Source organism: Pungitius pungitius, chromosome 12 (assembly GCF_949316345.1).
Source record: "Pungitius pungitius chromosome 12, fPunPun2.1, whole genome shotgun sequence".
NCBI classification, from domain to species: Eukaryota; Metazoa; Chordata; class Actinopteri; order Perciformes; family Gasterosteidae; genus Pungitius; species Pungitius pungitius.
Window position 1 is genome coordinate 18,267,615 of NC_084911.1, and position 116,511 is coordinate 18,384,125.

General features: G+C 45.0%; 12 protein-coding genes across 22 annotated transcripts; 6 read left to right on the forward strand and 6 right to left on the reverse strand.

Moving 5' to 3' along the window:
* Positions 1-2,291: 2,291 nt before the first annotated feature.
* On the reverse strand, positions 2,292-19,446 carry LOC119220042 (neurabin-2-like). 3 transcript variants are annotated; one of them, XM_037475644.2, is made up of 15 exons: positions 19,307-19,446; positions 14,122-14,499; positions 12,769-12,965; positions 12,310-12,690; positions 11,539-12,219; positions 6,095-6,227; positions 5,645-5,765; positions 4,806-4,910; positions 4,565-4,700; positions 3,935-4,078; positions 3,787-3,840; positions 3,510-3,641; positions 2,773-2,870; positions 2,589-2,685; positions 2,292-2,455 (listed from the first exon to the last, which is right to left on the reverse strand). In XM_037475644.2, exons 2-15 carry the CDS (start codon positions 14,417-14,419, stop codon positions 2,402-2,404), a joined length of 2,631 nt encoding a protein of 876 aa, XP_037331541.2. In that variant the 5' UTR covers positions 14,420-14,499; positions 19,307-19,446; the 3' UTR covers positions 2,292-2,401. The 3 variants fall into 3 exon arrangements, with proteins under 3 accessions (XP_037331541.2, XP_037331542.2, XP_037331544.2); XM_037475645.2 differs by lacking the exon at positions 19,307-19,446 and adding an exon at positions 18,824-19,190; XM_037475647.2 differs by lacking the exon at positions 19,307-19,446 and adding an exon at positions 18,575-18,817.
* Positions 19,447-22,770: 3,324 nt separating this feature from the next.
* carhsp1 (calcium regulated heat stable protein 1) lies at positions 22,771-31,729 on the reverse strand. 2 transcript variants are annotated; one of them, XM_062566279.1, is made up of 5 exons: positions 25,404-25,700; positions 24,680-24,830; positions 24,039-24,147; positions 23,824-23,946; positions 22,771-23,311 (listed from the first exon to the last, which is right to left on the reverse strand). In XM_062566279.1, the coding sequence occupies exons 2-5, from the start codon at positions 24,759-24,761 to the stop codon at positions 23,149-23,151; spliced, it is 477 nt and encodes a 158-aa protein (XP_062422263.1). In that variant the 5' UTR covers positions 24,762-24,830; positions 25,404-25,700; the 3' UTR covers positions 22,771-23,148. The 2 variants fall into 2 exon arrangements, with proteins under 2 accessions (XP_062422263.1, XP_037331917.1); XM_037476020.2 differs by lacking the exon at positions 25,404-25,700 and adding an exon at positions 31,531-31,729 and having other exon boundaries at positions 22,774-23,311.
* Positions 31,730-33,009: 1,280 nt separating this feature from the next.
* Positions 33,010-40,573, reverse strand: nat15 (N-acetyltransferase 15 (GCN5-related, putative)). 2 transcript variants are annotated; one of them, XM_037476018.2, is made up of 7 exons: positions 40,351-40,573; positions 38,859-38,974; positions 38,038-38,167; positions 36,228-36,324; positions 35,261-35,495; positions 34,639-34,834; positions 33,010-34,551 (listed from the first exon to the last, which is right to left on the reverse strand). In XM_037476018.2, the coding sequence occupies exons 2-6, from the start codon at positions 38,966-38,968 to the stop codon at positions 34,678-34,680; spliced, it is 729 nt and encodes a 242-aa protein (XP_037331915.1). In that variant the 5' UTR covers positions 38,969-38,974; positions 40,351-40,573; the 3' UTR covers positions 33,010-34,551; positions 34,639-34,677. The 2 variants fall into 2 exon arrangements, with proteins under 2 accessions (XP_037331915.1, XP_037331914.1); XM_037476017.2 differs by having other exon boundaries at positions 33,012-34,551; positions 34,668-34,834.
* LOC119220214 (deoxyribonuclease-1-like) lies at positions 38,926-46,297 on the forward strand. 2 transcript variants are annotated; one of them, XM_037476016.2, is made up of 9 exons: positions 38,926-39,002; positions 42,541-42,679; positions 43,400-43,488; positions 43,588-43,668; positions 44,625-44,722; positions 45,020-45,132; positions 45,264-45,415; positions 45,485-45,554; positions 46,149-46,297. In XM_037476016.2, the coding sequence occupies exons 2-9, from the start codon at positions 42,542-42,544 to the stop codon at positions 46,194-46,196; spliced, it is 789 nt and encodes a 262-aa protein (XP_037331913.2). In that variant the 5' UTR covers positions 38,926-39,002; position 42,541; the 3' UTR covers positions 46,197-46,297. The 2 variants fall into 2 exon arrangements, with proteins under 2 accessions (XP_037331913.2, XP_037331912.2); XM_037476015.2 differs by lacking the exon at positions 46,149-46,297 and having other exon boundaries at positions 45,485-46,141.
* A 628-nt stretch (positions 46,298-46,925) lies between these two features.
* On the forward strand, positions 46,926-50,824 carry LOC119220213 (deoxyribonuclease-1-like). The gene is made up of 9 exons (XM_037476013.2): positions 46,926-47,034; positions 47,533-47,671; positions 48,210-48,298; positions 48,381-48,467; positions 48,959-49,074; positions 49,665-49,777; positions 49,885-50,039; positions 50,122-50,215; positions 50,651-50,824. The coding sequence occupies exons 2-9, from the start codon at positions 47,534-47,536 to the stop codon at positions 50,702-50,704; spliced, it is 846 nt and encodes a 281-aa protein (XP_037331910.2). The 5' UTR covers positions 46,926-47,034; position 47,533; the 3' UTR covers positions 50,705-50,824.
* Positions 50,825-52,358: 1,534 nt separating this feature from the next.
* LOC119220685 (immunoglobulin lambda-1 light chain-like) lies at positions 52,359-57,934 on the reverse strand. Of its 2 annotated transcripts, XM_062565882.1 has the most exons (5): positions 57,800-57,934; positions 57,496-57,709; positions 54,555-54,663; positions 53,810-53,843; positions 52,359-53,190 (listed from the first exon to the last, which is right to left on the reverse strand). In XM_062565882.1, exons 1-5 carry the CDS (start codon positions 57,837-57,839, stop codon positions 52,862-52,864), a joined length of 726 nt encoding a protein of 241 aa, XP_062421866.1. In that variant the 5' UTR covers positions 57,840-57,934; the 3' UTR covers positions 52,359-52,861. The 2 variants fall into 2 exon arrangements, 1 of the variants encoding a protein (XP_062421866.1); XR_009957114.1 differs by lacking the exons at positions 57,496-57,709; positions 57,800-57,934 and having other exon boundaries at positions 53,050-53,190; positions 53,810-53,921; positions 54,559-54,666.
* Positions 57,935-61,543: 3,609 nt separating this feature from the next.
* LOC119220686 (immunoglobulin lambda-1 light chain-like) lies at positions 61,544-64,295 on the forward strand. The gene is made up of 4 exons (XM_062565881.1): positions 61,544-61,679; positions 61,770-62,103; positions 62,803-62,837; positions 63,459-64,295. Exons 1-4 carry the CDS (start codon positions 61,640-61,642, stop codon positions 63,785-63,787), a joined length of 738 nt encoding a protein of 245 aa, XP_062421865.1. The 5' UTR covers positions 61,544-61,639; the 3' UTR covers positions 63,788-64,295.
* A 2,409-nt stretch (positions 64,296-66,704) lies between these two features.
* Positions 66,705-69,751, reverse strand: eci1 (enoyl-CoA delta isomerase 1). The gene is made up of 7 exons (XM_037476856.2): positions 69,616-69,751; positions 68,899-69,024; positions 68,591-68,718; positions 68,076-68,222; positions 67,842-67,963; positions 67,291-67,469; positions 66,705-67,083 (listed from the first exon to the last, which is right to left on the reverse strand). The coding sequence occupies exons 1-7, from the start codon at positions 69,656-69,658 to the stop codon at positions 66,917-66,919; spliced, it is 912 nt and encodes a 303-aa protein (XP_037332753.2). The 5' UTR covers positions 69,659-69,751; the 3' UTR covers positions 66,705-66,916.
* A 1,594-nt stretch (positions 69,752-71,345) lies between these two features.
* Positions 71,346-74,435, forward strand: LOC119220585 (growth hormone secretagogue receptor type 1-like). Its single transcript, XM_062566226.1, has 5 exons — positions 71,346-71,460; positions 71,909-72,108; positions 72,784-73,636; positions 73,816-73,893; positions 74,233-74,435. Exons 1-5 carry the CDS (start codon positions 71,346-71,348, stop codon positions 74,433-74,435), a joined length of 1,449 nt encoding a protein of 482 aa, XP_062422210.1.
* A 14,967-nt stretch (positions 74,436-89,402) lies between these two features.
* Positions 89,403-101,223, reverse strand: LOC119220990 (histone acetyltransferase KAT7-like). 5 transcript variants are annotated; one of them, XM_037477375.2, is made up of 16 exons: positions 101,009-101,223; positions 99,174-99,318; positions 97,882-98,097; positions 96,873-97,157; positions 96,677-96,759; positions 96,205-96,291; positions 95,443-95,541; positions 95,234-95,344; positions 95,067-95,114; positions 94,324-94,515; positions 93,382-93,471; positions 92,480-92,620; positions 91,698-91,791; positions 91,318-91,464; positions 90,568-90,674; positions 89,403-90,420 (listed from the first exon to the last, which is right to left on the reverse strand). In XM_037477375.2, exons 1-16 carry the CDS (start codon positions 101,021-101,023, stop codon positions 90,322-90,324), a joined length of 1,959 nt encoding a protein of 652 aa, XP_037333272.2. In that variant the 5' UTR covers positions 101,024-101,223; the 3' UTR covers positions 89,403-90,321. The 5 variants fall into 5 exon arrangements, with proteins under 5 accessions (XP_037333272.2, XP_037333273.2, XP_037333275.2 ...); XM_037477376.2 differs by having other exon boundaries at positions 96,873-97,154; positions 101,009-101,222; XM_037477378.2 differs by lacking the exon at positions 95,067-95,114 and having other exon boundaries at positions 96,873-97,154; positions 101,009-101,222.
* A 460-nt stretch (positions 101,224-101,683) lies between these two features.
* Positions 101,684-109,185, forward strand: aldh16a1 (aldehyde dehydrogenase 16 family, member A1). Its single transcript, XM_037477373.2, has 17 exons — positions 101,684-101,942; positions 103,112-103,211; positions 103,302-103,428; positions 103,511-103,668; positions 103,759-103,836; positions 104,301-104,488; positions 104,565-104,723; positions 105,052-105,210; positions 105,394-105,550; positions 105,631-105,706; positions 105,810-105,915; positions 105,996-106,132; positions 106,507-106,677; positions 106,840-107,044; positions 107,144-107,329; positions 107,928-108,053; positions 108,171-109,185. Exons 1-17 carry the CDS (start codon positions 101,853-101,855, stop codon positions 108,330-108,332), a joined length of 2,385 nt encoding a protein of 794 aa, XP_037333270.2. The 5' UTR covers positions 101,684-101,852; the 3' UTR covers positions 108,333-109,185.
* Positions 109,186-110,940: 1,755 nt separating this feature from the next.
* fthl27 (ferritin, heavy polypeptide-like 27) lies at positions 110,941-112,495 on the forward strand. Its single transcript, XM_037477389.2, has 4 exons — positions 110,941-111,263; positions 111,629-111,775; positions 111,898-112,023; positions 112,126-112,495. The coding sequence occupies exons 1-4, from the start codon at positions 111,162-111,164 to the stop codon at positions 112,279-112,281; spliced, it is 531 nt and encodes a 176-aa protein (XP_037333286.2). The 5' UTR covers positions 110,941-111,161; the 3' UTR covers positions 112,282-112,495.
* Positions 112,496-116,511: the final 4,016 nt, after the last annotated feature.

Genomic DNA, 116,511 nt, shown 5'->3' on the forward strand with positions numbered 1-116,511 from the left:
TCTCTTGGACTTTTGTTCAGGAGAGAATGACCTTTAATTGACCTTTAACGACCACAGCAACACTTCAACCCTGATTTGGAATATTTCAGGCATATATTACTAATTGAAGTTCATAATACTGGCATTGGGACCCTCTGAGTGTGTTTACATGCACACACACAGTTTTCTGAAAAACACTGAAAATATAGTTTGGCAAAAAATTCCATAGAGGCAAAATCATCCAGTTGATTATCAAAGACCAATAGTGATTGATACATCAATAACAAATAGAGTTGGCTACGGATTAGTGGGCTACAACAGCACACATGGATCGTTACAAGACTTAAAAAGCTAAGTAGCCAACTTCAAATTGAGTTAACAAAACTCACCTCTTCATAACTGCTTTTTGACTAATGTCTGAGTGCTTTATTTTAAGTTTACAGTCTGTAGCTCTCAATAATGATTTTAAATGTCAGTAAAGCGTCGAAAAGCACCCAATAAATAGCATTTATGATTATTAAATCACCAGTGAAACTGGCTGATATGGAAGCAAAAAAAACATCATAAATACAATGGGTTTCATTAAAAGTTAAAAAGATCATTTTGAAATGCGACCACTGCTGAATACGTGTTGAAATCTGAACCATGCACCCTGGGCTTTTGGGGGGGAAATTTAACATTTAGCAATAGTTATCTATTTCATATGCTTATTTGTATTTTAATGACATGAAGAGGAGAAATAAGGCCAAATAGATTCAGACATAGATTTCACAGTAGAACATAAAACCCTATGAAATTAATTGTAAATAAATATACAGTAAATAGTATATTTAAAAAATAAAAGGAAACCACAGTGACTTTTCTTTGCTTCCATAGCAGTCAATAATATTGGTCATTTTTAACTAAGGACGAGGATGGATCAAAGATGCCAAAAAAATGTTAATTTTGAAAACTGAAATGTAAAATTGAAATCAGTGTTAGTATTTAACAAGTTTTTAAACCAGAGAGCACAAACTACTTAACTTCAATGTCCCAGCACATGTCTTGGTCAAATGTAGGCCTCGTTAATAGAAATACTCTTATCCAATTATGTACATTAGACAAGCGTACTGTCTGATACTCGGTGAACTCTATGAATCCTGTGGTGGTATATGTTTTGGCACGCGTTTACCTCTACTAAAGAGATTTCACTGTAGAGCGGTTTCGCCTCCAGGAAACGATGGAAGAACTGATAAAGTGACCTCTGGAGATGCTGTCCTTCCTTTCCGCTGATAAGTGAATATTCAGTTGGTGAGGGGAGTGCGGCTGGAAGCTGTACGCTAAAAACAGACTCCGGATGCAAACAAATTCTAAACACCGTTTAAAAAAAAAAAAAAAAAAAACCTGCATAAGATTTCTTAAAACCCTGCAACGACTCATGTGTCCAGTACGCGAGCGCAGTGACAGAACGCTGGTGTGCATGTAAAGCCACAGGAGCACCAACCGCTAGACGCCCCCCCCCCCAAGCTCGCGTTGGACTATTCACACCCTGTTGGCCCTCCACGTCGATAGAAAAGAGAGAATTGCTTTAACCCATTTCAACACTTTTAAATACACGTGTCGAAGATATACAAACGCTTTGCCACCACAGTTCAGACCTGAAGAGCCTGGTTCCTTCCCGCCAGGGGGGGGGGGGGGGGGGGGAGAAAAGGGAACGCCAGGCCGGCGCGTTCCGTGTCGCTAATCAAAAATGTGTCGGCCATCTTCTTTTGTAGTTTTTATTACTTAACTATCAGCAGGTGGCGGTTATTTCCTTTCAAAGTTGCGGTTGTTGTCACTGGCGAGGCGCCACGTCAGAGACGGCGGCGGACGTTTCTCCGTGTTTGGATTCGTGTGATCAATCCCTGGCCACAAACCCCCTCCCCCCCCCAACACATTTGTCCTCCTCGGCGATCTGCCTAGTTTAAAAGTAGCGTGACAACGATGGAATAACCTCCGCGGGCTGCTGATCCGCTGTGGTCCTCTATAAAAGCACTTTGTGACGAGCCTGTTCAATGAAAGCGCCGTCGTGAAATGGGTTTGAATCCGGCGGTCTTATTTGAAGAGAGGACAACATCACCGATATGTGAAAGCACGGATTGTTGAATGTGTGTTTTTTTTCCTCGCATTGATTGCCCGAGCCGGGTTTGCTGGGAAGACACACGAGGAGGATTCTGGGAGCGTTCGAGGGACGGCTGATGGAGCACCGAGCCGCCCGGGCAGGTGTCAGGTGAACTCGCCCCCATCCTCTGTTTTACAATTGTCTTCCCCGCTGGTCCCGCCCCCCCCCCCCCCCCCCCCCTCACGCCCCAAATGGATTGGAATAGAAATGTCGGCCCGGGTCAGAATGAAGGTAGAGCTCCTCTCTCCTAGTCACAGACAGGAGGTGGGACGTGGCTGCGGTCTAGGAGGGGTTGGGGGTCTTCAGGGCATCCACTTTGGTCTCCAAGTCGGTAATCTGTGAAAAAGCAACAGAAGCCGGTGAAAAACTAAAGGGGTTGGACGATGTGTTTCTTTATTAGCCACAAACAGGAGTTCAATGTCAAAGTTAACAGTGTGGTTTTCTGGTGGAGGAAACAAACCGTACAAACCTTTTCCTGCAAGTTCTCCGCCTCCTCTTTGTGTGTCACCTCGCTCTCTTCTTGTGCCCGACGCTGAGCCGTCTCCTTCTTCAGGAACTCAATCTCCCTACGACACACACACACACACACACATTAAAGCACTGGGGTCTTTCACTCGTTCCCTGTGTCCTTGGGTGCGTCTCTGCTTCCTTACTTCTGCTGGAACTCTTTAATCAGCCTCTTGGCTTTGCTGTATTTCCTCTCCAGGGTTTGGTACTGACCCTGGGTTTCCTTCAGGTGTTCGTCCACCGCCTGCAGACACAAAACCACACACGTCAGATCAAAACCTTTTGGCTGTCAAACTCCTTTTAAAAAGAAGTTCCCTGAGTGTCTTGCAGGCAACAATTAGTCTAAAAATGTCCATATGAATACATAATTTTCCACTCTAACTAAATATTTTAACTGACTTCAGTCGACCATAGCTAACATGTCTGAAGTGCAACCCTTTACGTGCCAGTCTGTTTAGATACTGCCACTCTTATTTTTACTGTATAGCAAATACTAGAGGGAACATTTTATTCTTATTTTCGGTATGAAATTATTTAATGAAAAGCAGCTACATTGATTCTGAGGTGTTGCATAAAACACGGCAGTGATCCATAATACCTCCAATATAAAACCAGGCAAATATGTATCTGTGGTATATAGTGCAAAATATCATTAAAGTGGCTTGGATTTAGATTGAAAGCCTGATATAATAGAAAGCAGGGTTTTATTATGGACCTTTTTGTTTGTAAAGGACTGAGTATATAGACATATGTATAATATATGATATTTATATATGTACTGTAGGTGTTTTAATTCAACTTCCAAACAGATACATATCCCAAGTGACGTCACCATGGCGACTGAAAGCATCCTGGTTGCTTCTCGTGCTCTCCGTTGAATTACCTTACACAGCGACTGCGCCTCCATCCAGTAGCCCTCCAGCTTTTCCATCCTCTCTTTACTGTCCCGGATGTTTTGCTCCAACTGAGCGCGCTCCATCCGCCAGCGCAGCTTATCCTGCTCCGCGTGAGCCAGCTGGATGCAGGGGGGGGGGGGGATGTGACAGTGGGAGGAGGAGGCGGTGCGTTAAACAAGGCGAGGTACCGGTGTTGTGCTAGATTCGCTGGATGTGTCACTGTATTTCGTTTGGGCCTACTGAGCGGAGGCTGAACATTCTCACCTTCCTCTTCAGCAGCTGGATCTCCGCCTGTGTGACTGCATGTTTAATCTGGAGCTACAGGATGAAAAGGAAACGCATAATCCAGTAAAACCCAGAGTCAGTGAAAGAATGAAACGCAGCATCCCAGACATCAGCATCCCCAGCGCACCTCTTTGAATTTGTGGGCCAGCTTCTCGGGGTCCAGCTCCACGGGAGACAGCGTGTCCGGGTTCTCGGCCAGGTCGAAGACCTCAATGGAGTTGGGAAACACGGGACTCATCTCCTCCTCCTCGTCGGTCGCATACTCCCCCGTCTGCGGCTCGTCAGGAAAGATGGAGCGCATTACAACCGGTGTTTTGTGTGCATGTGTACAATGGTAGACTCTCAGAACCCCTTTATATGTCATGCTGCCCCCTCCCCCCCCCCCGCAGTGATGAGCAATGGCGGCAATTCTTCAGTCATGAGTTTAATCCCACTGGACAACATACCAAAGCATAACACCCCCCCCCCCCCCCCCCCCCCCCCCGTCCGGTCATTATGAGGACAGTTTACCGCCCACACTCGCCCCCATGTTCTCCTCCTACTAAAGTGTCCCAACCTCTCTGACCACAAGGTGGAGAAGCTGGACTGAGTTTGAAAAGTGCACCGGCCACGTGGTGCCACACAGACGGACATTTTGTAACACACACACACACACACACACACACTTCTGCCCCTCTTGATTTCCTGCAGCCAACGAAGGCCCCTGAGCTGCCCCAGAGGTTCAGAGTGAACCCGGTCGTCGGTCTGAGAGCATCACCTCCTCGTCGTCGTCCATGTACTGCTTGTATCTCTGCTCCATCATCTCCCGCTGCCACTTCTCCTGCTCCAGGGTCTGCTGGATCAACTGAGCCACCTCGCTCTGCTCCCCGGGCTTCTCCCGACCAATCACGAAGCTGGGACAATTAGGAACATTCATGTCACAAATGCACAAAAACAGAACTATCAGCACTCGCTAGAAACAGTGAGTGTGTGACGCAGAGCGTGTGTGTGCGTCGCACCTGACGGTGCCGCTGGTGTTGCGGAGGACGGAGGCAGCGAGGCTCTGGGTGACGCCCACCAGGCTGGTCCCGTCAACCTCCACGATGAGGTCGTTCACCAGGATCCTGCACACAGACACAGGGGAGCACATGTGGGTGTGTGTGAGGGGAGGGGGGGGGGGGCAAAAGGACACTACCGTATGAACGGCAGAAAGTCTCACTTTTCAACTTTAAACTTAGGGACACATTCGAGGGGAAATACTTCTTAAGCAAGTCATGAAATCGGAAATTTACAATAAAAAAAAGTACAATGAAATGGAAACCTACTGATGATGCACCATTACTTTAATAATTACTGGTTTTCACTTTCCATTTTAATGCATTCAATATATTATATTTTACATCTTGATTTATTTTATTTTAAGAGACACACATTGCGCCCTTACTGTGTGCTGCATTTCTTGTACAAAAGTACAATACATTATTATTATTATTATTATTAATCCAGTGGGGATTTGTGACTTCTGCTTCTGGCTTTAGTGTAATGTACGTTCTGAGCCTTGTTCGATGTCGGGGCAGCTGATGTTAGGAGACGATATGGCAGGGTCTGCTATGAGGGGCCTGTTTACTGCTTACTGTTACTGTGAGGTGCCACGGCAGAAATGGTCGGTCTTTTTCTTTGGCCTTCAGCCGGCTTTGTTCCGCCAAAATGCCCTCAAATATACAGCTTGTGTCAATGCACGGATAAAAAAAACAGTGACAGACAGAGGTGCTATTTGAAGTTTTGGGGTGTGTTTTCTTCGTGAGACATGTGGACGAGGACGGGTGGAGGACGGGTGGAGGACGGGTGGAGACGGTACCTGCCGTCTCTCTGTGCAGCTCCTCCGTCGGTGACCGTCTTCACAAAGATCCCCAGTTTCTCCAAACCCATATCAGCTCCTGCACCCATTCCTATGATACTGATCCCCAGCCCCTCGCTGTCTGGAGACGCACACACACACACACACACACACACACACACACGAAAAACAACAGGTCACTTTAACATATTCATCTCACTCCGCTTCCTCACTCAATGCTCTAAAACTCACACATGGCTCCGTAGCCTTCACGGAGGGTTGCTGGTTCCAATCCATTAGCTACAGAATGACTAGCTGCTAATCAGGCTAATCGGCGCTAAGTGTAATCCCATAAGAGGATGAGGAGATGTTAGCAGACAGCCAGCGTCCACCAGCGCCCGGTTGGTTACATAGGAGGCTTGACTGGGTGACTCCCAATGGTTGTAACGGTGTGTGTGTGTGTTTGTGTACCTTTCTCCAGCTCCACAGGAAACAGGTCCAACTTCTCCACCCGTTTCTCCAGCTCGTACTCGGCCGAGGCCGCCATGGGGTCCACGTCATCGTTACGCCGGTCGTAGTCTTCGTTGGAGTAGGTGGTGAACACCTGCGCCCCCAAAGGTGAAAAGGTGAAAGGTCAGAGGGGCTCTGTACTGCAGCGAAATTCTGCTGCACAACAAGCGTATAAAAACATTACAACATGATCAGCTATAATCATTTGAGCCCAGAATATAATTATATTCTCGTAGGCAATGTTGTACTTTATTTTCTACATTGAGAATGAATATCTAGGTGCCTGATCAATGCGGTGTGCGTGCTGAGGATGAACATCTCCTTAATTCACCCAGCTGAGCAGAGACCGACACTGTCTACGTTGTCCTGGTTGGACCACAGGAAGTCTCCATCTGATCCGAGGCCCTGGCACCGGGCAACCCGATCCTTCCCCCCCGGCCCGTCGGCAAAGCCACGCTGACTCATGTGGCACCGTCCTCAGGGAGAGGCCCACGTGGGGCAGCACGCAGCGTCTCCCTCTCAGAGCGCACCAAGCACAGACCGTGTGAGACGCCTCCCACTTTGTCCCACCGCCATTCCCATCCTTTCTGAAATCTCTATCACGCCCCTCCCCCTCCCTCCCTCCCTCTCTGGAAGGTCAGCCGGGTGGCCATCTCTGCGGTCACGTGGCTTTGGTTTCCTTGGCAACCGCAGGCTTACCCAGTGTGAGTTTGGCACTGATCTGTCTCTGTCTCTGTCTGTCTGTCCCTGTCTGGCAGATATGCTAATGTGTATTAGACAGAAGGAGACCAAGTCAAAGGACTTTCTGTGTGGGACGTGCTTGTTACAGTATTATGTAGAAGAGTCCCTTGAATGTTGAGGACTGAGGCGCACACACACACACACACACACTCTGACACGAACAGGGTCAGAGGGTGTGATTGTTCAACTGCTTCCTGTAGTCACGTTCCCTTCCTGTTGAGTAACTTTAAAGCTGTGTTGGTGTGTTTGTGTGAAGCTCGACAGACTTCACTGTACGCACAATCCCTGCTCCGCCACAGAAACACTAACACAAGAGCACACAACGAGATCACAGGCGACAAGAGGAACAACAACAACAACAACAACAACAACAAACACCCATCGCTCCCCACTGAAACGACTAGTGCAGTAAAACCGTAAAATCAACGTACTGTCCCTTTAAGATCTGATCATGTGACCAAGGAGATCTGTATGTTGACTTGATCCACCATTGGTCCCAGATCAGCATTTACACATTTGATTATAATTCAAAGGGTTTAGAATTAAGCATAAACAAGGTGATAAGCATGGATCCATCCTGCCTTCACAGCACATTTCCCGGTGTTAGGAAAGAGTGTTGAAGTGCAGAAATGAAATCACACTTGAAAAAAGATTCAACTCAGTCGGTTGTACAAAAGAGCTGGAGTCATCATCCGGTGTCAAGATCAGATTCATGTGCAACACTTAGTAGTTAAATGAACTCTTTGATAGGATTGAAATGTAACTGTACAGTGTCACACTTCTTGGTATCAGGCTTAACTCCATGTAATGTGGCGCATGGATTAGTGACGGTGGTCCAGGAACCACAGGGTTGTTGGTTTGAACCCTGGTTTACCCATGTTCCATGTCATAGTGTCCCTGAGCAATACTCCCAACCCTGAACTGCTCCCTGGGCTAAATGTAATTTTCTTGGTTTCTTTAACATGACAACGAGTTCACTGAAGTCCAGTGGCCCCCACTCACCACATCCCAACCCCATCGAGCTCCTTTGGGATGTGGTGGGACGGGAGAAATGCATCATAGATGTTCAACGACGTCCATGACGACTGCGTGACGCCATGGGGTCATCGGGTCGTTGGGTGTCATGTGACAGCAGTCTCTACGGCCTCTGAGAGACTGCGGGCGTATCCATTATTACCTTTCAGTCCCTGGAGGAATCCATGAATCAATGCTGCACCGCAGCGATCACAGCGTGTGCTAAGTCCCTTCGCAGCATAACCAGTGCTTTGTTGATCGCAGTATCGCAAAGGAGGGGCTTAAAGGACGACCGGCTCTACGCCCTCACAGGGTTCGCTCAACGTCAGGACGTCCTTGTGGTCTGTGTGGTGTGTCTTGACCAAAAAGCAACTTCTCTTCAGTAGCTGAACGGCAGAATGTCATCAGGACGCCTGTCAATCAGTGGTTATGGTAACATATGATTATATATTGGGTGTCTCTGTGTAGATGGGACTACAAAAAGTAGCGGCGGGTATTATTACACCCGACTCTACATGCAAGAGCACATGCGGCTGGTGGTCAGTAACAACCCTCCCTGCCAGAAGGTTCCGATTTAGAAATACGACTTCATCTGAAGAGCGAATGAAACCGCAGACTGTTTCGTTAAATTGCTCGAGGGTCTATTAGGTCTCATTCTCAAAATGCACTTGCTTTACTTCATCATACAATGATAAAAACAGCTTTCTCCTGTCGACTGATGGAAACTGTTCTGGGCCACGACGCAGGTGAAATAAACACAGTCCTTCTCTTCTCATCCTAAACTCCGTCAGAGGATGAATCTAATGGCTCATTGGTTCAGAACGCACACACACACACACACAAATATACAAGGGCAGGGGAAGCTGATTGATAAGAACTACAAAGTGCAGCTTTGTGTGGAAGACACGACACCAGGTGTGTGTGTGTGTGTGTGAGAGAGAGAGAACACGTGCGTTTTCAAGGAAAACAAACACACCCGGGAACATTCCAACAGCTTTTCCCAGACGCACAGAGGTGGCCTTGTGCAGCACTCGGCCCGGTCCAGTGTGCGTGTGCATGAGTGAGGAGCAGGAACCACCCGGCTGTCATCCATCCTTTATCGCTCTTTACCAATATGGTTGAGCTTCTTAAAAGTGTCAACATCACGCGGCGTTTCTGTTGGGAGATCAAATGTGTGTGTCCTCATGATGTCAACGACAATTATCAACCAGTTTAGAAATTGTGTAACATCAGCCAACATGTCCAGGCAGGGAGTCACATCCTCCTTTCACATCATATTCTCCCATTCTGACTCCATTCTGGATGCTGTTACCATTTTATAATAATCTGCTTGTATTCCCCTTTTAAATACAATATTCTGAGGAAATAGCATGCTAATGTCCTCAACCCCAAAATGTACCACTGAATGTCCCTCACACAGGAGAAGGACGCTTCAGTTTGCAGTAGAATATTAAGAGAAAATGGCATTTTAAAGCTACACGCATTACGCAATCATTTATTTATCCATGTTTTGTTAGTGTATAAAGTGTTTTCAAGCAGCATCAGAGACAGCGATTATAAACCACATGACTGGCACAGTGGGGATGCTTTGCGTTTCTGAACCAGAGAGCAGGTTGATCACTAGGCACATAACTAGAGCTGCAACTAACGATTATTCTAATAATCGATTCATCTGTCGATTATTTGTTCGATTAATAAAAAAATAAAAAATGTAAAAACATTAATTTCCAACCCTTTATTGAAAAATAGAACTGACTGTGCACTTTCTAAATATGTTTTGCACTAACAGATTGCTCCTTGAACATCCCTAAGTGAGCAAATAAAATGGACTAACTAAATAAACTAAATAAAAACTAAATAAAATGACAACATACACACATCGCATGATGTATACTTTACAGCCGCCAAATTAAATATATTAGGCACAAAATCATGAATCATCTCCGTGGTGCTCCCGTGCCAGGCCATGTCGCTTTTGCATATCTTACAATCAGACATGTCAACCCTCCCGAATTTCAAAGCCCCTCCCGAAAATCTCCCGGACGACCTTTCTCCTGATTTCCACCCGGACATCAATTTTGCTGCACCACCCGTCACTGGGCGCGCTGTTTCAGACCGAACAATAATAAAGGTTACACCTTGAAGTCGAGCGCGGCGATTAGAACGTAAAACTACTGGCGCTGCAAAGAAAACCGCAGCACCCACCCCCCCCCCCCCCCCCCGTTGCCCGCTAGGACCCGCACCCCCCATTTCAGTGTGAAATATTTAGGTCGCATTGGCTTCTCTTCCTCCGCATGTTTCAGAACAGTAGTACGGGTCTCTCCGATGTTCTGCTGCGCGAGCGCTCAACTTTTTTTTTCTCAGCTCTGCGCGGCGCGCGCAACTTTCTTTTAATACTCAAAGATAATAGTCGCGCGACACAACGAATCGATAATGAAATTCGTTGCCAACGCTTTTAATAATCGATTTTAATCGATTTCATCGATTCGTTGTTGCAGCCCTACACATAACACTAACACCATGGTAGTAAGAAACACTGCCTCAGGGTACAGGTTGACTTTTATCCGCATTGTGGCCAAAGAGGTCAGTGGTTTAAATGTCCGAGGAAATGTTAAGAATTCCTGGCCTCTGACCTAGAATGGAACTTGTAGTCTTCCGCCTCCTGCATACGTAGACATTGATGAATATTACCAACGCAGGACATTTGGTATCTTATCATTGGACAATAAAATGAGAGAGAAGGGCAGCTAAAGATCTTTTTTGAGGATGTGTGCAGCTATCTACCATACTGTCGAAGCTACTCAGAAGAGATTAGGAGAGAAAGGAAATGATTGAAGGTGGCACTGACTTCCTCCTCCGTTAACATCTCACACACACACACACACACACACACACACACACACACACACACACACACACACACACGGTATTTCACCACAGTATTTCCTGCTGATTCTTGCTTAAGCTTTGTGCATGTGCGCTTGTGTGTTTTTGTTTGAACGTAGGTCTTGATTTAACACAATGCACCTTCTGTACATGAGTGCTCGTCACCCCCCCCCTCCCCCCTCCCCCGACTTCCCTCGTCTCCCCCCCATCTTTACTGCAGCAGTCAGCTGGTCTTTGCGTTGTGAAACAAGTCGTCTCGGTGACACCTCACTTCCTCAGGGAGAGAGACAACTGACTCGCAGCGTGTAGCAGGGGGGGAACAACAGGGTGAAGAATCAGAGGCCTTGATATCGAACGCAAGGCGTTCAGGAAGAGTTGGGTTAGAGGAAAGGTTCCAAAGAATGGATCTAAATGTTCTTTACGCTAGTGGTCAGCTAGTCAATAAATAGCCAAATACAAATATATAAATATATATATATATATGTGTGTTTTATAGATATGAAATGTACCCAGTGATATTTGTAAAACATTTATAAAATAGATGCTTTTTCTGCACGTTCTCTGCGCCTCTCGGCTTGTCTCAGCAGCGCTGGGGCCACGCAGAAATGGCCCACAGGAGGCGGGTCTATAAAGCAGTTTGGCCAATTGCTGATTAAAGATATAAATGTGTTGCATACAATTTACCGAATCAGCAATCGAACAACTCCTCAGACCACCCTTTGAGACCATTTACATGACCAAGTGTCCGGCAAAACCTCACTCACCGTAATTGGCCCAGTGCTGAACTGAATCTTCCTATTTGGTGGAGGGGGCTCCTCTTCCTCAGGGAGACCCGGGATCTCGGAGCAGCTGGTCTCCGGCTGATACGGCTCCTCCTCTTCCTCATCGTCCTCGTCGTCTAGCTGGCTGCCCCCAGAGTCCTCCTCCCCAAGTCCGCTGTACGCGCTGATATCCACCAGGTCGCCCTCCGAGTAATCCTCTTTCCTTGAGCCATCCTCATCGTTATCCTCCTCCTCGCCCCTCCTCTCAGACTCCACTCCTTTCTCCTCTTCCTCTGAGGAGGGAGAAGACCCCGGAGGTTCTTTTTCCCCGTTTTCCAGCGAGGCGTGGACCTCCGCCTGCACCAGCCTGGCACCAGCTTCAGAACCCCCGGTGGAGCCGTCTCGCTCCGGGGCGGCCACCGTACTTGAGCCCCTGGCTTCAGTCGCCGTCGGCCGGCCCTCCAACTCTGGCTTGACTCCCGAAGAAGAGGAGGACAACGAGGAGTAGGAGGAATTGGGGGGATTGTCTCCTGACTGTGTGAACCCTTCCTTCTCCTCGCTGGCCATGGCTTCCCCTGAGATCCTCTGCAGAGTCTCTTCTGGTTGATCTTCTGCCCACCGGGTGCTCACGCCGCCCGCCACCATCTCCTCGTCGTCCTCGTTACCCAGAGGGAGCGTTGTCCCCTAAGAGAGAGAGACACAAGGAGAAAAAATCCAGTTTTTCCCTACCAAAGATATTGATTCTTTTTTCCAAATCAGGCAAAGTCTTCTCACCTTCCTTCCGGTAGCCTCCGTTCTGGCTGGAGGTTTGGGCTTGGGTGGTAGGGCGGGGCCTGACCGACGCTGGGGGAGGGCGACATTGGCGACATTGTTTTGCGGGTCGGTCTTCTCAAACACCGCACTGAGCTGGCTCACGGTGGGGCTGACGGCGTCCCCGAGCCCAACTGAAGCTGCGGCAGCGGTAAGAGCCGGAGCCGGTAGAGGAGCCTCAGCCGGAGCCGGGAGAGGAGCCGGGGCCGGGGCCGGGGGGTCGTCCAGTCGGTCCAAAGCCTCAGTGGAACCGTTGAAGCGAGCCACAACATCGAGACGGCTGTCCTGGAAGCCCGATGCACGCTCCTTCTTCAGCAAGATCCGGTTGGTGGCGGCCTGCTTCTCCTGGAGGAGGCACCAGTCAGTCAGGGCCTTGAATCGGAATGAGAACAGACAAGAAGGTACCGCGGACATCCTTCCTACCTGTAGAGTCCGCTGTTCGAAGATCCTCCTGGTCTCCTGGAGTTTGGAGAAGCCCCCACCGTCTCCGCCCGGTTTCGAGTCAAAGCGGTTGACCCTCTCTGAGACCGTGGCCCCGAGCTTGAGCAGAGCGCTGTGGTCGACGTTCTCGTTGAGGCTGGACGCCCTCGGCAGGGACAGTTTCACCGACTGCTCGACCCCTGCCGGTCAGATCAAAAGATTGTGAAGAGCAAAAAGGGAAAGGAAGTAGGGTTTGTTCTAGAAAAAAATCCAGTTTCACACCACACAGGTGGCCTTGGGTTTGGGGATAGTGATGTAATGTATTAATCTTCCACATGGCAGCAGTTACTATGGTTGTCCGAGTAGAATCAAAACCGAAAGAGAACCCTGTTGTCTATTTTCATTTTAATTTTGTTTAAATGGCACAGAGTACCACGTACACATAAAATTGGGTTTGACTTTTCTAGGAAAATTTGGTTTTCGTTCCTCTTTATACTGACAAGGAAACGATTACTGAATAAAAGAATATTGGTTAATTCAAGAGGCTTTAAATAAAAACGTATACCATGCTATTCAGTTTCTTTTTTGTTTCACCCAACAGCACAACAGTTCATTATTACCAAAAAAAAATATTTTTCTTGTCTGCTACTCTCGTTGAAATTAGACAAATCGGTGCAGATAGCTAACTTTAGCTACTTACGGTAGCGTTAGCTTGATAGTCCTGACAATGCGCTCCATGGCTGCAAACTGTGCCAAAACACTGAGCTAAAGCTAACGGGTTCTCACCGGGGATCAATGTAGAAGACGCAGCATTGTTTTTGTACTGCTGGCTAGTTCTTGTAACAAAAATGTCCCTGGAAACGCTGCTTTTAACTCCCCAAACAGGAACACAGCAAATAATGCAAACTTTTAGCCTCAGAATTGGTTACAAAGCAGTTAGTAAGCTAGTGAGCGGTGCATGCTAACATGTTAATTCATTCTAAATACATCCATACATACAAGGTATCTAAACTAACTCTTTATACACAAAATATGGTTCTTATTACGGCCACTTATACCGTGTTTCATTACAGTGCTTTTATACAGTGCCAAACATGACAACATGCCGTGGTAACAATTGCTTATATTTTCAGACAACTGGATAGTGTGTTCGTTGCTGGGATCAGTGAACTTTCAATTCCAAACATCGTTCCACCCAACTCCCCCCTGACCACCTGCTATCAGCCACAGCGTTTGAATACATGTCCCTGGATTGGGTTCAAATGGGAGATTAGGAGTTACAATGTAAATTGTGGGTGACGATATTTAAACATAATAATGAAAATAACTGCATGACATTGAGTCCGGGTGAGTTACCAATCATTTTGTCTCCGTCCTCCTCGTCGCCAGGCGACTGCATCTGCATGAACATGTTCTTGATGCGGTGGACATTGGAACCGTATTTCCGGCCCCTCCCGGTGGGGCGAGGCAGAGGAGCGGGTTTGGGGGCGGGGCCGGCGCCTCCGTTTGCGGCATTGTTGAAGTGGTCGGTGGCCTTCTTGAGCGCCGCCAGGCCCGCCTCGTAGGCGTTGCGGTGGGGCGAGGGACTCCGCAGGTTTGAGCTCCCGCTGCCGCCGTTGCCCCCCGGGGCCGCCGGGGGTTCGGTCTTCATCATGTTTGGACGATCAGATGCCAGCCAGGGAACAGCAGGTCAGCAGGGACGAGGACGGCGGCATCCTGGAGCTGTTTGACCTCCTGAGTCACACGGGTCACATTCAGGGGGAATCCTTGTAATCAATGAACATCAACCGACGCTATCTGCTGCACTCACATGTTGTTTTACTCTAAAGACATTCAAACTGAAAACTAGTGAATGAAGCATTTGTTGCTGGATGAAAACATTTTTCTAGCAATCAATTAAATGAATTATTCACATTACACTCAAGAAGAACACGATCCGCATTCAAAAATACATTTTTCATCGATATGCAGTTTGTTTCTGAGCTGTTTTTGAACCATCACATTAAAAGTGCAGTTCACGGAGTGCGCCTCAAACCGGTCAGTTTACCTGTCATGAGGGTTACTGCTTCATAACCCTTCTTCAGAACACCTTTGTCGACATACAATTGAATTTGGTCAATAGATCGATGAGTTGATTTTATTGACCGAGCCGTAAAATGAAGCGTTATCTATAAGAGATGTGCTCATAACTTTATTGTAAATACAGCAAATCCTGAAATACAAAAGACGCATTGACTAAGACATTAGTAATAAACTAAGACCAAAACAACCGACTAGTTGACTGAGTCCAAGTTTCACTTATTTGTGGCTCAGGAGTAACTTTATCAACACTATCATCACAGTGATGGATCGGATCTAATTTTACAGAGGAGACTTCCATTGGAACCCTACCAAAAGATAACGATCACATTGTGTTGCACCACAGGAAGAGTCTCTCTATCTAGCTACTAGTATCTCTAGTAGCTGTATCTCTGCCTCAAGTTTGATCCTCTTCATTCTGCAAGTGCCCCGACCTGGAGCCAATCCGCTTAAGTGCCCTGTTCACAATTTTCATCCATAATCGAGCATCGCCCGAAAATGACCCATCCGACAGAGTTGCCGATGATGCTGTTTATTTCATAACACCCACATGGCACTCCGGGAGCTGTCAAAATAATCCAATTAAAACGCTGACGCACTGTGACCTGGCCTCACGTGTCATGTGTGTGTGTGTGTGTCTTCTTCACTGCTGCGAATGCCAAACTTACTTTGTGACAAAGTCAGCGCGGGGAGATAGAAGCTCCGACCCCCCCATGCTCCCCCCCCCAGGTATCAAGCTGTTTTCTCATGATCACAATCCCATTAGGCGGCTGACTGCTTTTGCCTTCTGCCCCACAGCGAAGTGTGATGTTGTCATCAGGCTTTGTTTCTAGTCTTGCGTCTCTCAATGGACCAAGTACGAACAGATGAGATGTCTGTAGAGGGCTTCAGAAAACTGCTTATTTCCTCAAGATAATGTTAAAGGAACAGCTGTACACCCTGCGTGAGCAGAGTACATCTCCCTGGTGTAAGGCTTGTAACGCTAATAACGTTACCGCCAGCAAAATACCTCGACTAATGAAATCCACGGTCACCTGCGCGTCCACGCAGGTCGATTGACGCGGCCGTCTGGATATCACATCCGCCGATTGTGTTTCATGGATGTCTTTGACGTAGTAACAGAACACCACGCTGGCTTTTCAGGGGTTTCACAGTCCACTGAAGTACTTGAATTGAACTTAGTGTATAAAGCTGGATTATTTGATGATTAATAATGCATTTTTTTTTTGTCAAATCTTGATCGTCAATCCAACCAATATTTATCTGTCTGTTTTTTTTTTTTACCAGTACTAAAGGTTCCTGTGAAGTTAATGTAGTACTCATTTCAGGTTCTGGCCATTTACTCCCCACTTTGACCAAACGCGGGCCAGACCATTAAAATCATAGGGAGGGGTGGCGCTGACCATCCGAACCGACGCTGCGCTAAAGTCATCCACACTCCGGCGGGGGTGTGAGGTTTTATGATACCATCTTGTAGACCAAAGCTGATCTTACCGCGCTGCCCGCCTTGAGGAGCCCTTTCTGGGGGCGGACTACCTGTCAGGTGTACTCCTCGTGACCCCAAGGGCTGCTGTGAGCAGGCCAAGAAACGGCTACAACATTACCAAACATAAATGGGTTTTGCAGCTCAGGTAATGACTTTATCCGATGTGGACTGAGCGTCCTTGTCCTTATTCTTGTGGGCTTTGTGTGAAAATTCACCGCCAGAGTGTGAGGTTTCTGATACCCACATCGTCGCCATAATACAGCCCGTACTTCTTTTGATTCGACACTCTGCAATGAAGGTCCAATAAACAGGACTCCGCTCGTGTCCAGTCTTGCCTTGTACTTTCCTTCTATGAGTCTGAACAAGCAAAAACTAGAGTCTAATTTTCTAACCACGTTAGACCAAAGAGACCCAAATGAGGGCGCCCCTGCATCACAGCTTTGTATGACGTCAGCACTAATTGGTATGCCGAGTTGTTCCTCATCATCAAGGCATGGCAAAGACGCAACCACCGGCAGATCGGTGGTTGCGTCGGGTGTAAGAGCCAGTGCAGACATCACAAGCTTTAAAACAACCTTCAGTACAGCATGGAGCTAATTTACCACCATTTTACACCATTGGTCACCACGGCAACCGCAGTGCAGGGCAGCGGCTGCTAGCGAGCTAGCACAACAGAGAGCTTAGCTCACGTGCACTACGTAAGCAGAGCAGAGAGAAGCTGTGATGGAAGCACGGAGCGAGGGGTTCTGTGCTCACGTGGACATTGCTCCACTACGTCTTTCCACACAAAGTGGCGCTTTGATGCTGCATTGTCGCTCATGCTCCGAATCCCTTCCACATCCTCCGAATAAATCCACACACGTCGAACATTCAGTGAACTTAAACCAAAGATTCCCGTTATCTGAGACAGAGCTTAGTGGCGTCTTTGCAGGAAATGTGATGCCACACGCATCCGAACTGAAAGGGGATTAAAAACCTGCCGGTGCGTGTTGCTGTTTGTGCGGTACCCTGCATCCTTTTCCATGGCAACGCTCTTATGGAATGGATGTAAACACACGCTGCGTTGTTACGGAACTGAAGCGTCTGTAGGTCAAACTAAATAAACTAAACGAAAGTAAAGCCGTGTTGATAACCGAGGGGCTGGGTATGTCCCTGCCTGGGCCCACTGACTCCTGATGATGACAAAACACACACACACACACACACACGCACCCCGCGACACACACAGTAGGTCCTGTGACACTGTCTTGCTGAAAGGCCAATGTGTGTGAAGCAAAGAACCTTTTCACACACACACACAAACACACACTGAGCTGCTCTGGGCCTTATTTTGGTCCTGCGTCTCATCTGAGGCGAATAAACCCGACATGCACCACAGAAACGAGCAGAATCCGTCTCCATCCGACCACATGGATGGGAGCGCCAACCTAGCGCTGGAATTACAGCGCAAAAAAAACAGACATCCAATAACGCTGTGCACCTCTGTTCTATTTTGTAACCAGATTAGAACGCGGTGCATTTAGGGAGAGCTGCCTTCCTCCTCCTCCTCCTCCTCCTCCTCCTCCTCCCACGAATGGCACACACACGCACAGTCTGTCAGGTCAACACAATCTAAAATAACACCATCACTGCCTGCACCAATAATCATATGGAGGTGAACGACTATTGGCTTGTAATCTATTGATGGGCGAACAGCCCCTCCCTTCACTGAGTGCAGGCTGCACATACACGCACGCACGCACGCACGCACGCACACACACACACACACACCGCCTCTCCGTGTGTTAGATGCTGTGAGAGGTGTTCGGGTGGTTCGTCCGGCATCAATGACCTTCATCCCATCCTGTAGGACTGGACCTGCGCGTGCACGCCTGCGGGTGTAACGATGGTCATAATGGTCCCAATTGAGACGGGCACTCGCACGCGCTGCTGTGGACTGCTCCCCGCGGACACATAATGTGCTCGCGCGTTCAGACGAGAGTCCCCGAGTCTCCGTACACCATCTCCCCGGCGGTGTGCGTGCGTGCGCGCGCGCGCAGCGTCACACAGAGGCCACATTGAGGCTCCTACAATGAATCCCGTCTACTTGGACAACAATCCGTGCATCTGTCGAGGAGAGTCCCGGGCCTGGCCTGCTGCAACAACGGGTTCTGGCAGACACACGCACGCGCGCGCACGCACACACACACACACACATGGTGCGTGCGGCTGCTGGCTGAAGAGAGGCTTTGTCGGCGTACTCACGACATATGCTGCTACCGCCGAACTCCGATCAAAAAACGCGACGTCTTCGGTGTGGCGTGGGTTTTGGAGCGCGACACGTTCCGTGGGCGCGCGGACGACGCGTCCCCCCCCCGCGAGAGCACGCAGCCGCCGTTAATTCGGCGCGCAGGTCACACGAACAGCGACGTTTCCTTGCCGCTTTACGGTGTGAACGTGAACTATTGTTCGCGTGTGGCCCCGCTCTTCCCCTTCCGTTGAAATGCACCTTACCAGCAGGCGACCTGCGGCTTGGTCCCAGTCGAACTTGGAATTAAACCGCTTCGGGTGAGTCACCCGCACACCCGAAATGTCCGCAGCACCCCCGGGTGTTCAAAGCGTTCTTATTTCGCGTCGTTTAGCGGGGTTCGCCTCGACCGACTCAAAACAGCGGGGTTCGGTGAGGGAGTTCGGCGCGACGTTCTTTCTGCTAAAGAGCCGAAGGAGGCGGGCGCATTCCGGATGGGTTTCCTTTATTCTCCGTTCCCCGCTGCGGGGGTCGGTCCACACCGACTGTGACACGGAGCACTGGGGCTCGTGTCTGTGCGGTAACGTGTCACCGGCCTGCTCGCTGTCTCCTCTGTCTGCTGCTCTGCGTCGCTTCCTCCCGGCAGCCTCTCGTCTTTCACGTATTTATTTATGAGTTTTTTTTTATTATTACTTTTTTTTTATTTTTTTATCGCGAGCATCCGAGGTTCCGCGCGCCGTCAGCCATACCTCGTATCCCGGTGTGTCGGAAGCAGCAGCCCGTTAGGATCCGTGGGGGAGACAGTCCATTGTCCTGCTGCTCATTCCTCCTGCGAGACAACAGCCTGAGTGCCAGGCTCTCTGCTGCTCCTCCCTCTCTCCCTCCCCCCTCCCCTCCTTCTCCTCCATCCCTCTCTCGCTCCTCCGCTTCCTCCCCTAACTGCCACTTTACACCCTCTCTCACCTTTACCTCTCCCCCATCCTATTTTTATTTATTTTTCTTCCTTCTATATTGCGCCCCCCCCCCATCTACCGTCACACTCGTTCACCCCCATCGGGTGTATTACATCACATTACATGTTATTTAGCTGACGCTTTTATCCAAAGCGACTTACATTGTATTATAAACCATAAACCTTTTTGTCTGGGGAGCAATTAGGGGTCAGGTGACTTGCTCAGGGACAATTCAACATGGCGCATGGGCCAATCGGGGTTCGAACCGCCAACCTCGCGGTATTATAAGTAGTTCCCCCCCCTCAACAGATGCAGATAAACATGTAACACCTTTTCCACTTATTCGCGCGTTCAGCTGTCTGAGGTAGTCGCCTGTTTGTGTGCGTGTGTGTGTATGCTTGTGTGTGTGTGTGTGTGTGTAGCTGCCTGACTTCTTTTATAAAGACCCTTCTCCAGGAGTTACAGGTCAGTGAACGCAGCATTTCAGTCACCACGTGGCGACTCAGCGCCCTCTGTTGGCCAACACTACACCCCCATCACGAGTACTGTTAGTAGTACTAGTATTACTCTGATTGACTAGTGTTGAGAGTACTTTGTGACATTACAATGTATTTCAAGTAAAAGTTGCAACAATTTATACAAGTAAAAAATCATATTGTCAAATTGTCCCTTTTGAACAGCATCCTGTAATATTGTATAAAATGTGGCTTTATTGAATAGTTGTTACAGACGCACTAATGTGTAAACAACAGGTCACTGTTGCTGTATAGTTGTAACTACGTTGTGTAGTTTAGTCCAGGCGTACATGAGGGCCACGGATGAGGATTACTGCGCAAACATTGTCTTGTATAAAAAAATTATAAAAGAAAAATGAAATAATAATAATATAATTACATGAACTGTTCCTAATCGCACACCTTCTCTTTGTACTTTTAATACAATGCATCTGCCCTTTAACCCTGCACACTGCCTGAGTATGCATTGCATGCACATGCTACTTTCTCATCACATGGCACCTTGTACTTTCACCCTCTTGCTCGTACAGCAGCCATGCAAAGGATTGTGGGTCAGAATGGAGCATGCTGGTTTGATTACTGTAAAAGGCAGGAGTACCTCCTGGTATTTTGTGGCACACTGCATTTGACATGTTATGTACTGGGACATACTAAATCCTTTTCTGGCCTACAGTAGTAAGAGTATTTTAAGGTACAGCTAGTGTTGTGAACGCAAATGAATCATCTGATAAATAAATGAGTAAATATCGTTACGTTATATATTGTTACGTTTTCGTGACTATCCCATTTTTAACATTGCAATGACTTGCTAAGTGAGCATTGAATGCTGTAATATCTTTCTCTCTAAAATGCAATAAAATTGCAGTATAAAGTTGTATAAAGTGCTTAAGCAAAGTGAGTAAATGTACTATTTTACACCAAGTGCTTCAGATTTTAATATTTGATATTTCTTACGTGTATGAAATGATACCAACATGACAATATTCAACTTTACTTCCAGTCAGGGTCCATATTAAAAGCAACAAAGACAAATACAACAAAACTAAATACATTTGTTCCAATGATTAAAAAAAAGAAGAAGAATATTACGAGTCACAACTTGCTCTCAGGCATCTTGGGAGATCGAGTAAGATTCTAAAAGCATCAACAAAAGCAAACCACCGAGGTAAAGAGTTTTGCGTTACCTCACCACATGGCCTGCTGCAGAAGCGCACATTTTTAAACAATAAGGAGGATATAAGTCTTGGTTTTAATTTGAAACCTTCTGTCACCTAATGTGCTGGTATCGTGTGTTCTTGTCCTGACGATGATGGTCGTGATGGAATTGGTCTTTGCTGCCCCCCTGTGGTCCCTCCAGGGAACTGCAACACAGATGTAAATTCATGCCAATACACGGTGTTAGTGTCGGTGAATTTATTAATAATAATAATAATAGTAACGACAGTCACGTGACTACTGCCGAATACGGCGTAACGTGTAACACGCTGCCGTTTAATGACGTCTTTTAACGGCTCTGAAAAGAACATCGAGCCGAACACGAAAACAAATTAACTTCCGGTGTCATTTCAAAGTAAGGTAACTACAACAATGAGGTATCAATGCTGATAAGGATTACAAACAAAAAAAATCTGGTTTGTTCATATATCTATTTTTATTTGTAGTTTCATTGCATACTTTGTGCTGTTAAAACATGTTTGACAAATTATTTTGTATCGTCCTTAGTGAAAATGATGGAGATGTGAGCAAAAGAGGCAGCATGACCTCTGAACTGTGCGTTGAGCTGGAGTAACCAAACGTGGACGTAGCAGACGTTTTATGTGGTCATGAAACGCCTGAAACAGCTAGTAAATATAAAAAGAGAAGCTGTAGAGGTCAGCTGTTGGCTGATTTCTGGATGCTTGCAGTGCTCATTGTAAAACAGAAGAATCCCACTGAATAAGCTTCAAGCTTCTTTATGCAAAACATTTCTAATTTAGGATTTTTTAATTACAACCTGACAGACTTTGAAAGATGTGGCTTCCTGCCGTAAGAACAGATGATGAGAAGACATTAGAAAGCTCGTCGATTCGGCTCTCAAATCTTAGAAAGTTGGTCTGCGAGAAAAACGTCTCAAAAGAAACGGCCATAAAATGAAATGTCCTGATCTTAATTACAAAAAAGTAATTCATTTAAATCCCTTAAAATGTAGAGATGCTCAGAGGAACAGAACATTCTATGAATAAACAAAGACGATGACTTGTGTAAATCAGGAAAACAGCACGTTTTTTTATCCTAAATGCCCAACAAGAAAAAAATGGTGTGTTGAATAAATGTTAAAAAAAGAAGTTACATTTTAACTGATTGTTACCCAATGTATCGCATAGTGTTTCCCCTTTATCGCCACAAACAGGCATTGTACAAATAAACCAAGGAGTTATTAAACTTTCTATCATGGGTGTGCCATTTTCAGAGCAGAGGCCAAAAAAGAGCCTTGTGTCCAATTATGAAATAGTGTTTCTCTTTATTTTGGTTCCAGAGTGTATTATAGCAGCTGAGGTTGAATTAAAAAATAAAATAAAAATGAAATATATGCATTACATTAACAAAATGATAAAAAGACAAAATCCAACAGCTAAAAAAATGTCCCTGTTGAATTTTCTTTTGTCCAAGTCAACTCCAATCGAGCCAAAAATAAATAAATGTGAAATCCACCAAGATGTTCTGGTTGAATAAGCTTTATTTCACTCATACAGCCCCCCCCCCCCCCACAGGATGAAATACAGACGAGGCCTGCGAGTCCTCTGGGTAGAAGCAACCAGTAAAACAGGAACAACAACCAACACGCCCCCCGCCCCCCCCACAGCTCTCTCCCGTCGCCACTCGTAACGCTGGCTGTGGATTGAACTCTTCCAAATGAATCCCAAAGAAGTAGAAGTATTCGTCTAAATGAGTTTTCCTGATCAAATGAAGCACAAGGGTCTGCAGAGGAGCTCACGTTAGCATGAGATAAACATCTATCCATTCAGTGACTCACCCCCCCCCAGGTAGAGCCAACCATGAGAGAACTACGAGATGATCAATGCATCCCTAAGACTACCCTAACGCCCCCCCCCCCCCCCCTCCCCCTCTGATGAGGGACGGCGCTCAGTCGCTGACGACCTGTCCACTCCAGGTCTCGTGCTTGCTCCCCGGCTTCAGGTGGGTGATGGTCACCTCCACCGCCTGGACCTTCTGCTGCTTGGGAGGGATGGAGCAGATCTTGTAGCTCACCTCGTCGCCCTCCAACGGCACGTACTCGCCCTCGATGCTGGGGGAGGAAAGACAAGGGGAGGGGGGTGTTGTGTAAGGTTAAGGGTCAAACGTTCCATTGTGTGGTTCTGCTGTACAAGTGTTACCGGAGGGCCCCACTAGGGGGCGGCCCAGAGAGATCAGGCCTACAGAACTTACAGTGAGGCCAACGTTACAATGTCACATTCTACTTATTGAAAGTAGATATGAACTGAACTTGTTTATTGCCTTGGTCAAAGTGTTGCTAAGTGTATGTGTGTGTGTGCACTGCTGTCTATGGGCTTTAAAGCCTCTAAAACACTGCAGTGAAGGTCATTCTGCTGTCCTCCACACACTGCTGCTCCTGTGTGTCTGTGTGTGTTTCCCTCTACTCCCAGTGAACTATACAAATTGTTTTACCTTTGTGTATCTTGTTGGTTGTTGTTTGCAACCACTACAATAAAAACCTCTTCAGCTCCACATTCAGGACAACATTTTCTGGTGAGTTCTATTGTACAAACAGAGTCTCTGTCGCTGCACACGAACACTTACTCAGAGATGTGGACGAAGATATCAGCGCCCCCGTCTGATGGCGTGATGAAGCCGTGGCCCTTTGAGCGCGAGAAGCATTTACACACGCCGGTAAACGCCGGACCTTCTGCCGCGCGAGTCGCCCTGTGGGCAGAGAGAGAGAGGACACAAAGTGAGCGTTCTATCAACAGTGTGTGTGTGTGTGTGTGCGTGTGCGTGTGTGTGTGTGCACTCACGCCGAGTAGGTCCTGGTCCTGCGTGTGGGCAGGGGGCTGGGGACGAGGTAGCCTCTCATGGGGGAAGGCGAGCGGTCTCTGTGTCTGCCGGCCGGCGGGTGCAGGGACTCTAACGGGACAAATAACACACACACACACACACACACATTAGAGTGATTGAGCATCAATGGGGGAAGTTACATTATATTAGTAAAATAAGGTAATACAGTTGAATTATGGCTAAATAATTCAAATCCTGTCAAGGGGCAGAAGCATCAGATGGCTAAATGGACTGGAAGTAGAAAACGTGCTGCATCAGTTTGCACATAAGTAGTGTGGTTTCTGTTATAGTTATTATACAAATTTGGGGGAGATTATATATAATATATCAGACTTCATAAAAACACTAGAGCTGGATTCTGTCGCATAATGCAAGTTGATAACTTCAAACGGTTTAATTACATTTGATACAAAAACACACAGTGGAACGTAGGCTTTCTATTAAACTGCTCAAACTCCAGCTCAGACTTCCCATCCACACAGAATATTGCATTGTCTCAGACTCAGTAGGAAACTGATCTTAAAATCAGTGCACTGCCCCTTTAAGACCGGTTATGGTTCAGTGCATTTAGTCAACAGGCCGTAGAAGAATGCATCTTCACCTGGTGACACTGGGGATTCTGTGGAGATCAGCGGTGGGGTCATGGGTCGTGATCCCTGGATGGGCGTGGCCTGAGATGACATCGTGAAGGAGGTTGAGTCGAAGGGCCAAGAGGAAGGGAGGGGTCGCTCACTGAAGAAGACGTTAAACACCTGGGGAGAGGACAAGGCTTTGAAGGGGTTTTGGTGACGAGCAAATGTTATTCACCAACATTATTGCAACACACACACACACACACACACCAACACTGATCTGGTGACCCACTGGAGCCGTTCGCAGAACCCTTGTTACCGTGGCAACACTAATTTGAAGGCCAAAGCCTGACGCTGCCCCTGTGGGGAACAGTCCCCTCTTTCACATCGGAGCAGAACTTACGCCACTCGCCATGACAACACAAACTATGCCAACCAATTAGGGGAAAGCAGGAGAGGAAAAACGTCCATTGATGGACTTTTGGTAACAGCTTGCTTTGTCCAAACAGGACGAAAAAAAAAAAAAAAAAACCTCGAGGAGGGGGGGTTGTTGGGAAAATACGACAGGAAACAATTGCACAGGAACAGGTTAGTCAGTGCTTTTCATGTCCTAAAATTCAAACTATTTATCTATTTATTTATAAAAGGTAACAGTTCCGTTAAAATCAAGAATAAATAATAATTGGCTTGACTTGCATTCAGGCGTAAAAATAAAATGAATGAAAGAAAGAAAAATGTTTTACGAGGATCAACCTTCTACGGTGAACCTTCTTCACTTCCCGTCTCGCTCAGGGGAATCCGCTTTCTTTACTTGGCTGGACGATGATGAACAACAGCGACACACAGGCGTTCACCAGACTTCTTAGAGATCCCTTTCATTCGAGTGAAAGGAAGGCTTCACAGAGTCTGCTGCATGTCTGCAAGGAGACAGCGTCTGATCCATCTCAACCGGAAACACCAGAGGGGAAATCTAATCACCGCCTCTCTGGGCAGGATGCTTCTTGACCGGGGGGAGAGCAGCAGGGCTCGAGCGCTCCCACACAATTTGTCCTGCCCCTCCCCCCCCCCCAGCCATTTTATGGATGTGAATCCCCAACTTCCATCGGGAATCGACTCAGACACTCACGAGTATTCATTTTAAACGACTGAAGGGATCTGTAAGGAAAGGACAAACTTAGCCGGCGAGTCTTAACGTTTTTAAAAAAAAAAGGATCCAGAGTGACGGCCTATTTAACACTTTGTAACTGGTAAGGTTAGGAGGGATCTTTCCAAAGACAAAACGTGAATTCAAGTTAACTGGAAGAGGCAATTCTTTGTTCTTTATGCTTACGTTGCAGACGTGTTTAAACATGTCCCAAACGCCACAGGGCAGACAAACAAACTGTAGAGAAGCCCAACCAAGAGATGCCCATCGACTGTAGAGGTGTCAGCCAAGGCTATGACGAGGAGGGATTGTGATCATCTGACCGCCTGCCTGTTATTCACACACACACACACACACACACTAGCTCTCAGGCCAACAACACAATGTGATTATTGTGTATGAGCACACAGGCCTCACAATACATTTGCAGGCTGGTTTAGTTTCCGTTGGGATCCATTCATGCGGGAGCAGAAAGGACTCCGCTCTGTAAAGGGCTGGTCCCCGATGTTTCCATGCCACGGACTGCATGCACAGCTACTTCTGTGTTGTGACAGAGATGCAATGCTGCTGAGGTCTCTCATCTTCACCTCACATGTTAAATAGTCTAAATGAGTCATGCAAAATAACGACCCATATGAACCGTTTGTGGGAAACCAGATCTTCTGAAAAACATTAAATTCATCTTTCACAGCGCAACCCGGGAAATCCCCATGGAAACTTTGATTCAACTGCACTGCTGAGCACAGCAGAGAGGAGAGGAGGGTACTCATTGTATTCTTTAATGTTGATATACTGACATTGATTATTAGAAAATAAGACGTTTGCATGATTTATGGCCTTGTGACTTTGTTGTGCGCTCAGAAGAGATTCTCTCTTCCTCTGAGCAGCTTTTGTTCCAGAGGGCTAAAATGCTTTGCTATATAAAAACAAAACAATATGCAGTAATCTCATGCTCCCTTTATGCTCGGGGTGACCCGTGTCAGTCTCTGCAGCGTTCATTTAACATCTCTACCTCCCCCCCCCAGCCTTTTACATTCTCTCTCCCCCGCTGCCTCGCTCCCACGTTCACGCGGTTCCCTCCGGCCTCCAGAGTACAGAGGGAAGGTCCACCGGGTCCAGATGACGAGAGCTCAACACGCACGACTCCAGTAATGATACGTTTATGTTACAACCTTCTCCGGGTAATAGGAAGTTTATAAACACACTACATTATTTTAACTGTTTAACTAGTCTCATTAGACTATTTAGCCCTGACACCAAATAAATACTTTATATAATACAATACAAATACATTATATGCAGCCCGCTGACGGCAGAAGGCATTAAAGTGAGACGCTAACAGCCCATTACACGGAGCCAGTGTGTGTGTGTGTGTGTGTGTGTGTACGCACAAAGGCTGGATGTGATAAATACACATGAGATGGAGACATCGTTATCCTAAAATTTGATGAGTCACCCTCTGAAGTGCGTCAGTGCAGAATCTGTCCCATACACACACACACACACACACACACACCATGTGAGAGTGGATTTCTCTAATCATTCTATTAGAACCAAAGAGGTGGTTGATCTGCGCAGTGATTCATTCATACAGGCCCTGAGTGAAGAGCATGGTGTGGAGTCAAACTGTTTTCTTCTTTTAGGTAATAACCTCTGAGGACATGAAACACCATTGAACCGACTTGAGACAAAAGCCATGAGAGGAAAGCTCTTCAGCGCATGTTGTGGATCAGTTCGGCCTTCAAACCAGCTCAAGTTCAGAAAAAGCGCCAAGTCGCACATCCTCCTTCCATCCAGCTTGCTTTCATAGCGCTGCATATTAGATTATTACGCCCTGGCTGCGGTTGATGCACCGGGCACGGCGCTCTGCTGCAGGTCGAGGAAGACGCCGTAGAACACAGCGAGTCTCCTGCCCTCTCCCCGTTTTCCTCATTCCAAGCCTCTCCTCAGGCGCCGTGGGGCAGCCTGACCATCCCCACTTCCTGGATAGGGCAGGAAAAAGGAAGCAGCCTCATCCTGTCTCACCCTCAGAGCAGGAAATGATTGAGTCGCCGAGCTGCTTTTCTGTATTGCTATATTCTACCAGATATTATTTTGAATGATTCTACAAGATTGAAGTCGTTATTTTTATTGACTGAAGTTGTTGGTTCTCAAATAACTTTCCTTGTAAACCCATGAATCAACTTAATGGAAGGATGTTGTGTTTGGACCGGTGCAGACATTGGATGGACGGAGAATAGCAATTTCCTGGTCAAAGGGGCCACGCTGAGATGAGTGAACGCTAGAAATGAGAGTGATCACCAAAGGAAAGAAGGGACGTGAGAGGAGAGAAGGAGACGTGGGCCCATCAGTCGTGTGCCTGTTACAGGCTGCATTGACAGCAGAGCTTCCCATCAGGCACTGCAGCAGAATGACAAAGGCTGCTTTCTTCTCCTCCGCGTCGTGTCGGCCAAGAACGACCGAAGACACCGATGATCCGAACTGAAGAACAACCAAGCAGATGAGCCCTTGTAACGGGAGTAGAGGATACACTGGAGACTTGCTTCACTAAATTTCAACACCTCCAAAAAACCCTCTCAGTTGTCGAGGAGATGTGGAAACGATGCCCTTTCTTCTATATGGACTCGTGTCAAGTGAGGGCGACCTCTCACACAGTGAAGGAACGAGACGAGAGCAGCAGCAGTTTGAGCAACAACTGTTCCTCGAATAGTACGAGAGCGCTAAAAACCATATGATAAAGATGGAACACACCGACTCCGCAATGTCAGGTACCAAGCAACATCCTGCACGGCTTTTTGTTGTTAATATTAGACCTCAATATGTATTGGTGTGTGTTTTAAAGATTGTACATGTTAAAGTTGTGTAATACGTTTTTTTCAATAGCACATGGTCTTGCTGTAAGAATTAAAGTCAGGAATATTTAAGCCATTTAGTTACGTTTGTCATTATGAATGAGACTTTAACAAGTGAAGCTTGTTATTTGCGTGAACATAAATCACTGCATGATCAGCAGACATTTGAATATCACACCCTTTGTGTGTCCATTTGGACTTGATTATTGCACGTCCTGCCCAGTCTTGTGCGGCTCAGTTGAACTTTACCACATGTGGGTATGTTTACGCTTTCTTGCAGAGTAATAAGACACCTCTAGAGGCAATTAACCTCAGAGCTGCAACTTGACTCCGACAAAGAAAAACCTTAAACAGAGATTCACACGAATCACAATTTGAAAAGCAATTCTGTAAAATACCATTTCTTAAGGCGAGCGTTTAGAAAGTCCCTGTAGTCTGCCCACAGGTTCATATGATTGGATGATTTTGTTAATGCCTCCGAGGGGAAAAAGAAGGCATAAAACATTTAACAGAATTGAGTAGAAAGGAATCTGATCTAATGTGATATTATTTAATTTTTTGGCATCTAAGAAGAGATGAATAATAAATCCATCAAAACTGGGGAAACTTTCTCATTTCCCTGTGAAAATGAAAGCGTGTTTTCACTGTTTGGTAAAAAGCTGCTTGCTCTCCTCAGAGAGACCGTTCTCTCGCTGCATAATCAGACAGCCAACCAGTTGACTGCAGCACACAGCCTCAAATGCCCTGCTGGGGTTTATATTAGCTGGTTTCTCGCGTGGACGCAAACGCTAAAAACAGGAAGGGTCAAGTCAGCCACGGCGCTCAACATCGTCGCTGTGGGCCGTTTCCATGGCGGCGACTCCTCTCCACGCAGCTGGAGGAGGGGGGCCACTTTGACGGAGTACGACCTTGTTTCGGCGGTGATGAACAACGGTTTGACAAAGCAGACGAGTCGCTACAGCGTGACTCACTCGCATCTTCCTGCGTCATTGACAATGTCTCTCCAAGCAGCCCCGTTCTCACGAACAATCCAATATGACTGTTTTTGACCAAATACCTAGATATTGATATTCTGAGATTTGCATTACTAATTGGTAATGTGAATAGAGAGAGAGAGTGAGCAAAGGCAAATATTTGAGCAGCTGGAACAGATTGGAAGGTTCAGAAAATGATATTTACTGTAATGTAGCCCGAGCACAAGGAAAAGTAAACGTTTCAGACAGTATAATGCAGCCCAAATCAAAGATGATAGCCAGTGTTAAATCACCATATTGATATGTTGTCAGCTTTGTAAAATATCAAATGTTATAACGACCAAGGCCTGAGCAAAAAAAAAGGGGGGGGGGCGTGATTACAGCAGATCTTATTGCACAACCACATATTTAAGGCCTTCACACCTTCCCGGGCTGTAAAAAGGCACGGCCATAAAACACATGATACGTTAGGACGTTGCGTTGGCAGATTGTGTGCCTTTGGCCATGTGACCACGCCAAGAAGATCTCATCTGTTTGTTTTTGTTCTTTGCCAAGTGGGCTAGATGTAAAAAAAGAGAAAAACACGCTCAATTGTTTACTATCTGAATCCTCAGTTTGCCCTCGTTTGGCGGAATTGGACTTTGGTCCCACATCAATACTGCGGAGTCAATGTCAGAGGGTTCAAGTGACGTCTGTTGTGTGCTCCAGAGACAAGTTAAGAGACCAAGAACACTCAGAACGTGGACTAAATTGCTCGATTTGTTTTTTGGAGCGATTCACTGAATGCAGGGCTCAAAGGAAACAGGGGAGCTGCTTATGTTTACAACCTAACACCAACATATTAGATTTGTATATTGCATACACAACGCACACAGAATCGGATCCCAATGGTCCTCATTATACCCATCATGCATTGCGGTAGATGCAGAATAAGGACTGTCAAACGGGCGATCGCAACCAAATACAATGATTGTGGATGATATTTTAAATAGTCAACAAAACCCTCATGAGAGAGAGAGGAACAGAAAATGAAAAAATGCCACCTCAGCTTGTTCTTTTTCAATGAGTTACTTGGTCCAGCCTCGTGTGGGACGTGTCCCCACGAGTCTGATGGCATTCAGATTCTGTCTGCTGATCACAACGAGCCACAGGGGCACCTAAAACTTTCAGAGCCACATCCTGCCTGCAACTGTGTCAGGACCCATCCCCCCACTACTCCAGAGAAGTCTGGAGCCACACACACACACACACAAATAAATAAAACCACCCACTCACCCATCCACAGCCCCTTTATCACCGCATCGGCTGATGCGTTTGTTTAATGTTTCAACCAACAACAGGTGTGTACCAGGACTCAAAAACAAGATCTTTTCTCCTCCACTCAGCTCCTGTTTGGTTAACGCACACGAGCACACGCACTGAAACGCTTCTCACGCATAACGAGCCGCCGAGAGACACTGGCAGCATCCCACGCCTCTGCATTAAGTGGAAGGAGGGTTGAGATGAAAGAAGAACCGCGTTAAGTGTTTGAAGGAAAATGACACCCCCACACACACACACACACACACACTTTGTGTTTCTGTTGTTGCCCCCCCCCCCACTCTTCCAAAGGAAAGCGCCCAAAACCAGACCGTGATGGAAAAGGGGGCGCGTGGAACTCACTGACTTCAACGCCAATATGAAGTGAAGTTGGGAGGAGAAACGCAAGTGAACCTGGACCGCAGCCCTAATGTTCACCTTTATCAACAGACATCATGTAAAGTAAATGGTTTTAGTTAAAGAGACGTTATCCTTAAACCCCAGCAGCTCACTTAACGTTGACTTGTGATTTAACACTTTATGAGCCTAAAACATAACTGCCGAGGGAGTAAAAGCTGTCGTTTATTACGGGGACGAAGTGCATCACTCACCCGCTTCCCTTCAACAACTCGCCGGTGAAACGCGTCCCACAAAACAAAAAGAAAACTGTGTGGGTTTTGATGTTTCGTTTGTTCCGCCGCCGACTGAGAATCGTCCGGAGTGAAGTGCCGCGTGCCAGAGTCAAAGCGGCGCGTTATCTTTCAGGGGGCGTGGCTTCTTCTTCTTCTTCTTCGTTGCTTTTAATGGCAGTCGGCAAACATCTTTCAGGAGCATTACCGCCACCAACTGATCTCTAGTGTTGCCCGAGGAAACCCTCCCTAGTAGGTCAAAACAAGGGGAATAACAACAATTAAAAAGACAAAAATAATGAATTAAAAGAAATGACAAGAACTATAGTTATTAGTCCACCATATACTCTAGAACATATGTATCAAACCCATGGCCCGGCAGGCTGACTTTTACAGAAAGGTTTAAATAATTTCGATTCTTTTTGCGCTCCCGCAAACTCGTAATTATTATAATCTGCTCACCCCTGTCGAATGAGGTGTGAGGGGTCTCCAGCAGCACAGTTCACTCAGTTCCTTCAGCTCCAGACCATACTGCTGCCATGCTGAGGAAAGGGTGATAAGATGGATCATCTGTACGGAGAAGTATGATATCTTAACAGAATTATCTTTTGCGTAACCCTTCCTCTTCTTGAACGGACATCCCATGAGCATTGAAACATCTCACTGCTATTTGACTCTTCTCACATCTCCACTTTGAAGGTGCAGTTAACTACTTCATTCACAAAGTGTTCCATTTTGGATCCCCCTCTGTGCCGCATCTGCATGATTCATCCACGTTAACGCACCTCACGGCCACTTCGCTACTATGCACACCCACGTGTGGGTGGGAGGTGGCCTGGTGTGATTGCAGGAAGGAGACCGCTGGGGGCACTGGCATCCCACAAATGCAGGAAGCAGGACAATACATGGGACAAACAGGTTGATGCAGTCCTGTCCTGTTCCTGTAACACCGAGTTGGTCGTACGAAATTTACCCACATGGGTCTAATGTGTGTTTAACTATGTGTATACAGAATACAGGTCAAATATGAAGAGAGGTGTGTGCTCTGCATCAGTTATATGGGTGCAAAGTGTGTACATCGTATTTCCTTTCTTAAAGATCAGTTTAAATTAGTTTCTTTGGGCTACTAAATATGGCGCGTTTTGTTTTTCCCTGAGGCATCTTAACAAGGGAAGTTGAGGTGGCACAAAGGTCTATGAAAAGAAAAGAGTTCTTCTCAAGAGTTCTTCTGCTCTTCTGCTTTTTAACTAAATGTACAATTTAGAGAAGAAACAAACACGTAGTGTGTGGGAACCAAAACCCACAGTGGAACCGGTGACACTCACATGCTCCTGTGTTTAAATCATGATGGGAGTCCCACCAAATGTGTCGGTATCAAATCACCGGAGTGCCCGTTCAGACCTACAGTGGGCATGATCGTAAACAAGGCTCGGGGGGGGGGCAGGGGTAATAAAACACAGCAGGAAAAGTCACACCGAAATGAAATCAAATGAAATAAATTTATTGCATACACAATGTCTGAAATGTACTTTTGAGTTTCCTCCCAAAGGCTGGTTGACTCCTTCAACCATTTCTTTACACGGACACCTTTACCCTTTTCAGTGCTGTGTCCCGTATCAAATGGATTTGCTCGCTGACCTGTACGTCGGATCCGGTGCGACGCGTTGCGATGGTATTGAGGAACCACCCAGCGACTCACTGACATACAGTCAACATGTCGGGTTCTAGAGTCAGACCCCGGATGCATCCCGTATTCACACACCTGCATGTGTGCGAGGTGTGCGATGTGTGTGTTGGGGAAACATTACTTAACTGCTCTCATCTCCACTACAGGCCCACAAAAAAAATCTGATTATGGCCGTATTTTAAAAATCGGGCCAAACAAATGTGACCATTTCTTTACATTAGCAGCAATCTTACAGCCCTGGGGCAGACGGATAAGGGCTGCAGCCATTTAAAACCTCTGAAATAAGGACTCAGCAACCAGCCCACACTGCTGCATCAACTATGCACAGGCAACACCTGGAAACAATGAAAAGGCGCTGGCGTCTTAATGCAGACTTTCACACAGGACTGCGTGGTGTGTGAGGTGTATGTGTACACTTGGCCCTGCAGTTAATAATAGACAGATGCTACATGTTCATTTGTTTCTCTGGCGATGTCTCGGGTACAGACGGGAAATGCTTTTTGAAGTCGTGAGCAAATATAGATCACCTTATCTACAGTGTCCCCAACTTTCCTGTGTATAGTTAGCTTTATTCGATCCCTCTAGTGTAGCTAGATTCAAGTAACAATTCAATTCAACGTGTTCTCGAGTCTCTACTCAAAAAAGGGGTGAGGGGGGGTTATCTTTGAACTAGGCCTACCGACAGCATAGAACAGACATACATAGAGATACATTTATATATATATTAGCTCAGTATATATAATATACAAACAGTGTACATCGTCTCTGTGACAGTGATGGACAGGAGGGGAGGAGGCAGAATGATAGGCAGGGTCGATCCTTTAGTCTCTGTCGGGTTCCCTGTGTGTGTGTGTGTGTGTGTGTGTGTGTGTGTGTGTGTGTGTGTGTGTGTGTCGGTTACACCCTTTTCACACCAAACCACGACCCGTGTTTGCCGCATGTGGTTTATTCCACCGTCCGGGGAGAGCGAGTCCGACACGCTCTGCTTTGGCGTACACACGTGTGCAGGTCACTTTAGTAACAAAGGGGTAGTGTCGTAGTATATACGGGGTAGTATTGAATCACTCAAAGAGATCCCATAGTTTGACTAAATCGGTCAGTGTAAAATAATCCTATTTAGCGGAGCCTCTGAAAACTCGTGGGAACGTAGCCGAACGCTCACTGGAAACTGGGAATAACAATGTATTATGTGGGCGGTCCAACGCAGGCTGAACCCCAGTCCTGTGACAGACACAGGGTGTGGAACGCCGTGAAGAGGGTGTGAGAGTACATCTGGGTGTGCACAGGGGAAGACTGATGGTGAAACTGTTGCACTTCTGCAAAAAGAAAAAAGAAAGACATAAAAAGAGACATAGACGGAAATCAAACATCCAATAGCTTGTGAGCTTGTGAGAAAGTCCCGCCTTTACGAAAGTCTGCTCCTGCCACCCACCATGTGGCCGTCACATTGTTCTGCTGTACTGGATGCCGGTCTTGGAGGCGATGTTGGACCAGGGCAGCAGAGAGCGCAGCAGGGACTGGGCCTGCCGGTACAGCCTCTGAGGGATGGAGCAGGGGCTCAGGCTGGCCAGGGCGGAGCCGATGTGCTGGATGTAGTCAGTGGGACAGGACGTTAAAGAAAACGGGAACGTTTGTCATTTCATTTGATGAATCCGATTTTGGATTTCTTAAAAAGTGGGATCCGGCAGCTTAGGGTAACTGACATGTAGTTCCTGTACCTTTGCAGTGCCATGACAGTAGCTGAATCATCCACGGCAGGGTCGGAAACACATGAGGGCAAAATTGCCTTCAAGAAATATCATTTTGCCCCCAGATTTTATGAGAGGCAACAAATGTCCCCATAATCTCCTCTAACAATAACCCAGTCCATTTGCCAAAGAATGTTACAGAGAACTTCTTCTCAGACCTGTGAGTGAAGGAGAGCAAATCCAGCCTGCGTCACCCTGCATGTATATATAGATATATTCTATACACATGTAATAATGAGCAAGTGTATCCTCATTCCCGCTTTCACTAAAAGGATATAATATGGTCCAGGGCGGATGTCCCCCGTTGATGTAGAGCACGTATGTGAAGCCATCTTTGAGGACGCCTCGTATGGAGTAGTAGTACGGCAGGTAGTGGTGCTGCCTGAAGTCCCTGTTCTCGTAGAAGTAGATGGCAGTGTTGTTGGTGGTGAGGACGTGCAGGTAGATCGCCTTGCAGTGGTCCTGGGCCGTGGTTGAGATGTGCTCCTTCAGACTGTCCAGCAGCAGGGAGCCTGGATTGGTAGAAAGGAGAGCGGCTCTTTTGAAGAAGTCCAAAATGTTGAATTAATGTAAATTAGTTATTATTTAAAAAAAATATATAAATACACATCTGACTAAATTTACCACAGCAAAAGAACGCATCAGTCAACCTTCAAACTGGTTGGAGAGATGAGTCCAGGTTGGGTCTAGTCTGCAGGTCCTTCCAAGATCAAGAGCCAAAATAAAGCACACTCTGTTTTTTGCATAGGTGGCACCTTTGGGCCTCACCAATTACTGGAGCAAAGGCTAGAGGCGTTTTGAACAAATACCAAGTCAGACCTACATGGCCAACCCCCCTAAAGCAGCCTCGTACATCCAAACATACGAATGCTGCATCCCCCCCGACCGATGTAGTTTAAAATCCATCAATCAGCAGATTGAGAGCGGCAGAACACGGGGGAGATGCAAATCTCTAAAATGCGCCATTAAAAGTGTGCTGAATGAGCCGTTAGCAGATCCTGTTCAACTGCACCGCTGGAAGGAAATTAAACTGTCAATGAAGCGCTTTGATAACCAGGAAAATATAAAAAGGGATCATCAGAGAGAGAGAGAGTCTATTTTTCTATGATTTCTAAGCGGCTTCATGGTTAACTCTCAGTAAATGAGTCAGATTGTCGTACAGGTTTGAGCAAGTGTCAAAAGATATCTTCCCCAAAGTGTGTGTGTGTGTGTGTGTGTGTGTGTGTGCCGGCGGGGAAAGGTACCGATGCCGTGTTTCCTGAACTCCTTGACCACTCCGAGGCTCAGGATGTAGGCTACTTGGGTGTCCACAGGGAAGCTGGAGGCCAGGATGTCTCCATCCTAACACACACACGAGTGAAAGAAATATGCAGATTAAGAGAAACATCTTATCTGATGAAACTATATTCAATATTGACTTTGGTCATTAACTGTGCCTCTGAATACGCTCTGCATGCTCCATCATCAGCACACAATCTTTAATAATGTTCCAGGCAAATCAGCCACTCAGAGCAAATAAAACACAAATACTCTTACAAAGAAAAAAGTTAAACACCACTTAGGTTTATGATAAACTCTCTTGATCTCCCTTTAGGTTAAGTCATTTTCTCATCTGACTTCTTATTGCATTTGCTGATGAGCAGTGGGGATTTTTGGCTACACTGCAGAACCTCAGGTTGCCTGGTCCAACAAGAGGGACGTTTTGTGAAGACAGAAAACTGTATTACTCTTTTGAACTTGGACAAAAGCAGTGCAGACCAGATCCACTCCTTTGGCTCTTACCTTTCACAATAAAGGCCATAAATATTTAGATGTAGAATGCTTAACTGTTTACGAGAGAGAACTCGGTCATTTACATCAGTTTGCCTCAAAAGAAACTCAATAAATAATTGGACATTGGACGTTGTGGGGCATTAGGATCCCACTGGTCGATCTGCATTCATCTTTCTTTTCTTTTATTAAGAAAGAGCTGCAACCGCCACAAACTGGCATCCCTGCCATTATAAATAGATAATGGTAAAGGCCTTAAGTTCATTACTACCACCACATAATTCAGCCATTTTGCATAGTATGATAGTCAAACGCTTTATACTGCCGACACGACGGTGTCACACACCAACTGCCCTTATGACAGGTGGAACACACACACTCTGTCTCACACAAACACACACACACATGAAGGCTCCTCCATTCCAGCCACCTTCCTGTACTTGCAGGATCGTGGTCACCAACGAAATGATGGAGGGAGTGGTGCCCGGCAGCGCCGAGGTCTACGACTTCATGGCCGACTTGAATCTCAGCCAGAGTCTGGTAAAGTCCACTTTAATTCACCTCTTTAGAACTCCCATCAGTTGCAGAGGAGTAAAAACAGGGTTGGCTCCTTGCTTCCAGTGCAAGTGAAGCCAATGTAGGTGACCCCCCCCCCATCACCTACTGGGTGGAGTTGCATGTACTCCATGTGTCTCTCCGGGTACTCGATATCCTGCCACAGTCCTAAGCTTAGCACTAAGACTGGGAACCATAGATTAATATTTAGATTAGATTTTTGGTTTTAGAGAACATTGCATGTTGCACTTGGAAAATGTCTGTTTCCTGTTCAACGAAGGCACTTTTCTGTATGAGCTCCAACCGCCACAAACTGGCATCCCTGCCATCATAAATAGATAATGGTAAAGGCCTTAAGTTTGTTACTACCACCACATAATTCAGCCATTTTGCATAGTATAATAGTCAAACGCTTTATACTGTGGTATATTTACCTATATGGAAATTCAGATCAGGACACCGGTGGTCAAACGTTCATTCCTTAATCTTCCTCATTGTGTATCATAACCCAATGATCCCTTATTGTATTAACCTTGTGTAATGACACAGTCCAACTCAGTCAGGGGGCATCAGGTTAATCTCGTTTGCAGTCTTTAAGACAGATTCAGACACTACCAAAGGAGATCAACCGAAGTGACAACGCGCTCAGACGTTCCCTTCCTACGGAGCACTTCTTCAAAGCGGTGTGTGTTTTGTGTGAGCGGCCTTGTTACGCGGCGACCATCGTACCTCTTTGTGTACTTTGGTCCGGCCTTTGATCTCGGCTACAATCATTCCCACGATGCCTCCGCTGAAGGTGGCAGCGAGGGAGAAGAACTTCTTGTTGGAGGTGATGTCCTGATACCATGAGTCTGGGTACCTGCAGGCAAAGGTCAGAAGATTTAGCCGTGAAGAAAAACTGCTTTACTTACTCTTAGCATTGCATAAAGGGATACAGTTAACCGTCAGTCATCTTTTATACATGATACAGAAGCTAAAGGGCTTGATTGTAATCTTCAGAGCCTAAAGATGGTTTAAGTGAACTCTGTGTGTGGAAAGGGGAACAGAGGGTGGCCTTAATGAATGCTCCACCGTCAGCACACAATCTTTAATATCAGCCACTCTGAGATCAACAAAATACAAATACTCTTGGAAAGAAAAATCTAAATAAACACCTCTTAGTGATTTCTTTCCCTCATTATTGGTAGGGGAAAAGCATGTGAAAAAGATCCTGTTATTCAATAAATAAACAGACCATTTGGAATATTATAATAGCCGTTTCTGGCACACGAGAACTATCAAAGTGTTTTCCACATTTCCAATGGCCAGCATTCTGAATGACCCAAAGTGCAATCAATAGTCATGCCATATTTATAATGTGTGGGCACCGGTGCAGTGAATACGTGGAAGTCAAACCTGAAAGAATGTTGGACTAATGCTGTTTTCTTCAGATTTTTCACCCCAATAAAGTTCGTACAAATGTCCAACAACAAATTGAACACAATGCGTCAAACTCCAACAACTCGTGTTGTAACAAGTGTTGTGATTGGCACACTGAGCGTGACTCTTACTCGATTGGGAACCAATCACCACAGAGCAGCTTGACATTGTCTATGTCATCGTGGCAGAGGAAGCGGAGCTGGACTTCACTGAGAGCTGTGGGAGACACCCTGTCACTCATTCACACCTTCAGCAAAGACACAGAGCAAAGAAAGGTACGTTAGTTCTTTTGATATAGTTTTGCTGTTGCAATTTACTTCAGTTCATTAATACTGAGGAAGGTAATAAAAATCTAAAAACAGATTGACAGAAATCAAAAGTTGACTGATGAGGTGCTTGATGTGCAGAATAGACTCAAATCAGGAATAACTGCACACGAAACTTAAAATCCTACAAAGAGCATTTTGAAAATGAAAAGCAAATATGCAGAAGGAAAAACAGAAGTAATACTAAACCGGCCTGCGTTTGTGTCTTACGAAATGACTACACATTGGCAAGCGTCAAGTTATTATTTCTGACTTCATAATCTACAACAGGAGTGATCATTATACCGGTTATCTATCTAACATACTTAGTCAAGTCATAATGCAGATATCTGCTTTAATGAGTGACTCAGAGAGAGAAAAGTGGTCAGTGGCAGGTTCCTGTTTCAGAATGGCACAAGAGGATCTCAGTTGACCTCAGTGACCTGGACACCTCCTCCTCATGCAGATTCCATGCAACGTTAAATGACGTATCTTCATGGCCATGGGTTTTCCGTACATGTTGTTTTCTAACTTTGTTGAGAATCTGGCACAAAACTGCGATTTGAAAGCAGGGCAGCATCTTAAATAAAGTGATGTATGTTTTAATGCAAGGCTTTAGAAATAAACACAAATAATTTGCTCATTAAGTCTGAAACAGGTCATTCGGCCAATAGGAACAACTTGGGAGTACGCCTTCCGACCCATTACATTTAGCAATGGAAATGGAAAATGGGTTCTGGTTTTTAAGTTCTATAGCATGCGGGTGGATACATATGTCCCTCTGTTTTAGCGTTGCCTCTCTGAATATCGCCATGTTTCCATCATCTGAACGGAAGGTCGCTATAAACCTTCCGTTCATATTATCGGAAGGTGCCTACAGATCATGTGACCTGCGGTTCATGTTATCGGAAAGTGCCTACAGATCATGTGACCTGCCGTTCATATTATCGGAAGGTGCCTACAGATCATGTGACCTGCCGTTCATATTATCGGAAGGTGCCTACAGATCATGTGACCTGCCGTTCGGATGATGGAAACATGACTAGTAGTCGGTTGTCAGAACATCATCAGAACCTACCACCGACCACTTTTCGCACTCGGGACTACGGGCTTTAGTTAGCTATTGAGCCAACCATTGCTTACATCAGCGACACCTAAAACGATAAAGGAATGCTGTCAAAGTCACCGTGTATTCGTTTGCAGTGTAAAACAGCTGGTAAAGCCGTGTATTTCCAAGCATACAACATCTGCTTGCTAACTAGCAACACGGCTAACATCAGTTACCGCTAGCTCGCGTTCGGCCGCTAAGCTAACATACCTCGTTTCAACAGCCGGACCGGAGGAAAGTCGAGGAGGATGGTATTCTTGGTATCTATTGATACGGCCGCTACTCCGGACACAGCATGACCAAACACCAGTTTGTTCCCGACTCTCAATGCCGTTTCATCACTGTGACAATGCTACGCAGACTGCTAAGCTAGCCAAAGCCCTCCCTGCTTAGATAACAGCTGTATGTTTTCTTCCTGTTTGTGGTTGCTGAACGTATGACGTCACGCTTCCGTTGTCGGCAGTAAGCGCTTTATCGCCCCCTACTGGGCTGATAGTCAATCCTTTGTCTTGAGTAATAGAACAATATTACAGTGTAGTAGCTACTCTGTTACAAGTAAATTCATGCATTACAAAAAGGTAGGCCAAACATTATAACAAAAGTAACTATTCATTGGGGATAATGTCCCATTTCAGAAATAATTTTCCTTTGTAATTACATGATTTGTTTGAGACCAATCAATCATTAAAACTAATTGACTAAACTGAAGGAAATGTTTCTACTCACCTCTGCCCATCTTTTGAAATATGGATGAATTTGTCAGCAGTGTGAAACATAACTAATTAATCAAAGTTATAATTGTATTATATTTCAGCAGTGTCCTGTTGTGTGAATGGAAAATAAAAAAACATGTATAATCATGATTGCTACATGACATTGATGTTCATTTATGACGTAATATTCATAATATTCAAAAATGTATCTACCACTGAACAAATAGTAATTTACTTCATCTCATTTCACTCGGAGATTTTACTTTACAAATAACGTGTGAACACCATGTAAACTTGGCCCAATGGACGAAAGAGATCATCACACATGACCTTGAATGAACTCCCTTTATCACCTATCCACCATCTGCTGCTTTCTCACCTGCTTCTCACTGCTACTGTGAAAGCTGTAGGTAAAAATATCCTCTGTTGATCAAACCCTAGCTCAAGAGTCAAGTGTGCTTTGACCAGTGGAACTAACAGAGTAATCCGTAATAACCTTTCTAAAGTTAATATTGGTTGTAAGTGAATTTCATTTATTTTTGAAAATTCATTTTTTCTGTGTAAATACAAAAACAAAAAAGAAACACAAGCTATTAAGTGGTCCATCTAGGTTAAATTGTCTAAAACGTCTAACATCTCAAATTGACACATATTTCAGGAAAATTGGCTAAAATAAAATCCTGTAGAGTCTACATCCTATATTGTATCTTAATTTTCTCAAACAGCATTCATCACCCTGACACAGTAGCCCAACAAATAGAATAATGGTCACATCTAGTGTTTAGCTTGACCTTTAACAACATATACATATAAAGTCATTCAATAACGGAAAGCTGATTCAATAACACAATGGATTTGTTTGTGCTGACTAAATATAAAATACAGCTACAGATTGCACACAGGATCACATAAAAAATGTCATAGCACTATATTTTACGTTTGCTCCGTAGCAGGGTGACAGAATGGATGCACAGAATGAAGATTCTCCTGCTGGAGTAATCATTTTCACAGGATGCCTCTGCAAAAAGCAGCACATGAAACTTACCGTATTTTCGCGACTATACGGCGCACTGAATTATAAGGCGCACCTTCAATGAATCGCCGATTTTAGAACTATTTTCGTAACTATTGACGTAACATTGTGCGCCCTTCACTGAACATCCCAAAACTCTCCAGAACATGAAAACACAGTCCGTTACAATACGCTGTTGGAGCTGGAATTACCGCGGCTGCTGGCACCAGACTTTCCCGCCAATGGATCCTCGTTAACCAGTATGCGCCTGTGCGCCACTCCCTTCTACCTGGGCATGTTACCGCGTTGTGTTAAATGTGTGAATGTATCAATCCGTAAACTATAAGCACTTTTAAGTAATAATAACCACGTGGAGCCAAACATCGGCGTGCGTGCGAGAGTACTGTCGACAAACCAACGCAAGAAAAATTGATTTGTGATTTGAAAGTGGATGTTAAAAATGAATTTTGTCCTTGTATACCTTCATCACTGAAAGTGTTTTTTTTTATTTCTTTGAATGAGGTTCTCTGAAGGAAAACCATGGGCTTTACGCATATTCGAAAACTCTTGTTGTTATTATTATTATTATTAATATTATTATAAGCAGTAAGTATATTTCATGAGTTATCAAACCCAGATTCACAGTGGTGTATTTTGAACATCTGTTTGGCCCAGGATGCGTTGGCTGTGTGCGTTGGGCCTCTTGTCGGCTCTGCTGCATCTGTCCACCTCCCTGCGGCTGGGAGCCTTCAACATTCAGACATTTGGAAAAGCAAAGATTGAGAAGGTCGAAGTCATGGACATCATCACCACGGTCTGGAACTGTATTTATTTTTCTTGCACTTCATATAAAAATGAATTCAGACTGTCATCAGAAGTGGCCACATTTGAGGTTTACATTTTGAAAGTTGTAAAGTAACTTGTATACCACAAAAGTTTAGCTCCCCTTCCATTCTAATATCTATCTAATGTCTAATATCAGATATCACAGGCAATTTTAAGGTACTCACATGAGGAAAATAAAATACAAAATAAAAACTCTACCCAGTTTATAATGAAGGTTTGTATTTCTGAAGTCCAAGCCCACATGACTCTAATGACATCACTGTGACATCAGAAGGCTCATTTCTTCCTCCAGTGCCACTGAAGACTTTGAAATGCTCTTTTTGAGACGTACTGAGAGTCGTGCGTCCGACACGAACCACCGTCAGCGTAAAAAAAGAGAGTTTTGTTTGTTTTTGAGAAAAAACAATACAATTTGGTCAGTATTGTTATTCAATAAGCGCTAACAAATAAAAACATATATCAATATCAAGAGGTGAAAAACCCCTATTAGACTCAAATCTAGTCATGACCAGTAAACTTAATTATATTGTATATTATATATAGAAGTAGACCTTTAATCATTATGGGGAAAGAGATGACTTCTTTGTGTTCTGTCTTTAGGAGCACCATACTTGGAACTACTCATTTAAGACAACGCAATTCCGATAACTTAATCACACGATAAGGTCATACGTTGTTTGTTTCTCAGATTGTCCATCGTTACGACATCATTCTGATCCAGGAGGTCAGAGACAGCGATCTGACGGCCACCGAAAAACTCATGGACCACGTCAACAAGTTAGACTGCACCTTACAAAGCCCACATCATTATTATCATGATATTTATTATGATGTGAGATACAATACATTAAGATTCAACTTTGTGTGTTTTCACAGACGTTCGATCGACTACAACTACACCGTCAGCGAGCCTCTGGGTCCCAACACCTACAAGGAGAGATATCTCTTCCTCTACAGGTAAAGCCAAAACTAATGTTCCAGCTCTACTTTGATGCTGCTGAAATCACATCTCTCATCAATATTTTCAAATTGATGACATCACAACTCTAATTTGCATTTATTAACATTCCATCTCTTTAACGTCAATGACATCAGAGCTTTATTATAATTTTATGGTCATACAGGTGTACTTCGATATTGATGACATCACATCTCTTCTTTATTGGCAATGACATTATAGCTCTACCTTGACATTGATGACATCACATCTCTACTTGGATGTATTTTGAACATTTGTGCGTTTGTGTGTTATGTTCAAGGCCGTTTACAGAGATCGTCTGGGTACTAGTAATTCCCCTATGGAGAGATATCTCTTCCTTTTCATTTAAACAGAGAGACAAAAAACCAACAATCTTCTTTAATCCTCTGTTGGAACCTCATGACAGTGACCACAAACCAAACAATTTCTCTTTGAAAGTGTCTGTTTCTTTGTCCATATTGTGTCACATACGTGGTGCTGGGTCGAAGGCAGGGAGGCAGGCAGGGAGGGAGGACTCAAACGCATTTTCCAAAAAATAAAGTGCTCTTTAATATTCTGAACAGAACCAACATTCACCAACCTGAACCACGGAACAGGGAAAAATGACGCGACAAGGGACAACAGGCACATGGGGCTTAAATACACTAGGGAGATGCAGGTGATTGGACAGGTGGAAACAATCAGGCAATCACAGGACAAGGCAGGAAGTGAAGTTACCCAGGGACACAAGAGACATGAAACTACAAAATAAAATAGGAAGAACAACAAAACCGTGACATATTGTCCTTAGAGACTTTACATGTTCTCCTGGTTTCTACATAGGTTCCCTCCAGGTACTCGGACTTCCTTCCAAACACTCAAATACAAATAACTCAAATGTTGATGTGTTTTCCGTTAGTGAGAGATGTGGTTAAGTACTATCTGTCCTCTGCAGGACTTCAATGGTGTCCGTGCTGGACACAAACCAATACCCAGAAGGCGGTGCCTTCACCCGCCCGCCCTACGCAGTCAAGTTCTCCTCCCCACACACCGGTAAGCTGAGCTGTAAAGAACGGAGCGACCGAACTCCCTCAGCGAGGTAGATCGCCTCACTCGCTAGGCCACCAACTGAGAACCAAACACCCGACGTGTGTGAGATCCGTTGGTCACTCTAGAAAGGCCTTTATTTCAGTTGAATGTGGACGTCCATACAGCGCTTAAGTGAGCCAGATGGGGCTGGTGACTCGGTCCTGCTATGAATCATGTCTGCCACATCCAAAGCTCTCAACCTGTCCCTTGTCTTCTCACATTTCCATCTTCATTAATCCTCTTCTTCCTCCGGTTTTATAGTTGTGAAGGAGTTTGTTCTGATCCCCCAACACACCACACCTACAGCGGCTGTAAAGCAAATTGATGCCCTCCGTGACGTGGTGGATGATGTCATCACCAGAATGGCAACCAATGTAAATGCTCTCCAGAAAACACTTGCAAAATCAACTAATTGGTAGATATGTGTAAAAAACCATTGTAGTGCTGAGGAGGATAGAATTTGTTCAAATTTATGAAATGGTTAAAAAATTATTTCTACCTGCAGAATGTTGTGCTTCTGGGCGACTTCAACGCTGGCTGCACCTACGTGAAGGAAAGTGACTGGAAGGACATCAGACTCTTCACGGAGGACAGATTCCACTGGTTGATCACCAACACGCAATTCAGTTCAGTGAAAAAGGACTGCCCTTATGACAGGTGGACACACACACACACACACACACACACACACACACACACACTCTAATCGTCTTTCTGTACCTGCAGGATTGTGGTCACCAATGAGATGAACATTGGAGTGAAGCCCAACTCCGCTCAGGTCTATCGCTTCGACAAGGTACCGGGTTTCCCCAAATTGGAGGTTGTAAATACATCTTTAGTTTTGATTCGTCTTAGTGACAAGATTCACATCAGATGTAATTTACAGAAGGCCTGGTGCATCAAGATGTGTCACCATATGAATAAATGAAGGAGTAGAAGGGACATAGAACATAGACTACGGCGTCCTTCGTATTGAGGACGTATGTGTGGTGTGATCTCAGTTAGTGCTGAATGCTGTCTTTGTCCCAATGCACGGGGACATCACTGTAGGGACAAGTTACAAGTGCTACAGACTCCAAAAGCTAAAGGGAATGCGGCTGGTCTGGGAATTCCAGGCAACCAAAGCAGACTGAAGGGAATTTTCCCAGACCAGCTGAGCAACAGTTTGGTTCAGGACCACAGTTAATAGTTGATGGTAAGCAAAGCCAGTAATGCATTCAGTACTTCAGTGATGGAAGTGAAATAGGCTTTGATGACTTACTGAGTCTAACAGATCATAATAAACAAACTACTTTTCTGCCCAATCGAGGGAATCTTGCTGAATCCGGACCAACTAGAAATGGTGCCACAGGGGAAACCTACAACTAAGCTTTCTCTCCATCTCTGACAGGCATCGAATGTCAGCGACCATTACCCTGTGGAGGTGGAGCTAAACTAGAGACCTCCAGGTGAATCGGATTAACCACGAATCAGCGGGGGGCACTCGCTGCAACCAAGTAGCGTTGAATTGACCTCGCTAAAAATAAAATAATCATTTCTGCATTCTATCATTGCTGTGAGTCATTTATTTTGGGTGGCACAACAGTTTTTAAAGTCATGTCTCAAAATCTGAAGCAAAATCTAAAGTCTACACGTTTGCGAGCACACTGAACATTTCACAATATTTTATTTCATGATGAATCGAAATATACCAGGTTACTCTAAATAAAGTATTTAGAAATCTACATTCAAGACATGTGTTTGTGATGGAATCCATGGTGGCAATCAAGGTTCATTTATTGAATTAATCAAGCAAACAAACCTGTAAATGATAAAAGGTCTTTTTCATTGGGACTGTTTCAACGACGCTGTGATCTTTTCACAGCGCAGAGAACAAATATTCTACAACAACTTCTACTCTTTAATATTTCAGCATTAAGGAATTTTTCCAAAAAAAATTAAATGGTTTAAAGTCCTCCCGGGTCCCCATTAAGTTTGTGCTGAGGCCCCTGCTGTGGATTCCAGTAAATGTTAACATAGGGAAAGCTTTAATGGTCTTGTCTTAGTGGAAGGAGACTCTGTGACCATACACATCCCCATACACAACACACCTCCTCTCTCGGCTCCTCCCCTTCAGCTTTCCCCCGGTCACATGCACTTTGCAGGTAAATAAAAAGATCCAGAGAGACACCACCGATAGCTCTGCTCAGAGGTTGCAGAGGAGCTTTCGTACAGACCAGCATCTGTGCCCTGTTCACAACCGGCCTTCTCCTTCCTCACACCACTCACAGAAGCAGGTAAACATGCACCTCGGACTCTTCTGTCACAGTAGCATGAATTACTTACATGCTGTAAACCTGTTTGTTGTTGCTGAGAATCACAATGGTTGCAGACCAGCCAACACAATGGCCAGGAGCTGCAATGCAGCGTGACGCGTTTCTTTAAAAGGCAAAGATGCTCCTTTATGTTTCAGTAACTCGGTATATGCTTTTGACTCTGACTAGATGTGACACTCAAGCTGATGCCCATTATTTACTGTGTAACCACGGTGAAAGGATGGTATAATTCTCCTGCAATGCAAAAGAACTATTTTACCCAGGACTCACTGTTATAGGGAATAGGGAGCCAGCTGGCCTGTGTCCAGGGGTGCAGGTGCTGCACGAGTCTCTGACTCACACAACAGGGCAGAGGGCCTTTCGGGCTCCTCCAGCATGAAGCATTCTATATTATCATTATGTGCTGTCACTATTACATGCTCATGAAACCCAGATTCACGATGATGCACTTTGGCCCAGGATGCGCTGGGTGTGTGCGTTGGGCCTCTTGTCGGCTCTGCTGCATCTGTCCACGTCCCTGCTGCTGGGAGCCTTCAACATCAAATCATTTGGAGACAAGAAAGCCTCCAACTCGACTCTCATCAACATCATCACCACGGTCGGCAAATGTATTTGTTTTTTTTGCACCTAATATAAAAAAAAATTCAGACTCATCAGAAGTGGCCACATTTGAGGTTTATATTTTGAAAGGTACTCAGTAACTTATATACTACGAAAGTTGAGCTCCCCTTTCATTCTGATATCTATATAATATATATATAATTAATAATAATAATATAATCTGATATCACAGGCAATTTTAAGGTACTCACATGAGGAAAATAAAATACAAACAAAAACTCTACCCAGTTTATAAAGACAAGTCAAGCCCACATGACTCTAATGACACCACTGTGAAATCAGAAGGCTCATTTCTTTCTTAAAACAGAAAAAACAAAAGGATAAAATGTAGTCAGTGTTGTTATTTAATAACCGATAACAAATAAAAAACTTAATGAATATCAAGAGATTGAAAAACAACAACATTAGACTCAATTCCTGTCATGACCATTAAACTTTATTGTATAGAAATGAGCCTTTAATTATTTGAAACAACTCTAATCACATGATGAGGTCATACGTTGTTTGTTTCTCAGATTGTCCATCGTTACGACATCATTCTGATCCAGGAGGTCAGAGACAGCGATCTGTCGGCCACCAAAAAACTCATGGACCACGTCAACAAGTTAGACTGCACCTTACAAAGCCCACATCATTATTATGATAAAAGATAAAACAAATGAAGATTAAACTGTGTGTTTTCACAGAGGTTCGCCCCAGTTCAGGTACAGCCACATCGTCAGTGAGCCTCTGGGTCGCAGCTCCTACAAGGAGAGATATCTCTTCATCTACAGGTAAACACACTCGCCAAAACTAACGTTCTGTTGTAGGATTTCCTCTTTTGAGATCCAACATCTTTGAACAGAAACAGAAACTATCCTTTCATACTTAAAAACTACTATAAAACAGTTAGAACGCTCCACTGCAAGTCAAAATCTCACAATCAAAATCTATCCCAAGATTACTTTACACATAGATGCATCACAAGTATGTATTACTACACAGAATGCAGCAATTCATCATGTGTTATAAAGTATGTTTGGGTTTGTATGTAAAGGCTCAATCAGAAAAGTGAGTGACCTTAGTAGTAAGTATTGAGATGAAATGGGGTGAGTGGGAAATGATCCCAGAATAATAATTAATATAAAGCCACGACACCTCTGCACACCACGTCACCCTTTCAGCGTTACGCTGCCCCTTAGTGGTCGGCCGTGCAAAGCACAGGACTTCAAACAAGTAAACGTATTCATCGGCCGTGGCGGTAAGCAGCATCTTTCCTCTGCAGGGAGCAGACGGTGTCTGTGGCTAAAAACTACACCTACGACGACGGCTGCGAGCAGTGCGGGACTGACACCTTCGGCCGGGAGCCCTTCGTCGTCATGTTCACCTCCGAACTGACCGGTAGGTCCCTCATGTCGATGACCTGGTTTATTAGGCATAAAAGCTGAGCCAAACAACAAAGTGTGAGATGACAAATGCTCCCTTAGAGCTTGTAGTTAAAGGCGGGTAAATTGGTATCTCCATACAGTCAGTCATCTTCGATACCGCTTATCCACAGAGGGGTCACCGGTATAGAAGGGGAGCGGGACTGGACCGGTTGCCAGTTAGAAGCAGGAGTCACGTAGAGGCACATGACCATTCACACACATACACATCTACCATTAAACCCCTTGGACATGTACCTACCACCCTCAGTCCGGTTTCTTAGTTACTCTTTGAGCCGGTAGTAACAGAGTACCCGGAGAGAACATGCATGAAGCCATGCAATTCCCCACAGAAAGCGTGCTGGGTGGGTTCCAGGCCAGGACCTTCTTGCTGTGAGGCGACAGCGCCAACCACCACACCATCTTCTCCCATAAAAGCTGTTGTTACTAAACCTAAAAGTTCTGGCATCAATTGTCTGCCATAAACCAAAACCTCTACTTGTGTCTTCAGTCCTTCACTCATTCCCCCCTTTCATTTACCCCTTTCTCCCTCCTCCGGGTTTATAGCTGTGAGGACCTTTGTTCTGATCCCTCAGCACACGTCTCCAGACTCCGCTGTGAGGGAAACCGACGCCCTCTACGATGTGGTGACCGACGTCCGCGCGCGCTGGAACGCCAACGTGAACGCCCTCCCCAAGCAGAACACACGCAGGATCCATCAAGAAGAGAGAGAGCGAAGGAGGAATCATCTGTGGTTGAAACTTCTTCTGCTTCCCCCCCCCTGCAGGACATCGTGCTGCTGGGAGACTTCAACGCGGGCTGCAGTTACGTGTCTGGCACCGACTGGCAGCAGATCCGCCTGTTCACAGACACCGGTTTCCACTGGCTGATCCCCGACGAGGCCGACACGACGGTGTCACACACCAACTGCCCTTATGACAGGTGGAACACACACACTCTGTCTCACACAAACACACACACACATGAAGGCTCCTCCATTCCAGCCACCTTCCTGTACTTGCAGGATCGTGGTCACCGGCGACATGATGGAGGGAGTGGTGCCCGGCAGCGCCGAGGTCTACGACTTCATGGCCGACTTGAATCTCAGCCAGAGTCTGGTAAAGTCCACTTTAATTCACCTCTTTAGAACTCCCATCAGTTGCAGAGGAGTAAAAACAGGGTTGGCTCCTTGCTTCCAGTGCAAGTGAAGCCAATGTAGGTGACCCCCCCCCATCACCTACTGGGTGGAGTTGCATGTACTCCATGTGTCTCTCCGGGTACTCGATATCCTGCCACAGTCCTAAGCTTAGCACTAAGACTGGGAACCATGTATAAATAATTCACCCTAAACCAGTACTGTTCATAGTCCTTCAGGGATGCGAGTGAAAGGGGGTATTTTCGTGGCCTTTTTGGTTTTAGAGAACATTGCATGTTGCACTTGGAAAATGTCTGTTTCCTGTTCAACGAAGGCACTTTTCTGTATGCTTCAGCTGGACTTACTAGAAATTGTGCCAAAAGATAAACCTGCAGTGTTTTCTGTCAATCCCTCTCAGGCGTTGGCAGTCAGCGACCATTTCCCTGTGCAGGTGGAGCTGATCGAATCCTGACTCCCAAAAGTCCTGCAGAAACCTGCAGGCTGAATCAGAGTCGATACCAGATCAGTGGGGGGACTTTGAAATCAACAAGCATTCAATTTACGAGACCAAAATAAAGAAATTATTTCTGCTATTGTATTATTGAAGCGGTCATTTTAAACAGAATGTTTGAGGCAGCAACAGAAAGTCAACGCACCTCTTTTGTATCAAGCCGAAGGTGAAGAAGGATTAAGCGCTGCTTTTCATGACAATATTAACAAGACTGTCTCCAATGCCTTCAACCTTTATCTCTCAATGGGGGATCATTTTCTTAAACGTATTACACTGCAAAAACACTTGCAATCTTTTTATTTTATTTGAACCTTTAACACACACAAATCATTTCTATGACCATGTAAAAACTCCCTATTGTTTCGGAAATTTCCGGGATAAAAAGTGTAGTTGTTAGAAGTTTTATGTTCATTCATACCAAGTTACTTTGGGAGGTCAGGTGTTCTTACTCTTTTGAATGCACAGTAGAGAGCAGCACTGGATCACTGTTGGAAAGACACAGAGGGAACTGTTACTGATTGAATCACTTTAAACAAATGAATCACACACTTGAAAACGAGAACAGCAACACTAGATTTCAGGGGAAGTTAGCGCTCAGTTTTCAACTCTCTTTCTAATCTTCAGGATGCACCTGCAGGCCTCCTGTCTTTATTTAACCTCATGTAAATGAAGAGGTTAAGTCTCAGTTCTCTGTAATCCTGCCCATGACTGGAAGCACTGATGTAGATTATTATCAATTTTACATGTGAGAAAAGCCAACTTTTGCAAAGTGAAAAGTGAAAAAAAGATTATTCCTCTAAAATAATAAAGAAAGAAAATTCACACAATTGGAGGCTTGCCATTATTTTGAATTATTATGAATTATTTGGAAATTTAATGTCTACACAAGTGCATGTAATCTTTTCAGATCACTTTTTTGCAGATGTGTTTAGGGAAATAACCTGCACTGATAATAATGCTGACGAATAACACAACTGTGAGAAGCCATGCAGACTGAAGCTAAGCTCCTCCCCCTGTCAGTCACTCCCAGCTTCAGTGTTGTATTAAAGTGCCCCCCAGCACCTCCTCTCCTCATCCTCCAAAGCCTCTAATGTGGCAGCAGTCAGGTCTCTTTCCAAGTCACAAGGCCATTGTCATCGCACACTGACACCATGCTGGGGACCCTCTGCACTCTCATCACTGCTCTCACATGTGAGGAGGCTGACTTCCTGCAGCTTGGACTTCATGTTGGACTCATCAGTGTGTGTGTTTCTCTTGACTCCATGTCGTCTTGTTGTTTCCAGGTGTGAGTGGTGTGGCGCTGGTGACACAGAAGCCTGTTGTAGCCGTGATGAGAGGACAGACAGTCTCCATAGACTGTAACCTCGGGACTGTTTCTGCTACTGCTTGGTGGTATAAACAGATTCCAGGAGGAGTTCCTCAGTTTGTTTTATATTTTCATCACAGCCACAGCTCTCCAACATATGGCAGTGGTTTCTCACCTCCAAAGTTCACATCTACTCATCAGTCAACTACAGATTATCGTTTGACCATGAAGGACATCGAGGAGCGAGACTCAGCCGTCTATTACTGTGCAACATGGGACAGCTCTGTTAAAGAGTACCTATCACAGTGATTTACACTGTGACAAAAACCTCTTCACTGACTACTTCTGCTTTTTGAAGTGAAGAGAGGGATAAATAGAGAGGTGAATGCTGCACTAAAAGAGGATGACAACTTGGTTTCATTTGCCCATTTTATTTGATTAAAAGACTGCAACCAGATTATTAAATATAGTAGCTTTAAAGCAACAAAAGTAGATAACGTAATTTACTTCATTACTTAACTTACTTAATTTAGCTTCTTAACAACTTGAAGTGAGACACAAAGTGATCTACAAATGTGCTTTTTCTTGACCTGTCAGTGATGAAGAGACAAGAAATGTATTGTTTTACAAGATGCTTTTTATTCCAGAGGTTTTACTACATTTTGCGTTTGCAAAGTGGATACAACACCTCTACCTAAGTGTCAACAACATGTGTTACAAGCGTGCAGACACATGTTCTAACACGTAACGCTTGTGATGAACAAACAGCACAAAGAGGGAAGAAGCAGATGTTAAATGGTCCTCGTGCTCCTCTACTGTATTTCAGTGAGGCACTCAGACTTCTTGATGCTTTTCTGTGCAGTCTGGGAGCCCAAAGACACTTTACATGTGTAAACCTTATCCAGGTTCCAGTCTGACGCCTGGATGGCCAGATAGCTGCTGATGTGGAAAGTGTGATCAGGTTGCTTAACAGCGGTGCTGGTAGAGATCCCAGTGACCACTGGACTCCCTCCACACATCCAGGTCACATCTGCAAAAGGCCCAGACTGACTGGACAGACAGACCAAAGAGGCTTTGTTGGACTGCAGCTCAGCACTGGACGGAGGAAAGACCGTGAGGACGGGAGCAGGGAGGCTGGAGCCTGAGATACACAAAGGGCATTCTTTAGATGAAGGGAAGTGGAGTTATTAATACAAATCATGGCAGCAAAAGTCATCCGTTAGTAAGTTGAAGATATTTCACAGTCCAGATAATACAACGAGCTGTTCTATTAGTTACGTTTTGGAATTAGTGTTACAACAGGCTATGTCATTTATAATATCTATTTTGTTGCTGTGAGAATACAGTCAAACAGACTGACAAAACTACATTTTAAAAACCAAGAACTTTAGCAATGGTGTTAAAACCTAAATATTGAAGGTAAATTAAAGACGTGCCCTTCATTTTAAAATATAGGTAGTTAATCAACACAAGCTCTGTAATTTAATATTTAGACTTTAACGTTGATCATTTTAAAGTATGAGGTAAACTATACGTTTTTAAATATTAGTTATCAATAAACAGCAGAATTTATTAAAATTTTACAAGGAAAATTGTCTACAAAAAAAACATTTTTTGTATCAAAGTAGATAAACAAATGTCCAACATGTTAAAATTCTTCAAAAAGGATAAACAAATAAAATAATGAGATAGTTCTCTGTTAAAATAAAGTAGGAACCAAAGTATCCCTGTAGTCTTAAGAAGAGATTTAAAGTACTTACTTGTCACCATCAGCTTGGTTCCTTGTCCGAATACCACAGTGATTCAGTTGGTACACGAGGCTGTACAAAAACCTCTCGACTCGCTCTAATGACGGAGTGGAACTGAAAGATCCTGTTGAGACCAACTTTCATTGTCAACATCTCACTTTGTTTATGTCGTCTTTGCAGGTCGGCTAATGTCATTTGAGTATTATTTATGGAATTAATTCAATTAAATCTTTGAATGGGTTCATATTTTTGTGTCTTCAGGCTCTGAACTAACTCATTTTTGGTCCATACTTCTCCGTACAATGAGACCTCTAATTATTGTCTGTTGTTGAAGATGATGAAACACTGACTCAATAATTGTGTTGATGTGGCTACTGAAGTTCAATGAGACTCAACAACAAGTATTCTAACGTTACTAAAACATATTGTCTTTTGTTTGTCTTTGTTGAAGAGGACAATGATTTCTGTTTGGTCTTTAATTGAACAGGTCATTTTACCAAGCCATGTAGTTACTGGGTAATCTGTATAAAAGTTCTAAGCATCATTATTGTCATGAAGGATGACTCCAACAGAAACATTTGTATAATTGGGGTCCAAAAACTGAACCCAGAGGGACTCATGGTGATCACCTGAGATCATAAGCTGGTACAGTGTTTACTTGCGTTGACTCATCACTTCACCTAAAATGTGTCAGTGTCTCAAAAAGCAGAAGTACTCAGTGAAGAGGTTTTTGTCACAGTGTAAATCACTGTGATACGTACTCTTTAATAGAGTTGTCCCATGTTGCACAGTGATAGACGGCTGAGTCTCCCTCCTCGATGTCCTTTATGGTCAAACGATAATCTGTAGTTGACTGATGAGCAGAGGTGGGAACAAGTCACTGTTAGGCAAGTCACAAGCAAGTCTCAAGTCATTGCCCTCGAGTCCCGAGTCAAGTCGAGTCAAAGACGAAGCAAGTCCCAAGTTGAGTCACAAGTCACAGCTAACAAGTCTCAAGTCGAGTCACAAGTCGTACCATTTTATTTTCGAGTCATTTCGAGTCCTTTTATTATAGTGGGGACGGGGAACCCTGGGTGATGGTGCGCTGCCTCACAGACCTAGACTACGAAGGGAAGGGTAATGGTGGATCGACGGTGACTGTGTTATAGTACTGTAACGCTCACCCCAATGCTGCAGCGTAAATAAAGAGGCGATGACTGGCTTGCAACTCCGCTGCATTTATTTATATAAAACAACTCAACTTCGGTCACTTGGCCGTCACCACGCCGAACGAACACTTCCGCATACACGGACCCCCAAAACTCGGGTTGTCTCGCGTAACTACAGCTGGTAACGGAGCATAACGTGAACACATGCAACATCTGCATAACTGATTAACTAATAACTTTAACTCAGCTCATTACACTACTTTAAAACGGACGTTGACATAATGTTGGCGAGGATTTCCTGGAGTCTGAATCCGGGTTCAAAAATCCCGATTTTTGTAACCATGAACGAGCTGTCTGTCAGGATCACGTGGAGGAGCAGGCGGAAGCAGGACTCAGGCGCAGACTTCTCAATCAATGTGCTCTTTATTCCAAAACAAACCCAATAACGTGCTCCAACAGCGAGGGACATATAGACAATGACACGACAAAGGACAACTGGCACACAGGGCTTAAATACACAAGGGAGGTGCAGGTGATTGGACACAGGTGGAAACACTCAGGCAATCACGGGACAAGGCAGGAAGTGAAGTTACCCAGGAACACAAGAGACATGAAAAACTACAAAATAAGACATAGCAGAACCAAACCGTGACAGAACCCCCCCCTCAAGGACCGAATTCCAGACGGTCCTAAAGGGGGGCAGAACCATGAAAATCAGACAAGGGGCGGGAGGGTGGGGACCCGACAGCTATGGTCCGGCGGCCTGCCGGGGCGGCGGCCGGGCGTGGGGTGCTCTGGGGGTCTGCCGGGTCGGCGACCGGGCCTCAGGGTCTCGGGGGGTCTGCCGGGTCGGCGACCGGGCCTCAGGGTCTCGGGGGGTCTGCCGGGTCGGCGACCGGGCCTCAGGGTCTCGGGGGGCGCCGGGCGGTGCGGCTCCGGCGTGGTCGTGGCATGGGGCGCCGAGCGGTGCGGCTCCGGCGTCGTCGTGGCATGGGGCGCCGAGCTGTGCGGCTCCCGCGTCGTCGTGGCGTGGGGCGCCGAGCTGTGCGGCTCCGGCGTCGTCGTGGCGTGGGGCGCCGACCTGTGCGGCTCCGGCGTCGTCGTGGCGTGGGGCGCCGAGCTGTGCGGCTCCGGCGTCGTCGTGGCGTGGGGCGCCGAGCTGTGCGGCTCCGGCGTCGTCGTGGCGTGGGGCGCCGAGCTGTGCTGCTTCGGCGTCGTCGTGGCTTGGAGCGCCGAGCTGTGCGGCTCCGGCGTCGTCGTGGCGTGGGGCGCCGAGCTGTGCGGCTCCGGCGTCGTCTCGGCGGGGGGCGGCGAGCAGTGCGGCTGCGGCGTCGTCTCGGCGGGGGGCGCCGAGCTGTGCGGCGTCGTCGTGGCGTGGGGCTCCGGCCCAACCCCTGACCCCACCCCCCCTTCAAGGACCGACTTCCAGGCGGTCACAAGAGGGTGGGAGGGAGGGGCCATTGTCGGGGGCCGTGGGGGCGGGGGAGGAGACTGGACTCTGGGGGCCGGAACGGGCGGAGACTGGACTCTGGGGGCCGGAACGGGCGGAGACTGGACTCTGGGGGCCGGAACGGGCGGAGACGGGCGTCTCGGCGCCGGAACGGGCGCTGACGGGCGTCTCGGCGCCGGAACGGGCGCTGACGGGCGTCTCGGCGCAGGAACGGGCTGGGGCGAGCGTCTTTGGGCCGGGTCAGGAGCCGGGGCTGGAGGGGTTCGTATCCTCCTCCTCCTCGGGCTCTTCCTCGGGTTGAGGAGGTCCCTTATCTCCAGGCACGCCTTCTGATAGCCCCTGGGACCAAAAATGAAGTTCGTCTTGCGCTGGAAAAACGGGCTCCTCACATCCAGGTATTCCGGGCCCAAGTCGTACCAGGAGTCTGCTGAGTCCTTCTCTGGTCGTGTCATTCTGTCAGGATCACGTGGAGGAGCAGGCGGAAGCAGGACTCAGGCGCAGACTTCTCAATCAATGTGCTCTTTATTCCAAAACAAATCCAATAACGTGCTCCAACAGCGAGGGACATATAGACAATGACACGACAAAGGACAACTGGCACACAGGGCTTAAATACACAAGGGAGGTGCAGGTGATTGGACACAGGTGGAAACACTCAGGCAATCACGGGACAAGGCAGGAAGTGAAGTTACCCAGGAACACAAGAGACATGAAAAACTACAAAATAAGACATAGCAGAACCAAACCGTAACACTGTCTCGTTGATACGGTCAAATGGACTGCAGTGATTGGATGTCGTGCAGGCAGCGCGCACTCTCGCATACAGGTGGCGCACATTTTTTTGACAGATGCAGATAAACAGAGCGGCGCGGTGGTGTGAAAATGTTTTCCCCCAGTTTTCATGGGAAGTAGCAAGTCTTCTCGAGTCAAAAGGCTCGAGTCCAAGTCAAGTCACAAGTCATCGGTGTTCAAGTCCAAGTCGAGTTGCAAGTCTTTGTACGTTTTGTCGAGTCGAGTCTCAAGTCATCAAATTCATGACTCGAGTCTGACTCGAGTCCAAGTCACATGACTCGAGTCCACACCTCTGCTGATGAGTACATGTGAACTTTGGAGGTGAGAAACCACTGCCATATGCTGGAGAGCTGCTGCCGTGATAAAAATATAAAACAAACTGAGGAACTCCTCCTGGAATCTGTTTATACCAGCGAACACCACTGTTAGTAACAGTCCCGAGGTTACAGTCTATGGAGACTGTCTGTCCTCTCATCACGGCTACAACAGGCTTCTGTGTCACCAGCGTCACACCACTCACACCTGGAAACAACAAGACGACATGGAGTCAAGAGAAACACACACTGATGAGTCCAACATGAAGTCCAAGCTGCAGGAAGTCAGCCTCCTCACATGTGAGAGCAGTGATGAGAGTGCAGAGGGTCCCCAGCATGGTGTCAGTGTGCGATGACAATGGCCTTGTGACTTGGAAAGAGACCTGACTGCTGCCACATTAGAGGCTTTGGAGGATGAGGAGAGGAGGTGCTGGGGGGCACTTTAATACAACACTGAAGCTGGGAGTGACTGACAGGGGGAGGAGCTTAGCTTCAGTCTGCATGGCTTCTCACAGTTGTGTTATTCGTCAGCATTATTATCAGTTCAGGTTATTTCCATAAACACCTCTGCAAAAAAGTGATCTGAAAAGATTACATGCACTTTTGTAGTTATTAAAAAAGGTAGTTAAAAAACACAAGTCAAAAGGAGAGTCAATAGAAAAGTAATAGCTTTTGCCACATGTACATTAAACAGACATGAAAAATATTTAAATTGCAGGATTACAGAGAAAACATCTAATCAATGTGATTTTAAAATACTCACAGTATGAGGGTCATTTTATTTTTAATATTGATTTCCCATAATGTTTGGGGTCTGTTGATTAATGTTATAGTACACAACTAGTATAACTAGATATAGTATTTAGCTCTGCACACATAAACGCAATCGATGCACTTTAAGAGGTTAATTGTTATTAACAAACCTTGTCCAAAGTAATTTACAGTTTCCTCTTATTTCGCAGAGTGCTGAGACTTGACCTCCTCATTTACATGAAGCTATGAATAAGAAGAGGAGGCCTGCAGGTGCATCCTGGGAAGGAAGGGGGGAGGAAAGAGGTGATGCTTCACTGATAGAGCATGAAAACGCAAGTTTGAGGATTATGTGGTGAGGCTGGCGGCTCAAGGAGGAGAAAGGAGGCAAATGTTGGAGTTGACACACTCATTCCCCCTCTACAGGAGTCAGAGAAAAGGTTTTTGTACTGTTGAATGGGGTCTACATGCAGAGTTAGGGAAAGTGACAGATGCTGATGTTAATTAGAGCGTACTGTCACAGTACGTTACAGTGGTATGTAGTAGTAGTATGTACAGTAATATAATGAACAGTAAGCATGAGTTACGCAATAGCACAGAGTTAAAGTGTGTGTAGTAGCTTTAAGCATCCGGACTGCTCAAGGGAAATACTCTGACTACAGCAGGTCAGCATAAGTAGAAGTAATGTGTATATATACAAACACTGTGTTTAATCATAAATGTAGACTATACGGCCATTATACACTCACCGGCCACTTTATTAGGTACCCCATGCTAGTAACGGGTTGGACCCCCTTTTGCCTTCAGAACTGCCTCAATTCTTCGTGGCATAGATTCAACAAGGTGCTGGAAGCATTCCTCAGGGAGTTTGGTCCATATTGACATGATGGCATCACACAGTTGCCGCAGATTTGTCGGCTGCACATCCATGATGCGAATCTCCCGTTCCACCACATCCCAAAGATGCTCTATTGGATTGAGATCTGGTGATTGTGGAGGCCATTTGAGTACAGCGAACTCATTGTCATGTTCAAGAAACCAGTCTGAGATGATTCCAGCTTTATGACATGGCGCTTTATCCTGCTGAAAGTAGCCATCAGAAGTTGGGTACATTGTGGTCATAAAGGGATGGACATGGTCAGCAACAATACTCAGGTAGGCTGTGGCGTTGCAACGATGCTCAATTGGTACCAAGGGGCCCAAAGAGTGCCAAGAAAATATTCCCCACACCATGACACCACCACCACCAGCCTGAACCGTTGATACAAGGCAGGATGGATCCATGCTTTCATGTTGTAGACGCCAAATTCTGACCCTACCATCCGAATGTCGCAGCAGAAATCGAGACTCATCAGACCAGGCAACGTTTTTCCAATCTTCTATTGTCCAATTTCGATGAGCTTGTGCAAATTGTAGCCTCAGTTTCCTGTTCTGAGCTGAAAGGAGTGGCACCCGGTGTGGTCTTCTGCTGCTGTAGCCCATCTGCCTCAAAGTTGGACGTACTGTGCGTTCAGAGATGCTCTTATGCCCACCTTGGTTGTAACGGGTGGTTATTTGAGTCACTGTTGCCCTTCTATCAGCTCGAACCAGTCTGGCCATTCTCCTCTGACCTCTGGCATCAACAAGGCATTTCCGCCCACAGAACTTCCGCTCACTGGATGTTTTTTCTTTTTCGGACCATTCTCTGTAAACCCTAGAGATGGTTGTGCGTGAAAATCCCAGTAGATTAGCAGTTTCTGAAATACTCAGACCAGCCCTTCTGGCACCAACAATCATGCCACGTTCAAAGTCACTCAAATCACCTTTCTTCCCCATACTGATGCTCGGTTTGAACTGCAGGAGATTGTCTTGACAATGTCTACATGCCTAAATGCACTGAGTTGCCGCCATGTGATTGGCTGCTTAGAAATTAAGTGTTAACGAGCAGTTGGACAGGTGTACCTAATAAAGTGGCCGGTGAGTGTATATCCTGCTATTATTGAAACTTAAAGGATGACAGCGCCGATTAATTGATTTAAGCTGCCTCCTTGTGGTAAAAAGTGTCTTTTAATAAATAGGCAATTATGAAAACATTTCAGATTTGAAAATTGTCATTTCTTTATCAGCATGTGCATAGAATCATCTATTCTCGCATTTAACTACTCAATAAAACTATACAAACGAAAATGTGTAACTACAACTACTTGGTTGATACTGCAGCACTGATCTCTCTACGGTCTCTGTGGCTTTCCCCAAATGACCTTTTCCTCACTGTGTGGGTTCTATTCCTGTTTTATTTTGTAGTTTCCTGCCTCATGTCCCAGGGATCACTTCACTTCGGCCCTGGTGTATTTTCCCCAGTGAGTCTGAGGCTGGATCGAATTGTCAAATAAATTACCCATTTCGGTCTATTCATTACCACTAATCCTTCCCCTCTGTGTTAAACCTGGGGTCAAGGAAAGAGGGTTAAGAAAACTCTTGAGGATTTAGGCAAAGATAACTGCTGTGTTTAGGGAATCCGACTCCACTTTCACTAAACTACGTAGTTGAGATGCAGGAGACGCATGTTAGTGACGTCACTGTGCAGCAGTGAAACGACCATTTCTCCAAAGATGGACTAAAAAGAAGAAGCATCTGAGATTCATTCATGTGCTACAATGCTGTGTCATGCAGAGGACATACAACTACAAGGTTCAAAGTGTTACTCTATTAACAAGGCAGCAATTGTCACACCTAGGGAAAAACACACCAACTTGGAACAGGAACCAAGACACGTTCAACATACTCACAAAGACATTCAATGACTCAACAAGGGACAAGAAACATACGTGGCTTGAATACACTGTGAAAGTGCAGATGTTTGGACACAGGTGGAAACAATCAGGGATATCGCTATACCACATTTTCACAATTACATAGATGATTATAACTCGGATGTATGTTGGAATATAGAAATATTTTTAGTATTCAAATCTTCAGGATGCACCTGCAGGCCTCCTGTCTTTATTTAACCTCATGTAAATGAAGAGGTTAAGTCTCAGTTCTCTGTAATCCTGCCCATAACTGGAAGTATTCTGATATATGATCTGTTAATTATACATAAAACTACTAAAGAAAACAAATACACTACATACTAAACTACAAAAATAGAGGAGATCTTTTCAGATCACTTTTTTGCAGAGGTGTTTATGGAAATAACCTGAACTGATAATAATGCTGACGAATAACACAACTGTGAGAAGCCATGCAGACTGAAGCTAAGCTCCTCCCCCTGTCAGTCACTCCCAGCTTCAGTGTTGTATTAAAGTGCCCCCCAGCACCTCCTCTCCTCATCCTCCAAAGCCTCTAATGTGGCAGCAGTCAGGTCTCTTTCCAAGTCACAAGGCCATTGTCATCGCACACTGACACCATGCTGGGGACCCTCTGCACTCTCATCACTGCTCTCACATGTGAGGAGGCTGACTTCCTGCAGCTTGGACTTCATGTTGGACTCATCAGTGTGTGTTTCTCTTGACTCCATGTCGTCTTGTTGTTTCCAGGTGTGAGTGGTGTGACGCTGGTGACACAGAAGCCTGTTGTAGCCGTGATGAGAGGACAGACAGTCTCCATAGACTGTAACCTCGGGACTGTTACTAACCGTGCTGCTTGGTGGTATAAACAGATTCCAGGAGGAGTTCCTCAGTTTGTTTTATATTTTCATCACAGCCACAGCTCTCCAACATATGGCACTGGTTTCTCACCTCCAAAGTTCACATCTACTCATCAGTCAACTACAGATTATCGTTTGACCATGAAGGACATTGAGGAGCGAGACTCAGCCGTCTATTACTGTAACACATGGGACAGCTCTGTTAAAGAGGAGGTATCACAGTGATTTACACTGTGACAAAAACCTCTTCACTGAGTACTTCTGCTTTTTGAGACACTGACACATTTTAGGTGAAGTGATGAGTCAATGCAAGTAAACACTGTACCAGCTTATGATCTCAGGTGATCACCATGAGTCCCTCTGGGTTCAGTTTTTGGACCCCAATTATACAAATGTTTCTGTTGGAGTCATCCTTCATGACAATAATGATGCTTAGAACTTTTATACAGATTACCCAGTAACTACATGGCTTGGTAAAATGACCTGTTCAATTAAATCCTAAACAGAAATCATTGTCCGCGTCAACAAAGACAAACAAAAGACAATATGTTTTAGTAACGTTAGAATACTTGTTGTTGAGTCTCATTGAACTTCAGTAGTCACATCAACACAATTATTGAGTCAGTGTTTCATCATCTTCAACAACAGACAATAATTAGAGGTCTCATTGTACGGAGAAGTATGGACCAAAAATGAGTTAGTTCAGAGCCTGAAGACACAAAAATATGAACCCATTCAAAGATTTAATTGAATTAATTCCATAAATAATACTCAAATGACATTAGCCGACCTGCAAAGACGACATAAACAAAGTGAGATGTTGACAATGAAAGTTGGTCTCAACAGGATCTTTCAGTTCCACTCCGTCATTAGAGCGAGTCGAGAGGTTTTTGTACAGCCTCGTGTACCAACTGAATCACTGTGGTATTCGGACAAGGAACCAAGCTGATGGTGACAAGTAAGTACTTTAAATCTCTTCTTAAGACTAAAGGGATACTTTGGTTCCTACTTTATTTTAACAGAGAACTATGTCCTTATTTTATTTGTTTATCCTTTTTGAAGAATTTTAACATGTTGGACATTTGTTTATCTACTTTGATACAAAAAATGTTTTTTTTGTAGACAATTTTCCTTGTAAAATTTTAATAAATTCTGCTGTTTATTGATAACTAATATTTAAAAACGTATAGTTTACCTCATACTTTAAAATGATCAACGTTAAAGTCTAAATATTAATTTACAGAGCTTGTGTTGATTAACTATCTATATTTTAAAATGAAGGGCACTTCTTTAATTTACCTTCAATATTTAGTTTTTAACACCATTGCTAAAGTTCTTGGTTTTTAAAATGTAGTTTTGTCAGTCTGTTTGACTGTATTCTCACAGCAACAAAATAGATATTATAAATGACATAGCCTGTTGTAACACTAATTCCAAAACGTAACTGTAACAGAACAGCTCGTTGTATTATCTGGACTGTGAAATATCTTCAACTTACTAACAGATGACTTTTGCCGCCATGATTTGTAGTAATAACTCCACTTCCCTTCATCTAAAGAAAGCCCTTTGTGTATCTCAGGCTCCAGCCTCCCTGCTCCCGTCCTCACGGTCTTTCCTCCGTCCAGTGCTGAGCTGCAGTCCAACAAAGCCTCTTTGGTCTGTCTGTCCAGTCAGTCTGGGCCTTTTGCAGATGTGACCTGGATGTGTGGAGGGAGTCCAGTGGTCAGTGGGATCTCTACCAGCACCGCTGTTAAGCAACCTGATCACACTTTCCACATCAGCAGCTATCTGGCCATCCAGGCGTCAGACTGGAACCTGGATAAGGTTTACACATGTAAAGTGTCTTTGGGCTCCCAGACTGCACAGAAAAGCATCAAGAAGTCTGAGTGCCTCACTGAAATACAGTAGAGGAGCACGAGGACCATTTAACATCTGCTTCTTCCCTCTTTGTGCTGTTTGTTCATCACAAGCGTTACGTGTTAGAACATGTGTCTGCACGCTTGTAACACATGTTGTTGACACTTAGGTAGAGGTGTTGTATCCACTTTGCAAACGCAAAATGTAGTAAAACCTCTGGAATAAAAAGCATCTTGTAAAACAATACATTTCTTGTCTCTTCATCACTGACAGGTCAAGAAAAAGCACATTTGTAGATCACTTTGTGTCTCACTTCAAGTTGTTAAGAAGCTAAATTAAGTAAGTTAAGTAATGAAGTAAATTACGTTATCTACTTTTGTTGCTTTAAAGCTACTATATTTAATAATCTGGTTGCAGTCTTTTAATCAAATAAAATGGGCAAATGAAACCAAGTTGTCATCCTCTTTTAGTGCAGCATTCACCTCTCTATTTATCCCTCTCTTCACTTCAAAAAGCAGAAGTAGTCAGTGAAGAGGTTTTTGTCACAGTGTAAATCACTGTGATAGGTACTCTTTAACAGAGCTGTCCCATGTTGCACAGTAATAGACGGCTGAGTCTCGCTCCTCAATGTCCTTCATGGTCAAACGATAATCTGTAGTTGACTGATGAGTAGATGTGAACTTTGGAGGTGAGAAACCACTGCCATATGTTGGAGAGCTGTGGCTGTGATGAAAATATAAAACAAACTGAGGAACTCCTCCTGGAATCTGTTTATACCACCAAGCAGTAGCAGAAACAGTCCCGAGGTTACAGTCTATAGAGACTGTCTGTCCTCTCATCACGGCTACAACAGGCTTCTGTGTCACCAGCGTCACACCACTCACACCTGGAAACAACAAGACGACATGGAGTCAAGAGAAACACACACTGATGAGTCCAACATGAAGTCCAAGCTGCAGGAAGTCAGCCTCCTCACATGTGAGAGCAGTGATGAGAGTGCAGAGGGTCCCCAGCATGGTGTCAGTGTGCGATGACAATGGCCTTGTGACTTGGAAAGAGACCTGACTGCTGCCACATTAGAGGCTTTGGAGGATGAGGAGAGGAGGTGCTGGGGGGCACATTTAATACAACACTGAAGCTGGGAGTGACTGACAGGGGGAGGAGCTTAGCTTCAGTCTGCATGGCTTCTCACAGTTGTTATTCGTCAGCATTATTATCAGTGCAGGTTATTTCCCTAAACACCTCTGCAAAAAAGTGATCTGAAAAGATTACATGCACTTTTGTAGTTATACAGATTGGACCTGTCCTGTCTCTGTTGATTGAAATTAATGACCAGCATTAAAATGTTTATATTTTTAGTGTATAAATAGTATAATAACATATACATTTAGCTCCGCATAGAGTACAGTCTGAACTATAAGAGGTCAATTGTTATTAACAAATCTTGTTAAAAAGTAAATTACAGTTACCTCTTATTTCACAGAGTGCTGAGACATGACCTTCTCATTTACATGGAGCTATGAATAAGAAGAGGAGGCCTGCAGGTGCATCCTGGGAAAGAAGGGGGGAGTAAAGAGGTGATGCTTCACTGATAGAGCATGAAAACTAAAGTTTCATTTTACATAATAAAGAATATAGTCCGTTTAGAAAGGAACATGATTTAACATTTTTGTCAATGTGTTATGATGGTTTTCTTCCTCCTAAAATGAAGTGCTCGTTGTATTGGGTCAATTTTACTGTCACAAACAAAAACTCATTGGATATGTTTAAAAAATAAAGTGGTCCATCATGATCTGATTGTCTCTGTCAATCTTACTCATGCTATGGCTCATCAGGATACAGATATACATCAACTCTCATGAGGTAATTTTATATACATGCACTGTAAAATAATAATAAAGTATTCCCTTGAAACTGGTTGAATTTCTCAGCACAGTGTGCTTTATTCTTAGGACCCTTTTTTCCTAAAGGTTGGTCCATTGTCTGGCAGATACACCATCATTGATAGTGTAGTTACAACATATTTATAATATTCATTTGGGAAAATAACGTAAATACAAGCAATGCCCATACATTGTCATAAAATGTATATACATACACATCTATACATAATGTGTTAAGTCATAACTTTAGTCTATACGACCATTATGATGCCCTTCTTGTATTTAAACAAACAGCAGCAGGATGACTGCTGCCACCTTGTGGTTAAAAGTGTCTTTTTGTACGTACTGGGTTCCTTTTAGTTTTATTTTGTAGTTTCCTGCCTCTTGTTTCCCAAGGTTAACTTCCCTTCTGGCCTGCTGTATTTTCCCCTGTGAGTGTGATTGTCTGCCCTGTCCATGCTGGTGTCCTCCGGTGTCCAATCACCTGCACCTCCCTAGTGTATTTAGACCACGTGTGTCCTTTGTTCCCTTGTCGGTTCTTTAATCATTGATGCTGTGTCTGCATTGCCTCCCTGCATTTCTTTCCAAAAGTAAATAAAGTGTTTTGGTTTCTGAAGTAACAGGAGTCCTGAATCCCGGCTGACGGACCTGACACTTTTAGCGCGTTAAACTGGCCGTTGAGGTCTCCCATGGCATCAGACAGAGGCTGGATCCTGATCACATGCAGAGACATTTGGGAAAGTGCAAATGTCGTGTTCATTTTCAACCTGTTATCTGGGGTCAAGTCACGGCATTTGCAGCTCCAGCAGAGCACCCCAGACTTCCTTTTCCTGGGCTCCATCCACCCACTCGGACTGTGCGATGCAGTCAGCGACCATTTCCCTGTGCAGGTGGAGCTGATCGAATCCTGACTCCCAAAAGTCCTGCAGAAACCTGCAGGCTGAATCAGAGTCATGCCAGATCAGTGGGGAGACTTTGAAATCAACATGCATTCAATTTACGAGACCAAAATAAACAAATTATTTCTGCTATTGTATTCTGCTTTAAAGAAATTTGGAGAAAACACAACGAAGCATTGGTGTCAATCAAGGTTTACGGTTTGTTTATTGTAATTGCACAAAACAGGGTTTTGCATCAAAATGCAGTTGCAGTCCCTCTGTGCTACATGTGGGAAGTCAAACAAAAAGCACATATGATGACTGTTGTTTCACAGGCTGCACTAAACAATCTCAGCCCAACAGCAACAAGTGTCACAAAATCCCCCCCATCGCGGGTCTCATCCTACAAGTTGCCCCTCTCATCTAGTTCTCTTTTTAAGCATCTCCATGTACATGCCCAGCGACTTCTGAATGGAGTCTTTGGTGATGAAGTCGACGAAGTGTTGGATGTCGGCCTCTCTGTTGGACGCTAGCTTGTCGATGGTTGGCTTCCTCATCATGGACTTGGTGATCGCTCTGGCGTGGTCTGTGAAGTGGACAGATCATCCATCAGCTGGCCAATTCCAAAAGTGTCTTATTTGCCCCGCCCACCCCCCCCTATATTAATAGATAGTAACAACCTCCATAGTATGATCACATACACACTGAAGCCAAACTACAACAAGTGGAGAAAAAATATGTAAAAAGGTGGCTGGAGAAGTTCACTGATGATGCACGAAGGCGGCCAATATACCTGGAATAGCCAGCCACTTGGTCATGTTCTGCTTGGCTGTGGCGAGGACCTGGTCTTCAGGTACCAGCTGGTCCACCAGTCCTATCTTCAGGGCCTCTGACGGGTTGTAGAGCAGCCCCAACTGAAGAGCTACCTCTGTGTTTCTGTGGCCCACTGTGCTCATCATGGTGTCCTTGAACCTGCAATCCAGGTTTGTTGATCACTGATCGTTCAGTCAAGCCATGTAGCATAGAATCCCCACTGTGATTGCCTTGGGGGGGAAATTACTGCTTTTGTAAAAGGGGTTTTTTGCATAGTTTTGCTGGCTTTGGCAGAAAAGGCTGCCGTTTCTGGTCGGAAAACGGATCGTTACGTTAATGATCAACATACTCGGCTACGTTCAGCTCCACGGGGTTCAACGAGGAGACGTAGCGTTTCTCCGGTTAACAAGTAGCACCATCAGAAAAAACCCTATAATTGGCCAATCTGCACTCGAGGGGCAGTCAATACACCGAAATAGTGGACCGGATCAGCAGAGTGAGTCGCTGTTGCCGTGCTAATAATTCGTTTACCAAAAAGGTGCTACGATGCCCAGTTGAGTCTCATTAAGGCCGATGCTGTATCGCGGGTTGTCCGCCATGATCCTGTAGTCACACGTCAGAGACATGAGGCAGCCGCCCGCAGGACTGGAGCCCTACGGAGGAAGTGAAAAGGTTGCCTATGGTGGAAATATGCTAGAAATTCGATTCACTAATTTCCAGCTGCTGCTGCTGCTGCTGATGATGATGATGATGATGTCGGCGTACATTGATCGCAGCTATGGTGATCATGTTGGAGCCATAGAGCTTCAGCCACATCTCCTGGACGGCTCTCCAGAACTCTCCACAGCGCTCGGGACTCTTCCCGTACATCTCCGTGATGTCCAGTCCGGCTGAGAACACCTTCGGTTGGCTCTGCATTAAAACAACACACACACACACACACACACACACACACACACACACACACACACACACACACACACACACACACACACACACACACACACACACACACACACACACACACACACACACACACACACACACACACACACGCATGAATACACACTCAGGGTAAACCGTCCAATTGTGGTACAATATTTCAATAACACCAGCATCCAAAATGTTGGCAACACAGATAAAATAACATTCCAAAACATAAAAGATGATTTACTCCAATTATACTAGAAAGCATTCATTTGATGCTCATTTGTTATCAACTATCCAGTGATACAAAAACAGAGCGTCTCTGCCGCTGTTTGAAACGATGGGGTCTGTACCGAGGTGAGGATGAGGCCTCGGCAGCTCTTATCCATCTCCAGCTTCTCCACACCGATGCAGAGCTCCGTGAGGAAATCTAAACTGAGGCTGTTGACCGGCGGACTCTGCAAGCTCATTACAGCCACACCTGCAGAGGGAGACGCTGGCCGTTTACCTCAGTACTTTTCCGAGCAAATTCATGTCAAAATGATTATTTTCACTTCCCCGTCACATTTGAACTGCTGTAGGGTGGTGGGCAGCAGACATTAACCGCTTCAACTCGTTGAAACGTGCAGAACATGGACTTGTGTGTTGGCAAAATGTTTACCCGTGCTTTGGTCAAAATTCACGTCTATTTTAGGCGAGGTGGAGTTGTTCCTCCGCTGAGCGGCGAGGACCGGAGACACACAAACTCTGCCATGACCCCTGCAGGAGGATCGCTGGGAAAGAAGACCTGCACGTGCACGCGCACACACACACACACACACACACACACACACACAAACAAACACAGACAGACACACACACACACACAGTGTGGAGAGAAATATCTGTTACATGTAGTAATCTACTTATCCATTAGATCACATACACAAATTCAAAAACATTTTTTTTTTTACCATTTAGAGAATACTGTAGTAGGAATTATGTATTATTATTATGTATTAATTGTTGATTCAGTCTACATAATCATGTTTCTTGTGAAGATAAAACGATATTTAAGGGATTGTGTCAGCTCGAGGTGACGTGATCAATAACTATTATTAGTATTAACAGTGTAAAATACAGCTAGGCGGAACTTACTACTCTATAAACGCGTTCGTCTGTAACAGTGACAACTATCGTGTGTCCCTCGAGTGTCCAACAGGTAACCGTTATGACGTAGTGAGGTGACCCCGAGGGGGGGGGGGGGCAGACGGCCTCTTTTCACGCCGTGTCCTGTGACCTTTGCTCCAGTTTCAGTGGACCAGTCTACGAAGCTGACGGAAGTTCGGCACGTCCGACCCAGCTGGCGTCAGTTCGTAACGTGCACGTTGAGACGTACCTGGCAAAACGCACTTGCTCCTCAACGCGGCTCTCAAGGCCATCTCGTCTCTGCGGCTCTGGTTCGGTTCTGAGTCAAAGACGGACAGGAAGTGGCTTCCGTCTTCTTCTTCTTCGTGGGCTTTAATGGTGGCTCGTTGCTCAGAGACCGCACTGTCGCCCCCTACAGTACCAGAAGCTACAGCGTGATTAAATGATAGTTCTGATGATTCAAGTAAAATAACCACTATATTCCTGGATAAATCTGTATCTCCTTTATATATTCAAACACTCGTGTTCCACTTCTGACTATAACGACATTCTTCATATTTCCAGCAGTGCATGAGCACTATGTGCCACAGTTTAAATTACTTTACTCATACTCAGAGACTCTTTTTATAGCATTCCTTCATGTCATACTTTTAAAGCTTCCATATTGTAAAAAGCAACACTTTACATGTTTTCTTTACCATGCGGAAAGTTCCATTTAAATATTGTGAAAGTATCTAAACGGTCAATCCATGGAGAAAGGATTTCCCTTCTAATGTCACAACAATACATTCGCAGCATAAAATATAAACTTTTTTTTTTTTGGTATCAGTACATCATGTCCTAAAAACACGGACATGAGATGTTGCCTAGCAACGCAATTCCGTTGAAAACGTAGTGTTTTAGATAGAGAGTGAATACTGGTACATTCGGACAGACAACTTTAAAAAAAAGCATTTTAACATTCTAGTAGATACCCAATATAGTATCATGGTACTATGGGAATAAATTCAGGACTTTTCATTGTAATGGAGTATTTTTATATTGCTGCATTGCTACTTTCCCAAAGATAACAGGTCTTAATACCCTTAATGTTACAGAGTGTATATTAAAAACTAATGAAACGGTGTCTATGGTGTGGAAATCATTTAGCGAGGTAATAACACAATGAAAAGGTCTTTTACAGCCACTAAACCTGCTTGTTAGTGAACAATTCTCCCTATAAAGTTGCATAACGTGACTTGGTCTAAGTGCACAGGAGAGAGCAGGTGGTAGAAGATGAGACAGAAAGGAGAGAGAGAGAGAGGGGGGGGGGGGGAGAGGGGTGAGTGAGGGGAGAGAGAAACGTTTGTCTCAGCAAAGCAGTGTGTGATCGCAGCAGAGAGACGCAGCGTAAAGCCAGGCTCCTCTCAGTCAGTGAGTAATTTACTTCATCTTACCTGAGAGTTACAGGTGTTTTGTTTGTGTTCTTTTCATAACTGTGAATAGCAATTACAGTTTTGGGGTCGTGATTGTGTTGTAAAACAACATTTTTGAAATGGTTCACTTGCATCGATGATAATGATTTCAGCCATAAAACAATAACAACAAAAGCAGCAATTGAATTTGCAATTAAATCTCTTATAATTGAACCATAACTATGTTGATTAAAAATGTGTCCTCCTGTTCTACTGGTTCACATTGAAGACATTTGGAACGTATAAGGAACATTAACACAACACTAAGAGTGGCATTTAGTGTTGATTTGTACTCGTCCTCTATGTGTGTTGCCTCATGTATGCAAAGACATTCGTATGTGTCATCGTTTGTTAATGTAATCACATGTTCCTTTTCTTTTTGTCCAGACTGTCCTCCAGTGTGAGCTGCGGTTGAGCGACATAGGAAATCCATTAGTGTGCGTCACCTCTGCGCCCCGTAGCCTGGGGGACACACACCTCTCCCCCGCTGCTTTCTCCGCACTGTTCCACCCCACCCTGTGGGATCATGGATCTTGTGGAGTGGGGAGACGTGGGCAGCGGCCACGGATCCGGCTTCCCCGAGGACTGCTTGGACCAAGACTGCCACTCGGAGGAGCCTCTGTTCGGGTTGACGGAGTTAGGTGGGTAATTTAAAAAAAGTAAAACTCAAAAAGCAAAGTGCTGATTTATGCGGGCAATAAAATACACAATACAATCAACAAAGACAAACAAATGGCTGTATGAAACAGGAATTTAAATGTGCTGTGAGTAAGTGCAGTTGACTTTGATCTTGCGTGATTTAAGTGTATTGTTGTGTCAGTCCAAAAACCCTCTCAATGAATCATATTGCCCCTTTCCTTTGATATTCAAAAAAAGTAAGATACCCAAAGCCAGTTCTTAAAAATATATATTTAAAATAATTATGCCGAAGACCAAAAAGCCTCACACAGTTGGATAACATTTTCCCATAATGTCAACATATTGCTTTGAATTTCTGCTAGCTGTGTCTTTCAAATGTTGCATGTTACATTTTATTTTATTGTCCATTCTCACAATGTGTCGACTAATTATAAAAGTGGTTCTGATAAAATGTATCAATATCTCCTATTCTAGTGTGTGTGACTGTCATTTACATTCCACTGATGCTCTTTGGCCTTCTGGGAAACATACTGACAATTCTGGTGGTTTGGCTCCGCCCTCACATGAGAAGCTCCACCTACCTCTACCTGAGCAGCATGGCTGTCAGTGATCTGTTGATTCTCCTACTGCTGCCTCTGGATCTGTATAAGGTACTCACACACACACACACACATAAATACACAGGGTGTACCTTTTTCATGCGCGTTGTGGTGAAATGGTCGGACAACTGTGGATGTGTAACGACCACTGGAGTTGGATGCAGTTTGATCGTTGACGCATGAAGCTAAGCGGGCCGCGTATGCCTTTAAGTGCATGTTTGTGCGCTCCCCATGGCCACTGCTTTGCAATGCGCATATACAGCGGTTACAGCTACTGAGAGGTTATTCTTACTTGAGCTTTTAGCTTTGAAAAAAAGGACTTTTTGAAGGTTGTTGAATAGATTATTCAGAGAAGAGAGATTGCCTCCATAGAGCCTTGAACATGGTCATCACAGCCAAACAGTATTGGCAGAGCAAACTGCGTTTTCCCACAAAAAAACGGAATGCTTCAGATGCAGAAATATTGTCCCATTGCAGACAGATTCTGTATTTATGAGCAGGCATTTGGATTTGGGTTAAAGTTACAACATGAATGACTATTCAGAATCAGAGGCTCAGAACCAACGGAAACACCTGATGACAAGCAAGGTCAGCAAAGGTCAGCTTACAGCGTCCATTCTAAAAACAATTTGTATGATTCTTGCAGCGTTCAGTCAGTCGGAGCCGTGATTTACCAAATTTAGACAAGAGGCGGGATTTTGAGAATAATTGCTGTGTCTCTTCCAGCTGTGGAGGCCCAGACCGTGGCCTTTAGGGGACCTTGCCTGCAAGCTAACGATGTTCCTCTCAGAGTGCTGCACCTTCTGCACCATCCTCCACATCACCTTCCTCTCCCTGGAACGGTACCTGGCGGTCTGCTGGCCGATCGCGGCAAAGACGCTGCTGACGCGGCGCAGGACCAGGGCTCTCATCGGCTGCCTGTGGCTGGGCGCAGCCGTGAGCGCGGCGCCGGTGCTGGTCATGGTTGGAGTGGAGGATGTTGGCGGAGAGGAGCTCGAGCTCGGGTTAGGATGGAGGGAGGATGGAGGTTGGGTGAGCAGTGAGGTTGAACGGGGCGGGCTAACAATAGGTGGAGGGGAAAGAGGAAGTGGGCCCAACGGAGGATTGGAGGGAAAAGGGTGGGGAGAAAAAACCAAAGGATGGGGAGAAGGAGTCGTGGAGTCAAAATGGTTCGGAGAGAAAGGGGAGAGAAAAGCAGCAACAGAAGGAGGCGGCAAAGACAATCGAGGAGATGGAGGGAAAAGAGAATTTGAAGATCAAGCGAATGAGAGAGAAGGGGAAGAAGGTTGGGAGACGGAAGTTGAGGGAGAGAGGCAAAATAAGATGAGGGAGGATGAGGGAGGGGGACTGGAAGGTGGTGCTGACGGTGGTGGGGGGGTTGACAGTAGAGAGTGCCGCTGCACGCACTTCGCCGTCTCCTCCGGCCTGCTGTCGGCCATGATGGTTCTCTCCAACTTGTACTTCCTGGTTCCCCTCTGCACCCTGGGTCTTGTCTACAGCCTGATCGGACGGACGCTGTGCCTCCGTCCTCAAAGCAGCCGCAGAGACCAGAGTCACCGGCACACGGTCAAAATGCTGGGTGAGACTGACACGTCACCAACACACACCCTCCAACGCTGCTTTTTCTATCTCATAGTTCACTTCCAGCCACAATCCCAAACGGTAGCACCTGTTTTTCTTATTGTTGGAGACGTGTTGGCCCACCGTCAGCTATGAATGATTCTAACTACTCCCCCTCTGTGTCTCCACCTTCCCCAGGAGTGATCGTCCTGGCGTTTGTCCTGTGCTGGCTGCCCTTCCACGTGGGTCGCACCATCTTCTCTCTTTCCATGGGCACGGGTTCTGACGCAAGGGAAGGTCACATGGACACAGACGTGCACGCTGACATCGACACCCTCGTGGACGTAGATACCAACGCACACGCTAGAGCCCTTAGCCACTTGGACTCTGAGATGAACCCGGGTAGATCCGCACACAGGGGAGACGCAAACACCACGCGCGCCGAGAGGGCGCCACTCGTGCAAAACGGGACGAGAGCACGCACACACTCGCAAAACAACACTCCTGATCACACACACACCGCGACCCCAACCGGCCCGTACGACGGAGACGACGCGGGCAAACACGCGCGCAATGACACGCGCTTTGATGGTCCACACAATCAGCCTGACGCGCGCTCCTATTTTTTATACTATTTGTCTCAGTATTTCAACCTGGTTTCATCCGTCCTCTTCTTCCTCAGTGCTGCTGTCAACCCGTTACTGTACAACCTGATGTCCGCCAAGTATCGCCACGCCGTGCGCAGCCTCGTGCGCACGGACACGCAGTCCCGCCGCCTGCGCACGCTCACGTCGCAGCCCTCCACGACCACTTTGTGAGGAGCCAACAGTGCGCGCGCAGACAGAACCTGTCGACAAATGTAATATGTACTTGTTTTAGAAAGGAATGATATGTTATAGACTTCATATATTATAATGCAATTAATTCCAAACAAAAAGGTACGACACTTTTTGACCCCATATGGGTTGGGGGGGGTGGGGCCTTCAATGTATCAAAGGGGGACTCGACAGAAAAAGTTTCTCAACCACTGCTTAATATCTTAATATAACCTATATATTGATTTGTGTCGCTGTCCGTGGTGTCTAAGTAGCAAACAGACTTTCTTGGGGGCCGAGCGGCATAATATTTGATTGTTGACTCTCGTTACCCTTGTTCCAAACAGCCATAGCGCCCTGAGCGTATACTGTCAGGATATTGGGATTAGGATTAGGAACAAACACGTCACTGCTCATGTATCCGCTATTGACATCTTCTGTCTTTATGTGTAAAGAGGGCTAACTCCCTTTGAGAGTTTGGACGTTTCGAAGTAAATGATGCACTTTCTACACATTTTGCACAGGATAAACTGCATATTGTAAATACGGTGACAGCAGCACTCAGATACTTTGTACATCCACAGATGTACACACACACACACACACACACACACACACACACAAACACACACACACACAGACATAGAATAGGGCTATCATTTTGATTCATAGGTTCATACCAGCTGATGTGTTTTGGCGTAAAATAAATGACATTAACGTGTCCAGATAGTGGTTTAAATGCCTTTATTCGATTCACATTCGAGGTGTTATCACCTCCGTGGAGGAGGTTATGTTGGTCACATTGGTCGCGCTTTCTGTCAGAAGGAAACACAGAATGGATTTCCTGAAGTTGGGTGGACAGATTGTCCCTGGGGCTGAAGGACAATTGATTTGATTGTGTTGGTAACCCTGGCCATTTGTGCCATGAATTCATGTCTTTTATAAGAATGCATGTTCGTATGTAACTATATGAATATATATATATTTGTAGAAAAGTGTAGTAATTTCCTTTCTAGTTGTGTAAAATGCAAGGATCTGTAAAATGTTTTGCTTGTGTTCGACACATGAGGCCTCCCCCAGCATCAATAAAGTTATATCTTAAGTAGTGTTTCATATAAGACACATAGCTGTTTCTGTGCTTTCAGGGTCAATTGTTCAACTTTGCATGTATGCGTGATCATGATGGTGTCTGAGCACGTTGAAAGAGATTGTAGCATCATCATTTGGTTGATTTTGGTTACAGCCTGATGACGTATTGATGTCTCACTTATTCACTGTAATAATTACCTTGATTATTCTTGTAGAGTCTAAGAAATTCAGTGAGTGCTTTTACTTTTTTTACTTTGATAAGTAAATCCGATCGGTTGTACCAAGTCCTGGTAACTAAACTAGTGATTGTAAAACGTGGCACAGCAAAGTAAAATCGACTTGGATCACACCAGTGAAACCTTGCGTGCACTCGGGGGGGGGACGTCAGAAGAGAATTAGCGCCTTTTTCCTTCAGCGACACGACGAGACAGAAGAATTCTGCAAAGGACTAAACTAAAGGTTAACGGAGGAGAGACTTCATGGACGGGAGCCATTGAGGAAGGTTGACGTCATACATTATTTATATTTAAACGTATGTTTCTGTATTGAACTGGTAATGTACTGTATATGTCTTTGTAATAACTTACCTGTTAGTCTTTATCCGCATACAATTAGATTCATCAATAGTAACTAGTAACTCAACTGGTATTTAACCAAAGTCACTCTGTGAGCATCTTTATTCTTTTTCATTACTTTCTCTATAGAATATTAATTAGTAACATCAACATAGCTACGTGTTGAAGAACCTTGTAGAAAATATCTGTAGTCTGATGACCTCTGATTCTCTTTTTCTGATAGGAAGTCACCATAGACGCCATCAAAGAGGACTGCGCTCAACATGTCACGGAGATCTGGGAACGCAGCACAGGAAGGTTTCTCACCGACAACGTGGTCATCGTCAGAGGGAAGAGAAGTTCTGGATGGTGCTCATGGACTCTATCCATGCAATGGACTGCAGATACCTAACAAAGGTGAAATGTGCAGTTGAGGAGTTTCAGAAGCTCTTTCTAGAGCTTGATGGCCTGAAGGCGTCTTTTTTTTTGCAACCAGTGAATGCCAGTGACAATATTTGGACTCGAGGTGATGGAGCAATGTTAGGGACGCTGTATACAGTCAGTCACGAGGTAGCCCCCTCCTAACAGCTGTGTTGAAAATGACTTGATGAGCGATTAAGACCAAAAACCTGTATTCACAGTGTTTGTTGAGGTAATAAATCAAGTGAGAAGTAGAGCCTTTGTCTCTTGACTTCCAAACCAGCAGAGATTCCACTTTATTGGCCTTAGAAAGACTGTAAGTGCAGGTCACTTAGGCATCCATTGCCATTTTCAGGCCTGGGGGGTTCACTTGTCTGTACGGCTGGCTCAAATTCTCCCCAATATCCCCCCAAAAAAACCTTGAGAATGAGGATGAGACCTCTTTGTACCTCTCCACGTTTAGATGCTCTCTACGTCCACATCATCGTCCAGCCGGAGCGTCTGACCGACCCTCTGCTCCGTGCCTCTCATTTTCTTCCCCCCGAGTGAAGAGTTATAATCACACATGGAGAATTACTCACAACAACGTTTCCCCAAAACAATCACCAGAGGTCAGTAGACCACTGTCTATAACCAAAATACATCTTCACGGTAGGGAAACGGAGCAGCAGAAGTAGCCGTCCTGCTGTATGTCCAACCAAAGCTCGGGTTTAAGGTCCACAGTACATCTCCGGTTGTTAAGTATTTGAATGAAATACTTGAAATAAAAAACCGCTTCCTCTTTAATTTGCTGCAGAAGTATTTCTATTTGTTGTTCGACAGCGGCACAGCCACAGTTCTAACTTGTCAAGTCTAATCTACAAAAAGTTTAAAGAGTAAAAATGATCATTTATGGTTTGAATGGGGGGGGGGGGGGTTAGGTAGGTCCCAGGCCATTTATTATTCCCAGAATTGTTGCACTCAAATGCACTCCTCATACATTTGACACAGTTGTAGGTTTGGTTTGGGCGCCGTGTAAACTCTAAGCAGAGACCCGTATCAAATGATTCAGTGTGGCTGTGTGATTGTCCCTTTGTAGGAATCTAAAGAACTTTATTTCAAATGATAGATGATTCTGTTGTTCATTTCTTTGTGCTTCACTCATTATTCAAACTGAATTTGTCCTTTCTGTATTCGTGCTGTTGTCAGCGTGACACAGTGGCACAAGCACACTTGTGCTTCATATTGAATAGTTTGGATCCCCTTTCTGGGCATGATAAAGGCCTGGGCTGTGCTGGTGATTGTGTGATGACCGGCGGGGGAGGAAAGGTCTAAAATGTGTTTACGACATGATTCCCCTGCAGCGTTGTGCTCGTATCCTGTGGGCTGAGCACATGTGTGTGTGTGTGTGTGTGTTCCACAACGCGCGTCACAAAGATCTCACACACCGATGAAAAGCTCATGTGTGAATTTATTTTAATGCAGGGAGAGTTTGTTAAATATTTCTAAAGTTGAAACCTTTTAGGACAATACAATTTTGTCAGTGCACAAATAGCCCTCTTATTTATTATTAAATAATTATTAATAATTCATTATTATAGATTATTCTAACTGAGACAGTGATTACAAGTCACGTTTTAATTCAATTCAGAGAGGGGATTTTATAAGATTTGATTTGGACCATTTGACTGCACTTCTTTGCAGTACATGACTCTGTATCATCGGCCAATGGCCTGTCTGACAATTCTCATGTGCAGTCATCACATCTGTACGTTGAGCAGAAGACCCGCTCCATAGCATGAATTCAGAAAGACGCACCTGTCAATCTGCTCCTTCATGTTGTGCATGAAGCAGCATGCTCACCTCGCTTTGCGATGCCTAGCGTCTCCGTTTGCCTCCAACCGCACAGCAGGAGTTTAATTGCTTCAGCTGACACCGGTGTATAAAGACTATGGGAGAGCGTTCTGGTCGGGCAACTCCAAAACAAATACTAACAAGCAGGATGAGAACTTCACACGGTCATAATGTATGGTTTGTTGTGTTTGTATTGTGATGGTTTCTCTGAGAATCCTTCATTGGAAAAAGCTCTGAAAAGGGCCGTGACTTTCAAATAATGGCTCAGCAGGGCATTGGATGAACCATCTGCCCAGAAAAAGAAGGAAAAACCACTTTTGTTGTAAGTGATGCTATTGAAGCAACTGTGCCAAGCTCTGCAAACCGTTGCCAATCCACATGTCAGGATTGCCTGTAAATATGCAACCAAGGAACCGAGGTTATTTAGGATCCAGAGGAGTAAACATGAACATAATACTGCAATAGAGAAGAATTTTAACTAGCAATTTAAGACGCTCAAGTTGACAATATTTACCGGGGTAATGAATCAAGTGAGAAGTACAGTATTTTTCTCATCGATTTCAGGAAGTAGTACATTTTTGCACCTAAGAGCCAAAATTAAATATATATTTCACCATAGTAACTACCATCCTATACCAGATGCCCTGAGCATTTGTTGTCTTCCATCCTCCACCTGCAATTTAGATTGACTTAATTTTGCTCCATTGTTTTGTGAAAAGACGTGATTATCCAGTCTTGTGTGAACAAACCAGTTTATCGGGCTAAACGAGTTCTCCTTATCACTCAATCAACACTCACCCACCTACCTCTCTTCATTGTGGATACAGCTGTGTGCATTTGAAATGTACCTGATGAATTGAATCCTATACGGAACACTTTCATCCAGCTCCAGAGCCTTTGTGAATGTGACTACAATCAATCAAACCGCGCCGGTTCAGTAATAATATTTGTAATGACAATATGTAGATAGCTGTTCACTGTGTGGTGAAGGGCTGTGGGGATGTAAGATGAATAGTTAAACCTTTTTAGAAATATTCTCCTGGTTTTGTGCCAAGAGTTAAATGAGAATGTTTATTGCACTCTCAAGTTTGTACAATAGATAAGAAGCTGCAAACAGCATTTGGTTAAGTTAGCTTAGCATAATGAGCTAGCCTGAGGCTGTCCAAAGATAGCAAAATATGCCTCTCCCTTTTTACCATAAAATATATCAATTATCAAAAAATATCAATTTTTTCGGGAAATAACATCACATTCTGGTTTTTAAATTACGTGCCAAACTCTGTAAAAATAAAGATATTTTCTGTAAATTAGCAGTACAACTGTAAATTTAGGGAATTATGCTAATAATGACAAATTAAATGTTTTTTTTCTTCATTTTATTACGGAAAAAATACTGTAATTATTCTAGAGTATTTTACTGTTTTCTTCAATTACATTCAAATCATGTAAAAATAATCAATAAAATAAATGTGTATCTCTGTAAAATTGTTAAGGAAAATTTATGGTTTTTCACACTTTATTTGGATTAAGTTATTTCACCTTGTTTTTTTAACGTTTTTTTTTTTTTTTTTTTACCAAATGCTGTTTGCAGCTTCTTATCTATTGTACAAACTTGAGAGTGCAATAAACATTCTTTTAGAGACAAACATTATGTTAAACAACTTGTGAGGATTGGGCTAGTCACTAAGCTGGAATTATTATCTTCTCTCAGCCTCTCACATTATCTGGTATTGAAACAATACTTGGAACAATACTGAGTACAATTAGCAAAAAGGTTTCGTAGTATTGATCCCAAGGAATGATACAATGTGAAAATTAGCAGCATATATCTCTCCTTCTGGCACAAACTCAATCCCCCTCTTGCATTCCAGTGGACCTCAGAGAGGGACAACATGAGGCAACACAAGTATGAATCAGTAAACTCTATGCAAGCTTCCCTACGCAGCGTTCAACATTCACACGAGAGGAATAAACGTGTACGTTGTTGCACGCTCAGATACTCACAAAGACCACAAAGCCCCCCCACGACACACACATTTCTGTCTCCCTGAGGCCCCGGCAAGGCAAAGATGGAGCGATTTAATTATGAAGTGAGGTGGGGAAGCACCCAGTGGTTTACTAAGTGTTATTACTCACAGTGGTGTTGCTCACCGGGAACGTTCTGTAACACACTGTACGGAGCAAGTCAATCAAACATGGGTTCAGAGCTTCTGGGCCGGGACAGCTGGGATGACAGGTTTTAGGTATCTGTAAGGATATGTAGCTGACTAAAAAGGGAATTAACACCAAGAAACATTGATTTCAGTTGCCTGGAATAATTTGTCTTGTCTGAAAAATGTATAATGGCTGCAGGAAAAATGTGGGATATTAAGGTTGACCTCAAACACTAATTTCATCTCCAGCCAATTTAGTGTTGCAACAAGTAATATAAGTGAAACACTGTAAGGTAGTTTCTGCTTGCCTTTTATTTGAGCTTTTTCCCTTCCACCTCTGGTCACACACACACACACACACGCACACACACACACACACACACACACACAGCAGCTGGCTTGGCAGATAACTGTCGTCCTTTCACCTCGCTGCCGCGCCCATCACACCTGTCCTCCCTTCCCTCATGAAGGGAAGGGACCTGGCCTCCCCCAGTCCCCTCCTTATCTGAATCTCCTTTTCCTCATGTGGCACTTATATTGACTGTATATATATATATACAGGGCCATGAGGCTTCTTCCTCTGCCACTTGGTCAATGTTGCATTTTGTGTTCTGTGCACCCGGACTGATACTAGTTTTCCTTTTGTATTCCAATAAACCACAGATATAGTCCTGCTGCCTCCGCTGTCTTTATTCTCCCTTGTTGCCCACTGTAGAAACAACCGCCTCCCAGGCCACACAAGTACCAAAGTTATGTAGGAGAAAATTGTGGTAATAAATATCCCTTCTTATGTTGCTGCAAGCAACATGTTGGGGTATAAAATGACCCTCTATAGGACATCCACCATGAATGAAATGAAGCTCTCTAGAGTAGAAACATGCAAGGAGACGGATACACATGAGAAAAGGGGGGTCCAAACAGGCTGAGTCGGTCTGCAGGACCTGCGCTGACCTCGTGCTCCTTTGTCTGCTTCGCTGCACGTTGCCCATTCTGTTTTGCGTTGGCAGCGTTAGACTGACGGCGAGAGAGAATCATGTCGGCTAACAAGGAGGGAAAGGTGAGAGGACTCCGACGGGACAAATGGAGGCTGATTGCATCCGCAGTAAAATGATTGGCAGCCCAAAGAGAAGCGGCTTCTCGTCACCTCTGGGTTTTCCTTTCATTCGGACCTGCCGCCACCCGTCACGCGGCACATAAATGTACTATTTGTTCTTCTGTTTCACCGCCGTCACTTTGGGGTTTTTGCAATTGCAATTTGTAGAAAAATGGAGGACGCGGTTAAAGGTGGCGACGCGTGGGACTGAATTCAGGAGCAAGCTCAAATGAAATGTATCAACATATTCACTTCACTTCTGTTTGTGCAAGAATTAAGAAAATAAAAAGAAACCCCATTGGTGGAGCCAAATATTGTGTATTTGATCAGCTTGGAAAGTTGTGTCTTTTTACAATTTTAACATTTTTATTTGAAATACTTGTGCTAACCAGCTCATACACCGACATTATACTATCAACTTGTAGCCTATATGTTTTGGTTGTTTATTCTTGTGTGTTCAGGCTTAATTTTGCCAAACTGACTAATTAAAGAAAAGGAGACTTTACCTCAAAGCACTTTGATTCTGCTATTATTGATAATTGTAATCATCAAGCTCCTGTGACTTCAACTTAATAATGTACATCCCCATTCAGAAATACACTATACTACTTGTCCAGAAAAACATCTTAATATATTTGATTTATTGTTGTTCATATAATTGAAGCAAAACACATATCCTCATGTGATGTTCTATAGCGTACTCTTTACATTTCCAATGTGAACATTCATTTCAACAATTGCGTGAGTCACCTATTCATCGTGGTAGAATGGTTAAACATAACGGATTTAATGACCTTGTGATTCGGTTCTGTGAACCATGCAGTCGTCCAGCGTCTGTCACCGAGTTCACGGAGACTTCAAACATCAGCGAGACGCTACAGTGTCAAATATTCCAACCAGACGTCGTTTTTCGTGGCGAAAAATGAAATGTCACTCATAATTATTCATCATTGGAACTTTTACAACAACTACTTCTTATAGGAGGCAAAGATATTGTTGGCTCATGTTTAGTAAATAAAAATGACATCCCCAACTAAATTGATCAAATAATGTTACAAACAGATCCATAAAAACACACCCTGCAGCCCACTTCTTTTCCACATATCTGATGTGATATTTTACATCTCAGTATTTATTGACTTCAGGCCCTACTTTTCCAAAAGTGGCCAATACTAGAAAAGGATCCAGAGGCTTGAGACATTTTATGCCACTGCTACAGGACGTTTAAACAGAAATCCCTCACTTTACTGTTGAATTCGTTTACCACCCGCCAGTCCAGTAGGTGGTAAAGTTCCAGATTTAAAGGGGTAAATATGTATTGAGGGATACAGTAGCTGTTAAAATTCCAGGTTTTTGTGACGTAAAAAAAGACCAGATAAATCTGTCTGAACGTTTCCCACCATTTATGAGACTTATAACGTCCATCTATCCATCTTCAAACCGCTTATCCATCATACAGGGTGGCGGGGGGCTGGAGTCAATCCCACTGAGGGCGCGGGACAGGGGACACCCTGCACACCCTGCATCGGTCGCCAGCCAATCGCAGGGCAACACAGAGACAAACAACCATTCACACAGAACTACAACATTTAAAAAATAATGAAATTGCATAAGTGTGCACCCCGTCTTATAAGTGGGGATGTGGCTGTGTTAAGAATTCCCACTCCTGTTGAAGAGTAGTCGGTACAGATCATCTAAAGTGACTTTTTAAATAATCCCAAATAGTTTAGCTGTTCTAGCAGGATCTTCTTGACATTTTCTTTGTTGCATCTCACAGCAAAAGCCATGGTCCTTGGAGACCTTCCATCCATCAGAGGTATCTCATTGTGATAAGATCAGGAAGAAGGATCCAAAAGGCCTGGCTGGGTACGACCCCGTTCCCCGTATTCTTCATATGTCTGTGCTATGGCAGAGGGGGGCAGTTGTTTGTGTCACAATGAATGGTATTTAGCACCTTCAAAGTAGTATGCATGTTGTGTTGATCAAATGGGGAAAAGGTTTATCTGAATTCCAGTTTGTAACAGTACAACATTTTGAAAAAGTCCAAGAGAGAATACTTGCAAGGCTCTATATATTAATGTTAATGCTTACTTTTACTCTTTTTGGATGCAAAGGACAAAGGATGGTAAACCATGATTTGTGATATTGGAGTATAAAAATAACAAGGGGCTTGAACTGAATTGAACTGTCTTCTTTTTGATTCTCAATAGTTCCTGATTGTCAAAGGAGACTGATTGCATCCATTTCTTTTTCACCTTAACTCAAACTACTGTTATTAGATCAAATAAGTGGATACATACATTAAAAATCAGCGGTCAACCACAGTCGATGCCGCAGTTAAATATGACTGATTGAAGGTCAGCTCTGTGACCTTGAATTTGAAAAGCAAAGAGCCACAAGTGTTCACAACCCCCCACCACAAGAATATATCTTTGACTTATGGTTGCACAAGAATTATGGATATGCCCCAAATGGTGAATTCCAACTATTGTTGCCTGCATGCACTGATTATTTATGGTATAATATGTATGGCCACGCACCTGCAGAACGGAGTATTACATCACAGCTGAAACAATCAAATTGTACCTGGTGACACAAGCCATAAAAGTGACACAAAACATGAGGTTCTGTTCATGTTTGAAGGCAGGCCTGTAATTGAGAATAAAGCTGTGTATTATTTTCTGTTCATTCATACCATTTAGCTGCTTAATGAGCTCCTCAATCATGCACCACAAAAGAAGAATCAACAAACCAACACGTCCTTTCCTCCCAGTTTAAGAAGTGCTCAGTTAGCCTGAGATATGGGGGAGTTTATTCACTGTCAACGCACATCACGTCAGATGTGTAAGGATATCAGACTAAGACAAACAAAAACACGTGGTCTGCCGGACACGCATATTCACTTGAATCTGGGGGTTGGTGAACGTGGGGAGGGGCGAGCTGAGGGACTTTATAAGAGCAAACGGAGACGCGCCAAGTGCAGAACAAAACCCACGTGTTCCTCTTTTTACCTCCGTGTTGGGTTTGAAGCTATTGGTCTCCTGTCCGAGCCCGCGCGCACTCTAGTTCTGTTAGCCCTCAGGTGACGATGGAGGCTCTGAAGTTCGCCGTCGTGTTGTCGGTGGTCGTGTTCGTGCAGGTGTTCGGCGCGCTCGGGACCCCACTCTCCAACGAGGAGGAGGACGGGGCGATCTGGACGGTGGAGAACTGGCAGGTAAAAGGGAAACGGCACCGCAGACGTGGTTGGGGGCGGTTTCAGGAAGATGCGCTCTGTGTCTGTGCCATGTCTTTGGAAAACGATCACCGGAGAAAAAGATTATTTCCGTGCGTAATGAAAGAAAAATACCTTGACGCATGTTAAAGATAATATTTGGTCAATTTGAGCATCATTTCATCCAACCATTCACCGTATGATCTTTCCCAAACCATTAGTTGAAGCGACTATTAAGGTGAGCTAAGCTTTCTTTGCCTGCGGACAGGCGCGCTCTCCAAACCCTGCAAAGAAAGTGGATCAGATCGGACACTCCGATGAGTGGAATTCATTTTAGTGACGAACAGACGTTTCAGTATAAGTAGAACTAAGTTTAAACTAAACAGATGTGGGGTTTTTTAATGTGTGTGTGTGTGTGTGTGTGTGTGTGTGTGTGTGTGTGTGTGTGTGTGTGTGTGTGTGTGTGTGTGAAGTCTTCAATAGTCCTCCGCTTATCGTTTATTTAAATACTGTAATCATAACGTCTTCCATCGTTGGTTTCAGCACCGCGGACAGCGCGGAGGGGATGATTTAGAAACCATTGGACATAATCACGTTCATAGCAAACACTGCTTTGACTCACGACGTGTGTGTTGTGTGCATGTGCGTGTGCGTGTGTGTGTGTGTGTGTGTGCAGGGCTACCCGGTGGAGAGAGGAATCACCATCCGGCTGGCGGACCTCATCAAGCGGTCCAACGGGCAGCACTTCCACGGCCTGATGGGAAGGAGCTCGGGTAAACAAAAAAAACAAGTGATCGCACAATTGTGACACTTTGGAATATTGATGTAATAGTTATTATGCTTAATCTACTCATTTGTATTTTATCACCTCTAAAGTTTGCAGTAAAACTTAGTTTCTCCATCAGGAAAAATTAACACTGGGTCCCTCCTTTTGTTTCAGGTACATCTCAACCTGTGAGATTGGGCAAGAAAAGTGAGTAACCACCAGTTGGTGAGTTTCCACCAGTTGAAATCATCATTCGGTTTCTTCTGAACCCCTGCATTTTTATCTCTGTGTCTCTTCATTCAGGAAATAAAGGGGAGATGTTTGTTGGACTCATGGGCAGAAGGAGTTTGGGTGGAGGTAATACATACACATCTTTTTTATGTCATTTTTCCCTTCTTTTCAAATCGACACTGACTTCGATATTCATCATTTTGTGCTAAACGTGTCAGGTGTAATTATTATTCATTGCTTGATTGCACATTTTATTATTCATGGCATTCTTCTCTTCATTTCTGCTTGTGGACATTTGTCGTTGTCAACTCTGGATATTTGTTCTTTTTCTCTCTACTTTTTCCAGATGTGGAAGAGGAATGGAACTCTGACTCTTAATAAAGATGAAAAATGAAAGAACCTAAAAATCTCCATAATCAAAGCAGAGATTCAACATCATTGTTTGTGTATAACTGGGTCCTGTTGTTGATCAACTGGACGTACAGTGTCTTATCGGGACAAACGGTGTAATAATTTAATTTAATCTGCTGCGAATAACTGAAATCATCACTGATCCATCTCTATAATGATTATTGTTATTCTTAGTAATATTTAAATCGATGTACATGTAAGCCTGGTCTTTTAAAGAAGTTTTCTTGATGTTTTTTTGATGCCAAATCCATTAAAGCTGATAACATTAGCTCCATGTATCTTTATTCTGTGTTGCCATTGTTAAGATTAATGTGGATGAATCATGACGCTAGAGAATTAAAATATTAACGCCCATCGAGATGAACCATCATGACAAATAAATTGGCATAATGCTGATTTTGAAGTATTTTTTCATTATTGAGGAAATAAAAATACAATATTTGCATAATGTTGCAGCTTAAAGAATAAAGCATTATTTTGTCCACATAGTTGTGTGCAGTCGATGTAAAATTACCATATATTTTGACATTTCTAGAAGAAAATGTTGGCTTTAGAGAGAAGATAACATTTTCACTCTGATCCTTGTGATCATCATCGTAAAAAGAAAGCGGTCAAGCTGAACTCCGTAGAGCAGTATCATCCTAAGTAAAGAAATAAAAGTGTCAGTAACTCACACGGTTTTTGTAAACAATCTTAAAGTGACTTTAAATAAAATCTATTCATTATTTGTAAGCAGCGACTTCAGGGCCCCGCTTTTAATGAAAGGGACTAAAATCCTTGTTGATAAATGTCTCGTCTGCTCTTTGTGGACACGTCCAGGCGAGAGGCAGAATGACCTATGATTTGCGGTGCCAGGGCCAACCTCTACCCTCCTCAGACTGTTGCCGGGGGAAACAGCGTATACACACACACACACACACACTCACTCACACAGACACGCTTGCTTGTTTGTTTGTTTGTTTGTTTCACCACTTGCATTTATTGAAGAGGAGCGAAAGGCGGAGAAGTACAAAGGACAAACGAGCCACATGTCGATGAGTCGCTGCTTTTGGCGGGGTGCGTTCAAGTGCTGCGGCACTACAACAGCTCACTGGTGGTGGTGCGTGTGAGGGGATGGAATGCCCCCGTTACTTTTTCTGTAGCCGCCACCGGAGAGGACGGGCAAGACATCGGGAAAGAGAGACAGACGGAGCAAAAGGACTCCGCTTAAAGGGACATGTCTCGGGAGTACAGTTACATGTGATTCTTTAGTGTTCTAATTCACGGTTCAATCCCCCCAAAAAAAAAAACACATTCAGGTTCCTTTTCTGCAATGGCGAGGCCATCAAATATTCGCCGTTAATGATGATTACACGTGAACATCTGTACAATGGCAGCCCAGTCACACCTGCACAGGTAATACCGCAACTACACGACAGCAAAAAGCAGAGGCATGAGCTGAATCGGCCCAGTTACGTGCGGTTCCTTGTGTTCTGGGATGGATTTTTTTTGTCCTGTGAAAGTGCACTTTGCTGTAAAAGCACTTAAGATTTTTGCGAGACAAGCGAGACAATCTAGTGGCCCCTCTCAGAGAGGAGAACGAGGGCCGAAGAGGACGTGAAACCTGTAAATAAATAAGTCCAGACATTCAGAAACATATCGCCGACCTTTTAGTATTTAAAAGGCAACATTTCAAAAACCGTGGAAGAGGAACGGCAATTGTAACTCTGGGCTGCCACACATGAAAATTGACAAAAGCGAGAAAAGAAAAAAAAAAAGCCTCCCCCCCCCCCGCCCCAAAACAGACATTAAGATCATTCTATCTGACATTGTTGGCAAAACACCTCCAATTTCACCGCCAGCTGCTGTCTAGGCGTGAGATCAATGTTTAAAGGTATATTTTTTTAATATGAGAATGATTCCATCCCATGTTAGTTATACATGTAGTTAGGGCCAATAGCCAGTTTAGCATACATTTAGTAATCTATTGTTTCTAGTCTCTGCGCTAAGCACTGATTACAGGAAATAACCCTGTGAAATGTAGTGTTCACTCAAATCTACATCAAATTAGAGATGCTCATATTCACAAGGCAGACGGTTCTTTAGAGTTTCAATCTTCTAACAGACTTTTTATTTTACGTTATACGCAGTTAAGATATATTTTTTTAAGAATATAAATAGCATACTTTCTTTTCTAGTTAAAAAACAAACAGGCTGAATACAGCTTTATAGTTTCACATGTTAACACAGAGAAGAAGAAAACGCTTAAAATGGTTTGAGCTTTTATACAGTGGTTAATCTTAGAGAGAGAACACGTACAAACGGTACTTGAGAACTTTGATGCAGGCAGAAAGCATGGCGACGTGTTCAGCTCAGATCTCCCATGAGCCTTTACTCTATGACATCATTTGACAACACAGCCATTACTGAGAGAGAAGCTTTTAAAGAGAAGAGGGGAAGGCAGGTTGGTCCCATCCGGTGGCATGACAAAGGTCCTAAGAAGACCAATGGCAGCTATAGCGTTCTGCCTGCCTGGTGCCGTGGGGTCAATAGTGCACGTGATGAGTGTGTGTGTGTGTGTGTGTGTGGCATGAGAGCGATGCTGAGCTACGGCTCTGGGTTCAAACCGTCAACGTCTGTACACTCTGTCTGGAACATTTGTTTAAACAAAAGGAAAATGTGTACAAGACACCTTCTGTGGATAATGGGCTCTACAGTATTTCTACTATATTAGTATTCAATAGTATTCTTTTGTAGTTTATTAACGGTGTAGCTTAGACCAGGGGTTCTCAACTGGTGGGTCGCAGGTGTGGGAATGCGCTCTTGGTTTTTAGGATATTAAATAGCCTTCTGAATATAAAATCAGTTTATGAACTTGCACCTATATTGTATTGATTCTTTTTTTTTTAAAGCAAGGTGAAGAGCGAGAGCAGTGAAAAGCCTCCTTACATTCAGCACCACCTCTCTGAGTTGGTTTGAATTCAAATGCAGCTAATCGTCGTTTTGAGGCCTGAGGCCTAAGGACAGGATCTTTCCATCCAAGTTGCTTTCCTTACATTTGTAGGGAAAAAAACAAAAGTTATGTTCAGATTCTCAAAAATGCTTTTGCACAATCCTAACACGCTTGGAACATATTTTACTCCGGTTCCAAATTGGTTTTCCAATTCTCAAAGAAATCAGTTGGGGTTCTCTCTGTTGAGCCACGTGACCTCAGCGCTAAATCGATGACGGGTTTTTTTTTTGTTCCTATAAACTCCATTCATCTTTTTTTCTGGCGCATGCATCACACGGTTTAATCACAGCCAGCTGGTGTGTGTCTGCCGAAACGCATCGCATGAGTCAACGTGCTGCGGACCTGCGTTGTGTCGGCCACCTCCGGAACGGAACGAGAAGCAGCACCGGGTCAATACCGGCTGCCACAGATTGGGTTAGCGGGGTTGGCTGGGGCTCTGAGCTAATCGAGTGTCCGGGGGAGGAGGTGCACTAACAACGCACAATTACTTTCACTTGTCACACAACAAATGAGGCCGAGGAGACATCGCCGGCCGCGCTCACTGTTTTGTTCTTGAGCCACACTGAAACCGGGGAATACCAGATGCAAAAAGGAGCGACTCTCTTCTACGGAACCTCAAGGTGGTCACTGTTACATTTGCGTGTTAAATTAATAATCACATTAATAATTTGAAAAACAACACTTGAACTGATTCAAATTGCCATGTAATTTCATGTGATCGTGTAGTGGGCGTGGCTTTCATCTATGACCTAAATATAAACAGACTGTAATGAAATAGATTCCTTATTTCTCGTGTTTCCTTAAAACTGTTTAGGGACATTTTAAGTTGTTATATTAATATTTCTTTCATTTGCTTCAATACAAAACCGTAAACTAACCCTTCATGACATGCGCGTTTGTTGTTTTTCTGCAAAAGAATCCCGATGACTTCCCTTTAATGCTTAAACAAACATCATGGCGTCTCATGCGGAGCCCTGACATCGACTTCTGAACCCAGAGTTCCCGGCGGCTGAGAGGCTCTTGGACACGGCGTGTGGGCGGGGCTTAGGCTCAGGGCCTGTGAGCATGCCGGTGTGCGGTGCAGTATCTGTGTCGGTGTGTGTGTTTCTGGGTTTGTAGTGTGAAAGGAGGCTCCTCTACGTCCCTTTAGGCGGTGTCCATTTTAAGGCTTTGGGGTCAACGGTCTTGCCGTTGCCGCGTTTGGTCTCCTTGGCCTTCCAGTCGTCGATAAGGTCCTGCAGAGAGAAAGCCCCCGTTAGTCGGCTGCGCTAATTTAGAGCGACGGGGGTGAAGCTGAAGCTCTTCCTCAGTCCCCCTGTAATGAGGCTTTTAAAAATAAACAGCATGAAAGACATTTCAAATTTGATGGTTTGGTTACATACCTGTCTCTTTAAAACAAGGTGCTTTCCCTTCCAGTATTTTAGCATCTGGAGGGATTGCAGCGTGCTGACAATATCCACTGGGTTCACCGCCGTCTCCTGACTGATCTCTGGACACAGGAGGGGACGAGAGGGGGACGCTTTTCAACAACGCTACTTTCAGCTAAATGCTGAGACAAAGACAAAGAAATATGCTTTTTGCTTACATGCCCAGAGTTAAATGAGATGATTGAAGCGCCTCCAAAGTGTCAGTAAATGTAAGGATACAGCTGGTTAGCTTACATTAAAGAGTGTAAACGGATACATTTGTTTTTTCTTAATTGTTGCCAAAATACAACATTAAATAGGAGAATAAAACCAAAAAGGTCTAAAAAGGTTAGATTTTGTATTTGAATATTGAATATTTGGTAGTTTGGATCAGGACCAAAGTAGGTTATCAGCGAAAGTAGAAAATAACCCTCACTTTTAGCTCCTAGAGTCAAACAATCTTTGTCTGTGTTTTTGGCTTTTCTCTGGAATGGATACAACCAGGATATACTAAATGGGTTTGGGATGACCCAGTTCTGCTTGAGTTGAAGTCTTGGGTGCATCCACCTTCACTTATCACCTGAACGCTGACTTGACAGTGTCCTCTGGTCCGTTCACTGAAGACGACACACATGAATGCATGCGTGCACATAAAAACACACACACAAACGCAGTCTTGAATCAGCACTGCTCATCTTTACTATCTACTGCTGGCCCAGCTCTGACCTTTGATGGAGATCTCTTTGCCCTGGAAGTTGTTCAGGTAGCGCAGCAGCACCTCCTTCCAGTAACTCCGATAGCTGATAAGGCCCAGGTCGGACAGGGGGCGCTCAGGTGAGCCCACTTTCTCCTCCACTTTGGACAACAGGTAACCTTAGAAAGCGCAGATCAGAAAGAGCTTTTTTTTTGGCCACACTTCCACCCAAATCCCTCCACTGAGGAAACGTAATATGGACACAAAAAGAAGACAGTCGACAAGCGAGTGTCCGCGAGAGCTAAAAAGAGGGCTTCCCCGAAGGGGAAGTGCTGCAGACATCCCACAAAACCTGGTGTTTCCGGCTGTGCAGAATTCACACACAAATACAGGAACACACGTCTGCACTCACTGAAGTCTATGAGCATCTTGCCGTAGCCCTGCCTCATGTACTGCGGCATGGTGAGGATGCACGACACGTTGTAGTTGAGGAAAGAGTTCTTCTCCTGCAGAGGGAGAATCATTCAGTGAACACAGCGGTTTGTCAGGTGCCGACATCCGCACGACATCCGCACGACATCCGCACTACATCCGCACGCCATCCGCACGACATCCGCACGACATCCGCACGAAATCCGCACGACATCCGCACGACATCCGCACGAAATCCGCACGACATCCGCACGACATCCGCACTACATCCGCACGCCATCCGCACGCCATCCGCACGCCATCCGCACGACATCCGCACGACATCCGCACTACATCCGCACTACATCCGCACTACATCCGCACTACATCCGCACGACATCCGCACGACAACCGCACTACATCCGCACGACATCCGCACGACATCCGCAATACATCCGCACTACATCCGCACGACATCCGCAATACATCCGCACGACATCCGCAATACATCCGCACTACATCCGCACGACATCCGCACGACATCCGCACGACATCCGCACTACATCCGCACGACATCCGCACGACATCCGCACGACATCCGCACGACATCCGCACGACATCCGCACTACATCCGCACGACATCCGCACTACATCCGCACTACATCCGTACTACCTGTACTTTACCAATCTCACTCTGGCTGTGCATATTCACTCAAGCTTGTTTATTTTCTCTGGTAAACACTGGACGTTTGGCATACAAGTTCTCCATGTCTTTTATGCTACCTTGGAAAAGTATCCGACGAGATGGCACCCTGTGCTGTCAGCTTCGGTCATGACGTAGAAGAGGAACGGTTCTACATCGTAATACAGCGTCTTGTGGTCCAAGAAGAGCTTTGCCAGCAGACACAAGTTCTGGCAGTAGATCTGTGAGCAAGAGCAGTGTAATTCATCAAAGTTTACAGGAGACACAGCTGGCTAACCGCACACACAGATCATTCGGCGTGGGATGTTCACTTCGGGCACACGATGTCCAGAGACGCAGGTTCTACTGAAGGCTAAAGAAAATCTGTGAAAAACCAAACCAGAAGGGCCTTTTTGCTTTCACATGCACACTGCTTATCAAACAAAAGGGTCTTGAAGGTAACGTCCCCTTTGCTTAACGCTCACACTGTGGATACTTGTCCACAGTAAAGGAGGCGGGTTAGGTGACAAAGAGCCTTCCAGGGATGTAGGAGAACCCAAGGCATTCACAAACGCTCTAGTCTTTGTAAGCACGAATCAAATTCACAATGTACATGTAGTTTGCCTTTAACTAAAGTGGGGAAAACCCCTTATTTGACTTGAGAATACCGTAAAAGGATATTTCAATTGTTCACCTTGCCTTCAGGCGTGCCCTTCTGGCGCTGGTGAGTCTAACTCTTCTCTCTTCAAAGCCAGCAGACTATGGAACACCAATCACACACGACTAACCAAACTAAACTAGCAACCCCCATGCTCTGCAAGGTGCAAATTACTGTTTATGTCAACAGAGTCTTGTGGCTTCACATGTCATTGTAGACATGCGTGTTCGGCTTAGATCGCGACGAGTGTTTCACGCACTGAAGAGTTCCCTCGGTCTGACTTTGGACGAGAAAATCTCAACAAAAAAAAGGATGAAAAATAACCAGGGGAAGGTGCTCATTTACCTTGTTCTTCTTTCCATCCACCTCGAAGACAGAGATATTCCCCTTCCTGTAAATCTCGTCACCTGGTGGGTGCTTCCACACACATTTGGCCTTAGTGCAACGGAGAGAAGAGAAAGCAACCCAGGTTTAACTTATATAAAAAGGACTTACGTTTTACTTTTGCATTACATGTAATATGGGCAGGATGTGCCCTTTAAACGATGACGGTCAATCTTTATAATCCCGCTGGACTGTTCTTAATCGTTCAATTTAAAATTCGTATGAATATTTCATAAATGGCCACAATCTTCCACAGGCAACCGTGTTGTTTAAGAAGAGCCGCGCTGTGGTAAAAAGGTCTTCTTCACGCTTCTCGCACTCCAATATAGAAACAGTGTGAAGTGCATCAGGGGAGCAGAGCTATACAGTCCATCTAAATAGGGTCTGCATGGTCTAGGAAGACAATCATGAGTTGCCTCAGGCGTTGAGATAGCACCGTCAGGCTCATTCCGTGCCACAGTCCATTTTCACTTTATGCTTCAGCATCACGGAATGGAAGCTTTCAACTGTTTGATTATGGATCAGAGACAGTTCAGCTACGATAACGTGCCGCTCCCTCACCTCACGGCGCAGAAATTGTAGTATGTAGCGGAATTCTTTTTCCCTAATTTATAAGGATAAAAATTCTGATGAAAAAACTGAGATTAAAACTGACTATTTTTCCAGCTCCTGTTGAGCCTTCTCTGCCAGACTAAACACAAAGTTTTAGCTTTTGATTTTAGTATACACCACATGTATTATGGTTATTTCCCCCAGTAGCTATTTTCTCAGCACAGCTCCTGTCGTCCTCTGTTGCTTCTTCCAGTGAAATTGTATCCAATCAGTGTACATGTAGTACATGTACAAAAGTACATGAGATTGCTTTCAGACACTCTCGGATTTCGACAGAAAAAGCAGCCTTACCATGTGCCGGCGCAGAATGGTCTGGCTCTTCATGTACTTGAGGCAGAACTCGCACATGTAGAGCCTCCCCAGGCGAGCGTATTCCTCCGGGTACGGCGAATGGTACCACGTGTCCAGCTCGTAGCGGCCAAAAACAATGGTCTTTATCATGTTGCTGCCCTCTGACACCTGGCCGGCCAGCCGAAGTTTCTCCTATGGAGGCCCGGGATGAGGGTGCGGGGGGGTGGGGGCAGGAGAGGCAGAAAGAAGGAGAGAAAAGGCACAAAGAAGACGAGAAGAGAACAGAAGAGAAAGAAGATCTAAATTATTGTGGGCAGAGGATCTGGTGATCCAAAGATCATACATAGGACAAAACCCCAGTGGAGGCAACCAGCCAGATAAAACGATGACAGGATGCAGGAGGAGGGATTAGAATGAGGAACAAATAGGATAGACTTGTGGTGAAATAGTGCTTTTGCAGTATTTTCAGAATCCATGAAACTGATTTGATGACTTCGATATTCTGAAGGCCTTGGAATGATGACAAAGTATTTTAAGATAATTTATGACTGGCTGCGATGGCTTCTTTTTTTTCTTCGTAAAATACAACCCAATAGTGTTTATAGCGTCTGTAGCTGACCAACTAAAAACATACGAAACCGTCTGCGCGATCGAAGGACAACATCTCATCTGAATGGGTCACAAATTAACACAGCAGAGGAGAAGAAACCCACAGAATAACAGCAAGTGATTGTCCAAACTACCAAAAATATCTCAGACTCCTCCTGTGGCTGCAGAGGAGGGTTTTCTGACTGAAACAGAGAAGAAGAGGAATAATATGCAGAAAAGGGTTGGGGGGAAGGGGGCAAAAAAATAAAGGGAAGCGGGAGAAAAGAGTAAGGGAGGGAGGTGATGATGCTTTCTCTCTTACAAGGTCATCCGAGGCACGTGCCTGCGCTTTCCTGAACAGCTCAAGGTCGTAGTCGCTGGTGATGTTCTCCAGCAGCGGCTCCCTGCTCGCTCCGTGGCTCTGACGGTGCTCCTGGAAGTGAGGGGGGGGGGGGGGGTTTCAATATAAGTGCACGCAAGGATGTGGAGGTGTGCGAGGCGCTAAACCCTTTTCTATTTACACACACTTACCATGTGCTTGTCCTTCTGTTCCTTATTGAGACCAGAATTCCTCTTCCTCCTCAGCTCCGTCACCTTCTCCTTGTAACGCAGCTGGCGATCCGACGGAGCCTGAGACCACACGGACACAAGCGCTAAACACCGTTTGCATACTTACAATACAATACTTGTGTTTTTTATATTGTATTTTGGTACTGCTAGTTGTATATATATATATACACAAGAAGAGAGAAAACACTACTCAGTGCTCTGTTATCGCACATATTTGCATGTTTGCTTTTCTCCTGGCTTATTACTTAAAGTTTGCAACAAAATACCGTGTCATGCTGTGCTATTAATTTAACCGTTTATCCAACGATAAACCATCCATCAAATAAAACATAGTTTTATTGTCGTGTGTTCTGGGATAACTCTTTTCTCCATTGATGAATAAGCAAAGTGCCCTTGTCAAAGGACTAATGAATTACATCCGACAAGGAAGCGCCCTCCATCACGGTGCCTCTGACCCTGCTGCACTGAGAAATCACAGTGTGATGTCAGACCTGCAGTATCACTGCTTCAAGACCCCTCCCCCTCCCTCTCTCCCTCCCCCACAAAGGCGCCCCCAGCTCACGCTATAGTTTATTGGACAGGTGACACTGAGGGGGGGGGGGGCACAGCTTTCTCAATTGGATCATTTAAGTTTTGCCAATATTCAGAAGCATTACAATAAGATGATTTGTGTCCATGTCATTCTGTGTTTAAGTGTGTTGTGTGTGTGTGTGTGTGTGTTACCTGGTTTCTTGTGGAGTGTCTGTTCTCGTCCTGGCGGTGTGACAACGTCCTTTCCTCGGCCTGTTTGTCGCGCGTCGATGCCTTGCCCTGACAAAACATCAACACTGCGTCTGCCACCAGACTCACGACAACCCCCCCCAAGACGAGAAAAAACGGGCAGAGACCTCCTTGTGTTCCTGAAAACTTCGCAGCTTGACAACTTTGATTTAAGTCTGTTGCTTTCCTTCAGTTTCATCGCACTGGACCCTTTGTTGCAGTGCGATGGATGAAACTTTTAACTGATGAATAATCTCATGAAAAGCAACGACCATTTTTTTAAATTTAGATTTTGTCAGAAAACAAAAAATATGGTAGATACCAGAAAATACATGAAATGTTGAGAGCATCCTGGGGGATCATTTTTAGCTGTCGATGTTTTCACAACTACTCCTGACCCTAGAGTCCCTGTAGATACGTCTTTGTGTGTGTGTACCTTGCATTCATCAGCAGAGAGATTGTGGTAGAGAGGGCATCCCGATATGGAGAAATGTCTCTCATGTCTCCCTGTTAGATGCCCTGAGAGAAAAAGAGAGAGAGAGAGAGAGAGATGTATGGAGAGCTGAGGGTTGGTGCGTGGGAGCGGGACATCTAACCAAATGAAAAACACGCTGCAGTGTTTGCGCCCTCACCCAAGGAGTTGCACCCGGGTGTGGGACACTTCATGTTGAAGTTGTAGCTCTCGTGGAAGCGCCGGCGTTTAGGCCGGTGGGAGAGGTCGTGGGCGGCGGCCTCTTTGAGCGACAGCTCTTTGGCCAATCTCTCGTCCTCCTCTTGCGACACTACTATGTCGTTGCTAGATGACACGAGGTCATTGCTGGGGCTGGAAACATCGATGTCGGACTCTGACGACAGGGCGTTACCTGTCGGGGTCCGGGGAGGGGTCTCGTCCCGGTCCGCCCCCTGCTTCAGGTCTGCTGAGCCAGTGGGGACAAAAGGAATCAGTCATTGCAACGACGGTGACCTCTTAATAAATGTATGGTTTTTAACTGAAATGACATATATTCGTGTTTGATCGAACCACCGGTGCGATGATTAGCACCCTGTACTCCGCTAACGCCAGTGTCAAGTGACTAACGTGAAATGCATGTGGAGAAGGTAAGAAACTCATTCGGGTTTTAGGACTCTGCAGCACTAGTATCCCATGTGATAATAAAGGTCATAGTCCTGATCCATTTATGGAGGAGTTAACTGTTGACATTAAATCTGGAGTTCCACGGGGGGCCGCTTTAGAGCCGAGGATCTTGTCAATTTCCCCAATGTTTGTAAACTATGTTTTAATTCGCAAGCATCAATAATATATTTCATCCTTAAAGAATTAATGATTGTGTTGCCATATTGTGTAGATTTCTCCTAAAGGGGAGCCATTCACCTCTTGGTCTTTCGCCTTTCATATCCCTTACAACCCCTTCTTCTACTCACCAGTGTTTCCTTTAACTTTTCCCTTTGTCCTCGCCCTCTTCTCTGACTTTACTGCGTGACTTTTACTCCCCTATTTGTTGTCTCTTCTTCCTTCTTCCATGTTTCTGTTTGTATCCTCATGAAAGTAACCCTCCCTTGGAATAAAAACGGTTAAAAAGCACCCCATGTCCTGTATAGGTGCAATACCAAGTGCATTTAAGAACTTCCTACTGGTCTCACCATTAGCCTCGGTATCTGAGCCGGAAGACCTGCTCTGACGCAGCGGGTATGTTTTGGGTGCGGTGTTTGTCGCCCCCTGCTGGCTGCGTGTGATCCTGCGCCCGGAGGAGAAGACGGACGCTGCCACTGCCGCCGCCGCCGTCTCTGCAGCAGAATCGGGGTCTTCGTCTGGACCAGTGGCCGCAGGAGAGCTGCTCCGTACTGAGCTGCAGTTATCTAGAAGAGAAGAGCTCACTTCAGAATTTCCTGTATGGTTTTAAGTACTGCCCATGACATACAAATATGAATACAAAAATGCTACTTTAAGAGGGCTTTTAATAGAAAACTAATAATTAAGTGGTCCTTTAAAATTATTGTCATTGTCTACCTTAAAACATATCAGAAAAATGGCAGCAAACTGAAACTTTCAGTTTAGGAAAGTCACTTTACTGCATTAGAAATGTCTCAAATTCTGGAAAGATTTATTTAAACCGACGCCGTCTGTAACAGACTACGTCCATGCAGGACAGATGGTAACAACACGACAATGATCAGATTAATCCCGCTGCAGAAAGGATGACTTGACCTTTGAATCCGCTGCTTTTGGGGGGAAATGGTGCGTTTGATTAAGCCTCTGCGGGCCGAGGACAGCACAGACAGCACAGACAGCTTCTCTCAGTAACAACAAGCGGATTGTAAATTCCCCCTGGCAGCCCGCAGCGGAAAGAGGTCACACAGGGGGTAGTGTGTCTGTGGCGGTGGGGGCGGCCAGTCTTGCTGAATCTATTCATGAATTAGGACAGCCCATATCTATTAGACACTGTTGACGCGAGAGGAGGGAGGGGTAGGGGGGTATGAGGTTTCACTGTGGTAATGAAAACATTCTGCCTCATTTAAATCCACTCCAAATAAAAAGCAGAAGGATCTCAAAACATGGACCCGACTAGGATTATTATTGTAGAAATGCAATGCTAAGCCAGGCAACTCTTTAAACTGACATTAACAAACTACAACTAACTCAAAATAAAATAGGTAATACAACCAAGCAATATAACAGTAAATCCATAATGTACGAGCTAGCAAGCCATAACGTTAATAACTATTTCGATAGAGCCGTTAGCATGTAGCTCACTGATGCTAACCTACAAACTACGTTTAATTAAATATGTCTTTCCCTGCTCGGAAAAAAATGTTCTTCATGTTGTCTATTCCACAGTTTCCATTCCTATATTGCAATTGTTCTTAACCACCACTCGTGAATATAACAAATTCATGACGTCTGTTGTTTTTTGTTTTTTTCTTTGAATGTTTACCTTGTGAGCTCCGGCTGAGGCGCAGTGACGCACGAGTCAGGCGCGTGCTGCTGCGCCGGTGCGCGCTCTCGGATGTTTCCGTGTGTTCGAGGTCGGCGGAAAAATCCGAGTCCTCCGTCCCGTCCGAGCTGCTGCCCGCTGTCCTCTGCACAAACACACAACGTGCATCAGCTACCAACGTGAATAAAGTGAGGGTGGGACCGGACCGCCCCCCCCCCCCCCCCCCCCAAAAAAAAAAAATACAGTACAAGACGAATCAAATTATGTGAGACTGGTGTTAGCAGAGCTTTGTGTGTGTTTCGTTTCGCTGTTGTTATTTTCACCATCGGGTAATTCAACAAAGATCCCATGCTGGAGGAGCATCACCCCCTCCACAGCTCCTCCGGCTGTGCACCCCCCAACTCCTCCCCGCCACGTCGGACCTGTCAATAAATGCTCCAAATAAACCTAATCGACATACGCCTAATCGACAAGACAAATAAATAAATGGAACGTCCCATAAACATGTGTCTCCTAATTCTTAAGTGCAGGCTGCCTGTCTGCCGGCCACATGGAATGAACGGGGTGATGCTCAACTCACCCCAAGAGACACAAAAATGTGGCAGGATGGGGGTGGGGGAAGAGCACTGAAGGAGCCAACATGTAATTTGAATTGATTATATATATATATAATATATTTAATAATAATATAATATATTTATCTAATTTCACAGGATTATATATTGTATATATATAATCCTGTGAAATTAGATAAATCTTGGCAAAACCCTATTTATGAATGCATTCATAAGTTAATAGTGCGGATTTATCTGTATTTCCCACGTTGCGATTAATAGTTGTGTCACGATAAGTTTTGTATACATCACCTCCCGTAGAAAAATATACTGATTGGATACGATAACCCATGATACGCACGTGGATAGGTGTCAAGAAAAAAGCAAATATGAGCAAAGCTACACCATGAATGAAATGTATATTAAAGCTAATCACAGATACAAATTAAAAAGAAGGCTTTATAAAGCGGAGTTCGTTATGCCAGTACAATTATTAACGTAAATTAATGTGGCGGGTGTGTAGAATAACCTACCTCACTGTTTGCCTACTTGTCTATTAATGGTAATACAAAATAACGTAGTAGAAGTCAGTATCAAACAATATGCAAATTTTGAAAAATACAGAAATAGTATTGTACAGTACAGCGTGGAACACAGCGCACATTCCACATTAAGCGCGTTTGACAACTTCACAACAAGAGGCTGGGGGGTCATTTACATACGACCAATCACATTAAAGAGGAGGTGTGGTCGGAGACAGTCAGACCAATGGAAGAAACCCCATTCCAGATTCTGTCCAATCACAGCGTTGTTTTGGTCCGGACGCCGCGTTTCCAACCTCGCACTCAAACAACAGCCTTCTCCATTTAAAACGGTTCAAACTGCCGTTAATGACACGAGCGCCGGTCCGCATCCTCGTGCCCTCCACCAGCTGCTTGACGTCAGACACAACGTCGCAAAGCCAATGTTCAAAGCTCTTCTCACCATCGCCCGAATAAACTGAAACACGTTCATGCAGCTCAGAAACAGCCGTCAGCTAGCGTAGCTTTTTAGCAACAACACAACCATATTAGCTCAGTCGAGGAGCTCTGATAACGTCAGCATTCATCACACACCCACAACTTATTAACGACATCTTGTAGAATTGCGTCTCAGCTCACAAAAGGCGATCCAGGGTACCTCCACACGGTCAGATGATGGCTAACATTAACTATGACGTTATGTTGTTGTGTATCCGCTCCGCAGGCTGGCGGCTGAGTCCGCTGCATGCATCCGTCTTACCTTTCTCCGGGGCATTTTCAAAGCTGTTACGTGTGGCGCCTGTTGCCAATTACTACGCCCCACTTTGAGGACAATTTATTTTTAGGTTGTACAAATAAAAATCCCAAGAAATCATCAGCTTTTTATATGAGCCAACTCAGCTGAAAAAGGCGCACCAATTTTTCCGCACTTCCTTGTGAGCACAGCGCAAACTCAGTCAGTATTTGGGTCCGTCATCAAAATGCCTCCGTGTGGAACATGCAGCTGCGGTGGTCCCCCGCGGCATCGGACAATGGCAAGACAGAAAGGTATCTCAACTTTCTGAAATATAACGTTAACTGTTCAATTACTGAACTATGAAGGAATTAACTGCTCACAGTCATTGCCGATTGGGTTTAAACGAATAGAACATGTTTCGGACAGCAAAGAGCAAAACCACCTGCTGAAACCCAAATAGTATTCAAACACAATTAGAAATACGTGTCAAATGTATATCACATTTTTTGTATTCTGTCAGTATCTTACAGAAACACGTACGTATTACGGTGTTTGCTCAATCCAGTCTAATGAATGAACGCTGCGAAACCAGACCCAACACCGGAAGTAAGAAGGAGTGAGTCCTCTCGCTGCACGCACGTGTCCGTGTGTCTCTGCACGTTCATCCACGGGGGGGCGTCGGGCTAGTGGGAGGGACGCTGGCGGCAATTCGCCTTTGACGTAAAGTCAGACCTCAGCCTGGTTCCTGCTTGTTCTCTCCCCCTCACACACTTCAAAGTAAACGTTTTCACCCTGATAGAACTCCAGAAAAACCAACACTTGAGCACCAGGGAGACTTCCCTCCTCGCTGTATTGTAGCTCAACTATCATGGCTGGTTGCACCTCCGAGACTGTGCACAACATTTTTCAAAGCATGGAGTACGGACCAGCAGCATGTTCCAGCACTGCCACTGCTCAGGTAAAGCTATCCACTTTATTCACGACAGACTGCACGGCCATGGTGGTCATAGTCCAAATTCATGCCGCTTAGGAGCTGATGGTAGTGTGCTTTATGTTTACTCGGGATTCAACATGTTCCTTTATTCCACCCACCGTTCGCAGCCTGTAACTCACGAGACAAACACGTGACCTGCACTGTAGCAACAGCACCAACGAAGGTGGATATTACTGTACGACAATAACGTTTTGACGTTGTCTATGGATAGAAAAACTGTGATTTGTAATGCAGTTAGTGTGTTGTCAGTGTCCTACTTTGACCTAACTCCACGAATGGTTAGTTGTGGACAAAGTTCCACATCTGAACTTTGGTCTTCTGTCTGTAAATAGTTGACACATTGCACCTGGCTCTTTTTTATCAGTCAGTGTCCAGCACAGCTGGGGTCTTCCAGACCAATAAAATATAAGCATACTTCTCTGCAGTGTGAAGTGTTGCATGGGCACTACTGTCAATTTTATTTGTTCCTGGAATTAGCTCGTTATAAAGTAAGGAATGAGGTTTTTTTTTATGTTCCTTTCAAAGTCTGATGCGCCTGTGCTTTACTGGGGTTGTGAACAGATATTCCTGCTCACTCACCGTTTAAAAGAGAGTGATTGATTTCTGTTTTCTGGGGGGTTAGATCCTTTTCACTCACATTTCATGCACATCTTTCAGTACAAAAAATGACGCCACGGAAACCTTTTACGAGAGCGTATTTCACTGACCTATCAAAGCAAGTGAGGTCAATGTAAGATATGTGATGTACATGAACGGAGGTCCGTGTTAAGTCGAATAATGCCGGCCTCGGGGAGACGTGTAATAGGAATGTTAAACATGAACGATGATTAAGAGTAGGTGTGCAAGTTAGTCTAATATGTTTTTATTTGAATGAGCAACAAATTGGTTCCCGTATATATTCTATTAACGTCACATTAAAGTTAATCAATTGTCATTGATTTCCCGATGACGCTATTTGATTGGGTATAAACCTGACGTCTGGATTGGTGCACCTCGGCTCTACCTTTAGGGCTGTCGACTCATAAAACCATATTTTTATTAATAAAGTCACACAGCATCAGGTTCTGTCCTCTGCCCTTTTAGCCCCCCCCCTAGTAGCTTAAATATTGACTGTGGCCTACCTCCTCCCCCAGGCCTGGCTGGACCACCATTCCCGCTCTCTGGGCCTGTTCATCGACGGCAGGTTCGTCCTACCGGCAGACGGACGGACTCGCCCCTTCGCTGATTCTAAAGGTAAAAGCAGCATAGTCAAAGTGCCAGAAGACCTTTTACAATTGGCTGTTTTGAGACAAATTTTCCCGCGTGATTTCCGCTGCTCCCCAGAGGGCATCGTGTGCAGCACGGCGTGCGCCGCAGAGGACGACGTCTCCCAGTGTGCCGCCTCGGCCCTTAAGGGCCACAAGGCCTGGGGGGCCCTGAGCTGCTACCAGAGGGCCAAAGTGCTGCTCAGGTAGGGCAACCACACCTCAACACTTCTTGGAGAACCTCCAGAGGCGACTTGACCTACGCCCCCCCCCCCCCCCCGCTGACAGGTCGGCGAGCGCTCTGGGGCAGCACGGCCTGTGCGTGTCGGAGCTGTGCGAGCTGTGCGAGGCCTCCTGCGCGCCATCCAGCCTCGTCCGACTGCTGCAGTACTACAGCAGCTGGGCCCAGCTCAGAGACACCCTCATCGCCGACTGGACGCCACTCGGTGAGGTTGGCGTAAGATTCGGTGTTGGTGTTCACCTTCGGTGGAGTTGTTGTCTCTTTTTTTTAACCTTTTGTTCTCCTTCTTTGGTAGGAGTGGTGGCAGTGGTCTCCTCTGATGACTGCTCTCTCTATTCCCTCATGCTCAAAGTCCTACCAGCACTGGCCATGGGTAACACAACCACGCACATATAAGCCCTATATTCATTAGATACACGTCAAAAAGTTACCTTACAACTTCTAAGGCTCCAGCTAACTGTAACTTTTTTGTTTCCTCCTTTGATCTACTGATAATGATTTTAACTCCAATATCTAACTCTGTGGGAAAAGCACCATCGTGGGTAAAAGAAGAGAAAGTATCCAATATGTCTTTTGTGCTTTGTGTAACCATGTTATAAATCATGCAACAACAAAAAAGCAGATTACTGTTTTGCTTTATAACAACTGGAAAGCAACAGAATCAATGTATGCATTGTTAAATGTAATGGTTTTTTCACAGGATGAGGTTGATGCAAACGGTTTTTGGGTTTCAATATAATTAGTCATTCATTTTGAAATTGGGTGCCTATCCAATTTCCCTCAGTCGAGTAAGAGGCGTATTTTTGCAGCTCTGATCAAACCCTGTCTTCCTTCTAGGCAACTCCCTCATCGTTGTCCCTGGTCAGAGCAGCGCCCCCCCAGTGCTCCTATTGGCACATCTTTTCATGGGCGCGGGACTTCCTGCCGGGGCTCTTAATGTCCTAACAGGAAGTGGCATGCAGTTGGGTGCCAAAGTGGCCCAGAACGCCAGCGTCAGCTACGTCAGCTACAGCGGCAACAGGCCGGTACGTGTGGGACAGACCGCCTATCCCTTTGTAGCAAAGCGTTCCAGTCCGACCACTCTGTCTCTTCCTCTTTTAGGACGCCGTGTTGCTGTGCAAGGCCACAGCGGGAATGGGCGTTCCCGTCTCCGTCTCCCCAAACATCGGCGCCAGGTGTCCCTTCATCATTTTCGAGTCAGCAGACATGGACAGCGCAGTGGACGCGGTGATAGAGGCGGCCTTCAAGAAGAAGAGAGAGGTGATTCACGCTGAAGACTACGTAGGGAGGGTGCAGTTTGTTTTGCGGCGTCCTACTGGACCACCGTTTCGCTTTGAAGGGATGGTGCAGGTATTTTTAAGCGTTCTCTTGAGTCTGATGAGCTCCGTAGACCCTCAGTTTAGTGAAGCGCACGCTACAATGTTAAGCATCACTGCTGACTCGGCGGAGGCCTAAAATACCTCATTGGAATTCTACACCATATCCTTTATATTTCCAACTGAAACCGTTCGGTACGCTCTCTTCAGAGTAACCAATGCAGCACCTTTCTTTGTGACTAAGGACCACAATATCTCTCCCTTCCTCTCAGGTCCACTGGGTGTTGTGCGTGCAGGAGAGCGTGCTGGACAGCGTCGTGGGCCGCCTCGGCCACCGCATGGCGGGGATGAAGTGTGTGTCCCTGCAGAGTGTCGGGGACCGGAGCCTGGTGGACGCCGCGGTACAGGGCGCCCAGCAGCAGGGGGCCACGGTTAGGATGCACTGATGTACTGAGTGACCAAGACAAGCAGAGGGTCACACCAAGAATCATATTGAGACGATTGAAACCTGAATTCATCTTATTTGACCCTCTTATGACCAAAAACTTAAGGAGGTTAAAAATAACCTGTGGGATGTCTGTTTTTCTGACCCTTTCTCTCCCTTTGACTCCCAGCTGGTCCAGTCATGCGCCGCTCCCCCATCAAGTGCCCAGTATCCTCCCACGGTGCTCTGTGGGGCGGCCCCCTCCTCTCCTTTTGTGGTGGACCCCTCTCCCGGACCACTGCTGCCTCTCATGACCTTCAGAAGCAACACAGAAGCAGTGGCTCTCGGTAAGGACGCCTCTTGGGATGTAGATGTTTGATTTTTTTCATATATATATATATATATATATATATATATACACACACAGGGAACCACAGTCCTCACGGGCAGGCAGCCTCCATCTGGACAGAAGACCTCACGTTGGCCTTGGAGACAGCTAAGAGGTGCACATGTTTACTCTTCCTGAATGTCCATTTAGTATGTAGTTACTGTAATACCATCCTCTCCGGGAGACTTTAACCCCCCGTGCTCTTCCTCTCTCCTCAGTCTGTCAGTAGGCTCCGTGTGGGTGAATTCCCACTCGGTGTGTGACCCCTGTCTGCCCGTCTCTGGTCACAAAGACAGCGGCACCTGCACTGATGGAGGACAGCAGGTATTCAGACATGACTTTGACTGCATTATTCAATCACCGGCCACGGCCGGGAGCAAACGTCACCACCTCCTCTCTGCCAGGGTCTGTACCAGTTTCTACGCCCGTCCTCTTCCTCCCACGCTCCTCTTCCTCGATCCTCCCCTGTCTGCATGGACTATTTAAAGTTTGGAACAACCGCATCCCCACCTATCATTCCCGAGGACTCAGACCCTGCCGGGTGAGTTCATGAGGGTCCTCATAAGGCGTCGCATAGCAACATTAATGAAATATTATTATAGTAAAGCTGTTTAATCCCCCTAAAAAAATTACTAAATTTTCAATTTTTGTGCCGCAAATTGACATTAAATAATGATTGAAGCAGACATTTTTGGATCACACTAGCCTGAAACAATAGTATGCAGCAACTACTGTAATACTACTCATAACTACTACAACTAATATTAATATTATACACTCCTCTCTATCCCTGATTTTGATATTATGCGTTCGAACAGAATGAAGCAAAGTAAATCATTCTAATGAGATACAATAGTGCTTGTTTGCATTTCCGTCCACATGCATCACTCGATCGCTCTCTTCCGCCCTTCTCAGAGCTCCAAAGGTCTACCTGCAGTTTGTTGGCGGTAAGGCGTGCAAGTCGGTGTCTGGCTGCAGTGTGGCTGTGCAGTCACCAGGGGGCGGCGGGGTGTTGGCCCACTGCCCCGATGGAGGCCGAAAAGATGTCCGGAACGCTGTGGAGGCTGCCGTCAAAGTCCAGCCTGGGTGAGAGCTTTACCACACACACACACACACACACACACACACACAGAAACCCCTTCAAGACATTTGCTCACCACACTAAATAAACAGGGCGCTTTGTGTCTTTATGAAAATCGTGGAGATGTATATCATTTTATTCATTTTAACGTCCTCCCACTCTCCTAGCTGGATGAAAAAGAGTCCGTCTGCACGCGCTCAGTCCCTCTACTCTCTGGCCAAGGGCCTAGAGGCAAAGAGGCGGGACATAGCTGTGTCAATCAATGTTCAGACCGGCCTCTCAATGGACGAGGCTGATAAGGAGGTGGAGCTCAGCATCGCCAGGCTCAGTGATTGGGCGGCTTACTGTGACAAAGTCCAGGGAGGAACTCCAGTGAGGCTTTTTTTATTCTATTCAAAGTTGATAGTTCTCATTTTCTGACTGCATTGTTAATAAAGTGCATTCATTCCTTGTGGTGTTCCTCTCCTGCAGCCCCTGCCACAGTCTGGCTCTGCTCTCTCCCTCCCCGAGGCCCTAGGAGTCGTGGGGATCATCCTCCCAGACAACAGTCCCCTTCTCTCTATGGTGACACTTCTCGGGGCAGCCGTCGGCAACGGCAACGCTGTCGTCATGGTCCCCAGTGAGGAGAATCCACTACCAGCCCTGGCATTCGTTCAGGCAAGTAATGAGGTGTTACACCTGCTGGACCGCACGTTGGTCAGTCAGATAAATGCTTCAGAATAAAAGAATTTAGCACTTAAAAGTGAGACAGTATAAGCAAGTTTAGATTCAGGGGTCCAGAAGATCGGTTTCAGAGTGAGAGAACTTTTGGGGAAAGATCTCTGTGTGGGAACATTCATTTCAGATGTGAACTAGGGCTGACCCCAATGTCTTTTTAAACTTTTTTTTTTTTTTTTTAAGTTCTATAAAGCTTAACTTTTGCCCTCTTTAAATAGGAAGTAGGACATAGTGTTGCATTAATGCATCTTGATAAATTGTTATGTCAATGGATTTTCAATTAAGTCGGAAAACCCTTAAATCCCGTTTTTACAAATGGAATCCTACTATTCACCAACAAGTCTGGTTGTAACCAGTAGCAACAATGTCGTCTTCATTTCTCCCTGTCTCTTCTCTTCTCTACTCCTGCTACTTTGCTGTAAAATCTGGTTAACAGCATTACATTTTAGAATTCAACAGAGAGCGTAATGAATGCAGCAGACATCAGTGATCTCCACTCAAAACGCCTGTTTGTGGATCCGTAAACGCTGATTTTCAGGTGCTGCAGTCTTCAGACCTGCCAGCAGGATTGGTGAACATCATTTCGGGAAGCAGAGACCAGATGACGGTGGCTCTGGCCAATCACAGCGTCATCAAGGCCATCTGGTACTGGGGCAGTGCTGAGGTGAGGGCTGAGCACCAACACCTACACCGATGTTCACATTTACATTCAGAGGAAAGAGGCGTTGGCTTCGAAAGGATTGATAGCCTTTATCTCTGCTCTCTGTCTCCTCGCCAACAGGGCTGTCAGTACCTCCAGCACACCTGCACCAGCCCCATGAAAACCCTGCACCTGTCCTGTCCAAAGGAGGATGGAGGGAAGGACTGGACTCATCCCTCCATCCTGGAGGACATGTGGAGAAGTGCCGTCCAGTGGAAGAGTGTCTGGATTCCTACTGCATGAAAAGACAAGAGGGAGGAAGAATGAAGGAGGAAGATTTCCACCGTTTTAACATCAGCCTTCAGAATTAAAGTGTGAACTGTAAGATGTAGATTTGAGAGGAAAGATCAAAAGGTGTACTATGACCATGAAAGTATGTCAAGATGTCAGTGAGGCAAGAACTAAAAGGAAATGTTATTGACTGCCCAGCAAAATGTCACTTAAGTTTGCTTATTTGTGTTTTCATGGTTTTCTACTGTTTCTTATTCATATTCTTTTTAAATCACGTGAGTGAAGTTCTATGACGTGAATACAAGCCGCCAGCAAAAGGTCCACCGTAATCGGCGAAATCAAAGAATAACATGCTTTAAATGTTATGACCAAGGACATTTGACAGTCATCCGCTTCTCAGGTATTTTCAGCTTTATTTAGAGCTGCATCAGCAAAACTGTTTGAGAACAAACTCATTGGTCGCGTTAGAATATTTCACTGAAATGTGACGGTACACCTCTTTTTTGAGCGTTTTCAATCAAATATGAAGGACGTCTGCACAGGTTTATCAAGTTAATCTCATCATCGCTGGTTTACTGTTTTGACAGAATGTAAAGAAATGAATCTACAACCTGAAATAACATCTACCTTAAAATTCTGTCAGTGACTCAAAAAAAAGACACTCTAAATCTACTAGTCATGTGTACTGAACTACGTACCTTTGTCACTTTAATTTTACTGTGACCTTATTCTCTGTGGAAGCAAACATTCCCTCTAAAAACTGTACAGTGTCAAAGGTCACACTGTGTTGTGTTTCCAGGGAATGGCTCTGTGGTGTCTCACTGTATACAAACATGATTAAAGATTCACTTTTTCTATCTGTGAATTCATAGTATTATTTATATTATGTATCCAAAATACAAAGAAGCCTAACTTGCGGTTGAGAGTTTTCGCTGATGGAGTCCAGCAGACGCACTTTATTTAAATCAGCAACATCGTCATCTCACTCAGGGCTTTTTTTTTCTCACTTTCTTGTTCCTTTATTTCCTCAAACTGGTTCCAGCCAGTCGAGCTCTGAGGTGAAGTTTCCGTCAGACACTCCTTTTGGTCACAAGACTCTTCCCTTGAGTCTGTGGAATGCTGAGTCACCCAGTGACACAGCACAAACCCCAAACCTGACACCACTGTTGTGTGAGGGCCACAGATGTGACACAGCACAAAATGAGGACGGGTGCTTTATGACATGCTGACTCACTTTATTCCAACATGAGAATGTGGGATTTGTCTGTAGTGAACACAACCACAGAAATTGTGCCGTATTGGCAGGTGTTTACCTGGTCAGATTCTGCTTAGCTGTGCAACAGGTCACGGTGTTTTTTTTATTACAGTTGATCTGATATAATTTAACTTCTGCCCTGTTTCTAGCCCGTCTCCCTCTAACATTTCTCTGTGTTGTGTTCATTATTTCACAAAGCAACCTTGAGAGATATGAGATGTCTATGTTTACGCATGCTATTCATTTTAGTGGTAGACATGGCCAGTCGTCATGGCGACCGTACTTACCTACTTGCCTAAACAAGACCTGACGTGATCACACGTTAGCTGTCTGGTTTTGGACACACTGCAAACATTCTTTCTATAGTTTCAGCTAATTGTTGGGAACGTTAACCTTTAATTGGAACCATACAAGTGGAAAACCGTTGCTGTTTCATTTTATGACAGCTGATGTCCATAAGCATGACGTTTAAATGTACATGAAGACAAATCTAAATTTGAAACTCATTCTAGCACCATGTTTGTTACAAATAAGAAAGAAGAGAATATTTTAAATTCAGTTAAGTAAATGACAAAAGCACTGTTTTATTTAACCCTGTCATCCAATGCCTCCTTTTTAGGGCGACTTAATTATGTGTCTGACTCTCACATTACAGAAATATGAGCAGGTATATGAAAAGGTTGCATGACAACAGGGATGAGTCTCTTCCACAAGCAGGAGTTTCATAATAAATATTTTCATTGAACTCACAAATAATATATTTTATAAAAGCTGAGAAGTGTGAAGCCATTTCTACTCTGTCGCGTCTTGTAACAGAGCTGTGGTATTGAGTAATGCAGTAACACCAGAACAGTCAGTGAATGAAAACACTATCAGCAGTTACACTTGTGTCTATGTGTTTTACCAGGAAAAGCGAGTTGGGCAGTTTAGGGCCAAAGTGAACTATGTAACCAGGGTCTGGTTTTAACTTATGGAAAGTCCTGGTTCGGTTTATACGGCAAGAACTCATCAGAGAATCACTCTAAGAACTTTATTAAAGTGTCAAGAGCACCTTTACACGCAGGATAGAAAGTTAATTTTTCATTCATGGTGAGACAAGAAACACATTTGCTATTCAAAATATGGCCTGATTATTGTAGAGGACGGGGGTTTATTGTAGGATTTTTCAGTTTGTCTGTTTTTTGTATTGTTTGTAAAAGGTAAATAAAATGCACAATAATCCTGTTCTGTGTTTGAGATCATATCCACAGAGTAGGAAGTGGCAGGTAGGCACCTGTCATGTGCTCAGCAGCTCATTGGCGGAATGCGTAGAGTGACGTAATTCAACACGGGTCACGTGCTCTGCCGCTTGTGTATAAATGGAGAGCGCGGCCACTGCCATTTCACACCAGGGAAGAAAAGCCACTCGGAGTTCTTGCTTCAACAGTGTTTGAACGGAACTTCAGCCTCGTCCCGAGAACTACTTCATCCACTCTGCATTCCGGGCTCCACAAACCTTCACTACTTGAACACCACCGAGAAAGTCGCCGTTAAGCTCTATTTTTTTTGTACCGTTTTCCTAAGAAAAAACAAACTCACCAGCTAAAATGGAGTCTCAGGTGCGTCAGAACTTCCACCGCGACTGCGAGGCCGCCATCAACCGGATGGTGAACATGGAGATGTCCGCCTCCTACACCTACACCTCCATGGTGAGCAGCACGCCTTCAGGTCTTCTTTTCCTCCAAGGAAATGTATCTGTGTGCCGAGGATCTGCATCGAATGGTTTCTTTATGTAGCGTTAAATACAACTTATTTTATACACTTTTCTATTTAACGTTAATATTTCAGTATTTTGATGGTGGCTTGCAGGATCTATTTTATCATTATAACTCCAGCCACCACATGAAGTCCAACATGCAGTCATGCTCAGAACTTCTGTTTCACCACAATCTGTCGACTGATTACAAGCTTCAGAATCAGTACCAATACTTGGCTGCATAACTACTGTTTGTCACGACCTTCTCTAAATGATGGGAGACGTCTAATAACCGTTTGACCTCCTGTCACCTCACAGGCCTTTTACTTCTCCCGTGACGATGTGGCCCTCAAAGGCTTCGCTCACTTCTTCAAGGAGAACAGCGATGAGGAGAGGGAGCACGCTGAGAAGCTGATGGCCTTCCAGAACAAGCGGGGAGGCCGCATCTTCCTGCAGGACGTCAAGGTCAGTACAGTCAGGAGGACGTGTCCCGCATGTGAAGCTTTTTCTAGGAACTGTTGACCCTTAATTGGCTTGCTGTAATGGCCGTTCAGTCTGCTATAACTGGCTGTTTTTCCCCTCTGCAGAAACCAGAACGTGATGAGTGGGGCAGCGGACTGGAGGCCATGCAGTGTGCCCTGCAGCTGGAGAAGAAGGTCAACCAGGCCCTTTTGGACCTGCACAAACTAGCGTCTCAGCATGGCGACCCTCATGTAAGTGACTCTGCGCCACAGATGGAACTGACTAAACCACTCGAGTGCTCTGCAAATTTTTTTCAGCGCTTGAAATGAACTTTGTCTCATTTTGTTTGTCAGATGTGCGACTTCCTGGAGACCCACTACCTGAACGAGCAGGTGGAGGCCATCAAGAAGCTAGGCGACTACATCACCAACCTCTCCCGCATGGACGCCCACAACAACAAGATGGCAGAGTACCTGTTTGACAAGCACACCCTGGAGGAAAAGGCATAAACAGGAGTGGAAACGCACCCTTCTGCTCATAAGAGTACATTTCATTCTAAATCTAATCTTCAAATCAAGTTGATGGTTTCTTGATGTAATTTACGAGTGACGCTGTATAAGGATGACTTGCCCTCATTACCTATAAATCTCCTCGTATGACGTGTAAAGAACTTGTCACTGGATGTTTCTGATCCGTTAATCTGAATAAACATTTTGAGCTGGACTCCTGCTTCTCATCTGCCTGCTGCACAACCATTTCATATTTACTTAAAAGCAATAATGTCTCGATCACACTAGAGCGCTAGTTGTATTTGGATGACTCTTAACTAGGGCTTAATCCAATACCGTCTATTAAGAAATCAAAGCCTTACTCTGGTTTTTTACCTAGTCCACCCTATTTACTTTATATGCATTGCTAGAAGGAATTTAATAAGCCCCTCACTCGGCAGTCTTCTGTACAGCTGGTAACAAACCATTTTATGATGGTGAACCTTTTTGAAAATCATCAAGATGGCACCTTTTGCATTGGAATTTAATTCAGTTTATAAAATAGTCAGTGTTAGAAGTTGGCCCTACAAAGGTCCCTAAACATAAGTGACATTATGAACTATTAGTTGATTAGCTTGGTGACTTTGTTGTTTGAAAGGAAGGTGGAAGTGTAACTTTTACAGTGGAGAGAACAAATGCTTTGAAGATGGCGTTCGAGAAGGCATCAACGGGACGAAGTGGTCAGGTTTTTCTGGTAGTGTAATGTGTGACATGGACCGCTGGCCTGCAGCTTTTTGCACGTGTGACAGTCCACGCTGCCGTGGAAAACTTACTGATGAGATGATTATGCTCTCACTGATGGCTGCATATGCTATGATAGTCATAAATAAAATATAAAGTCATACAAAATATCACATAATTACTTTTAAAAGGTCATGGTAAAGTCTCTGTTGGGGATTTAAGCAAGAAAGCACACCGACTAGTAGAAACTACAATACACATGCTCATGTTTAGTGTTAGAATTGTAGTTTGTGTAATTAGATATTTGTTATTACATTAGCATTTTAGATCTGACTCAATCAATGTTCAGACCGGCCTCTCAATGGACGAGGCTGATAAGGAGGTGGAGCTCAGCATCGCCAGGCTCAGTGATTGGGCGGCTTACTGTGACAAAGTCCAGGGAGGAACTCCAGTGAGGCTTTTTTTATTCTATTCAAAGTTTGTAGGAAAATCGTCTCTAATGATGATCAAACAAAATGATAGTTCTCATTTTCTGACTGCATTGTTAATAAAGTGCATTCATTCCTTGTGGTGTTCCTCTCCATTACATTACATTACATGTCATTTAGCTGACGCATTTATACAAGGCGACTTACAATAAGTGCATTTCAACCGTATCTTGGGTGTGAGTCCTGGGCTTGGGATCGAGGGCTGACTTTCAGCTCTGCTCTGCTACGCACGAAACCCTGACCCAGAATCAGGTCGTCTGCAGGTGATTTAGCACCAGGTTCTCCACAAACATGCGGTGCGAGGTGGGAGAGGGGCGACCATCGGCTCTACCCACCGGCCGAAGCCGGCTATCCTTGGCCAACCGAAAGCTCCACAGCGCTATGGCATCGTAACGTCTAGGCAGGATTCTGACGTAGAGGCGTTCAGTCATAATCCCACAGATGGTAGCTTCGCGCCATTGGCTCCTCAGCCAAAGCACATACACCGAATGTCTGAACCTGCGGTTCCTCTCGTACTGAGCAGGATTACTATTGCAACAACACATCATCAGCAGGGTAAAACTAACCTGTCTCACGACGGTCTGTTAGTGGGTGAACAATCCGACGCTTGGTGAATTCTGCTTCACAATGACAGGAAGAGCCGACATCGAAGGATCGAAAAGCGGCGTCGCTGTGAACGCTTGGCCGCCACAAGCCAGTTATCCCTGAGGTAACTACGAGCTTTTTAAACTACAGCAGCTTTAATACACACTGTTGGAGCTGGAATTGCCGCGGCGGCTGACACCAGACTTGCCCTCCAATGGATCCCCGTTAAAGGATTTAAAGTGTTCCCATTCCAATTACAGGGCCTCGAAAGAGTCCTGTGTTGTTATTTTTCGTCACTACCTCCCCGAGTCGGGGGTGGGTCATTTGCGCGCCTGCTGCCTTCCTTGGATGTGGTAGCCGTTTCTCAGGCTCCCTGATTCCCCGTTACCCGTTGTCACCATGGTAGGCACGTGAAGCACCATGGAACGTGGATAGGGCAGACATCCGAAAGAGAGACGTCGCCGCCTCGGGGGCCAGCGATCGGCTCGAGGTCATCCAGAGTCACCAAAAGATGTCGTCTGCTGCTGCCTGGAGCTCCACGTTCTCACCTGTTGAAGTCCTGTCGGGTTGCTCCGCTCTCTGTTGGATGGTTGTTAAATGAACTCGGTTCTACTCACTCCAGTCGGCCTCCGGGTCATTCCGTGACACAGTCATTCGCATCGCAGGTATTTTCAACAGCTTCACTTAGGGCTGCATCAGCAACACTGTTTCAGAGCGAGCTCATTGGTCGCAAATCTGTCTATAAATGTGATGGTACACCTCTTTTCTTGAGTGTTTTCAATCAAATATGAAGGACGTCTGCACAGATTTATCAAGTTAATCTCATCATCGCTGGTTTGATGTTTTGACAGGATTTATTGATGATTAAAAGATCTGAAAAGACACCACAGCAACGTGAATGAATTTATTCTGTTTAGTAGAGCTTCAGCACGGACCTAATGACCTTCTAGCTCCATTTTGTGCTCTTCTCTCATTAGTCACGGAACATCTGCTTGGTTTATCTAACTATCTGCACAGGCCAGATGTGTAGACACCTCCAACGGATGGCCAGAGGGGAAAAATCCTTCTGGTCATGACTTCTCTGTTTTGGCACCACAAAAAGAAATCCCTCCCAAAAATGTTTTCACAGTTTTTACAGATGTACACAAAAACAGCAACATAGAACGGTGCTATGGCAAAATCCATTGATTCCTTTTTCAACTATTAATCAGTTCAGGAGGGAAAATATATTTTCAGCTTCTCTAGAAAGCATGTAAACGAATGAATCCCGTTTTACAATCTACAACGTGAAACCACATCGACCTTAAAGTTCTGTCAGTGACTGAACAAAAAGACACTCTAAATCTAGTCATGTGTACTGAACTACGTACTTTTGTCACTTTAATTTTACTGTGACCTTATTCTCTGTGGAAGCAAACATTCCCTCTGAAAACTGTACAGTGTCAAAGGTCACACTGTTTGTGTTTCCAGGGAATGGCTCTGTGGTGTCTCACTGTATACAAACACAAACCCTAACTTGCGGTTGAGAGTTTTCACTGGTGGAGTCCAGCAGACGCACTTTGTTTAAATCAGCAACATCGTCATCTCACTCAGGGCTTTTTTTTCTCGGTTTCTTGTTCCTTTATTTCCTCAAACTGGTTCCAGCCAGTCGAGCTCTGAGGTGAAGTTTCCGTCAGACACTCCTTTTGGTCACAAGACTCTTCCCTTGAGTCTGTGGAATGCTGAGTCACCCAGTGACACAGCACAAACCCCAAACCTGACACCACTGTTGTGTGAGGGCCACAGATGTGACACAGCACAAAATGAGGACGGGTGCTTTATGACATGCTGACTCACTTTATTCCAACATGAGAATGTGGGATTTGTATGTAGTGAACACAACCACACACATTGTGCCGTATTGGCAGGTGTTTACCTGGTCAGATTCTGCTTAGCTGTGCAACAGGTTACGGTGTTTTTTTATTACAGTTGATCTGATATAATTTAACTTCTGCCTTGTTTCTAGCCCGTCTCCCTCTAACATTTCTCTGTGTTGTGTTCATTATTTCACAAAGCAACCTTGAGATATGAGATATCTATGTTTATGCATGCTATTCATTTTAGTGGTAGACATGGCCAGTCGTCATGGCGACCGTACTTACCTACCTTCAATATTTGAAACTCATTATGGCACCATGGTTGCTACAGACGCTGACAAATAAGGAAGAACTTAAATGAAGAAGATTTTAAATGCAGTTAAGTGAAAGACATATACACTGTCTTATTTAACCCCGTCCTCCAATGTGTCCTGTGTAGGGAGACTTATCTTCTGTCTGACACATTACAGAAATATGAGCATCGATGTGAAACGGTTGCATGACAACAGGAATGAGTCTCTTCCACAAGGAGGAGTTTCATAATTATTCTGTTCTTTTGAATCGCAAACCATATATTTTAA

What these genes read in the sequence shown, in the direction of transcription:
- LOC119220042 (XM_037475644.2), bottom strand. Translation starts at nt 14,419, where the DNA reads ATGATGAAGACCGAACCCCCGGCGGCCCCGGGGGGCAACGGCGGCAGC. An exon ending in CGGAGGCTACCGGAAGGAAG is followed by an intron (nt 12,220 to 12,309) that starts GTGAGAAGACTT and finishes TCTCTCTCTTAG; the next exon opens with GGGACAACGCTCCCTCTGGG. An exon ending in AACACCAGCGGCACCGTCAG is followed by an intron (nt 4,701 to 4,805) that starts GTGCGACGCACA and finishes TAATTGTCCCAG; the next exon opens with CTTCGTGATTGGTCGGGAGA.
- carhsp1 (XM_062566279.1), bottom strand. Translation starts at nt 24,761, where the DNA reads ATGTCATCTCAGGCCACGCCCATCCAGGGATCACGACCCATGACCCCA. An exon ending in AGGACCAGGACCTACTCGGC is followed by an intron (nt 23,947 to 24,038) that starts GTGAGTGCACAC and finishes CTCTGCCCACAG; the next exon opens with GGCGACTCGCGCGGCAGAAG. An exon ending in ATCTTCGTCCACATCTCTGA is followed by an intron (nt 23,312 to 23,823) that starts GTAAGTGTTCGT and finishes TTCCTCCCCCAG; the next exon opens with CATCGAGGGCGAGTACGTGC.
- nat15 (XM_037476018.2), bottom strand. Translation starts at nt 38,968, where the DNA reads ATGAGTGACAGGGTGTCTCCCACAGCTCTCAGTGAAGTCCAGCTCCGC. An exon ending in GGTGATTGGTTCCCAATCGA is followed by an intron (nt 38,168 to 38,858) that starts GTAAGAGTCACG and finishes CTTTGCCTGCAG; the next exon opens with GTACCCAGACTCATGGTATC. An exon ending in GTTCAGGAAACACGGCATCG is followed by an intron (nt 35,496 to 36,227) that starts GTACCTTTCCCC and finishes CTACCAATCCAG; the next exon opens with GCTCCCTGCTGCTGGACAGT.
- LOC119220214 (XM_037476015.2), top strand. Translation starts at nt 42,542, where the DNA reads ATGCGTTGGCTGTGTGCGTTGGGCCTCTTGTCGGCTCTGCTGCATCTG. An exon ending in CTCATGGACCACGTCAACAA is followed by an intron (nt 43,489 to 43,587) that starts GTTAGACTGCAC and finishes GTGTTTTCACAG; the next exon opens with ACGTTCGATCGACTACAACT. An exon ending in AGATATCTCTTCCTCTACAG is followed by an intron (nt 43,669 to 44,624) that starts GTAAAGCCAAAA and finishes TGTCCTCTGCAG; the next exon opens with GACTTCAATGGTGTCCGTGC.
- LOC119220213 (XM_037476013.2), top strand. Translation starts at nt 47,534, where the DNA reads ATGCGCTGGGTGTGTGCGTTGGGCCTCTTGTCGGCTCTGCTGCATCTG. An exon ending in CTCATGGACCACGTCAACAA is followed by an intron (nt 48,299 to 48,380) that starts GTTAGACTGCAC and finishes GTGTTTTCACAG; the next exon opens with AGGTTCGCCCCAGTTCAGGT. An exon ending in AGATATCTCTTCATCTACAG is followed by an intron (nt 48,468 to 48,958) that starts GTAAACACACTC and finishes TTTCCTCTGCAG; the next exon opens with GGAGCAGACGGTGTCTGTGG.
- LOC119220685 (XM_062565882.1), bottom strand. Translation starts at nt 57,839, where the DNA reads ATGCTGGGGACCCTCTGCACTCTCATCACTGCTCTCACAT. An exon ending in TTCTCACCTCCAAAGTTCAC is followed by an intron (nt 54,664 to 57,495) that starts ATGTACTCATCA and finishes ACTTGTTCCCAC; the next exon opens with CTCTGCTCATCAGTCAACTA. An exon ending in AACCAAGCTGATGGTGACAA is followed by an intron (nt 53,191 to 53,809) that starts GTAAGTACTTTA and finishes TGTGTATCTCAG; the next exon opens with GCTCCAGCCTCCCTGCTCCC.
- LOC119220686 (XM_062565881.1), top strand. Translation starts at nt 61,640, where the DNA reads ATGCTGGGGACCCTCTGCACTCTCATCACTGCTCTCACAT. An exon ending in TCTCATCACTGCTCTCACAT is followed by an intron (nt 61,680 to 61,769) that starts GTGAGGAGGCTG and finishes TGTTGTTTCCAG; the next exon opens with GTGTGAGTGGTGTGACGCTG. An exon ending in AACCAAGCTGATGGTGACAA is followed by an intron (nt 62,838 to 63,458) that starts GTAAGTACTTTA and finishes TGTGTATCTCAG; the next exon opens with GCTCCAGCCTCCCTGCTCCC.
- eci1 (XM_037476856.2), bottom strand. Translation starts at nt 69,658, where the DNA reads ATGGCCTTGAGAGCCGCGTTGAGGAGCAAGTGCGTTTTGCCAG. An exon ending in GAATTTTGACCAAAGCACGG is followed by an intron (nt 68,719 to 68,898) that starts GTAAACATTTTG and finishes CTCCCTCTGCAG; the next exon opens with GTGTGGCTGTAATGAGCTTG. An exon ending in TCACCATAGCTGCGATCAAT is followed by an intron (nt 67,964 to 68,075) that starts GTACGCCGACAT and finishes CTTCCTCCGTAG; the next exon opens with GGCTCCAGTCCTGCGGGCGG.
- LOC119220585 (XM_062566226.1), top strand. Translation starts at nt 71,346, where the DNA reads ATGGATCTTGTGGAGTGGGGAGACGTGGGCAGCGGCCACGGATCCGGC. An exon ending in TGCCTCTGGATCTGTATAAG is followed by an intron (nt 72,109 to 72,783) that starts GTACTCACACAC and finishes TGTCTCTTCCAG; the next exon opens with CTGTGGAGGCCCAGACCGTG. An exon ending in CTTCTCTCTTTCCATGGGCA is followed by an intron (nt 73,894 to 74,232) that starts CGGGTTCTGACG and finishes AGCCTGACGCGC; the next exon opens with GCTCCTATTTTTTATACTAT.
- LOC119220990 (XM_037477375.2), bottom strand. An exon ending in TCGTCGGATACTTTTCCAAG is followed by an intron (nt 91,792 to 92,479) that starts GTAGCATAAAAG and finishes CTCCCTCTGCAG; the next exon opens with GAGAAGAACTCTTTCCTCAA. An exon ending in CAAGATGCTCATAGACTTCA is followed by an intron (nt 91,465 to 91,697) that starts GTGAGTGCAGAC and finishes GCGCTTTCTAAG; the next exon opens with GTTACCTGTTGTCCAAAGTG.
- aldh16a1 (XM_037477373.2), top strand. Translation starts at nt 101,853, where the DNA reads ATGGCTGGTTGCACCTCCGAGACTGTGCACAACATTTTTCAAAGCATG. An exon ending in CGCCGACTGGACGCCACTCG is followed by an intron (nt 103,669 to 103,758) that starts GTGAGGTTGGCG and finishes CTTCTTTGGTAG; the next exon opens with GAGTGGTGGCAGTGGTCTCC. An exon ending in CACAGAAGCAGTGGCTCTCG is followed by an intron (nt 105,551 to 105,630) that starts GTAAGGACGCCT and finishes ATACACACACAG; the next exon opens with GGAACCACAGTCCTCACGGG.
- fthl27 (XM_037477389.2), top strand. Translation starts at nt 111,162, where the DNA reads ATGGAGTCTCAGGTGCGTCAGAACTTCCACCGCGACTGCGAGGCCGCC. An exon ending in CCTACACCTACACCTCCATG is followed by an intron (nt 111,264 to 111,628) that starts GTGAGCAGCACG and finishes GTCACCTCACAG; the next exon opens with GCCTTTTACTTCTCCCGTGA. An exon ending in CTCAGCATGGCGACCCTCAT is followed by an intron (nt 112,024 to 112,125) that starts GTAAGTGACTCT and finishes TTTGTTTGTCAG; the next exon opens with ATGTGCGACTTCCTGGAGAC.